At 39.0% G+C, this 144,179-nt stretch overlaps 2 protein-coding genes across 4 annotated transcripts in view; both read right to left on the bottom strand.

Annotated features, from left to right (window-relative positions):
* Positions 1-743: 743 nt before the first annotated feature.
* On the bottom strand, positions 744-80,743 carry LOC139689392 (SH2 domain-containing protein 4B-like). The gene is made up of 9 exons (XM_071586488.1): positions 80,466-80,743; positions 21,134-21,342; positions 13,623-13,785; positions 10,891-11,113; positions 10,495-10,651; positions 5,000-5,150; positions 3,279-3,427; positions 1,507-1,704; positions 744-1,191 (listed from the first exon to the last, which is right to left on the bottom strand). The coding sequence occupies exons 2-9, from the start codon at positions 21,327-21,329 to the stop codon at positions 1,046-1,048; spliced, it is 1,383 nt and encodes a 460-aa protein (XP_071442589.1). The 5' UTR covers positions 21,330-21,342; positions 80,466-80,743; the 3' UTR covers positions 744-1,045.
* Positions 80,744-103,392: 22,649 nt separating this feature from the next.
* Shal (Potassium voltage-gated channel protein Shal) overlaps positions 103,393-144,179 on the bottom strand; it is a 456,388-nt gene continuing 415,601 nt past the window's right edge. The window contains exons 5-6 of one of the 3 annotated variants that reach the window (XM_071586567.1): positions 127,396-127,476; positions 103,393-108,329 (exon numbers count right to left, since the gene is read on the bottom strand). In XM_071586567.1, the coding sequence (XP_071442668.1) occupies positions 107,802-108,329; positions 127,396-127,476 (609 nt within the window). In that variant the 3' untranslated portion in view covers positions 103,393-107,801. Of the gene's footprint in view, positions 108,330-127,395; positions 127,477-137,847; positions 137,950-144,179 lie in introns of those variants that run through there. The other 2 variants (XM_071586568.1, XM_071586569.1) reach the window with 2 other exon arrangements.

Here is a 144,179-nt window from a genome sequence, read left to right on the forward strand (position 1 = left end):
GAAACAATGTTGTAAAGTCAGGATGTAAAAATTTATTTGTATTTATTTCTTATAATATATTTCCTTCTGATTGTGATTGCATGGTGTTTTGTGTGTGGTGCGGGCAAAACCATTTTTTTTATCTGCTTGATAGCTAGTTGATATTATTTTTCTGCTGTGGACAAATCTGCAAATTTTGTACTATATATGGATTATTCTTTCAGAAAGAAACATACATGTGTGGTATCTCTAAAACAAATTTACTCTAGAAGTGCGTCTTCATTTTTCTAGGAGTTCTTGCTTCAGGAACTCTCATAATTGTGATGATTTCTGTTCAATCCTAATAACTTTTACAAATAGTGCAGAAGTTTCCTGAAATTTTTCAATGGTGGAGGAAGTGGTTTGAATCTTTGATTTGTGAGGGGATGTGAATATGGGTTGAAGATAATGGTCTATTATTGCAGAAATTCATTCAATGGAAGAGTTGATACTGGAGACAAATCCAAGGTTATTCAAGTATTTTGGGTAGCAAATAGAGGTGAGAGGTCATAAACCCTAAGACTCAGTACTCTGTGGTCTGGATAAAAAAAATGTTTGAGGTTCACATGGTCATTGCAGAGGCAAAGCGATTCCCATTCTATAGAATGATTGGGAAAGGGTGGAGAATAGGTGGGTAATTGAAATTAAAATGCCATAGTTTTTATAATTTCATTTTATTATGAAAATTCATTTGTGATAACAAAATTTTATTTGTGAAAAATAAATATTTCCAAGTTTTAAAAGTTAAAAAGTATTATTAGTTCTAGTTAAAAATTTTAGCACTTCCTCATTTTTTTCACAATCAATTACCATCTCTGCTATATCGTCAAAATATGCCAAACCAGAAGTTTGAAAAATTGTTGTAAATATTAAATGACTACATAGTTATTCAAGTTGACTAGTTGAGCTAACATAAGTTGCTGTTCTTTTCTTCAGGACACTTTGTGGTGAACAGATGTTTTTTTCATGAACGGAATTTTCTATCAAATAAGCATCAATTTTTGCACATGAAGTAACTATAAATTCTTCATTGCTTTAGGTTAGACTCATTAGTTGAAATTCCAAGTACACCAGAATAAAGAGAAGGGATACCTAATCGTCTGCATTCATGCCTTAAGATCTCTCCTCCTGCAGAAGTTATGGCATTTAGTCGATGGTAATTCACCAGGTCACCTAAAAAACAATTCTTTATTTGAGTTTTAATGAAAATTAATGAATTAATTATTGCATGATGCAGACCAATAATGTGAAATTGAGCAATATTATCACTATATTTGGCTCACATTCCTAAAGTGATTGGGGCCAGGCTCAGCATAGTTTTAAGGAAAGGATAATATTGAATTTTGGAAAATTGAAGGAAGAAAGCTTAATGATAATGTACTTAGTCATGTAGGTACATCCATGAATGCAAATGGAGAAGGGTAGTTTTTAATAATGGCTGGCATGTAAAGTTGGTTTCCTTTATGATAGAGGAATGCTTTATCTTACCTAAGGATTTATGGTGAAGATGATTTCCTCCAAGAAACTTGTAATACTCATTTGATGCATCTACCAAATAATGTTTGCATTTTCCATTTTCTCGATATGTGATTGCATAACCCCATATCTTCTCTGATACTCGAACTAAAAATGCCCCAGAGGGTTTGTCATTCATCAGCATTTCAGCTTCGGCTCTTGTTATCAAGCCTATAGTTGGAAGAACACTATCATTATCTCTTTAAATTTGTACGATTGAATTTTCAGTCATAGCAACCTGAGCTGGCTACCAACATATATATATATATATATATATATATATATATATATATATATATATATATATATATATATATATATATATATATATATATCATATGTATCTTGTATCTCAACATGCATACATGCATACGAAGTCTGTTTGGAAAGCATCTAGCTTTGATTGAATTTTCAGTCATAGCAACCTGAGCTGGCTACCAACATATATATATATATATATATATATATATATATATATATATATATATATATATATATATATATATATATATATATATATATATATATATATATATATATATATATATATATCATATGTATCTTGTATCTCAACATGCATACATGCATACGAAGTCTGTTTGGAAAGCATCTAGCTTTCAATATTTTGAGAAAAATAGCCTACCTGGAACAATGAGACCTAAGTACCCCTTTAAGTGCTTACCTTGAAACCTCACTCACTTTTCTCAGTATCTCTCACACTTTTCAAAACAATCAGCAAAACCCTTTTTTGGAATGGTCATTAGCCATCTCGTTCCATTCCCTTTTATCTTGTCAACCAACAGCTGGGAAGACTGGGTTTTTTTTTTCATGGCCATTGTTGTTGACTCATGACTCATCTCAAGTTATGACCTTTTTTTTGAAAACCTGAGTCATTGTTTGCGGCTTGGCGCAAGTCCACTACAACTGCAGCACAAAATTCTTGATGCTGACCAGATTAATGAGAATGTGAAAAGGCAGCTGGCGAGCATTTTGAAAAAGGACTTTGCCTATTGTTTCAAAAAGTGAACGAGATGCTTGGATGAGTGAGTGAGATCCCAAGGAGATAAGTCCTAATTGTTTTAGATAAGTTTAACGTTATGAAAATATCTATTTTACAGTGCAAAATGATCTCTGTCAATAACATAACTATCCACCAATATATTTCATGCCAATTTTCATATCTAAATAATGCATACAAATATAAATATCCTAATGCACACAACCCTGAATGTATAAACACACAAACAGTCCTGAATCATGATGCAGAACTCTCAGTATCCCTGAATTCTTAACTATCATTTTTTTCTCTGGGGTTTTTTTTTCGATATTACTGAAACTTGCAATGTTATCAATAAAGTATTACATAATGAATAATTCTTAATTAAACATTGCATTAAAGTATGGTAGAAATATGTTCTATTTATTCCTTGCTTGTAGAAAAAGATTGAAACCAAAATATAGGAAACTGGTATTAGACACAATAATAGAGTTAAATAGTTATTCTTTACTCTATTAGATAGTTTATTATTTTGGTATTCATTCAAAAATACCTAGGTACTGCAGGGAAAGATGCCTGGACATGTGTATCATTTCAACTTACATGGTTTGCTTTCTTGTCTCTCTAGCCTTCATCATTCAACAAGTTATGTAGCTCTTCATTCATCATAGCTAAACATTCTTTCAAATAGCAGTTTAATGAAACATCATTCAACACTAAAAATGATTTTATACTAATGAGTACATACCATGGAACCAGTTTTCCACCTTGTTTTGGTAATTTAGTCCTGCTCTTCTTGGAATTTCCTTTTTGTGAAACCATTCAATTATGGCTACTTTACATGAGGGCTTTCCCATGCCCAGCTCAGTCGGGCATAAACTTTCAGTTTCACAATTACTATAAACAAAACAAAACATTTCTTTTAGTGAGGTGTACCGTCTGGTGAACGGTAAATTTTCAGAAAAATTTTGAATTGTGTATAGCCAGCAGTTTACATGGGAAGGCCCAGACTGACCTAGAGATGGCCGTAGTTGTTCAAAACTTTCACTGTATTAGAAATTATGTAATCTATGAAGCATATGTTTCAAGTTTGAAGACACCATGTTGTTTATTATTTGTTTGGCAGCCATAAATATGGAATGTTTTCAGTGAATTTGTGAAAATGGAGAATATTGGTCATCGTTATGTGATACAATACTTTTATTTGAAATACCTCAGCCCAACCAATATAAAGCTGAACTGGGTTCAACTCTGAGTGAGTCAGCTCCTTCATTTACAACAGTAAAATATTGGGTAGCAGAGTTTAAGCAAGGCCATACGAGCTGTCAAGACGAGCATCACATTGGTTCATCAAATGAGGTGACGACTCCAGAAACGGTCAAGAAAATCCACAGAGTGATACTGGATGATCGACAACTGAAAGTGCACAAGCTAGCAGATATAGTAGGCATTTCAAAAAGTGTGGTATATTGCATATTATTTGAAAATTTGCTCATGAGAAAGCTGTGTGCAAGATAAGTGCCGCATTTGCTCACACTCGAGCAAAACTAGTGTCGTGAAGATGTTTCAATTGATTGTTTAGCAAAGTTTCACAGCAGCACAGCAGAATTTTGGCACCGTTTCATAACCATGGATGAACCATGGGTCCATTACTTCACACCTGAGACAAAAGAGCATTCATAACAATTTATTCAAAAGGGAGAACCGCCTCCAAAGAAGGCGAAGACCGTTTCATCTGAAGGCAAGGTCATGGCATGGGTTTTTTGGGATGCGCATGGGATAATTTTCATTGAATATCTTGAAAAAGGAAAAAATATCATGGTGAGTATTATGCAAACTGATTCCAAGGTTTGACCGAAGAAATTAAGCAAAAGCAGCCACATTTGGCCAAGAAGAAAGAGTTGTTTCAAGACAATGCACCAGCTCACAAATCCGTAATGGCAATGCACAAAATTCCTGAATTAAAGTTTGAATTGTTACCTCATGCATCCTATTTGCTACATTTAGGTTCCTTGGGTAATTTTCTGTTGGCAAACTTGAAAAATGGCTCGGTGGTCAAAGATTTTCCAAATGTGCAGAAGTGATGTCGGCAGTTAATAGTTATTTTGAGGAGCAATATAGTTCTTATTATTAAAAGAGTATCGAACTTATTGAGCATTGCTGGGAAAAGTGTATAGGGCTGACAGGAGATCATGTTAAAAATAAATACATTTTTTCCAAATTTTTTGTGTTTTCTTTGTTAGGTGGGGTACTTCTGGGATTACCCTCATATCTCGTAGCAGTGTTTGTTGAATGTGAGGAAAAATTGTCAAGGTAAAATAACTTATGTATAGGTAATAGAAACCTTAGAAATCTGGCTCCTTACATTTTTGTTGGTTTATTTTACCTACCTACTCATGAGTTAAATGCAAATTTACCTGAATATTTTTTTAAAATATTGAATTGAAAAAATTTGTGATATCTATTCACCTGGAATATGGCATAATAGGTATTGCCTCAGATCCTGTTTGGAGGGACTCTTTCTTGGAATCTAATTCTAGTAGTGAGGTTCTTCTATGCTCCTCTCTGGCTCGCCGCGCAATTTCACGTATCTGTAGTTCTGCTTCTTTGGCCCGCCTCTCTGAAATGGGGGTTTAGAGGAAGCATCAGAAGTGAAACCATAACACTATATAGAGCCTGCCCATAGTAAGTATATAAAAGAAAATAGTATTTTAGAAAATGACTACCAAGTGGCGAACACATAGATTTTTTAAACATACAAACATAAAGAAAGGACCCTCACATATTTAGTTTTGACACTTCCACGCCAGAGCAGTAATCATCAGAATGCCATTCTCGTGGGAATAGTGGAGAGGATAAATGTTGGTGGGGGTAGGGGACGAGAGGTAAGGGACATATATGAAATGAATAAAGAGGTGGGAAGGGATATGTAGGCGGCTATTGGATATATTCTTTGTATATAATTCAGACCGGGAGGTTTAAATGACTGGAGCACCCAGATATGCGCCATCTCGCAGGTCCTCATCTTTATGTTACTTGCAGACTTGGGAAGGGTTACAATCACCGGAACAGAGAAGCAGTCATCGGAACATTGGTCATGGGAAACAAGTGTGAGTAAGGATTAGATGTTTAAGGAAGATGGGAGATTTTGGTGTTAATGCATTCAACCACCTAGAAGGCGGGGCAGGTGTGGTTCGGTAGGGTATTTGAGCTGCAGGTGCCTAGAGACATGCCCGGGAAACAAACCCAAGACCCATATATACACATATATATATATATATATATATATATATATATATATATATATATATGCTTTCGTAGACGTAACACGGAAGTGCCGAATAGTACAATACACAGTAACACACAATATAGAAACACAAAAAAAGAAGAACACTCACACGTTATTTCTTGATATTCCGACGGAAACACTCCGTCTAACGGTCATTTTTCATCCAACTAAACCTGTGGCGGTTCATTTGTTGATGTAGCGTTCATCGCTCTTGTGCACGTTGCGCCCATGGCATATATCTTTCCGTGTTGACCTTGGTCTGTTATCCACAACACTCAGAATAAATCTGCTGTTCATTAAAACGCTTTATATGTGCTTTATTAGTATTTCCTAGTACCGCCTGCGCTAAAATAATTTCCAGCATTCCCACAAATTGGTGACCCCGACGTGATCACTAAGGTGATTCTAGTGTTGCGCGCGAAAAGTTTCTATATTTGTTGTGTGGAAACGGAAATTTGCAGTGCTCGCCGTTTATCTAAATTTTGAAGTGCTAGCTAATCACGCAATCCTCACGGGAATATGGCCGAAAAGACACACGCCGTCAACCACGTAGCCATGCGGGTGCCGCCATTTTGTCCGGAGAAGCCACAGCTCTGGTTCGCCCAACTCGAGGGAAATTTTCGCCTCGCGGGTATAACCGAGGATACTGACAAGTTTTGGGTGGTTTTGGCGAATCTCGACACCCATTACGCACAAGAGGTCGAGGACAAAATCGTCAACCCTCCCTTAACGGACAAGTACAAGCGGTTGCGAGAGGAATTGGTTCGGTGGGTTTCGCCGTCCGAGGAGCAAAGCATCAAGCTACTCCTCGGGAATGAGGACATCTACATCTACTTAATCCCTGCAAGCCGCCGCAAGGGCGTGTGGCGGGGGGTGTTAGGACACCACCCGTAATTTAGAAAAGAAAAAAAAACCGCATGCAAATACCACAAAATCATATGTCCACAAAAAAGAACATGGCATACATTCATGCATGAACACTTGTACCCCACACACATGCAAACACTCAATCTACATCTTACATACACATGCACCTGAAAGTATACCTAACAGCTTTGCAGTGTTTAACTTTGCTCCGACTTGTAAATTCAATGTTTTCAATATTTCTAAAGTTACTTCGGTTTCTTACTATTATGATTTCTGATTGTTCGGGGAAAGAATGAGTATTTGTACCTATCTGTCCTGGAATCTATCTCCCTTAGTATATCTTTGTGGTCTGATCTACCTAAGCAGTGTGGGGCCATTATAATTCCTTCAGTGTCATAGTTAAACGTGTTTGTTCTGAACCTTTCTAGAAGTCTAAGCCTCGCTTGTTCTCTCCGCACTTCAAGTGGTTCCCAGCCTAAATCCCCTAGAGACCTGTCACACTTGTGTTCTTATAACAATTTGTAACGAATCTAGGGGATTTTCTCTGGACTTAATCTAATTCTTTTTGCCAAATTTTCACCCACGGATCCCAAATACTTGCTGCATATTCCAAAAGAGGTCTAACTAGAGCAAAATAACACCTCTCTTTAACTTTTTCATTACATTTCCCCACCACCCGTTTTATGAAGCCAAGTTTCTTTAAAGCTTTTTGGTTGAGCCGCCTGCCGCGTCCCGTCCACGCCATTTTAGTCTCCAGGCGTCGACGAGTTTGGCAGATCTCGCCACCCTGGCAGACAAAGTAGCGGAGGTGACTCATTCGCTGTACGCTGCCGCAGTGGCCCCCGATCCAGTTATTAGTGCACTGATGGAGAAGATAGAAAACCTCTCACAACAAGTGTCAGCGCTCGCCATCGAGCGCGGCCCGCACTCGCATCCCCGTTCCCGCAGCCGCGGCCGAACTCCACCCCGTCATCAGTCCTCCATTAATTCCCAGCGAGACCAAGGCGTCTGCTGGTACCACCGCCGTTGGGGGAGTAACGCCACTAAGTGTACCCATCCCTGTTTATACGACGCGGGAAACGAAGCGGGCAGTGCTTGAGGGCGGCAGGTAACTGCTTAGACCTATCCAACCGTTTTTTTGTCGTTGACGCCGCGTCCGGCGTCAAATTCCTTGTAGATACGGGTGCCGATATCTGTCTCTACCCAGTCACGCGGCTCCGTGAGCGTCGAGGGAAGTCAGATCTCCAGCTTTTTGCTGCCAACGACACTCCCATCGCCACATACGGATCAGTCACTCTCTCCCTTTCCTTTGGCCTCAGGCGAGAATTTTTGTGGAAATTTGTCGTTGCCGATGGGCCGCAGCCAATAATAGGGGCAAATTTTCTCCGCCATTTCGGTCTCCTTGTGGATATGCTCGTAAACGTTTGGTGGACAATGTGACGACGCTATCAGTTAAGGGCACCGTCGCCCCCCCCCCAGCAAACGCTAAGTGAAAGTTATCATTAGTGCCTCCCCTTATTCCCGCCTTATTGCCGAATTCCCGGAGATAACAATTCCATCGGGAGCTCCCCGGCAAGTCAAGCACTCCGCGGTTCATTTTAAAGAGACCACCCTTGTCCCTCCGGTTTCACCTAGGCCCCGCCGTCTTGCACCAGACAAGCTTGCCATCACCGAGAAGGTTAACGCCGGGCGTGTTTTTCCCCTACCAGCCACCATACGCCAGCTGCCGCAGGGCCTTCGCCGACTCCAGCCACAGCCAGTCTCTCGACACGGAGCCCGCAACATTTTCAGATCTGGAAACTGTTTCCCATGTATTTTTGAGAAATGATAGGCTTCATCCTTCGTTGGATCTTCCTTACGATGGGCCATTTCCAGTGATCCAGCGTGGTCCCAAGACATTCAAGCTGAGAATCCAGGGTAGAGAGGTATCTGTGGCAATTGACCGTGTCAAACCAGCGTATGTTGTTCATGATGACGTATCTCGTGCCCAGTTTGTTGAAACTCTATGGTTAGTGCCATATTGCCCTGCTGCTACCATACCTAGGGTGACCAATCCTACCGTTCCTCAGCAGCCTACCATTTTACCACAACCTAGACGATCACAGAGAAGAGTATATTTTCCCAAGCATTTAGCTGACTGTGGCTTAGGGGCGTTTCAATTTTTTTTTCCATCTCCCGTATGTTATCTGATTTTACTTTGTACTTGCTGCTGTGCTATTGTATAACAGTATTACTTTTTTCTGTGTGGTATTATGTACCTGGCATTTGTTAAATAATTTTTGTTTTTTTTGTGTGTGTTTTAAAACACTTTGTGAAGTGCCAATTACAATTTTTCTCTCTTTGCAAGAGTATGCTCTGCATCTGCCAAGGGGGTGATGTGGCGGTTCCTTTGTTTGTGCGATTCAGGGGTGTGCCGCGAAGTGTCACCCTAGGCACGACCTACGAGGAGGCAGTTTGACCCACGCGGTACCAGTCACGTCTCAACCCCAGCCGAGTGTTCATCCCTCTTGTGCACATTGCGCCCATGGCATATATCTTTCCGTGTTGACCTTGGTCTGTTATCCACGGCACTCAGAATAAATCTGCTGTTCATTCAAATGCTTTATATGTGCTTTATTAGTATTTCCTAGCACCGCCTGTGCTAAAATAATTTCCAGCACTCCCACAACACCCTTGCAAGGGACAACCGACAGCAGCAGGACAGAAGACGCAGAAGAAGAAGACCGAATTAGTTAGAGAAGGAACTTGGAATGTTAGGAAGATGCTGAGAACAAAAAAATTAGAGAATATTAATCGAGAGATGGAAAGGGGATATATACATATTTTAGGTTTCTGCGAGGTGAGCTGGAAAGATAGCTGGGATTACTGGAGTGATAAGTATAGAATAATATACAGCGGCGGGGACGAGAGCCAACGAGGGGTTGTCATAGTATTAAATGAAGAGGTAGGAAGAAGCATAGTCAACATAGAGCAGGTAACGGATAGAATACTACTAGTAGAGATAAAAGCAGAACCGATGAACTTGGTCATTGTTCAGGTATACATGCCACCGAGCAACCATATGGTGGAAGAGGTCGATAGGATATACAATCAATTAGAGGACACAATCGCGTGTGTTCCTGCAGGGAAACATTTGATACTGATGGGGGATTGGAATTCAATGGTAGGTGAAGGAAGAGATGGTGATGAGGTGGTGGATTACGGTTTAGGCACGAGGAATGACCGCGGGGAGAAAGCAGTAGAGTTCTGCAGGAGACAGGGGTTAGTCATCACCAACACTCTGTTTAGACACCACAAAAGACGCAGGTATACATGGAAAATGCCAGGTGACTAAGAAAGGTATCACCTAGATTATGTCCTGGTTAGACACAGGTTTAGGAACAGTGTGAAAAATTCGCACAGCTTCCCGGGAGCGGATGTGGACTCTGACCACAATTTAGTTGTTATGAAATGTAGCGTCCGTTTCAAAAAGATAAGGCAGGGGCGGCGGGTTAGAAAATGGAATGTAGAAGCATTAAATAAAATATATATATATATGCAGAGCATTGGACTACTCGCCGGAGGGCCCGGGTTCGATTGCTGGGCAATTCTCTGAGTACCTGCAGCTCCACCCAAACTATGTGATTTTTCGGGTACCAGATCTTCCTGGGAAACTATAACCAGCACAGGGAAAGGAATGGCAGCCCCTCCACCCTGATGTGTGAATTTCACACGCCGTCGGGCTTAGTACTGGGTGAACTCTACCATCACCTACCAAACCGACCTATGGGTTAATTACTGTGTTTATGATATATATATATATATGTACCTTGTTCTTTCCAGAGTTTTTCTTGCTTCTTTTCTGCTTCTTCAGCTTGTTTTGCTGCTTCTTTCCTTTGATCTTTGAGACGCTGAAAAATCTGTGAGGTTCTTTTCTCCAGAAGCCTCTGTTCCCATTGAGCTATTCTTTGGGCAACCTGTTTTGGCTGGAAAATATAAATGATGCTACCTATTTTATCACGTAAGAGTAAAGTTGTTTATTATTTTATCTTATTTTGTTTCAGTTTAGAGCATATTAAAGCTCTGATTACAGAATCAGACTACCTTAGACAGCAGTTAAATGGTTGTTTTTTTCTGGCTAGTGCTATCTGAGACCTGCCAATGATATCACATGCAATGAGCTCTTTGAGTTTAGCAATTAACAGTTATAGAAAATAGCCCATACCTTACTAATGGAGATTCCTTGAAAACCATCAGTAGTCCCATCTGTGGGAATGAGATTCAATGGAATGGCATTTCTTGCAGTTTCTTTAAATTCATCAACAGCACAATACAAATCAAGAGGGTATTCATTTTTATGGCATTGATCTTCATTATCTTTCTCAAGGGCTTCAATTTGCTTTTGGTTGAAATCTAACAGCTCCTTCAAGTCAACTGTAACATTCTTCCTGCAAGATAGGGACTTTTGTCAATAACAAATTAGGTTGAGTAAAAATTACAGCCAATTGTTTGATCAACTTGTCAGCAGTCAGGAGGTGGGGGTACATGCCAGCTTTTACTTGGCCATATCATAAATGAAAGGATATATTAAAAGGTTCCAAATGTAGTTCCTTTAATACCTATCTCAGATAAATGTGCTACACCGAAATAATATATTTTTAATTTTTCTTGTGCTTTCCAAAGCATTAAGCAAAATCTCAGTCTATCACCTTCTGGATGACCACTATGCAGACCCATGAGGCAGCCACATTAATGGTTTGCTAAATTAATATTTAGCAATGACATAATTAGCAATTCAATCAATTAGAGTTCACCCTTTAATTGGTAATTTAACTTCACTGATGGACCTTTCCCTTATTATAAGTTTTGTCTAAATAGATATCTATGACAACATTCAATTACACTAAAATTAACTTTTGAGAGGAATGGACACTATAAGGGAAGGTATTGAGTATGCTGGTTATCAATTGATATATGTATATGACTTCAAGATATTTATAATTACCTGTTCCCTTTGCAAGAGTTATGATTGCACAAAAAGTTTTAAAAAGCAGGCAGTTAATTGCATTTCCTATATCATTTGTTTAAGATGACTTCTGGCTTATAAGAAAGCACGATAGATAGTCTTGGGCTGGAAGTCAGGTTTACAGTGTTTTTGATAAAGGAGAACTGTAATTGAAAAACGCAGAGAGTGTATCACAATAAATACACCCTATGCTGAAGTTAGGAGGTTCAACTTATCCAGCCCAGTGAACACCAAAGAGTACAGTGATGGTGAAGACAGGAGTACAGTTACAGAGTCAATGAGGTATATTGTAGGGTAGGGGGCACAGACCAAGTATTCATACAATAGGTTGTTTCGCTTTGGAGAGATGCCTCTTCTTTCATGCCAGGCATGAAAGCAACTATCTCACAAATTATGGCATATTTTAGGAATTTCAGCCCATGCCATACCATTTAAATTCTATTTGAATTCCCTTAGGTAAGATATTTTAAAGTGATGGGAGGGTTTGATTTTTGTTAGTTTTGCATTGGGGCGACTGGTGAAAGACATTAAGTCCAATACCAGAGAACACACCATCATTCACTTCAACTCTCTCTCTCTAACAAGGTAACATTGCATGTACAAAGTTTGTTCAAAAAAAGATTAGACTGTTTGAATAAATATTTGATTTTATAAGTTACCCTTTAATTATGCTTATTACCTTCAAATTACAACCCCGGACTGCCAATATGATGCTCCCAATGTTTTTTCCAGCTTTCAAATGCTGCCTGTAACACTTTTTTTGGGATAGGCTTTTAGTCTGTGGTACAATTTTATTTTATGTCTTCAATAGTTTCAAATCAGTATCCTTTCTAGGTGGATTTTAACTATGGGAGTAGGAAAAAGTCCTCTGAAGTAAGAACCAGAGAGTAGGGTTGCTGGAGGATTACTAGTGTGCTCTTTTTGGCCAAAAACTCAGTAGCAATAAAAAATGTGTGTGCGGGTGTGTTGTTGTGATGGAAGCACCAAGACTTGTTTTTCCTCATTTTTGGGCTCTTTTGCAGCATGGCTCATCTTAACTTTCTCATACCCTCTATATAGTGCTGCTTATAGACTAATTGTACTTTGGAGGCATATTCATAATGAATTGAAGGAAATGATTACATCACCTTAATGTTCATTTGTTACATCTGAGCTTTTTTAGGTTGAGGGGGAGATCTGTGCTTTACTCATTAATTCATTGCCAAGTACCACTTGAATTATTGCGAAAGTTTCCGCTGCACTTATTCCGAAGTTAAAACAATGTTCAATGCACACATCAAACCCCTTGATTCTCACCAACACAGTAATTTATACAACTAGCAAGTACAGGCTCAGACAAGAATTGCTCTTATTCAGAGACAAATCAAGATAGAGCAATGGGCAAGGCAGTATTTTACTTGTCGCAGGCACTGCAGTAAGGCAAAATCTCACTGGTTGTGAACTGTCAAGCAGTCACGAATAGAAAGACCAGTCTCATCTCTTTTCGAACAGACCTTGTATTACAAAACTTGAATTTGTTGGAATGTGTGGTTTTAAAAATATTTGCAAAATATTAATTACCGCATTTTCCAATGTGTGTTATCTATATAAAAATGTTCAGATGATCGAAAATATGATGATGCACCTCGTGTTATGAAAATTGAAAAAATCAAAACATAGACGTATTTTTATTCACACACATCTGATATAGACGTATTTTTACACATACTAAATACAATTTTTATGCACATATACATATGTAAAGACAGATGCACGGCATCTATATATGTTCAAGATAACTATGAAGCCCTGGGCGCACGGTATCTATACAAATTCATGATCACTACAAAGTTCTGGGTGTGCACTATACATAAGGTGGGCGTTATCGATGTGAAAATATAGTATTAGCTTGAATATGAGAAAAATGAGAAAAATGTCAAATGAAAGCAAACCTTATGTCCTCAGCTTCTTTTTCAGCCTCCTGTCTTGCCTTTTCTCTTGCTTCTTCTTCAAGAATTTCTTCAATTGTTTTATCATTTGGATGCTCTCCCATCACCCATACCCATGGCTCCCCATCTATTCCCATGAGGAATTCTACCCTTGGTTTTGCCTTTCCTGTGAGAGAAAGAGAGGGAGGAGAGTGATAAAGGATAGCCAATAAAGATAAACAAGGTCATCCTACACTGATGTAGAAGGATGCTAAAAAGGAACTAGCATTCATCCAACACAATGAAGGATATTAAGTTTCTTAAATTTGCTTGTGCCAGTTAATAAACTATGAATAATAGTGACAAGTGTGATGAAGCAGGACAAGACATGGGGAGAGCTCTGTGCATTGCTGCGGATAAAAATAAATAAATCGTGTATTCTTCCACTGTATATCCCAGAAAAGCTTAGCTGACTTAACATATTTTCTGCAAATTATCACATTTTCCATTACCACTAAGATTGGCCCCAAAAATTCTTTGGCACATGTTGTAGAGTTGCTATATCCACGATCATTTGGAGAAAGTTTTCACCTAATGACTCCAGTGTGGTATTATTCCCCAATCCAAAAAACTAGGTATTGAATACTAAGTTAATACTTTTAACATATATTATGGCTTAGTGTGTGGATCAATTGTCTCTAGTTCCAGTCTGGGTGCCTCTGGATGCCACTAGTTAGCATTTTAGAGAAGTCGTTTTGTAGATAATAGAACTTTGCGGGAGACTGCTTGTGGCAAAGGTAGAAACTCCCATTCTTGGTAATTTCACCCTCCATAGCGCCTTAGAATTAGGTGTCTGATTTGCAGCCACATAGGAAGAAAACTCACATGGGAATGCCATCCCTGAAGCTTTTGAATGAACTAGGAAGTGGTTGCTGTAGTCTGATGAAGGGCCTGAGTTGGCAATGCTATCCCATTTTTTGGCTTTAATTTTAATTCCATCAAAGGTATCATCACAACTATTCCCAAAAAAGGTTTCTCTGACCAAAAGATAATTGCTCTCTCAATAAATAATCCCTCTTACTTTGCAGAGTGATAGACTCCACCATGAATATGAAAATATGTCTTAGCTTAGGCTTGTAATCACTTGTCATCATATTGTGATTCCCTGTTTTGTTTGTGTTTCTCTAGCAAACAAACCTAGAATGTTTATTTTATTGCCTCATAATTTTGCAATCCTAGGAATGGTGGGTGGCCATTGGGAATATGCTATCCAAGTATGAACTCTCAACCCTTGTATCTAAACTATTAAGTATCATTCATTGATTAGAGGCTCATTTCTCAAACCTAGGGTTCATTTGAACCCTGTACTTAGTTCATGCATAGACTTTTTTATAAGTGTAATCTACCAGCTTATGGCAGGATTTCACGGGCAGTGAGACAATACACTCTGGTACTCTTAAGCCCTAACCAACATAACACAAAATGTCCTCAGACCCTATACTACATATTACAGTAATCATTTTTTTGTTGGACATATTTTCTCTCCCCCTTATTCCATCCAAAATACTTATTACTTTCCTTCCTTAACCTTGTTTTCCCAGCCTTATTCTCTCTATTACTTACTTGAGCATCTCATTAACTCTCAGTATCTTTTTCATATTTTTTCCTCTCAAACATTCCCTTTTCAAATATCTCTCAACAGCCTTCTTTATTGCTCCACCAACTAGGGTCATCATTAACTTTCCTTTCTGCCTATTTTATTTTTTCCACTTTTTTCAACAGCCACTCCTCAAAGAGTAATGAAGGATCTCAGGCTTTCCCGGCGAATAGTATTCAGGAATTTTTCTCGGGTTTCCAACCGGGTCAGGTTTCGGAGTACCGACGTTTCGATGGCTGACTCTGCCATCGTCTTCAGGGTTGAAGTGCAGAGCATGGAAATTGCCGGGTATTTATACATGTTGCGTGGGTCAGGTGTGGCCTGATTGGTCGGATGAGTTTATTCGGCCCGCTCCGGTCAATCGGCCTTGTTCCCGTGTGTTTCTCATCTTTTTTAGTATCGGCTTCCAAATATTACTTATCTGGAAGCCGGTGTCTCGGTTTAAGTTGTTTTTCTCCAGTCGGATCTCTATTCCTTCTTTTACCACGCGGTCCCAATAACCGTTGGCATGACATAGCCTCTTTGTGGCTTCAAAGTCGATTCTATGGTCATGGGTGATACTGTGTTCGGCGACTGCCGACTTTTCCGGGTAGTGGAGTCGTATGCATCTCTGGTGTTCTTTTAGGCGTTTTTCAATTGTGCGGCCCGTCTCCCCGATGTAAACTTTGCCGCACTCGCAGGGAATTCGGTAGACTCCCGATGACTTCATTCCGCGTTTGTCTTTGGCCGTGACAAGGAAAGATTTTAGCTTCCCTTGTGGTTTGTGAATCGTTTCCACCTTGTGTTTTTTCAGTATTCTTGATATCTTGTGTGATACTGAAGATGTGAACGGGATGCATGCTCTGGCGATTGGCTTTTCTTCCTCCTCTCTCCTACCCTTAGGTCCCGCGAAGGCCCTTTTAAGGGCCAAATCGATTTCCCGAGGCTTGTAATTATTTTGCCGGAAGGTCTTCCTCAGATGTTGTAGTTCCGCTTCAAGGTTTTCTTTGTCGGAGACTGCACTTGCCCGGTGTATGAGTGTGGATAGAACCCCCCTTTTTTGTGCCGGATGGTGATGACTGCTACCGTTGAGATACAGGTCGGTGTGGGTTGGCTTCCTGTATACTTTGTGACCCAGGCTGCCGTCCTCCCTTCTCTCAATGAGAATATCGAGGAATGGTAGCTGTCTGTTTTCTTCCATTTCCATGGTGAACTGGATACTAGGATGTATGCCGTTCATGTGGCCGAGGAACTCGTGGAGGGTCTCCGGTCCATGTGGCCAAACGACGAAGGTGTCGTCCACGTATCGAAAAAAGTGTTTCGGTCGTAATGGAGCGGTTCTTAGTGCTCTCTCCTCAAAGTCCTCCATGTAAAAGTTGGCGATGGCTGGGGAGAGAGGAGAACCCATGGGGACCCCCTCCACCTGCTCGTAGAATTTCCCATTGTAGAGGAAGTACGTCGAGGTGAGGACATGGCGGAAGAGTTCGACAGTCTGCTGATCAAATTGTGCTTGAAGGAGTAGCAAGGTGTCCTTGACCGGTACTTTGGTAAATAGTGACACAACGTCGAAGCTCACTAAGATGTCTCGGTCTTCTAGGTGAATATTCTTCAGCGTCTGCACGAATTCAGCGGAGTTCTTGATGTGGTGTTCGCAAGATCCAACCAAGGGTGCCAAGACGCCTGTCAGGTACCTTGCCAAGCCATACGTGGGAGCCCCTATGGCGCTCACAATTGGCCTTAGGGGAGCACCTTCCTTGTGAACTTTTGGCAGTCCGTATAATCTCGGAGGAACGGGCGCTTGTGGAATTAGGTTTCTGCTCGCCTCCGGCGTCTGCAACGTCTTCTTGATGAGGGCGGATGTCTTCCTTACTATAGCATCCGTGGGGTCACGGTTGATGGTTCGGTATGCTGGATCTTCCAGGAGCTTTTGAATTTTTTGGTGGTACTCCTCCGTGTTCAGCAAGACGGTTGCATTGCCTTTGTCTGCCGGCAGGATTGTGACGTCAGGATTCTTACGCAGGGAAATCAGAGCGCGTCTTTCTCCCTTCGTGATGTTGGGTTTTGGTACCACGGCCCTTTTAAGGACCATTGATACTTCTCCCCTAACTTCTTCCGCTTCCTCCAGGGGGAGTTTGCGGATGGCTTGCTCAATACTCCCTACTATATCAAGGTAGGGAATGGATCTCGGAGTCGGAGCAAAGTTTAATCCTTTGGCAAGGACCAGGGAAGTTGATTCATCAATTTCCGTGCCGGTAAGGTTTATGACGAGTCGTTGACGATCGAGAGGAGGAACGGCTTCCTTTCCCATATCCAGTCGTTCGTACTTCTTTTTTTGCCTCTCTGTATTCCTGCGGAGCAGCATTTCCCCTTGAGCTGCAGTGGTTCTGTCGATGAAATCCCAGTCAGTCGGAGAAAGACAGGCTGCCAATCGTAGGTGGATATCCAAGAGGCATTTTGCGTTGTCATCAAGGGCACTCCTATGGTGGTGTATCCGTTCTCGCAGTAAAGCGAGACTGGTTCGTCTCATGATGCGTCTGGCTGCCGGTGAATTCACCGGGGGTCGAAGGCTGACGAATCTAGGTATAACTTCTTTGTCCCTGCACCTCAGAAGGAATGCGAGGGAGCCAAGAAGTTTGGCTCTGTCCTTCCGTAGCTGCTCACATCGGCGAACGCAGCGATGAATTTCCTCCCCGTAGAGGTGAGTAATGAAGGATCTCAGGCTTTCCCGGCGAATAGTATTCAGGAATTTTTCTCGGGTTTCCAACCGGGTCAGGTTTCGGAGTACCGACGTTTCGATGGCTGACTCTGCCATCGTCTTCAGGGTTGAAGTGCAGAGCATGGAAATTGCCGGGTATTTATACATGTTGCGTGGGTCAGGTGTGGCCTGATTGGTCGGATGAGTTTATTCGGCCCGCTCCGGTCAATCGGCCTTGTTCCCGTGTGTTTCTCATCTTTTTTAGTATCGGCTTCCAAATATTACTTATCTGGAAGCCGGTGTCTCGGTTTAAGTTGTTTTTCTCCAGTCGGATCTCTATTCCTTCTTTTACCACGCGGTCCCAATAACCGTTGGCATGACATAGCCTCTTTGTGGCTTCAAAGTCGATTCTATGGTCATGGGTGATACTGTGTTCGGCGACTGCCGACTTTTCCGGGTAGTGGAGTCGTATGCATCTCTGGTGTTCTTTTAGGCGTTTTTCAATTGTGCGGCCCGTCTCCCCGATGTAAACTTTGCCGCACTCGCAGGGAATTCGGTAGACTCCCGATGACTTCATTCCGCGTTTGTCTTTGGCCGTGACAAGGAAAGATTTTAGCTTCCCTTGTGGTTTGTGAATCGTTTCCACCTTGTGTTTTTTCAGTATTCTTGATATCTTGTGTGATACTGAAGATGTGAACGGGATGCATGCTCTGGCGATTGGCTTTTCTTCCTCCTCTCTCCTACCCTTAGGTCCCGCGAAGGCCCTTTTAAGGGCCAAATCGATTTCCCGAGGCTTGTAATTATTTTGCCGGAAGGTCTTCCTCAGATGTTGTAGTTCCGCTTCAAGGTTTTCTTTGTCGGAGACTGCACTTGCCCGGTGTATGAGTGTGGATAGAACCCCCCTTTTTTGTGCCGGATGGTGATGACTGCTACCGTTGAGATACAGGTCGGTGTGGGTTGGCTTCCTGTATACTTTGTGACCCAGGCTGCCGTCCTCCCTTCTCTCAATGAGAATATCGAGGAATGGTAGCTGTCTGTTTTCTTCCATTTCCATGGTGAACTGGATACTAGGATGTATGCCGTTCATGTGGCCGAGGAACTCGTGGAGGGTCTCCGGTCCATGTGGCCAAACGACGAAGGTGTCGTCCACGTATCGAAAAAAGTGTTTCGGTCGTAATGGAGCGGTTCTTAGTGCTCTCTCCTCAAAGTCCTCCATGTAAAAGTTGGCGATGGCTGGGGAGAGAGGAGAACCCATGGGGACCCCCTCCACCTGCTCGTAGAATTTCCCATTGTAGAGGAAGTACGTCGAGGTGAGGACATGGCGGAAGAGTTCGACAGTCTGCTGATCAAATTGTGCTTGAAGGAGTAGCAAGGTGTCCTTGACCGGTACTTTGGTAAATAGTGACACAACGTCGAAGCTCACTAAGATGTCTCGGTCTTCTAGGTGAATATTCTTCAGCGTCTGCACGAATTCAGCGGAGTTCTTGATGTGGTGTTCGCAAGATCCAACCAAGGGTGCCAAGACGCCTGTCAGGTACCTTGCCAAGCCATACGTGGGAGCCCCTATGGCGCTCAGGCCCTATGCGTGGGTCAGGTGTGGCCAATCAGGCCACACCTGACCCACGCAACATGTATAAATACCCGGCAATTTCCATGCTCTGCACTTCAACCCTGAAGACGATGGCAGAGTCAGCCATCGAAACGTCGGTACTCCGAAACCTGACCCGGTTGGAAACCCGAGAAAAATTCCTGAAGAACTCCTCAAAGAGCTTCCAATTTCTTTTTATCTTCCTGCCTCAATGCTGCAGTTGGAAGAGATCATACTGTCACAGAATGGAGTAAGTTCAAGGATGATATATATAAGCTTCATTTGGACTCATTGGTAACATCTGTGAAGAAAGAGTTTGACCAGGAGATTTCAATGGGAAAATTTTAATCTCCCATTCAAAAGAGATTAAAGCGGCTGTATGAAAGGACTATTAATTGAATTGGACATGTTGAAAAGAGAGTAATAAACATAGACAAATCAGATTGCAGAGTGGAGTCTATATCTTGGAAAAATCATTTTGTGTTTAGGAAATATAGAATAACGTGACATTATATGAATGAGGAGAAAGGAAAGAATTAATAGCAAGGAATGTATAAAATTGTTGACAAGACTTTATTTTCTTTGTGGATTTCAAGAAGGTATTCATGGAAGTAGACTGGACAAAGATATTACTGCAGAAATTAAGAACATACTGGCTGGTAAGGCAAATTATTTAGGAACTACATAATTCTTTAATGAGGGGATTCCTCGGTTATGCTAATATGCTGCCTCCCATTTGACTGAGGGTTTGAGTTTTCTCTTATTTATTACAATGGTTAAATGATTTCTGGATACCTACTTTGGTATCATCAAGATAAAACTGGCATTCAGGAAAACTGCTGAAAACAGAACAATGCAGAGTCATAACAGCTTTGATTACACCTGTAGACTCCATCTCCCTCCTTAAGCCCTGAATGCCTATACTTACCTACCTATTTGATGACTTAATTAATTACTTCAGCAGCTGCATCTCTCTCATAAAAAGTAATTAATACTTCTACCACCTATGTTTAAGGTCATCTCCAGTGGTCATTTCAATGGAATGAGAGCCATACACCATGACCAAGATCCAAAAGAACCAATGAAACAATTGTAAATGAAATAAAGAGGCAAAGCATAAAAAAATTGTATGTATTGTTGTTTTTTCAATATTATAAATATGCTATAACATTTGAAAGCAGAAAATTCATTATGTTACAATCCCCATATGTCATCCACAATTAGCAGAAATGAAGAAAGCTTTAACAAGCTAGTCCATGAAGAAACACTAATACTTTGATGTATCACATTTCTTCCATCAACTAGTCAAATTTGAGTATTGCTTTAATGTTCTACATGTGTCATATATATTAACTTTGTGTGAGAAAATGATTGTAAAATCACCGGTAGAGACCAAGGAACACTGTATGTAGGTTCAAAATTTGCTGGAATGTCAAGTCAATGAAGCATTAAAACACCTTTCAGCAATAATCATTAGTAAAAACAGTCAACTTTTTATGGCTTCCAATATACAGCAATTAAGCTTTCATTTGTATCAAAGATATTAAAGGCATAATCTGCCTTGCGTCATAAAAGAGTTTGGTTGCATGGTGATATGCCTTCTTTGTTGTGCATACCATTGGGGCCCCTATGTAGGGTACTGCTTTTCCTCTCTTCCCCTGCTGTAGTACTCAGCTGCTCACTGTCCCACTCTTTCCAGCGTCTAACTTGTTCCTCTCGCATTCGACAGAAAAGCGTCTGCTTTTGATCATCATCCAACTTGTCCAATAATTCTGGGTCAATCCAGAGGTCTTGCAGAATCTGTTGCAGCATTATTCACAGGTATCTGTCACAAAAAGTGAAAAAGTTAGATGCTTGGCATATTAGAATAAAATTAACCATCATTGAAATAGATCAAATCAAACTATATGCACAAAGCAGCAAGGGTTTATATTATGTATTGCATCTTTATTTTTCATGAATTCCTAATCTATTAACAATTATTTCACTCATAATGCAGCTATCCTGACCCCGCAAAATTATGCACTCACTAGAACCATTTTTATTCCACATTCATTTTTGCAATCTATATTACAAGATTTCATTCTATTGTTAACAGCATGGTTCAGGTTCATACTTTTTAAATGTGATTGTGGCCTGAAAGTAGGATGTTCACGGAGAAAATTTCACCAAGCCATTCATTTCACTCTTGCGATATGAACTACTAAAAAAAGTTGAATATCAGTAAAACAGTCATAGTCAGGGAGCCCTAAAGATTTGCACTCTTTTAGAAATTATTTCTTAAGATAATTTACATTAAAAATCGGGCATTATATTATTTGAGCATTATATCTAAAGTCAAATTATATATTTAAAAATTAAGTATTATATTAAAAAAACCATTAACACAATAACCAACCCAAAGGTCGGTTTTATAGGTGATGGTAGAGTTCACCCAATTCTAAGCCCTATACAGCGTGTAAAAATCACATATCAGGGTAAGGAGGCTAGTTCCTTTCCTTGTGCCTGTTATGATTTGCCAGGAAGATCTGATGAAAAATCACATAGCTTGGGTGGAGCTGCAGGTACCCTGAGAGGCTTGCCCCGGAATCGAACGCGGGCCTTACGGTCAGTAGTCCAGCACTCTACTCCCTGTACACATATACATATATATTTATACATACATATATATACATATACATTATATATATATATAATATATATATTATATATATATATATATAATATATATATTATATATATATATATATATATATATATATATATATATATATATATATATATATATATATATATATATATATATATGGAGAAAAAGGGTTGTCTACAGCCTCAAAAGACACTATTGGAACCATTAACACTAAAAGGACTATGAAACCATGGATCACAGATGAGGTGATTACAAAGATGGATGAGCGGAGAAAAGGAAAGAATGTTAATACTGAGTTAGGCAAAATGAAGCACAAAGAATTAAACAATAAATTTAGGTGGGCAACAAATAAAGCAAAAGAAGCATGGTGGAAGACGCAGTGCGAGGATATGGAAAGTCTGCAGAGGAAGGGTGAAATAGGTGTCCTGAACAGCAAAGTTAAATCTTTATCGAGAAGTAAGAAAGGAAGAGCTATGCTAACAGTAAGAGATAAGGTGGGTAAGGTAATAGTTGACACAGGAAAGATCCAAGGGAGATGGAAGGAGTATATAGAAGAACTGTATAGTAAACAACTTCGACCAACAAATTTAGACATAGAAAAGGAACATGACGCAGAGAAAGATAGCTTAGGTCCAGGCATACTTGACAAGGAGATAGGAAGGGCATTAAGGGAGATGAAACTAATTAAGGCTCTGGGGGTGGATAACATTCCCACAGAACTATTAAAATGTTTAGGAAAATGTGGGAGGAAGAGGCTATATGGGTTCATTCATAGTATTTATGAGGAAGGAATCTTGTCGGAAGACTTTGTGAGATCAGTTTTAGTTCCAATTCCAAAAAAAGTAAAGGCTACATCATGTGAGAACTACAGGATGATAAGTTTGATGTCCCACGCAGCTAAAGTTGTTCTCAGGATCATAAACAAAAGGATAGAGAGTAGGGCAAATGTTTACTTAGGGGATGATCAGTTTGGGTTTAGGAAGGGGAGAGGTACCCGTGATGCCATTGCAGTAATGAGATTATTAATCGAGAGGAATATAGAACACAACCAGGAGTATTCGCCTGTTTCGTAGATTTCGAAAAAGCGTTTGACAGAGTGAACTGGGAAAAACTAATGAGTATTCTGCAGAAACATTCTGCATTCTACAAATACTCATTTGCATAGAAACAGGTATAAGGAAAAGGGATAGGAACACACATAAAGGACAAACACAGAAGAAAGGGGAAGGCGGAATCAGACAGATCATGAGTGTAAAAGTATTTCCTAGCCCGGGACTTGATCTTTCCACTTGCCGGGTGGAGGCTCTTAACCACTTGAGCTATGCAGGAAACGTAATTTACACTGAGATCTGCGATGCTTTATGCAACCAAGTGCCCCAATTCTTTGGCCAAGAGATGGCGTTAGGGAGCTGTTTCACCCACCAAAGGAGAAATAGGCAAGACACACAAGAGGAAATAATAGTAGTATAGCAATCATTTACCATCATAAAGCATAAGAGCAGTGCGTTTCGTGGCAGGCATAGCCAGAAGAAGAGATATATATATATATATATATATATATATACATATATATCTGTTTATATATATTTTCATCATATATTTATATATATCCTTATATCTGTTTTTATGTTAATGAATATATATATATATATATATATATATATATATACATATACATATATATATATATATATATATATATATATATATATATATATATATATATATATATATATATATATATATATATATATATATATATATACATATACATATATATATGTATATATATATATATATATATATATATATATATATATATATATATATATATACATATACACATATATATATATATATGTATATATATATATATATATATATATATATATATATATATATATATATATAAACCATAGACACAATAACCAACCCGAAGTTCGGTTTCGGTACATAAGCCCAAAGTCCATGGTCACAGGTGCTGTTCAACGTATATGTGGAGGAAATGATCAAAGAGGCATGGGAAGAACTGGAGGTAGGGATAAAAGTGGGCGGGGAATTCGTAAAATCAGTTAGGTTCGCTGTTGACCAAGCTTTATTTTGTCAGTCAGCCAAGGGGTTTGTAAGCATTGCTGAGTGATTTGGAAATTCAGTGCGACAGGTATGGGATGAGAATCAATACTAATAAAACAAAGGTAATGTGATTTTCTCGAAAGAAAAAAGCTGAACTAAAAATTAAAATAGGAGGGCAAAAACTAGAGCAGTTAGAACAGTTTACATATCTCGGAAGTATTCTGGACCAAAACGGTCACAGTAGTATGGATGTAAGGAGAAGAATTGCGCTAGGCAAAGAGGCTTTCACGAGGAGGAGGGAGTTGATGACAGGGACGTTGAGTAAGGATGTTAAGAAAAGACTGGTAAAAACTTTGATATGGAGCGTAGTACGGCGCGGAAACGTGGTCATTGTAGCAGGAGGATAGACGTAGATTGGAGGCTTTCGAAATGTGGGTGTGGAGAAGAATGGAGAAGGTGACTTGGACAGAGGAGAAAACAAATGAGGAAGTACTTGGTATGGTGGGCGAGGACAGGGGTTTGTTGGGAAAAATCCTATGGAGACAGGAAAAGTGGATGAAGGGGGTGTTGACCGGCAGTGGGATGTTGAAGGCCGTGATAGAGGGGAGAATGTTGGGCAGAAGAGTAAAGGGAAGGAACAGGATAGGGATGTTGGACGGGATGAAGGGAGGAAGAAAGTACTCGGAGATTAAGATGGACTTGATATAGAGCAGGTGGCTAGATTGTGTTTTGTTAGGAGTAAAAATATATATAAGGTTCATTGTTTTTTATTCATTTCTAGGGACAAGGGACTTGAATGAAACCTCTACCAGTAGTCGCATAAGATAACATATTATTTTTACAGATATTGTAGCAATACGATCTCTAAACAAAATATCCACCTAGAACCATCGTTTATAGATTAAGAAGCGCGTAGGTATTGTACGAAAGTGTAAATGATACTATGCTCATTTTGCCGTGTGATTTCCAGTGGTAGGCTGAAATTGAACGCGTGCCGTCAGCTGCCATTTTTTACTCATAATTTTCATGGTTATTGGGGTGATATTTCGGACGAGGAGGAGAAGAAATACATTCTCAAAGCGAGCTGGGCTGATTTTCAGAGTATTCATGAGGGCAATGTTTATTAGGATAGAGCCGCACGACTTTGGCGCAAAATCCTGCTGCGGAAGCAAAAGTTGTCGAGGGAATGATTTCTCCATTGTCGCAATTGGTGGCGCGCGCTGATTGATTTAACGGTCGATTCTCCAAGACTCGAGCAACCAGTGACGCTCGTGCAAGGGTTTCCAAATCACGGAAGTGAAGGCGTACGGTGGGGTTTGATCGAGCCTGGCAAAGAAGGCTTTTTTAATAATTACGTTATCCTCTTTCACTGACAGAGTTTGTTTGGTCCACTTCGTCCTTGCTGAACAGTTTCTTTTCTTAACATTGACCCATATTGAGACATAAAAAAGCATATCTGCCACCGGCGATGAATAAAACTAAGATGGTGCGTTCCCCGTTTGAGATAAGATAAATTTTATTTCCTCTAGCGTCATATATTTTAAGAGCTACTTTCGGAAATTGAAGGATACAATTAACTCTAAATTAAAATTGGTATCATAATATATCAAGTATTATTATATGGGATTATTAGTGTTTGTTGCATGCAAGTTACGACTGTTCGGAATTTAATACAATCGATTCATACCCAGAAAATCAGATTCCTTGTTTAAGAGAGGAACAATTTTTTTAGAACTATTCCGATCCTTTCATGAGCGTCTTGCAAGGAGTAATTTAAGCGTATTGATTTATTGCATGGCATTGCGTTTTAATTGATTACTGATAGACTGATATTGATATATTGATAATGGCGATAATTATAATGGTTCGCTTTTACTATCTGGGAAGAGGATGAATCAGCGCCAGGTTTTATCACCTCTTACTCACGGTGCTCGCACATATCAAACGTTCAAAGAATTTTCAAAGCGCAGAAAAAGTTTGCTCCAGGGGAACCTCACCTTTAGACCGTGTAGCATCGTACATTTGTACGTGAAATGAATGGTTGTATGTAGTCGTCTTAACGGAATGCTTCGTACACAGCGGAAACATTTTTACCCAACAAGCCTTTCCGACACATGAATTTAAAATTATGAGTTGCAAAAAGAAGCCTCATTTAATGGGCCCACGAAAATTAATGACCTAAGCACTTTATCTTTGCGACATGAAGAGCCCAAGGACCAACCCGGGTCAATTTCAATTGTGCATGATTTGGAATATCATTGGACACTTTACAACTCTTATGGGCATTCCACGCAGCCAGGATAGAACTGTCCCTTTAGCACTTGTGGTCAATGCCAAAAGCCAGCTTCAGCACTGTTCCCACCTCCCCTCCCACTGTCTCCTGTAATTTTTGAGCCTTTAAAGACTAAACTGAGTTATTTATAGACGCAACATTTTAACTCAGAGCTCCTGTAGGATGATTCCTAAATCCAAGGCCATGCCATATCATCTTTGGAATTATTATCGTCTTTGGAATTCAATGAGGCTAGAATGAAAGCTGCAGTGTCCAAAGCAAGAGAGGTAAGTCCGGAGAAGATAAAAAAGGACTTGATTAAAACTTATTCTGAGAATTAAATATACCGCTTTGGAAAATGCAAGGGAAACAGCCCGTTTTCACGTCGTACGTGAAATGCTGGGTTTTATTTCTAGACTGCGATCCGCTGGTTTTGTGAACTAAGAACACCGTGAAGGTAGAATGTATTTTACACTATACATATGAATTTATTTTTATTTTACATTTACACACATGTATTTCTTTATAATTTCTGTCGCCTCATAGAAATACTTTGGAAATCGATTATGCTTTTTAGTTGGGCGAACAAACTGCCAAAGTCAGCTGCTCTTCCGAAATGGTAATTGCTATTTTAATATGGTCCAGTCTTTGGGAGGGAATCCACTTCCAGTGTGGCCACAGCTATACTCGTAATAACTTTTCTGCTTACACTTCAGATTCGTTTAACATTTTCTGTGAAGTCATTTATCATAGTCGCAGTGACTCTTGGAAAAGCACGAGACGAAAGCTGTCAACGCATAAAATCAAGCACTCATTTTATAAGATAAATGTTAAAGAAGAGGGATATAACATGGATATGTAAGAACACTTCGCCTAGTTAGGGAGCATTTCGGAGGAAGGTGGGCAGAATAATAGGAACATTCAAAAAAGAATCACCTTAGAAGAAGAAGCGTCTACAAAAGAGACGAGGTTTAATGAAAGGCACAAAATGCACGGAAAAGACCGGTGAATATTAATATGGAGCGTAGTTAATATTAATGGAGCGTATATCGCTCGGAAACTTGGTCATTGAGGCAAGAGAATTAGCATGATTTGGAGACGTGGGTGTGAAGAAGAATGGAGAAAATAAAATGGACTTAAAGGAAAAAAATCCAGACATTCTGTGTGGGAAGAGAAACGGCTGGTGGAAGAAAACCAAAGGAGGCAGGACATGTGGATGCAAGGGATACTTAGTGGTAATGGAATGGTGAATTAAGGAGGGGCAAATGCTGGGAAAGCGAGGAAGAGGAAGGGAAATAATAGATGTTTCCGATGGAATTAATGGAGGTTGAAAGTAAATAGATGTAAAGAATGAGCTGTTGCTACATGAGTTATCTTGTTAAAAGGTATTCGGAGAATTTTAGTCAAGGTGTAAGAGTATAGCAGTGTGTAGTGCCAAAGTCCATCGCAGACCTACCAAAACCCGGAAGATTGCTGCTAATTTATTCATTCTATGGAACACTTTTTTCCTAATTTAGCTCCAATCAATCATATTAAGCGAGAACAGGGACTTATGTTAGTAACTCTATCTAATTTTAAGTGTAATCGTGCATAAAAGCTCACTGTCAGATTTCTGGCTCCCAGCTGAAAAGCCTCTGATTCATAATTTCTTAAGAACCGTTTGCAACGATTTCGAAAACATTTCACCAAAACCCCTCACTCTTTTAAATAATATATTTATTGACGATTCAATTAATATTTTATTCCGCATTGTTTTATCCAGTTATTGTGGAGCAATATCTCTGTTTTTCGCTTGTGGATTAGGGTGGAGTTTATCTTGCTGTTCGAATCCACCAATATAATTTGGGGTCATAATAATTCCCTCGCAGTCGCTAGAAAACTCAGTATCCTATACCTTTCCGATAGGGTAATTATTGCCTGCTCTCTTCGTGAATCAAGAAGCATTCAACCGCCAACATACCCGCCACATTGACTCAAAAATTGTTGCAATTGTTAACCTACCATGCTGATTTTTTCTGAACTTTTTTTCAATCCCTGCGTGTTTGATAGCTTTCTCCCATGGATCCCTAATACTTGGTAGTAGTAGTTTCGAGGGGAGGCGACCGACAGCTGAGGTCATTGGCGCCATTAGGGATGGACAGAAAAGGATGAAGGGTGGAGAGAAACCCGGCGTCGGCATTAGTCAACTTTTAACTAAAGGCGCCAAGGGGTCCGCTGCTTAACGTCCCATCTGACGGACGACGTACTCACTCCAAGTGCTTTCCACAAAGCACCTCAAGTAGGGATTCGGATGCCACTGAAATGTATCTACCACCACCGCCAGGATTCGAACCCGGACCCTCTGGGTGGGAAGCCAGTACGTTAGCCACCAAACCATCTTGATCCCCCCCAAATACTTGTCGAGTATGCGAAAAATGACATAACTACAGCGGAGTAACACCTCTTACCTTTTATTTTCTTTTCTTACAATCCGTCTAATGAAACCGAGCTTTCATAAGGCTAACCAGCACATTCTTCTGATAGGTGTACCAGATGAATTTTTAACCAGTTTTCCTACGCAATATATCGCCAGATTAGAGTCGACGGTGACTGCAAACATACTGTTGCTATGCCAAGTGAAGAGTAAAATAAAAATTAATATGAAATAACCCTTCAGAAAAACCTCGCTATCTGCTGTGGGCCAATTTCCGTTACTATGGCGGTGTCTGCATTTGTACTTTCAAAGATTTGTTCTGTATATCATTAAACATTCTATGGGCCCTCCCACTTTCCGTCGGTTACTCTGTATTCCCATCCTTCAGTCTTCTCGGTCATTGTCATCTGCCTCTTCCAAGCCTTGATCCCGCGTCATTTAGGCTATCTACTTATCATATTCCCGTGCAATCTAAGTTTCTTTCTTCCTGATGGTGACCATTCTATCAGAGTACTTAGCCATCTTTTTTCGTCCATTCGTCGAAAATTGGAGGGCTCCTTCCTGGATTATTTGTACCAATGATTCTCTCATGCCCATTACTTTTCAAAATTCTTATTTTTTTTCCTTTCCAACTATGATCTGCTGGCTCGTCTCCTTATCCCCTTCATCTCCACAGCTTGTATTTTAATAGTCACCCAAAGTTCATTTCACTCATCCATAAATCAGAACGCCCTCAACCGATGTTTGCAAGATTCTCGCCTCTATTTTCATAGGGGCAGCTCTGTTCCATAGAATCCCATTTAACATTTTAATTACTCTGCGAGCCGTAAACTACTCTGTATTCTACATCATATTCACACAATTTGGATTCATGTATAATGGAGCCTAAACAAACTGTTTTACTGCCTAGATGGTTCCTTGGGGATGATTAATATCTTTTCTACCTCCTTCTGTTACCAGGTATTCTTTCTTCATGTTTTCTCGGAGTCCTCGTCCTCCAGAGGCTTCCAATAACTTTCTCAGTAAATTTGGGGCATGATTGGGATGGGGATTATGTCACAGTCTTTATTAAGTCATTTAGATGTTCGGTACGAAGCTCAGAGCTTCTTTCCTGAGTATTCGGGCATAAATATTTGATCATTTATGTCAGTTGAGATCAAAAACTAAACTGCTCCATTGTTTTCCTACTTGTTGGTCAGTACACCTACAGCTTACAGCGTACAGCTACATTGTTTGGAAGGTAACCGTGCCCGACAAATCCACGATGAAATCATGACTGTTTATGGCCCGACTGATAGCCCAGACTGATAAGGCTCAGTTATGATGCGGGAAAGGAATCCTCAAATTGGCCACATGTCCCTCACAAACGATCCAGGAAGTGGGTGACAATCACTCACGGGCGATGCTGCCATAGTGAAGACAGTGGAGGACTTAATCCCATTGGCCCGACGATCAAGCATCCAAATTATCATGAATGAGAGTGATCTTTTTTCGGCAGTTTGTGGGAAATTAATCACGAAGAACTCCACTGTCAATGGTGTCAGTGCTCTGGGGTCCACGACTAGTGACTCCTTTTCAGAAAAAAACACGGCGTGACCTGCAATCGCGACCACGGCGCGACTGGCAATCAATACGATGTGGATTTGAGATTTTCCCACATCCCCTCTACTCTTCTGATATCGCCCCAAGCAGCATTTTCTTGTTCCTGGAACTAAAAAAACCCTTGCAGGGTCGGAGATTTGACAACACAAATGACGTCATTCAAGAGGTGGAAAAATGGCTTTCGACGCAAGGCACCGAATTCTGCAATGATGACCTTCGAAAGGTCAAGAAACGCTGGTAGACATGTATAGCTCTGGATGGTGACTATGTAGGAAAGTAAGTTTCTAAAATAAAAGAGTTTTTAAAAGGGTAGAAAACTAAGTTTCTATCTCGATTATTTGTTAGTACGTGGGCTATTCGAAAAGTAAGGTCTCCTATTTTTTTCATGAAAAATCAAATTTATTATCAACTTTTTGTACATCACAGGAAATGCTGAGCATTTACCTATTTTTTTACATAGTCGCCTTGAAGATCACTTACTTTTTGCATCCTTGTAACCAGCTTTTTAATACCGGCGTCGTACCTTTCTCTCGCCGGTTCACGAAACCAACTGACGACGGCTTCTTGCACTTCCTCGTCTGACTTGAATTTCTGTCCTCCAAGGTGTTTCTTGAGAGCGGGAAACAAGTGGTAGTCGCTGGGGGCAACGTCCGGGCGGTAAGGAGGGTGGTCGATGATATCCCAGCAGCCGCATTCATTGAGTGGGGTGGTCGTTTGATGTGGTACATGTGGACGCGCATTGTCAAGATGCAAACACACTCCTTTGGTGAGACACCTTGTTGTAACCGAGAACCTCCGACACAATATTCTGCACGGAGAAGTAGCCACTCTCTTCATTAAGGCCTTCCTTTATCTCATGAAGGGCAACGTTCCGGTTATTCCGGTAATAATTTTAAGTTTACGATGCCCCCTCGTGCAAATAGATAATGATCCAACCCACGCTTTACATATATATCCCTCATTACTCTCACAACCTGCACTGTTATTAAACGTCCTTTCTTCACAAATATAGAGTCAAACATTAATTTCTGGTTTATCAATGGATTAACCCAATAACATTTTTGATTTTTAGTGCTCAAAGTCGGTATTCACAGGACCTGACCCTCACGAAAATCATTAGCCGATCTTCTTTCATTATCTTTTCCTGTATTTTATCCTGAAAGACCTACAACCTCTACGTTTATTCGCCTTCTAACTCGTCCGTTGAAGTCACTCATTATTACCAACTCATACCTATATACCAATACACATTAAAAATTTCTTTTTTTCTTATCTGAAGCATCTTCATTAGGGCCAAAAACTTCAATTACTTCCAATTTTTTTCCATGCACGAGTGTTGATTTTCTTATTATCCTATCATGTACTTTCTTCCGATTAGTGATTGCCTGTTTCCATTTATTTTGTACAATTTACCCCCGGTTTTATTCTCTCAGTTTTTTTTCTATTCCATTCCATTAAAGAATAGAACGACCAATTAATTCCTTTCCTCGCCCGTAATATGTGTTCTACATTTCGTATGCTTCTGCAATTTAATGGGATAATAATTATTATATCTAACACGTCATTTTAATGGAATTGCGCGTAGTGCGACTATCATCTGTTTACAATAGGTCTCTGATCTGATGTATCATCCTATCTGACTTGTATCTGATCATCTCTAATCAGTCTTAAAAAAGTTTCTTTTGCATGAATTTGAGGAGTAGAAGTAAGCGTCGAACTGCGAAATACACTAACCTCTCGTCATATGTTCGTGTATCCTACGCGCTTACCATCTCCGATGCCTTGTTCGTATGATGAGCGATTGGGAAGATCTCTTACACGATGAAAGGGCAGACCGCAGGTCTATATAATGCCCTCGATTTGACCAAAATAGCCGAAGCCATCATTTACCGCTTTAATACGGCTCTAAACTCTTACGATCATGGTAGAACGGGACGATGCCGCAAATGCATACATTTACTTGGATGCCTAAATACGCCCTGAATACCTCCGAATTCAGGTTCCCGAAAGAAAGCAGAATTTACTCAGGTGCGCGGTATGTTTCCTCCCTACATATGCTAAAATTCGTCGTTTGAAGCAACCCACGTCCCGTCCAGCCGCCTTAACCGACTGTGTCCCTTGAGGTACCCCGCCCCCCCCCCCCCGTACGCCACGAAGATCCAGCCAGCTAACCATTCACGTATCTTATAGCTCGTCTCGATGAGCCTCTAAAACTATCGATGGGCGGTTTCTTAGGTGGCATTTATAAAATACAAGCATTGAACACGAGCGAAAATATACCGTCTACTGACAAATTTTTCATGCTCATATTTTCTTAAAAATAATTGGACGGAAGTAGGACTGTCTCATTTCAAATTGCCAGAGCCGACTATTTTTCGATGGGCTTACTCCAAGGGCTCGGGTTAGAGCGCCAAAACTTTTGAAAGATAACCCGCAGAGGCAACTTAAATGCTTTCGCAAACGTAAAAGCCGAAATAAGAGTCAACACATAAGATTAGCTCGGAAATGGCAACGATGCCCTGCAGGATTGAACGCCGGCATCTTTCTCATCCGTGCCTGGCGAGCTTCCGCGCGGGCGTGTGGCAGGCCTCCAAAACCTTTAATCACGCAATTATCAGAAATTATGGCGTTAGCACAAGACAGGAAGGTGACACGGTAGATAATAAAGTATCCCCACAGAAAACCCCTTGGGCGACGTGCATCATATTGTGAGAGAATAAGAGTTTATTGTGAGCACTCCAGTTGTGAAAAAGTCACGTTTTATCCTGGTGGTCTTATCGGCCGACATAGAGCCGATCGTATTAAATCATTCGGTGGCACAAGTGTATTTGAGTCTCTTTCAAATATTAACTTTTATTTTCCTCTAATTTACAACAATATAACTTTATTCTGCCTTGCTCTATCCATATTTGTAGGTATTTCCATCCTATTTTCTCTGAAAGTTTCATCTCTATATTTTCAAGATAAATCAAATATTTATGTTGTAAGTTGATCGAAGAAAAAGGAAATTCACTCGATTAGTACAAAAATTGAACTAATAGAAATCGTCACGCGAATATTAGAGATCACGACAGGAGCCACTCGAAATGGAAAATTACTCAAGAGACATATGTATAACGGCGAGTCAACTGATGTTAGAAATCCTCTCTCCCACGAACGCTTTCGGATTAAATGAGCACACTTTTTCATCCTTGTAGATAAACTGCTAGACTAATGTTGTTTCAAATTTTATAGCCAAGTTATTACTTTCCAAAGCTTCCATCATTCAAATTCGCACGACCATCCAGGCAATTGAGCGTGGATGTTGAATCATTTAAAAGCGTATGATTGACACGTTTGTAATAATGGCAATGGACGAGTGTTAATTCTGCAATCTGTCACACCCCAAGTTGACATCATCCACCATCGACATCGCGAGTGATTATGTGACGATTTGTGTTCGCACATGCCAGTTATTCATGGACCATTCAGTTTTCTTTTCGTAGTTTTGTCCAATCTTAAATTCACAATTTATGGAATTATTCCTAGATGATTGCAGCACATTAAATTCAAGGTTTGCCAACCAAAAGGAAATACAGTGAAACCCAAGACAGAATCTGCCGGTCTAAGCTAGCAGCATAGGAATCATAACATATATACTGAAGCGTTTCCTTCTCACATAAACTCCTCTGAACGGAATGTATGTAATGTAGACGGAAAGCATTCAGCGCAGTTTGTATTGTATCTAGATGCTTGAATCAGCTGTTTTTAAACTCCATAAATGCGGAAATAAGTACCGGATACACTTTTTCTCCTGGCCTGTTCCGGGCTTGGAGTGAACGTTAATCCCAAATGTGATAGTAAACCAATCTTTTTGATTAACATTTTAGAACTCACTTTTTTAGTGGTAAATTACTAATTAAAAATAAAATATGTTATGCCTATCATGTTTTTGATTTTCGCACTTCCATTACTTCAACCTGCCCAAAGACGGAGAACCTGCACATCCCGGAAAAATCACGTTGTCACCTACGATGTCGACATAGCGGATTTTACCGTATTATTTTTCCTATACCTTTTCGTCGCTATATTATTTTATCTCTGAGCTTCTCAAATGGCAAGGTGGCACTAAATTTTCATCATCAGTGTTATAGTCGGATCCGGGAACACCCAAGCACTTTCATGCGACCAGCATGTCTCCTTTGACTGCAGATGCGCACAGTATCAGCAGACCTTACCTCTGACACCAGACGACTATATTGGATCCCCTTTTCACACCATTAGTTTCCTATTGTTTCCGCGACGCAGCCTATCCGAGAGGTCATCGGTGCACCAAATGGACATTTTGGCTATCTCGTCTTTGTTTTCTGGAGATACGACTTGCAAGATTTAGAAGAAACGCTTTGTATGCCAAATTTATTTTCTCTAAGGGAGGTACCGAACCGAGTTCACTTATCACTGTGGCGTGATTATTATGCCCCTACACTACACTGGAAGAGATGACCACCAGGAGAGAGAGAGATGCCAGCTTTAACAGATTCAACTACTCATTCCTCCGTCCCACAATATATACTCGTAAACGAAATCAAACGTTGCTTTGGAATTTTTTTAATGTTCTGAATTACAAAGGGCATGGGAAGAAAAGTTAAGAATGAAGGTCGGCGGGGTATTCATTACACCAATCATGTTTACTGATGACCAAGCTTTAGTTTACCAGTCAGCCAAGGTGTAACAAGTATTACTGAGCGATAGATATGGGATGAGAATAAATGTAAATAAAACAAAGGTAATGCACTTTTCCAGAAAGAGAAAGGCTAACTTAAACGTTGAAATAGGCGGGCAAAAACTAGAGGAGGTGAAACAGTTTACGTAAGCGTAAGTAAGTGCTTTGGACCAAAATGCTCAAAGTAGTAGTGGAAAAGACAATACTTAGTTCTTCCACAAACGTTTTATTATACACGACCTAGGTTTAGACTTACAAAGCCATCATCCGGCATTCGTGCAGAAGAAAACTTGTGAGGAAGAACAAAGAATTTTCCTTTCCAGTATGAATCGCATCGACAGAGTGACGCCTCCAACCGTTCCATTCTCAAAGGACATATTAAGGACACATGAAAAATAATTGCGTAAGGCAAAGCTTTCACATGGAGGAGAGAATTGATGACAAGGGCGTTGAGTAAGGATGTTATGTAAAGGCTCATTAAAACTTTGATAAGGAGCGGAGTTATACACAGCGAGGAAACATGGTCATTGAAGCAGGATTATAGGCATGGATTGGATTCCTTTCAAAATGTGGGTGTGGAAAAGGATGGGGAAGGCGAAATGGACGGAAAGGAAAACAAATTATGAAGTATTAGGTATGGTGGGCGAGGAGAGGTGATTGTTGGGAGAAATCATAAGGAGGCAGGAAAAATGGATTCAAAGAATAATGATTGGCAGTGGGCTGTTGAAGAGTAGAGGAGGGAATGCTAGGCAAACGAGGAAGGGGCAGGGATGCAGGAAGTATGCCGAGATGAAGAGGGGCTTATTTTAGAGTAAGTTGTTGAGTTGCGTTTTGTTAGGAGAGACAAGATAATTTTTTGGTAGTTGTGTCCATTCAAAACCTACATACACCGGTAGCTTACCTATGATAATTATAATGATTACCTAAGATGATTCCAATGGGCAACATTTAAAATTTACTCGAACGCACGTATTACTGCATGATGTTGGTAGGTGTCTATGAATGTATGTGTACCTGTGCAAATACCTATATATATATATATATATATATATATATATATATATATATATATTTAATTCTATTGTAAGTGAATATTTTCAAAGAAAAGAGTGGCTTTCGGACGCCCACCCACCATACACGGTACGACCTTTCCGGGCATTTTCTAGATGTAAATATAAATATGTACATATATACTTATTTATAACTGTTTCATCCCTATCCACAACTTATTTACGTTCGGCTTCCAGTCACTGTGGTTTCGAATTCGTCTTTTACTTAGCTATCAATTATTAGTGGGTATTCATGGGTATTCGTAGTATCTATGAGGAACGAATCTGGCCGGAAGACTTTGTGAGATCAGTTTTAGTTCCTATTCCGAAAAAAGTAAAGGCTACATCATGTGAGGACTACAGGACGATAAGTTTGATATCCCACACAGCTAAAGTTGTTCTCAGGATCATAAACAAAAGGATAGAGAGTAGGGCAAACGACTACTTAGGGGATGATCAGTTTGGGTTTAGGAAGGGGAGAGGTACTCGTGATGCCATTGCAGTAATGAGATTATTAATCGAGAGGAATATAGAACACAACCAGGAGGTATTTGCCTGTTTCGTAGATTTCGAAAAAGCGTTTGATAGAGTTAATTGGGAAAAATTAATGAGTATATTGCAGAAAATAGGAATAGATTGGAGGGAAAGGAGGCTAATCCGCAACCTGTACATGTCTCAGACTGCGCAGGTGCGAGTGGGGAACGAGGAGTCCGGCTGGGCAGTGCTAGGAAGAGGTGTAAGACAGGGTTGCCCATTATCACCGTTGCTTTTCAACCTGTATGCAGAGGAAATGATTTAAGAGGCATGGGAGGAACTGGAGGTAGGAATGAAAGTGGGCGGGGAATTCGTTGAATCAGTTAGGTTTGCTGATGACCAAGCTTTAGTTTGTCAGTCAGCCAAGGGGTTGCAAGCAATGCTGGGTGAATCGGAAATTCAGTGCGACAGGTATGGGATGAGAATCAATATTAATAAAACAAAGGTTATGCGATTTTCAAGAAAGAAAAAGGCTAAGCTAAACATTAAAATAGGAGGGCAAAAACTAGAGCAGGTAGAACAGTTTACGTATCTCGGTAGTGTTTTGGACCAACACGGTCAAAGTAGTGGGGACGTAAGGAGCAGAATTGCGCTAGGCAAAGAGGCTTTCACAAGGAGGAGGGAGTTGATGACAGAGACGTTAAGTGAGGATGTTGAGAAAAGACTCGTAAAAACTTTGATATGGAGCGTAGCTATGTAAGGCGCGGAAACTTGGTCATTGAAGCAGGAGGATAGACGTCGATTGTCTTTGACGTAGCTAGCTTTTGAAATGTGAGTGTGGAGAAGAATGGAGAAGGTGAAGTGGAAAGAGAAGAAAACAAATGAGGAAGTACTTGGTATGGTGGGCGAGGACAGGGGTTTGTTGAGAGAAATCCTATGGAGGAAAAGTGGATGAAGGGGGTATTGACTGGCAGTGGGATGTTGAAGACTGTGATAGAGGGGAGAATGTTGGGCAGATGAGGAAAGGGAAGGAACAGGATAGGGATGTTGGACGGGATGAAGGGAGGAAGAAAGTACTCAGTGATGAAGAGGGGTCTGATGCAGAGTAGGATACTGGATTTTTTATTTTTTTAGGAATTACATTCTGTGTCTCGCCAAAAACCTACCTTAACCGGTAGATTACCTAATAATAATAATTCATGGGTATCATTCGATCGGTGGGCGGCGCGCTGAGCTAATGAGTCCAGATAATCCAGACCCTTATTCAAATCCGGGTGAGTTTTGATTTCCTCATCTTCACTCACACTGATTGAATTTTCGTAATGCTTCATTTGGGAAACTGACAGGCGGCAGAGATAAAAGACCCCTAAGCTACCCCGATCTGCGAATTTTACGTGAAGTGTGGGGATGGCTCATTGCCTATCAAACCATCCTTCGGCTTTCTCACTGTTATTCGAAGCTAAGATGGTAAAATATGAAATCAATTTCGATTGGTATTTCTCTCACCATATTTGACTCTATTCTTCTTCAAAATCTGAGCTGCAGGGGGAAAGTGAAAAAAGGCGTTTATACGGGCACACTTGAGAAATGCCTCGATGATCTCTATCCGTGTAAATTAACCCCGAGGCAAGAGTAAAAATCGATCGAATGGTTTTAGAAACAATCAGCATGAAAAATTTTCATCCAAACAAGTTAATTATTCGTGAATTACTGACTGCTTATAATATAATAACTACCGATAACCTTTCCATTTACAGATCGGGTGACATAATTTTCGAGATACGAGACAAAATTTTCGTATTTTATGACGCTCGACATCGGTAATCTGGATCGAAGAAAAATGAGAACGCGAAATTAAAGAAAGAATGTGTCGAGTGACGACAATGAGAGGCACAGAGAATTCCCGAGCGCATTACGTCACGGTGCTTCGACATAATTTTGCATTGCGTAGGAAAGCCATACGAGAGCCGTTAGGGAGTGGGCAAGTTTTTCGTGTGCTCCGACGTTGCCACGTTCCAGCTATCGTCAGTGACCATAAAAAACGCCTGAGAGGGCGGATGAGGAGGGGAAATGTGAGGAGTTATAGAGCGAGAGGGGAAGGAGTCCGGGGGAGTGAGGGCTCCCAGAAGGAGAAAACGTCAGTGGGTCGAGGGGAAGCGAATGGGTGGGAGCGGCGCGGGGAATTCGCCATTCGAAGGCGGGGGTCGAGGTCCCTCCGGGTCGAGCAAGTTGGGTGCTCGGAGTGGGCACTCGGTCTACTCGACTGAGCATATGACCCGTGTGCCACGTTGTCAATTAAAATTGCTGAATCTTAAACGGAAGCTGTTATTATCGAAGGCCAAGGTACAGTTATTTTAAGCGGTTACCTTAAAAGCCAACTGACAGTTTTGGACTGTTGACCGGTCGACATTTTCCTTTTATTAACCCCGTTTTACAGCCAAAAAACGAACCATCAGGCATTTTGATAACTCATCTTTCCACAGCGGAAGGTATAGAAGCGATTTTAATTGAAAGTTTTGAGCTAATACCAAACTATTCACCTTCTGTGCGATACCATGGCTCCCGGGGTATAGTCAGTTTTGAAGTTGCGTGCCAGTAAGAGCGCGTTGCAAGGAAATAATCAAATCTTTCCGTTGCCTTTCCGCCAGAACGAATTTCCGTAAGGAGAGGCTTGCTTTCCACTTCCGAGGTTGGCCGTAAATATAAACGAAATTAATAAACCTAGTTCATCCCATCACCTTAACCCATTCTCCCTGAATGTCAAAGTTAAATGAAACGAATGAGGGATAGTTTTCCGTGAGATATAGGGTGTGCAGTGGGACTCAAACGGGAATTATCGAAAGCCTGCATCGCCTAGGGTAATCGATGGAAGTGGATTATTTAATTTCATTTAACCATGGCATAATTTTAGATGAATAACCAACATTTAAATTTAATAAATATAACTTTATTTTATTTATTTTTGGCAAAAACTTGCTTTCCTAACATGAAAAAGCTGGCACTGATCTTAGTCATTTTTTAGATCATATTAAACATATTATATAATGGAAAATATTGAATATTTATTTTGGTGCAGTAATACCCTAAACTTAAGCTTTTCTATTTAATCGGCAACTGCGACCCTATCGTGCGTTTTTTTTATCACAAAAGGTTTATGATTAACGTCCCTGAGGAGATTGAATCTGCAAAAGCTACTTAAAGCGACTAACAGCAAACGAAGCCGTTTTGCAGTGGTTTCCCAAAAGTAACTCCACCATTTTTTCCTTGTAAAATGAGTGATCAGACTATGGTTTATAATCCATTGGCAGAATTCGACTGCGTTCCAAGAAAACCGCTTGAGCTTCTTGTGCCTCGAGAAATCTGACCCCGAAAAAAGATTCACCTCAGAGGTCCGAAAAAGTGGCAGGGCGAACTCTGTTGGGAATGCAAAACAAATTTGTAAGAGAATTTACCAAATATTGCAACATATAAATTCCCGCGAAAAAGGGACCCTTAAACCTTGGTGAGTTTCAAGTTTAGGTTTAACATTTTTATGGCATCTCTTTTAAAAAATATAGAATTCACTTTTTTTACAGATTCGAGCCTGGAATACTAGTAACAGCATAGTGAGTAACGTTGTAGGCGATGGAAATTAAGTGCTTTTGAAGGATGCAGATAATAAAATGGATAGGTAGAGTAACTGATGGAGAAGTATTTCGAAGAGTGGGTGAAGAGAGAGAGAGATAGATGATGTTTTACTCAAACGAGTGCTTTTGCCGTTATTGGTTAAGTATTTTGCAATTCATACAAGTAATAATATGTGATACGTATACTTTCACTTAGATTTATATGACATATATTTGCTTATATTGAAATTGTTGGATGACATCGAGTTTGGAAAGTCATAAGGAAACAGAGGACCAGGCAAAGGGTAGAAACAAAAGGATGGAGACAAAATGGGAGTATGGAACCAGTCATGCGACAAAAAACCGACTGAAACGAATGATATTTAAACATGGCGTTTAAATAATGAGAATATTCGTAGAGTTAAGAGGCATATAGCTAGTCTTCCACTGTTATCCCTTTCTCAAGCAGAGTGAGATGGTGCGAGTGCAGCAAGGAATGACGCGCTGGTGTCGAACTGATCCATAGCCAAATGCGCGGCAAATGTTTACAGAGCCCTGAATACCATTTAGTGAACAACAATTCACGAACATATTGGCAGGTAATTGTGCTGATATCATTGATTTATTTCATTGATTTGCTTCCCTTGCGATGACTTTTCAGGTATTTGCAAAGGTCCAAGAACACCTCACTATGCCGAGATAGTAAAATAAACTCTATCATACAAGCATTAATTTGGGGGCATTTTTCACAGTCGCTGAACAAGAGGCCCAAGTAGAACGATAAACACTCCTTATGTCAAAAACGGAGATGTCAGTTCATGGAAGTTACTTGAAAATACTATATTTACTTTATAATTTTGAGTGAAGAGAAATATTTTCTGGAATCACTTTTCTATTCCGATGCTAACTCACAATAAGAAAAATCGGTGAAATATTTAGGTGTACAGGTTTCAATTAATTAGTAGGATTTAAAGCTCTTCATTGAGGGATTAATGCAACATGGTGCGTTTATTACAGATTGAACTGTCGCATATCAACTAATTATTTTAACAAAATTACCAGTCACCTTGACGTTGACCTGAAAGGACAGTATTCCGTGACTGGATTCGCAAATAAATAAAATGATTCAACCCTTCTTCATTGCCTTATGCAAGCAAGAAATACTTAGCGGAGAATTGCATTGAAGATCACGGTGAAGAGCTTCATTGTTCCCACTAGCCGCGAGACAGCACTTTGACAGTTAATATAGTTAATTTCCCTCGCAGCATCCAATGAAAGTTTCCCAAAAATCACGAAATGCAGAAAACGGAAGCGGGAAAAAATGTGTATTCCCTCCATCCAGCATCACGGCAGATGTCAGCCACGACGCTTCCCCTTTTAACGCTGTTATTCTTGAATTCAAACGTCGCTCAACCGTCGACCATCACCCTCCCCCGCCATCCTCATTGTGATGCGAACCTTGTATATAAGATAACTTAAGAGTCGCAGCACCACGCCTCCGGGCCGAAGGTCATCATCATCCCGGCGGGGAGGAAGGCGCGGCAGAGAGGAGCATCCCGGGAGGCGGGTTTTTGCGTCGTTAGCCTCCGCCCCAAGCCACCCGGAGCACGCTAGGAGGCGAGCCGTGAGATAATCTCGCCTTCCATCCCGAAGGGAGGAGGGATGGGCGGGGGAGGAGTTGAGATCAGAGAAAGCGTTGGCATATGAGCAGTCTCGGAGCAGCATTCACAAGTATGGGGAATTTAAGTACGTAAAACCAGGGCAGGGTGTCGCTGGGTCTTGCCGATTCATCATTGTTCCCTTACTTATCCGTCAATCATCGTAGGCGGTGGTATTTGCCGCGCCAGTAGTAATGTATTGCACGCCATGATCTTGTTGGGAAAAAAACTCTTCCTCCTGACTTCTGATGTTGGTCTATTGTGAAAAAAATGTTGCCTCTTTCTATCAACTCTCGTCATTCATTTTCTTTGCCGTTTTGTTAACTTCAGTCGCTTTTATTGGATTTTGTTATATGAATTTTCGTGTTAAATGCTTTGGTCTCAGCTAGTTCAAATGAGTACCAGGGAGATTCAGCCTTCAATGCCTCCAGTACTTCGCACCCGTAAATACACCATCCGCACCTGTAAATACACCAGCCTTTGAACTGAACTATAACAATCCTCTGAACTTCGGAGAATATGCTCGAATTCAACTAAGTATCCATAGTTTATTTGTGATCAGGAGGTGATTGTTGCCTTCAAGTCATGTCATGATTATGTTTCGAAGTAATTATCAAACTAACTAATCCGTTTTCTTCCAAAAAGAAATGTAGAGGTTACCATTGGTCAAATAATAGTTAATTTTATTGTTACCTTCACTATACCGTTAGACATGCGTACCTTGTGTGCGTTTACTATAATTATAGGGGTCTGCTCCATACGCTTTGAATTACGTCAAATTTCGCGAGTGATAATCTCTGATGAAGGGAATTGCATGTGTTAATTTTATTGAAATTAACATGCGATGCTTTATTTTTTTATGCCCGTTTTTACTTCACGTCACAGGGATCTAACGGTAATTACGGATTCTATCCAATCAAGTAAAAATTTATGCTCCACAAATACATAGAACGGCATTTTCCTCTGTTCACCTTATGAAATATTTCAAGTTTTAATTTATATTCAAACTTATCTTGATTTGGTTCCTTGGTGTTAGGCTATATGCATACTCGTAAACCATTTATAATTGATAATAATTAAACTTAATGGTCTAAAACCTTATTAACAACCTGAAATTTAGTCATATATGTCTATCCCATCGAACCCCAAAACGAATGTTGGAAACATGGCACGTAGTTGACAGTCAGCCTTGGCACTGCATATTCTATATCTCGATATAATTCTCGATCTCCCGTGAAAATATTCCCCCCGCCTAGAAAAATAAGAGCCGAGGTTCTCTCCGGCTAATGGGATACCAGCCGAAAACTCTGCAATGGTATAAGATTCTACCTACGCTCCATTTATGAATATTAAATAATTATCGGCGTCTCATGTGCTTCAGGGTGCGGGGCCGGGCGCGTGGCCACGTCGAAGGGCTTCACGACGCGCGCGCGAGCCGTGCCTCCGACAGAGCCGCGACACCGAGAATAGGCGCGGGATAGTCTCCGCTACCCCGGGGCCTTTAGCATCTACCCATGCATGACCCCGGATCCAAGGGGAGCCGATTATTTTCTTAATTATTTCCCCTAATAATCAGAAATTGACTTTCGGTTATTCAACGTGCAGGGAACAGGAATTTTGAAGAAACTTTCTGATGCATACGTTTCGGGTGAAGAGGCGTCAATTTTTTCTCAAGTTTCATATCTCATGACCCGCGGTTTGAGAATCAGAGCAGCATTTCCGGTAAGAACTTTACAGAGCTGAAAAGCATTTACATGCCGAATGAAAAACTCATCGTTGAAGCTATGCAGAAACTGCACAGAGTGTGGCTTAATGCAAAACAACTGGAAACCTTTTCCTTTCCCGTTGATCTACTCCAGGGAGTTCTCTACAATATATTTGTAACCGTTATTGATTTATTCAAATTAATTAAAAAACAATGATAATTATGAATTACAAGCTTATCTCAATGCTGATGAATCGTTTTTTTATTTATATGAAGCACTCCATGCAACGTTAGAATTTATTTGGATATCATTGGGAAATTTTCCTCAAGAGCAGAGCCGCGCGTGAAATTATGCATGCAAATAAGTTGACACCAAGATTTTGCTACGTTGTTTTGGATCCTTTAGTACAGCTCTTTGGAGAGGGTAGGATTTTCATTATTTCTCTTTTTTTATCAAAATATTTTATACAGTTGGAAACAGTTTTAAGCCTTCATCGGAGTTCTCCAAAAATGATTGAACATTATATGCTATTAAAGCTTGAATAACCAAATTTTCGGATTTACTGCCGAATATGCATATGGCGAATTTTTCCTGATTAAAGTTTACTTTAGATTAAATTATCGGTACCTACATGCAATTACTTGACCAAAGCGCAGATATTGTCTTCTTCATTTATAACATTTTTTCCTTGAGAGCAATGGTGCCGAAGACGTATATCGTCGACTGGACATATCCGAAGTTTATTTGCCGGGCAAATAAAACACGGGATAAAATAAAATCTGTCTTGCCCCATCCTTACGAAATTTCAACTGTGCAAACAGATAACATCTCCATGAGAGATAAAAGTGTTGCATAGCTGCTTCGATTGCAAAGCGTCTCCCAGCACACTTGTTGTAGAAGTGTAGATGCGATTATGCGTTAATTCCACTAAAATTGATTATAAAACTAAATACTGGAATTTATTGATTCCATAATTAAATAATGAATGGTATATTTTCTATATATTCAGTTAATTTTTATTCTAATTCAACGAAAACACATCTTCAACTCGTTTATTAATAGCTAATATAATACTGATGCACACATAATGTTCCATTATTGATTAATTTCCTGCGTACTCATAATTATTACACAGGATGAAATGAGAGAAAATAGTTCCCTTGGGCAATAATACTATTATTCTCTCGCATCACACAAACTTAACTGTTTGGACTTGGATAAAAAGGCAATTTACAAGTTCAGTCAAAAAATTAAATCCTTAGTATTATTTAATACATTCTTGAGGTCTGAGGATTTAGAAATCGAAGCATTACCAATTTCTACACTCATACAATGCCTGTTTAAATAATTTCGCATTGTGAGCAGGGTGAGTACAAATGTTTCGTAGGGTAATCGTCCGGGTGATTAATATTATATGCTACGAGTATATCCTCTGCTTCTGTGTTTAAGTGCTAAACTTGCATTTAAACGTTAAGTTAGTACCCAGGAAACGTTATCGGCCTGTCGTTAAATTTTCCTTCTGTGGCTGTATAAAATGAAAGAAAGTATGACGATATCCTTCGCGGCGCATACTATGGAACATTAACGGCATATTTACCTGTCGGTGGAACTCGTTAGAGCATAACTACAGCATTATACCATTTTTCAAATCCAATGTGCATCTTTTTAAATTCTATCTCCAATGTACTCTCCTGAAATACCTCATTGGTCCAATTTTACCCACACTGGGTGGTATGATCTATTGGAATTTCGATTTAATTTCGGAATAATGTGGTACAGTAATCACCGTACCTTTAGTGTTGAAGGAAAAAGCTATTATAAGGACTATGCTAATCGAACGAAAATTGCTCTAGGCCATACTGATTTCTGTGCATACACAAGTAGCTGGTGCGGAAACAAACGGTGAAAACGCAATTTCTTTTTCATAAACACTAGATACATGATTTACTCTTATTTTGACAACGGGATTAGTCGCAGCTCGTTCACTAAGAGCATGGAGTAAAAACGATAGTATTAAGCGTTGGCAATAGTCTTATAATCCCTACATTCAGCTGTCCAACTCTCCTAATTTGAATTTATGTCCAGTGTCTTATCTTATTTTATTCTCGTAAATAATCATTCACCATGATTGTTTCGTTCTCCCTTGCCACATACTATTCCTCGTTTGGGTGTTTCGGGCTAATAAGTGATTCCCAATAATCTGCACATATTCCGGGAAATTCCCCATTGCCTTCTTCAGATTTCTTGGGCGATTTCGATTTGACATGGCCAATGCCCGAAATTTTCCGAGACCCTCCAGCTTGCATTAATTCATTTCGGCAATGTACAACAATACTCTGAGGCGTCACATCGAGGACCGGTGGAGGGAAATAAAGAGGTCAGTTGGTGAGAGCGAACCTATTTTCAAGGGCCGCGGTAAATGACAACCACGGCCATCAAGATTTTTACGCCCCTGAGTCGAAAACCTCCACTTCCCCATGAAGAGAGCGAGAGAGAGTCGATAGCGGATCACGCAATGGGTTTAGTCCATGACGGTCATTGACTTTCCGCGGGATGAGTCCCAAGGCGTGAACTAACTGAATCGAGGAGGGCGGATGCGGGATAGTTTATTAAAAGCCTTGGCCGCTCCTCGAGAGGACGGAGAGCCTCACCTCCGCTCCGAATTTCAGGCGAGGAGGGAAAAGCGGAAAAATCTCCTGTTTTCCTCCCGCGATCATTCCGTTTCCATGATCAGAGGCAGGGAGAACTCACCCAAGCGCACCTCGCCCCGTCCTCCTCACAATTTGAGCAGAGGCCCCCGAATATGCTGCCTGTCATTTCCATCTGGTCTGGTGATGATCTGTTGCAAAATCCTTTTCTTCTTCTTCATTCGTTATGCGTATCAATATATACTGGGACTTGCGACATCTTTCCCTGTATGAGACTACACAGAGCATCCTCATTATGGGGCCGTGACGTACAACAATTTTTTCGTTTCTTAGCGTTTAAATAGTTTCACCTACAGTCAAAAGAGAACGCCACTAAGGAAATGATTCCCCTTCGTCGAGTCTCTAGGAAGAGCGGGAGGGGAGGAAAGGACTTGCCCACTGGGACGGGAACTATTAGAGCAGAGGTTGGGGTGAGCGATGAGGGAACCAAGGAACCTCTTATTTCTTCGGCAGGGCAATCCCTTCCGAGGAAATAGGAGACCCTCCAACGAGGCGGAAGTCCCGCTAAAATCTGCAGGCAAAGACTTTCTGCCGATGGAAAGCATCTTCAAAAGTCCCATTTGCGTAGGTATTTCTCGTAAATAAAAAAAATATCTCTGGAGGGATTCACTCTCGTCTGTCTTACGAGGATTTACAGCTTTTGTGCGTAAAAGCGCGTTCTTTTATGAAAAATCTGGTAATATTAAATGACAAAAGTAATATATTTCTATCTATATTGCTATATATTGGGAAGTAAATGCCTGTTTTCTCTCAAAAACAATTATTATATTAAGGGAGTGGTACAATATGCATTGCTGCAAGAAATGCATAAAACTCATTTAATCCGGAAAAAGGCTGAACCCTAAAGAAGCTACTACATACCGTATATGCATAATGTATGATAAAGCGGCTAACATTCAGTCTAAATATTTTTCCGGAGTCAACCCCTAATTGGAGGAGGCTAATGTCACGATTTTAAAAGTCTTAATGCTCTCTATAATCCTCGGAATATTTTCCCTCCAATGATCAGGTTTGCATGAAAGTAGGAATTCCATTTCTCCATAATAGTTTATCGAAACCAATCAAGAATATCAGTCAAAAAATGTTTAATCTTAGTCCCTAAAAGGATCAAATGATAAATCTACAGGAAATACCGCTTTTTTATGCTACAATGATAAAATATTGCAGAATAATTCGATACGGAAATCGAGTGTAGAAATAACAGATTCCACCTTTTTACCAATATTTCAGCCCATGTTGCAACTTCGCCAATATGAATAGGAAACTCGGAAGATATCGTGAAAGTCAGTGTTTTTATGCTCATCCATCTCGAAATTTACCCTAAACAGGAAATTGTTTTATTGAAACGTTAGTGTGGATCGAAATGCTGCAGTGGCTAAAATACTGGCTTACCCTGGGCCCTGGTTCGAATCCTGGAGATGGCAGATATTTTGCAGTGGAATTGCGATCCCTACTTGAAGCCCTTTGTGGATAGCACTTTGGAGTAGCACGCCGTCCGTCAAATGGGAAGCTTAACTTGGGCGCCTTTCGTTAATAGTAGGCTAATGCCGACGCTGGATTCCTCTCCACGTTTCATTCTTTCCCTTCCATCCCTAATGGCGTAAATGACTTCAGCTGTCGGTCGCCCACCCTAAAACTAGTACCACTTCTAATTAAAACGTAGTGATTTGACCAGAAGTAAATAATCTATCGAAATTTTAAAGAAAATCCGTATCTGCGATTCCAGCAGTCTTTTCCTGGAGCGTCAATTGCGCGAAATCAAATATCACGTGGAGAAGGGAATCACAGGCTAAACCCTCTGGAACCCCATTAATCACACCTGACCTGCGAAACGGTTGGATCCTACCTGTAGAGGGATCGAGTTTCATAGATTTCAAGCTTGCCTCCTACTATCTGACCTGGCTGCGCCAATTCTATGAAATAGATTTGTTTAGAAATTAGTGCATGGGGGTAATTCCCTGGGATTCAGAAAGATGACTGAGTATATTAAAATACGAGCTCCAGCAATAGGAACTGAATAAATACTTGTCATTCTCTCGCATTTTCCAGAAGGGAATGCGTAGTTAGATCATAATTTAGAGCTAATAAAATATAGCGTCAAATTCAAGAGAAGAAAACAGGGAGAAGGACGAAAAAATAAAACCGAGAATTATTAAACGAGACGAAAAAAAGTGAGTATCCGGAGGTAGCGGAAAAAAGTGATGAGTGAGGACAGGGAGACGGATAAAGGAGTAGAAAAATGCTAGTATCTCAAAAAAGGGATATCGAAAGCCACAAAAGAAATAGAAGAGCGACCAGGAAAATATGCAATACAGATAAGATAAATAGTAACGGAGAAAAGAGAACCAAATGGAGAAATATCACGAATGGACGAATCACAAAATATATGGTACAGTTAGATAAATAATATCTGAGGCGGGAATCTAACCGGGTGAAAGAACCGTGGTGGAAGACAGCGAGAGGACATGGAGAGTTTGGACAGGTAGGGTGAAATGGGAGTGGTGCACAGGTGAAAGCACTATTAGGAAGCAAGAACGGAAATTTCTTGCACGATTTCAAGGATAAAAAACCATAAGCACAGTAATCAACCCGAAGGTCGGTTTGGTAGGTGACGGTAGAGTTCACCCAGTACTAAGCCCGACGGCGTGTGAAATCCACACATCAGGGTAGGGGGGCCAGTTCCTTTCCCTGAGCCGGTTATGGTTTCCCAGGAAGACCTGGTACCCGATAAATCACATAGCTTGGGTGGAGCTGCAGGTGCCCAGAGACTTGTCAGAAAATCTAACCAGGGACCTTCCGGTCAATAGTCAAACGCTCTACCCCCTGAATTACCGCGACCCACTCAAGAATACGAAAGAAAAATTACTAACTGAACCAGGAAATTTTAAGAGATATGGAAAGAAAATTGAACAGTGTCTTAAAATATCTCTTTTTTCAAAAATGGGAGGAACTACTTAACATATGGCCTGCAAGCTCTAACATAGAAAGAAAATATAACATAGCTGAGGATAGCTTAGGTTAAGGTATACCTTATTGCGAATTAGACAGGATATTCAAATAAAATAAGGCCCCGGAGACAAATAGCATCCAACCGGAACTGCGCGGAAGAAAAAGTCGAACAAGGCAGTAGAAAGGGATGATACCCATATGGGACCAATAAAAATTTTAAGGAAAATCAAAAGGAAGGGATTTTAGAAACCATTTTGCTGTATTAATAAGGACTGAAATTCGGTAAGAGGATTGCCTTAGCATTAATTTTTATGAATATCCCAAAAATTGAAAGGGGCAGTGTGTGCCAGTAGCTATCTAGGTAAACATCGGGTGGGTTTAGAAAAGGAAGAGGAACGCGTGATGTCATTGCATAGCTGAGAATAGCATCACATTGAATCAGGATGGCTTCGTGAATTTTAAGAAGTTCGCCCGAGTTGATTGGATAAAGTCAATTAAAATAAACGAGTAAACTCTAGGGATAGGCGACTAATTGGAAGCTTGCTCGTGAATTAGACGACACAAGGACGGGTCGTTGAGAAAGAATCGGGATGGGCAATGACAGAGAGGAGAGTAAAATAGGATTTCCCGTCATCTCCAGTATTTTCGACGCACATGTTGAGGATATGTCAATCGCGGAAGGGCTCGAGCTGAAAGAGCGGGAAGAAAGCGGTTGTTGAGATATTGAAATCAGTTAGGGTTGCATACGATCAAACAATACTTGGTCGGGCAACCTATGACTTGCACTCATTATTGAGTGCATTGCAGGAACAAGGTGAGGGGTACGGATAGAATATAAGCTCAAGGAAGCGGCAGTTATGAAATTCTCGATAAATAGGAAAGCTGCATGAACAAGTAAGAGGGAATAAACTAGATCGGTTAATGTATCCTCGAGGTATTTTACAGGAAAACACTTTTTGCGTTAACAAACAAAGCATTAATGAAAAAGAAAAAAATTACAACAGGTGTACCAATTAAAAATACAAATAAATGCCAAGTAAAAATTTGAATTTGGAACTTGAATCTTTAAGAATGTGAAACCTGTTATTTGATGCAAGAGGATGAGAGTAGATTTTGGAGGCTTATCGCAAATGGACGAAGGATGGAGTTTTGAAGAGGGTGGGAGAAGAGTTGCTAGAGGAGCACGAAAAAGGCAGAGCGAGTGGATGAAGGAAATATTGAAAAGTGGTGTTGTAAAGAAGTTGTTTTCGATGTGCAGTGTTCTAAAAGTAAGGGGATGTTGAATGCCGTATTGGAAGGGAGAATATTGTGAAAACTAGGAATAGGAAGGAAAAGAATTCGCTCTTTGGGCAGCATGGAAATAGGCAGAGGTAATGAAGGAATGCCGGAGTTAACAAAGCAAAGCAATCATCAAAAAATTCTAGTTAAATGTATATAATAGTCTTAAAGGTTTGTCCAAAGCTTACCTTATTTTAGGGGATACCTTACATTAATTATTATTACGTGTTTGGTAGTACTCAAATATTTGGTAGACTATCGTTCACCAGTCATACCAGTCATTTCTAAGCATCTTCTAACAGGACACAACCTGAATCTCCACACGAAAATAAACGCTCCTTCAAACCGCATGTGTGCATTCTGGTCTCTGGACCTGGATCTCTTCAATCCTTCCAAAATACCTCTCCTTTTCATTCCACTATTTCGCTTGCGTAACGTTCGCCCCTGAGTCTCCGTTTTCAACATTACACCGCCAATCAAAAGGTCCTGCATCATCATTTCCGCATTCTTTGGATTTCTCCCAACAATCTTCTCTCATTCCCCGCCATACTTGTTTGTTGTATTTTCCATCTATTTTACTTCACCACCCTACGAATAACAACTAAGTAATTAAGCAAAATACAAATATTTAAACCATTATAACTAATGTCAGATCTTCACCCAGGTTAGTACCCGCATTTGCACAAAAAGAAAGAAATAAATTCTACAACGGCTATCTACCTCAAGTTGTCTCATCCCCTAATGGATCTGAGTTGCATCTGTCTTTCTCTTATTGCTCTGGGAAAAAACCACAACTTCCAGCAACCCAATCAGCAGTCAAATTCTTTGATCCTGAATGTATGGTATTGCTATTCATTTAAAACGGATTTTCCAAAATATGCTGGACATTTAGAACATTGATGTTTCAAATTTACTTAAGACTCAGCCTAAAAACTGGCCTTCGAATTTGGAGGTTTCCACCTTCAATCCTCCAACATTTATATCACAATTATCGGTTTTTCGTACCCCCCATTAAAAGTTCTTGCTGCCATACACTGCAAACAGTCCATTTCTTCAATTAGAACTGCCCCATGATGCCCCATATTCCAGCCGCATACTTGAAGTGAGGGCTAATCAGCGCTGAGAAATGTCGCTCCTTCATTTCATCGTAATGACCTGAAAATCTCTTAATAAAACCAATGTTGTGTAATATCATGCTAATCACTGCTTCTTCTCACGCACACAATGGGTTGGGCGTCTCCATGGTACCCTACAAGTCACAGCCAGGGTGTGTGGAAGGGGGAGATTGAACTCAAGGTAACCTACAACAATTATTAAGTTTTGCTTGATTGGTACTTACCAATTAATATGCGAGACATTTCAAAATGGAAATGGTGTTAGCTACAACCACATGCGCTATGGTATCTAACAATAAGTGGGAAATACCTCTCTGCGCATGTCTCATGAGCGGAGGGTAACAAGAAAAACAATTTAAATATAGGTTAGATAAAATAATGACAACATATTTTACTACTTAGAGTGAAAACACTTTTTCCCCTTCGCGCGATCATTTTCAGTTATTCTGATCCCTAATAGCTTGTGGAAAGCATGAAGTCTTAAATTTTTCGGCTCTATACCAGGACATGCAATTGTCACAAATTAAGAGAGATTGTCTGCTGAACGGATATAATCAAGTACTTATGTCTCCCGCGCACTATTTACGACAGCAAACCAAGGGGAAATACTAAGACGAAAATAAGTATGCATTTGGGGAAATAGATAGGAACATAGAAGTTACATCATTCCCCCTCAACTCACACTCCATGGCCGGAGTTTTACCGCACCCCCCCCCCTCAGGCAATGCGACCTTGGGCCGGGAGGTGGGGTTCCGTCCAAAGAAACTTGTAGATCTAATTCATTTCCTAATTGCCCGTCCTGCATGAGTGGCTGGCTTCCTGTTAGTTGGTGACTGCGTTGCGTGCTAGCCACCCCTTGTTATTGAGATTCCTTAGCTTTGCTCTTAGCGTAGCCAATGGGTTGCTTACCAACAGTATAATATTCTTAATGTGTACGAGAAATGTTCCAAGAATGATGCCCAGTCGTCCCTTCCCGGTGCCCTTTATGGTGATCGCGGGGTGTCATGTGGTTGTGGTAGTATTGCATTAATGTAGTATGGCTGCTGACCTAACAACCCCTGCCACACATCCTTGCGACGGATTGTGGGGTATTGTGTAGTTTTAGATGTGTACGCAAGATCTATGCGCCTTTGTTTTTATTCACAGCAGCAATACGGCACTAAATTAGCAGAAAAATAGTCCCCCCAATCTCCTCGTGGCATTCTGAAAACGACCTCTTCGCTCCAACGTTATCGCTAACGGTATTTTGGGCGTGGAGCAAAGAGCTAGGCTACATGATGCACAACGTAAATGACTCGTAAGCCCTAAAGCCGATTGCAATTCAATTTAGGAGTGTCAAAAGATATGCAAAAGGTCCATCATACCTTACTGGAAAATAAATTTATTTCCTCATAAAAAAATAGAAAGAAGAAATGTTGACATCTCCCAGAAATGAAAAGTAGTGAAGCTTCACTAGTTTTCGAACGAGAGGAAAATATGTAAAATTTATTCATTGTTGTGTGCCTTCCAGTTTAGATCAGTCCGCTGGCGTTCTTATTTTTAAAATATTCCACATGCATTTCCACATTCATAGAATTCTCAGAGTCCGTTCAAGAAGAGTGAAGAGAGGTGACAGAAATCTCGCGCTCCGGAGGGGACAACCCACAACGTGAGCACACCTGTCTTGTTTTGCAGCAGTGAACACTCGCGGAGATTCCTCTCAGCGCGAGAGTTTTTTCGTTTCGCGCATCCTTGTTAGGCGAACGAATCTTTCGGAGGCTGACTCATGCGGTCGAGGCAAGGCGGACACCAGGAGGAGAAAGCGCTAGCAGACTTCCAGCTCATGGCCACTCAGAGCAGCTGTTGCGCTTGCGCTCGTCACTCTGATGCCGTCGCATGCGGAGAGGGTGGCAGTCCACTCGCTCCGCGGGCTCTCGGGATTGCTGCGACAGCAAACCGTCTCCACCCGACTTCAATGGAGGCCATTCAAAGGCATCCGATCGCAATGCGGCCATGTTCGTAGAATGGACGTAAATGGTGGGGGAGTGTTTACTCGGAGGCAAAACAATGAGTGCATGTATTTACATTTATAATTATGTTAGCTGGGTACGAAGACCAGACGCGTCCTCAACCGGGTAAAACCTAATTACCGCGCACACATGGTGGTCAGTGCACACAATACTGAAACTAATATTTATTGCTGATATCTCCGTTCGAAGTTGACATTCGGACGTTATGAACGTGAATTTGAATTTTCGGAGCAATTAGCCGCACGAGTTTCAAGGCAGTACTTTGCGGTTTAGTTTGTAATTGTTTGGTCAAACATTATGAAATCCGCAACTCATGTCCTGCCTCGAAGCTCTCTCGTGATCGATGACAAGGTGCGGTCGTCAAAATTCCTAGAACGGACGAAAACTCATGTCTCCCTGACATTTTCACACTGAGCACTCCGAGGTTTCCTCGCATGTCAATGACTAATCATGATGAGCGGGAGATGAAACCTTTCGAGAATTCGGCTGGTAGTTCCCCCTATCGGCCATTTAATTCTCCAAAGCTCTCGTGATGAAGTGGAATTGTTCGTATCTCGGGCTCTCACACTACAATTTTGAGGCTCAGGCGATACATTACTAAAAATTTCACATTTTATTTAAAATTAAAAGCATTTTGAATAAAAATGGATACACTGTTTTGGATATTATTGTTAGGGTCTCTCGTAAACGTTTAGCTACTCATTTCTAATGCTCTTATATAAACAGTGCCTTCGCTAAAGCCATCCAACATTTACTTACAGTTAGTCACATATTGTGCGTCGTTCAACCCCTACAAAACTTTGCATGGTAGCTCAAACTCCACATCAGATAAACGAGATCATAACAAAAAGAAGAGAGCGAGAAATGAAACCCAAATTGAAAGAAATGCAGGCAATTCATGAGCCTAAACTTCTCGGCGCAGGCCATTGAGATACTCGTGTTCAGAAAGGCCATTCAGGTTCCTCATCATAATAGCTTTACACATATATTCCACCGAAAACAATATTTTCAATGCATTTTTAGCGGACTGATGCCAGTCTATGTGATGTAATGTTCGGAATTTACGATTATAATTTACTAGAGATAGAAAAACTGCTCTCCACTACAGCCATATATTATTTTAGGGTGCTGTAGGCATTGCAATTCAAAATTTCCCAGTTTTTAATTGTCGAATCCTTTATTTTGGGAAACCTGTGAATTATCTAGCACCTACAGCTACATACATACAAACAGTCGTAGGTTATTAAATTACAGGAAAAAGCATAGAAATCGAGAGATAAATATCAAAGGGTTTTGACAGTGGAAATTAAACACTAAGAATAACGATAAAAGACGAATTTTTGACTTTCCGCAGCTAGTGATTACGTCAAAGGCGTTTTAAAGCTAAGTAAATTTATAATAAAAGCGTTCTAATAAATCAAGTAATTTAAACTTGATATAATTGACGGCTTCCGGCGTAACTTAATGGAATCGATGACGTTGAACGTCGATACCCGGGTCGTATCGTAATAAATTTTCCATAGAATCACAAAGTTTTTATTTTTTCATTTCCAATTACTTAAAGCGATAAGCCTGAAGGGACGGATAACGTAACGTAAATGTATGCATGTATGTATATATATAAATATATATATATATATATATATATATATATATATATATATATATATATATATATATATATATATATAATGTATAACACTTAGCACTAGTGGACACAGACAAAAACACAGAAACACACAAAAAAGAGAATCACTATTTTTCGAATTTGCGGTGGTCGTGACCACCTTTATCAAGGAAGAGAGGGACAGAACTGAAGGGAATACGAGGGCTGGAGCGATGGATGGAAGGGGAAGGTGGGGAGAGAATTCCGAAGGGACGGGTTTGGAGGGGCAGCGTTAGAAGGGTGGGGAAAGTGTAGAAGGTGATGGGGGAGGAAGGGGGATGAAAATATAATTGGAGCAGAGTAATTAATGCCTAATATTGATTCCTGGCCAATTCCAGGACTCCAAGAGCCAGATGAAGGATTGCTCTAATGTTTTCAGTTTCAGTGGAGGATCAGAGGGTGGGAGGGATGCTATGATGGATACACTATAGCATTTATCAAAGGGAGTGTTGTGTTCGGAGGCGTGTTTGGGGATAGGGAGCATATCAATTAGGGAAGAGTTTTTGCATGAGGCTCGGTGGTTGTTGATTCTGATATTGAGGGGTGTGGTGCACTGCCCAATATAATAGGCAGGGCAAAGTTGGCACTTCAGCAGGTACACTACATTGCTAGATGTGCAAGTAGAGGAGGGAATTGGTGGGAGAGAGTTAAAAAGGGTGTGGGAGAGGGATGGGATTTTGGTTTTGAAAATAGGGCATGTTTTGCATCTGGGTTTATTGCATGGCGTGGGAGTGGTTTTAGGACGGGTTGGGGATTTAAGGAGTGGATTGGTTGATTTGAGGAGATCGGATAGGTTGGCGGGGCGTTTGAAAGTAACTGAGGGACTTTTGGGAAAAAGGTTGGCGGTGGCATTATGATTTTTTAGGATAGGGTAGAGGTCTTTTAGGATTGATCGTTAGAATCTTAGAATCTCTAAGACTTCCGGCCAGATTCCTTCCTAATAGATAATACGAACCAGCCCATGTAGCCTCTTCCTCCCACATTTTCCCATTTTAATAGCTCCGCGGGAATGTTATCCACCCCAACGGCCATGTATAGTTTCATCTCCCTTAATGCCCTTTCTATCTCATTGTCGAGTATGCCTGGACCTAAGCTATCTTCCTCTACGTCATGTTCCTTTTCTATGTCTAACTTTGATGGCCTAAGTTCTATACTATACAGTTCTTCTACATATTCCTTCCATCTGTCTTGGATCTTTCCTGTGTCAACTATTACCTTACCCGCCTTATCTCTAATTGCTATCGTTGATCTCCCTTTCTTACTTCCCGATAAAGATTTAACTTTGCTGTACAGCGCACCGATTACACCCTTCCTCTGCAGACTTTACGTATCCTCGCAATGCGTCTTCCAACATGCTTCTTTTGCTTTATTTGTTGCCCGCCTCAATTTATTGTTTAATTCTTTGTATTTCATTTTGCTTAACTCTGTGTTTACATTCTTCCATTTTTTCCGCTCATCCATCTTTGTAATCATCTCATCCGTGATCCATGATTTCCTAGTCCGTTTAGCGTTAACGGTTCCAATAGTGTCTTTTGCGGCTGTAGACAAGCAGGTGTGGAGGGAATGCTGGGAGGGCATTCCCTCCACACTCCCCTCCACGCCCATTGCTCTTTCCCCTCTCCTCTGCAATAGCATATTTTCAGTCTCTCTTGAAGAAGGCCTCTGAGAGGGCCGATAGCTCGAACAATTTACCGTGTGAGTGTTCTTTTAAATGTGTCTATTCTTTTCTATTTGTGTTATATTGTGTCAGCCCATTATTGTGCCGCTCGTGTGAGTTTTTCCGTACAATCGCGGTATATATATATATATATATATATATATATATATATATATATATATATATATATATATATATATAGGTGTTATTATCGGACTAGTGATAAATAAATAAAACCCAATTTATTTGTACAAAAAACATTTATATAATATTTTCCAAAATTAATAGCATAAAGTTTATCATAAATCCACTTCAGTGGAAATTTTGCCTGCCGTTTGAATGTAACTCGAATCTTTAACGTAACTATTTGGCAATCATATAATCTGATAAATGGGCATTTAAACATCTAATCTGATAAATGGGCATTAAAAGCTCGGCAATAATAATATGTGGTACATTAGTGTTAGAGTTGACATGCACGGGCTCGTCGGCATGCTCATTTTCGAGGTGTAACATTTTGCACGTGTCCACTCAGACGCGAAATATCGAGCATTGGTTCTAACGGACTCAAAGACAGCGAGAGAGTTTTAATTCGGGCATTCTTTTTTCTGACGTCTACCTTTGAAATCCATGCACTTAATGTAATTTCACAGAAAATCCGAGAGAGGACTTGCATTTTACGGCATTTCGGTCCTCAGATCATTCCAAAAAACTGCGAGTGGTATGGGGATGTGTACTAGCTCTTCACCTATGACTAAAAGAATGTCACGAGCCATGTAGAGTAGTACCAGGGAATATCTACGTTCTCCTCTAAAATCTATAGAGAAGAGACGTATAGATTAGCCCGTTTACTTGTCTTTGCTTCCGCTCTGGACTTCAAGTTACCCTTCCACCGACTGGCTAAAAAATCATCGACGACTTCATATCTAAAAGCTAAAGTGTCCTTAACTTTTGGTAGCCTTTCCAAGTGGGCAATACGGGGCATATCCAATGCATAATCTCCTACCCAGAACAGCACAAAGAAACAGTCGGAGAGACACATTTGCCGAGCACGCGGATTTCTCATTTCTAATGCGCGCATCAATTGTGGAAATCAAACAGATGGAGAGTTCAGTTGCTTCAGGTGAGATGTATGAATAACATGCAACCCGTGGCGTCGGGATATGACGTGATCTCTTGGTCAGAATCTTGCTGCCCCAAAACCGACGGATAATTATTCTTAATTCACTGCAGGATAAGATCCTTGACTGGTTATGCGGATCGTCGGTTCGTTTGAAATCATTTTCAAAATACATTTTAGGGCGAAAATTGGAAGAATATTTTCGTCTTGAAAATGATACTTGTTTGTATAATTTACGCGCCCTTTCTTTCATCACTCAGAGGTCTTAGCTGAATTACGGCGATGACTACTTCCATCATCAATACATCAGTGTATTTCTTCGGATATTTTTCTCTGGAGAGGCAGTAAGTAAACAAAGAAGCATATAAAATACTGGAAATATAAATTTTATTTATATTTCTATTAGCTTTATCAATAGAATAGAGTGCACCCTTAATGACAAGGACTATATGATACCTATGGCCGGTAAACCACCATATGTCTCATCTAACGGAGCAAAGAATCTGATAGGGCGGTAACATAATCCATACGGCACACCTGGAGAGGACAGATCAGCCCAGGGAAGTACCTACGATTCCAGGAATCGAACTATCGATTGCTACAATCGAATATTGCTGCAAAGAAATGTTCATCAGGTGTCAAAGAAATATCCACACACTATTTTGGATTCGAACGCAATACTTTCGGGGTCGCATGAACAAGCGAGCCGTTCACCGCAATAATAGGTGCGGCGCACAGTGTTTTGGCATACTCTCACTGAATCCAAATGTGTTTGCGCAGTTTTGAGATTTACCGGAAGCAACACGGTTTTCTGGCGGATTTCGGCCTTTCGTCCTCTCTCGAGTTTAGTTCTGAGCGCAGCGTCCACGAATATCTTCACGAACTACTACTGCGCTTAGTTCAGGCTAAACGTGGGTGCCAACTTGCCCATTTTCCTAATTGCAGAGGCATGGTTAAACATTAATAAAATCCAAATTTACTTTCGAATATATTGATTGATTTCAGATAGCTATCGGCTGGAATAAGTTTGATTCATTCGTTAATTATGAAAATTGGATGCTGAATTTGACGATATCGAAAGAATATTTATTTCAGTTTTCGATCACTGTCAATCATGAGAATTTGTTCACAAAGCCACAACCGTTTATACTTTTGTTTCATTAACTGGTTATTTAAACGAAGAGAAAAATACGAATGGGACTTTTTGCTTCCCAGTCGACAGCGCCCCAAGTGACCCTTGACAATTTGTCGACTTGAAGATGTCTCGCAAGTTCGACGGGGGTTTCAACGAAACGAAAGGACAATGTGGGAATAAAAGTGATGTGGACTGACTGTTATTAATAATAGGGAAGAGTTAACGGATTTAATGTTTAATTTTGTTGGTTTCGGGGAAGAAAGTTGTGATAAGATTAGGACATTTTGGGCGGTTTGGTTTGGGGAGAGGAGTGTATTGGGTTGACGGTTTGAGAATTTTATTGCTCAGTATTTTTTCAGGGTTTAACATTTTCTGAGAGAATCATGTAGCTGGTCTATGTATTTCTGTTGGGAGGGGGTGTTGTTGTGCAGACGGAAGCCACAGACTGAGAGTGAGAAGAGGATGGAGCGCTTTGTATTTGATGGGTGGCAGCAGAGTTCCCCATCCCTCTAATGTGATGTTAAACTGTGAACCCCTTGGCGCCTTGTGGTAAAAGTAGGCTAATACCGACGCCGGGTTTCTCTCTACCCTTCTTCCTTCCCTATCCATCCCTAATGGTGCAAGTGACCTCAGCAATGTCGGTTGCCTCCCCTAAAAACTTATACTTTCTGTTATGGTAGAATGGTTGAGAGACACATGTAGAGGAGTGGTGTATTGACCAATGTGAAAGGCAGGACGGACTTTGAATTTTAGGACATATGTTTATAATGTTACTAGAAGTTTCTAGAAGCATGGAAGGGATCCTTTCCCATTCTGAACAACTCTCTCTCGCACAATAACCTGAATCTCCGCCCATCCCATCTTGCCTCACACTGCACCTCTAGCAATGTTATGCAAACTCTGTCCTGCCTTTTACATTTCTCAATGCATCACTTCTCTACATCGAATCCCTCTTCCCTGTTGGCCTTTCTCGCCGTTCCGAAACATAATTCTCAATGGATCTTTCGACGGTTGCTCCTTTGTTTAAATCTTGACCCTTTCTCCACCTTATAGTCACGCCTCTTCAACCACAGGCATTGGAGGATGCATGCATGTATTTGGCATCTATTATAGTATCTGAACTCCGTATTAAATATACCACGTTGGATCACTACCGCCCTCTCCCCACCGCGCCTCCAACCACGACCGATTCCCTCGACCCTCTTCCCTTAGTCGCTGGGTGGCTATTGGGGAGTGACGACCAACAGACTAGGTCATAAGGGATTGGTGGGTAATTTGGTGGAGGTAGGATATTCAAGAAATGGAAAATAAACCTGGCGCCGGCATTAGCCTACTCTTACCGCAAGGAGCCAAGGGCTTCACAGTTTGACGTCACATTAGAAGGATGTGGAACTCCTCTTGAAGTACCTTCTCTGGAATCCGAACCCGGGCCCTCATGGCGGGAAGCCGGTGGCATGGTGCATGGTGGGATGGTGCATGGCCGCGGCACCATCCACATCCTCCCCGCTATCTCACCCAACCCTCTCTCCCCTCCTGCCTACCCACAATTCCTTTTTCTCGACCCCCACACCCCTCCCTTCCTTCATTGCTAACCTTGCTTCCTTCTAAAACTAGTGGTTGCGCTTCCACCGTTAATTTGAAAAAGTTTCCGTGAGGGAAATAATATGCTTGCGAATTAATTATGCATAATATAATAGGTTGTTTCAGGTTTAACTTTATGGAATTGATTCATTTTCTAATGAACAAGCATATATTATTGTTTCTACAGCATTTTACTCATGAGCTGTAAATTTCGAATAAAAAATTATAGTTTCTCATTAGAAAATTATGTGTATGTCAATTTATTGGAAGATTACAAATATCTATTTCATGTATTCATAATTCTACGTTTTTAAGCCACTATACGAGATTGGAATAATCACAAGTTTCCAAGATCAACCTTGAAAACTATTGACCACGTCTGGGGTCCATTTCTCCGACCCAGCTGTTTGGGTTAGCGGAAATGATGAGGTCAAATGTCACGTCAGAGAAAGCATTCGGGCATGAATTGCGTTTGATTAATTCAAAGAAGCTTCTCACATTTAAAAATCGCACTACTCGTTTTTTTGCAAAGGAACATGAAAGCACGTCTCTCCAGTGGTTTCTGAGCTCGTGTACTCCGGATTCGGAGGTGTGTGACAATAGCCTCATTCATTGAGGCAAGGCACAGAGAAAGGCTTTCTTTGAAATGGAAAATGCCTTCCACGGCATGAAAAATGAGGAGCAAATTATTTTTGATTAGTAGTCCGACTCCGTCGTTACAGTTGCACTAGTCTGTTCTTAATGCTTCTTAAACATTTCTTCTCTTCGACGTCCTTGAGTTGTCCGTTGAACATTTTTCCTGAGTGTCTCAAAAATTATGACGGCGTTGATAAACTTTCCAAGACCAAGACTTACGGCTCATAAGCGAGAAGGAAAACGGAAGAAAATAATGCAAATATAGTTGTATTTCCCCTGTTTCATTAAATATTAAGTAATTCAAGCTACTCAAGATTACCTTTTCCTTCCATTTATGAGAGAAATAGAAATTGTCGAAATGACATTTTAGAGGGAGTCGAAATGTGGCTCTTGCCACAAGAAAGACAGCATTCTGAAAACGACAGCCGAGCTGTCGAAACGTCAAATAACATATTGTGAGTGTCCTTACTTTGTGTCTCTATATTCTAAAAATCTACAAATCTAAATATATATATATATATATATATATATATATATATATATTTATTTATTTATTTATTTATTTATTTATAGAAAAACACATTCAAACACGAAATCCCGCCAAACAGAGAACAAATACTAATTTATATATAAACAGACATAAGGAAAATGGATAGGAACACACATAAAGGACGAACACAGGAGAGGTGGGGAAGACGGAATCAAGCAGATCACGAATGTGAAAATATTTCCTAGACCGGGATATGAAATCCGAATCTTTCCACTTGCCGGGCGGAGGTTCTTAACCACTTGAGCTATTCAGGAAACATAATTTACAGTGGGATGTTGAAGACTGTGGTAGAGGGGAGAATGTTAGGCAAACGGGACAGGGAAGGAACAGGATAGGGATATTGGACGGGATGAAGGGAGGAAGAAAGTAAGGTTTTTGGATGGACATTATTACAAATTAAATAATTTGTGACCCCTAGCAAAACAAAACATCCTACTCTACATCAGGTCCCTCTTCATCTATGAGTACTTTCTTCCTCCCTTCATCCCGTCCAACATCCCTATCCTGTTCCTTCCCTTTACTCTTCTGCCCAACATTCTCCCCTCTATCACGGCCTTCAACATCCCACTGCCGGTCAACACCCCCTTCATCCACTTTTCCTGCCTCCATAGGATTTCTCCTAACAAACCCCTCTCTTCGCCCACAATACCAAGTACTTCCGCAATTGTTTTCCTCTCTGTCCATTTCACCTTCTCCATTCTTCTCCACACCCACATTTCAAAAGCCTCGATTCTACGTCTATCCTCCTGCTTCAATGACCACGTTTCCGCACCGTACATAGCTACGCCCCATATCAAAGCTTTTACGAGTATTTTCTTAACATCCTTACTCAACGTCCCTGTCATCAACTCCTTCCTCCTTGTGAAAGCCTCTTTGCCTAGCACAATTCTTCTCCTTACGTCCCCACTACTTTGACCGTGTTGGTCCAAAACACTACCGAGATACGTAAACTGTTCTACCTGCTCTAGTTTTTGCCCTCCTATTTTAATGTTTAGCTTAGCCTTTTTCTTTCTTGAAAATCGCATAACCTTTGTTTTATTAATATTGATTCTCATCCCATACCTGTCGCACTGAATTTCCGATTCACCCAGCATTGCTTGCAACTCCTTGGCTGACTCACAAACTAAAGCTTGTTCATCAGCAAACCTAACTGATTCAACGAATTCCCCGCCCACTTTCATTCCTACCTCGAGTTCTTCCCATGCCTCTTAAATCATTTCCTCTGCATACAGGTTGAAAAGCAACGGTGATAATGGGCAACCCTGTCTTACACCTCTTCCTAGCACTGCCCAGCCGGACTCCTCGTTCCCCACCCGCACATGAGCAGTCTGAGACATGTACAGGTTGCGGATTAGCCTCCTTTCCCTCCAATCTATTCCTATTTTCTGCAGAGTACTCATTAGTTTTTCCCAGTTCACTCTATCAAACGCTTTTTCGAAATCTACGAAACAGGCAAATACCCCCTGGTGGTGTTCTATATTCCTCTCGATTAATAATCTCATTACTGCAACGGCATTATGCGTGCCTCTCCCCTTCCTAAACCCAAACTGATCATCCCCTAAGTAGTTGTTTGCCCTACTCTCTATCCTTTTGTTTATGATCCTGAGAACAAATTTATCTGCGTGGGATATAAAACCTATTGTCCTGTGGTCCTCACATGATGTAGCCTTTACCTTTTTCGGAATAGGAACTAAAACTGATATCACAAAGTCTTCCGACCAGATTCCTTCCTCATAGATAATACGAACCAGCCCATATAGCCTCTTCCTCCCGAATTTTCCCATTTTAATAGTTCCGCGGGAATTTTATCCACCCCAACGGCCTTATTTAGTTTCATTTCCCTTAATGCCCTTTCTATCTCATCGTCTAGTATGCCTGGCCCTAAGCTATCTTCCTTTACGTTATGTTCCTTTTATATGTCTAACTTTGATGTCCTAAGTTCTTTACTATACAGTTCTTCTATATATTCTACATCAACTTATACTTAATACCCCGCAAGCCGCCGCAAGGGCGTGTGGCGGGGGGTGGTGGGACGCCACCCGTAATTTAGAAAAGAAAAAGAAAAAAAAACCGCATGCAATAACCAAAAAATCATATATCCAAAAAAAACATGGCATACATTCATGCAGGAACACTTACACCCCACACACATGCAAACACTCAATCTACATCTTACATATACATGCACCTGAAAGTATACCTAACAGCTTTGCAGTGTTTAACTTTGCTCCGACTTGTAAATTCAATGTTTTCAATATTTCTAAAGTTACTTCGGTTTCTTACTATTATGATTTCTGATTGTCCGGGGAAAGAATGAGTATTTGTACCTATCTGTCCTGGAATCTATCTCCCTTAGTTTATCTTTGTGGTCTGATCTACCTAAGTAGTGTGGGGCCATTATAATTCCTTCAGTGTCATAGTTAAACTCGTTTGTTCTGAACCTTTCTAAAAGTCTAAGCCTCGCTTGTTCTCTCCGCACTTCAAGTGGTTCCCAGCCTAATTCCCCTAAGAGATCTGTCACACTTGTGTTCTTATAACAATTTGTAACGAATCTAGCGGAATTTCTCTGGACTTTATCTAATTCTTTTTGCCAAATTTTCTCCCACGGATCCCAAATACTTGCGGCATATTCCAAATGAGGTCTAACTTGAGCAAAATAACACCTCTCTTTAACTTTTTCATTACATTTCCCCACCACCCGTTTAATGAAGCCAAGTTTCTTTAAAGCTGATCCGCATATTGTCCTGATATGTGCTCCCCATGAAAGGCGTGGTGTTAGAACAACCCCCAAATGCCAACCATGTGGAACCTTATCAAATGCCTTTTGAAAATCTAAGAAGATCGCATCCACTTGCCTACGTCTCTCACCAGATAAAATTAAATCATGTGTAAATAATCCTAATTGGGTTTCGCAGGAGCGGGTTTTCCTGAATCCGTGTTGATTGTCACTTAAAAAGTTAATATTGTCAAGGTGTCTCATTATTGAACTGACAATTATGTGCTCTAAGATTTTGCCACAGATAGAGGTGAGAGATATAGGTCTGTAATTACTGGGATCCTCCATGTCACCACTTTTAAAATAGGCGTTATTTGCGCGGTTTTCCAAATCTTAGGTACTTTGCACTCTGTGAGGGATTTGTTAAATATAAATTCAAGGTACGGGGCAATGTTTGGAGCTAAATGTTTTATCACCCTACCTGGTATAGTTTCGGGACCCGGGGATTTGTTGGGTTTAATCACATAAAGGAATTTTAGAATTCCTTGGCTGCGTAGGTTTTCGCGGCGGTAGTTTGAAGCATTCTGCATTGTCGGGCTTCACCTTGTCGCTGCTTGACTCCGACAACAGTTCCGCCGAAGTTGCATTCGGCGTCTTCAACCTGAAGACGCCGAATGCAACTTCGGCCAAACTGCCGCCAGAATCAAACAACGACGCGGCGAAACCCGACAATGCAGAATGCTTTAGAATTCCTTGTTGGTCAGCTGTTATTTTTTCCATGGGTGGAGTATGTATTGTTTCTTGGAGATATGCGGTGGCATCATCATTCGAGAAAACGCTTTGGAAGAATGACTTTAGGATGTTAGCTTTACCCTCACTGTCTGTATGAATTATATTGCTACAATCCCTTAAGCAAGCCATGGTTTCTTTATTGCCATTTACTTCCCTAACCTGTGACCAGAAAGCTTTTGGGTCAGTGTCCAAGTGCTCGCAAAGTACTTTGCGTTTAAAGTCCAGTAAGGCGCTACGTAACTGTGTTTTGGTTTCAATTTTAGAGGAAATACCTTGACCCCCACAGGTAACATCGCTAATCTTTGTCCCTCATACACGACTGAATTCCCCGATAATGACCTTAAGTCATCGCATTTTACCCAACTACCCACTAAATACCGGTTCTGATTTTCCCAAACCTTTTCGCCCCTAGACCCTTTTGCACCAGAATTCTTCCCTAAGAGCCACCACAGATCCCTAAATCCTCTGGCACCGGAATTCGTCTCTTTCCAACTTGAAGGTAAAAATACGTCTCGAGGTCTTTCCTCTGCAACATACTACTGCAACCATTGATCTACGTGAACGATACGTGGCTCCAAGTAATTCCTAAACAATTAATTAACCTTATGTGACATTTTTAGATCTCACCCTCGTTCTTTTCAAATAATTTACCTCAACGCCCAAAGTCTCTCTGCACACCTTGACGAATTGCGCCAACTTCTTCCTGACAACGACGTTCATGCAATTTCCATCGCTGAGACTTGGCTTAAGCCTCATATGTCTACCTCGTCCATCGACATTCCTGGCTACAACTTCTATCGACATGATCGTGCTGGCAAGGGTGGTGGAGGCGTAGGTGTCTACGTGAGAGAAGATCTCTCATTCAAAATTATATCAAAAAGTTCTTCCATTTACTGCAAAAGACCCGAGTTTGCATTCTTAGAGATAACCTTCAACCTACAAAAAATTCTTTTAGGCATAGTTTACCGCCCACCCAAGGTAGGTTATTTTTCCGACTTGGAAGAAGCATTATCTTCCGTCATTCCGAACTATGACCATGTTATTATTACTGGTGACTTCAATGCCGACTTTCTTTCCTCAACTCATGACTCTAAAACAATTACTAACTCTTTGTCATACCTCGGTCTTAGCATACTTCCCCTAGAACCTACCCATCATACATCTTCATCAGCCACTTAGCTTGATGCAATAATTACAGCCAACCCTGAAAAAATCACCACATATTGGCAACTTTCTCCCCAGGAATATCCATGCATGATGTATTATTTTTAACATACTCAGTTAGATGTCCTAAATTTAAGCAGAAATTCATTCTTACTCGCGATTTCAAGTCCATAGACGACAAATATCTAGTATCCGATGCGGCTACCATTCCATGGCGGTCTATAGAATTCATCGACGACATAGATAAAAAAGTAGAACTATTTAATACGTTCTTAAATGATCTAGGAGACAAACATTCACCGTTTAGAAAAATCCAACTGTCCAAACCACACTCCCCTTGGATAACAGATTAAATAAAATACTTGATGCGTAGGCGTGACGCAGTCTATAGCCTGTTTAAAAAACATAAACACGAAAATTTATTCAACATCTACAAAAAACTGCGTAACAAAACTAAACAAGTCATTAGAAATTCCAAAATCAGATATGCCTTCCAAATATCTAAAGAGCCCCCGTCACAAATTTGGAAAAGCTTGAAGTACCTTGGTGGCGGAAAAACTAAAAATCAACACTCCCTACCTGCTGACATTTCTCCAGACGACCTAAACCGTTTATTCACAACCCCACCGACGGAAATCGACTTTAATGCAAAAAATGAATACTTATACAGTTTGTATAATTCTGAACCAACTCCAGTTTCTGCTGGAAGCTCATTCAAAATTTCTCCCGTCACACAAATGGAAGTCCTCCAGGCCGTCAAAAAAATCAAGTCCTCCTCAGATGGAGCTGACAGAATTTCAGCTATTCTCATACAAAAGTTACTTCCCATTGTACTTCCTGTTTTAACTCACATCTTTAATTGGTCTATTCTAACTGGAACATATCCCTTACTCTGGAAACGTGCCCTCGTCCGTCCCATCCCCAAAAAATCCACACCCACTAACATTGCTGAATACAGACCAATCAGCATTTTGCCTCCTTTATCAAAAGCATTCGAGAGACTCATTCACGAACAAGTTTCAAAGTTTCTGAATGAAAATAACTTACTTGATCCTCTACAATTAGGCTTTCGGTCCTCTCATAGCACAGCTACCGCTCTCCTTAAAATAACAGATGACATCCGACTATCCATGGATGGCAAAGAGTTGACAATAATGACTCTCCTAGACTTTACCAAAGCCTTCGACTCTATTGACAAAGATATTCTCTTAGCAAAACTTCAAAACCTGAATTTTTCTTCCTCGTTTTTACTGTGGATTCGCTCATACCTAAGTAACCGATTCCAAAGAGTCATTACACCTAATTTATCCTCTAACTGGCTTCAAATACTCAGGGGTGTTCCACAAGGATCCATTCTTGGACCCATACTTTTTCCCTGTATATAAACGATATTAGTAAATGCATTTTAAATTGCAATCATCACCTTTATGCCGATGATTTACAAAGATATCACCATTCCCGCCTTCAAGACCTACCTACAATTATAAACAAAATTAATGCAGATCTAGCTGGTTTGTCACTATGGGGAATAAAAAATTTATTGAAAATAAACCTAATCAAAAGTCAGTCCATTATAATCGGATACCATAAAATAAATTCTAAAATAAGTATTGATAAACTACCACCACTAAAATTGCAAGGATCTATCATACCATACCTAAGGACAGTAAATAATTTAGGCTTAGCCTTAAATGAAGCATTATCTTGGACTGATCATGCAATTGCTATCTGCAGAAAAATTAACTCATCCCTGCATTCACTGAAAAGGTGAATTTAGGAGGGGGGAGCACATTGCTCCCCCCTCCTCAAAGATGCTTCTTGTGTCCTCTCTTCTCATACCCCACTTTGATTACTGTGATGTAGTATACCAAGACCTTTCAGGCGACCTGAAAACCAAACTCCAGAGCACCCATAATTCCTGTGTGCGGTTCATATGTGATCTTAGGAAGTACGATCATATTTCCGACTCATTTAATAGAATATCCTGGTTAAAGCTAGAAGGCCGTAGGCATTTAAATATTCTTTCACTTTTCTACGGAATACTTTAAAACCACACACCTAAATATCTTTACAAAAATTTCCTCTTCATCAGCTCAATCCACAACAGAAATACTAGGGGTAATAATAAACTTCTTGTCCCACACCATCGCACGGAAATCTATCACAAATCTTTTCATGCTCCAGTATGCCGTCTGTGGAACTCTCTCCCAGATGACATAAAAAACTCTTCATCAACAACAACATTTAGAAGAGCACTTCACAAGTTCATTTTCCTCAGGTACTTAACTTAACCAGTACACCCTCCGTCATTCCACTCAGCTGTTATACAGATCACTGTGTCTACTTTTTTTACCCTGCTTTTTTGTTTTTTCATCTGAAGCGGTAGGAGTTTGCATCATTATTTTTAGAAATATTCACGCTTCTCATTACTCCGCATGTGTTGCTAATGTATTTAATTTCTCCAATTCAATTTCAGTAACTTAATAATATGTATACTATGTAAAAATGATTGTTACAATGTACATGTATCTTTCCTCTAATTAATAGGGTTTTCGCAGGTTTTTCACACCCCCCTTCTCTTCGTGGGTGTTTTTCCTGCGTGGGTTTTTACTAGTTGAGCAATGCCATGCTCTCCCTACCTTTTCCCACAAACCTCATTCTTTGCTTAGACTTTCCTCATTTTATTGTACTCTATCTTCACTGTCATTTAATTTGAGTATGTGTAGGTGTATTCTTAATTTATATATGTATATGTATGTATGTATGGGTGTATATGTGCGTAATTATGTATGTATTTATGTATGTGTATGCATGCATGTATGTATGTTTATGTGTGCATGTGTATATGTATGTGTGTGTGGATATGTATGTTTATGTGTAGGTATGTGTATGCATATAGGTATGTACAGTATGTGTGTGTAAGTGTATGTATGTGTATGTGTGTGTGTGTATATATATATATATATATATATATATATATATATATATATATATATATATATATATACTTTTTTCTTTTCGATTTCAAATCTGTGCTAAATGAATTGATGTCTGTCTATATGTATTTATGTGTACATATGAATGTAACCATAAGTTTAATACCTAATATAATATGTATACGACGATGGGTTAAATGGAAGAAGGGACCATTTGGTCTCAATTTCGCCCAAAAAAAACCTCTATCTATCTATCTATCTATCGACCTCTTCTTCCTTATGGTTGCTCGGTGGCATGTATACCTGAATGATAACCAAGTTCGTCGGTTCTGCTTTTATCTGTACTAGTAGTATTCTATCCGTTACCTGCTCTATGTTGACTACGCTTCTTTTCACCTCTTCATTTAATACTATGGCAACCCCTCGTTGGCTCTCGTCCCCGCCGCTGTATATTATTCTAAAATTATCACTCCAGTAATTCCCGCTATCCTTCCATCTCACCTCGCATCGACCTAAAATATCTCTAATTCCCCTTTCCATCTCTCGCTTAACATTCAGCAATTTCCCTGTCCCCATCATTGTCCTAATATTCCACGTTCTTATTCTAACTAATTTGGTCTTCTTGTTCTGCGTCTTCTGTCCTACTGCTGCCGGTTTTCCCTTGCAAGGGTTTCGTGGGATGACGAGCGTGAAAGCCTTGCCTCCGCCGCTGCCGGGCACGACACACGGCCGATTGGGCCGAGCTCCGTGGTTGCCAGGACTCAAAATCTCTGTATTGTCCATCATTTAAATCTTGGGAATGATAATTGAGATGGTTTCCCGTTGCCTTCCTCAATAGTGTTTTTAACGTGACACCATCACTTACTGGCCGCCCCACTGGGGTCAGACGCCATTGCAGCCGCCTCACTGAGGAACAGACGCTGCGTGGACTACCTTTCGTCTGGCTCCTAACCTTCGACATGGGTGACCCTACCAGGAGCAGCACCACGTCAAGGTTGTAGTCCGGGGAGGGATGTATATATACATGTATATATACATGTATATATATATATATATACATATACATACATATATATATATATATATATACACACATGTACATATATATATAGGGATGCACCCAAAAGTGGTAGGACTGATTTTCTCTGGCGCAAACTGAGCGGTGGAGGGGGGTCTACCTGGCAGGGTAAGGTGGAGGGGGCTCTTAGCAACAGACCGACACCAACCTCAGTCGCCTGCGGGCTGTCGTTGAGTGAGGACACCGTTTTTAGTGAAGCAAGTTTTTTGTCTACGTCGAAAAACAAAATGAATCTGAATTTAGAGCAACGTTATTCCGTGAAGTTTTGTGCGAAACTCGGGAAGACGGCAACTGAGACCCTCGATATGATCAAGCAGGCTTATGGGGACACCGCCTTAAGCCGTTCCACAGTATTTGAGTGGCACAAGTTGTCTAAAGAGGGTAGGGAGCTCGTTGAAGACGACCATCGCTCCGGACGGCCGTCGACGGCAGAACCGACACGAATGTGGACAGAGTGAGGACACTGCTGAACGCAGACCGACGCTTAACCAGTGAAGAAATTGCAGACCAGTTGGGTCTGTCTGTATCCAACGTCCAACGCATTATTTCACAGGATTTGGCCATGCGCGAGGTGTGCGCCAAGATGGTGCCGAAAATTCTGCCATGGCGCGCTCGTCGTCAGACAGCTCCTGGCCAAATACGGCGTTGCCACGTTGCCGCACCCGCCCTATTCTCCCGATCTGGCACCACCGGACTTCTTCTTCTTCCCCCTGATGAAAAGACAGCTCAAGGGACGACGTTTTGACTCGATAAAGGCCGTTCGAGAGGCTTCGACGAGGGTCATCAACGGCATCCCCAAAGAAAAATTCCAGTGGGCGTACGAGGAATGGGAGCAACGTCATACTAAGTGTGTAGCAGCTCAAGAAGCATACTTTGAAGATTATTAAGTCGATGTAATTATATCTTCAATAAAAGTCTTGTAAAAAAATCAGTCCTACCACTTTTGGGTGCCACCCTGTACATACATATGTACATATATACATAAACATACATGTTAGATATATATATATATATACATATATAAAATAGCTAAAGCTATATTCTCGGTAAAAGTTAACGACATATATGCAAACAAATATATCTGTTTATCCAGGGACATAATTATTATTTATCTGTTCATGTAAATTGGTTTGCCCCGAAAGACAGTGAGAATATGAGTGAATGCGATGCAAGTAAAAAAACGAAATAATAATGGAAAATGCTATGATCAGATGCTTTAATTTAGAACAAATACTAAATGAACACAACTTCACTTTATCCAAACTCGTAAAATGTAATGCTTAACTGGAGAAATCGCTCTTATAATTATCCGGACTAATAACTCGCTATGCCTCGCCAAAGTACATGCATTCATGAGTATGAGCGAAGAGGATTACTATTTCCTTATAAGTTTGGTCAGTAAAAATATACGATCGTAAGAAAAGTTGCAAAATGAATTGTGCGCTTTCAAATGCGTGCCCCATTGGGGAATTGGATATGTACTCTTTGTAAATAGCAAGTTTTTGCCGGTGCCATATTGTAAACATTCGAAATGTTATCGACCCTCCTCCTCTTCAAGCTGTATCCCGCGGACACTAATATTTAGCCCATTATTTCCGGTGAACTACAAGAGCAAGCCTTGCAGACTGATTCATCGCGCGCATATTTTTGTGCATTATGTATATCTTTCTGTCTATATGTATTAATGTGCATGCATGCATCTTATGGCTAATATAATATGTTTACGATGATGGGTTAGCGGAAGAAGGGACCATTCGGTCTCAATTTGGTCCAAATAAAGACCTCTATCTGTCTATCTATATCTTTGCTACGGGTGGTGTCGGAGGTCCTCAAAATCATGACACCATTGGTGGTAAAGACGTTGGCGAAATAAATCATTATTGCGCCGTAAGTTGGGTTAAAGATTTTCTTTCAGAGCGGGAACATAGGGTAGTCCTTGATGGCGCTAGTTCCGACAGCGTTCGAGTCACGTCGGGGGTACCTCAGGGAAGTGTGATCGGGCCGTTGCTTTTCTTGATTTTTGTTAACGATTTGAACCGCGAAGTGAAAAGTAAAATTAGGATGTTCGCGGATGACACGGTGATCTATCGGGAGATATCTGGGGATGAGGATCGTTTTATTCTAGCGCAGGATTTAGATTGCATTACTAAATGGTGTTCTAACTTGGGATTGACTCTAAATTATAATAAATGTTCAGTGGTAAATTTCTTTAAAAGATCAACGGGATTTTCTTACAAATTAGCTGGAGGTGACCTAGCAGACACAAAAGACTTAACTTGGGGGACTCACATACGTAAAGTCTGCGGTCAAGCATATAAAAAATTGGGATTCATTAGACGCGTTGTCGGCAAAAGTGACTCGAAGGTCAAGGAACGTTGTTACCACGCTCTTGTAAGGCCTCATTTAGAATACGCATGCAGCGTGTGGGATCCGAGTGAAAAAGGCCTCATTCGGGAAATTGAGAAGTTTCGACGCCGAGCAGCCCGTTCTGTAAAAAATTCCTACGATAAAACGCAAAGCGTCACCGAAATGCTCATGGATTTGGGGTGGGAATCATTGGCTGAGAGACGATTCAATGCAAGATTGAAATTATTAAATAAATTTAGATCCGCATGTTTCACCACCGAGGTCTCGCAAATTATTCGTACTCCTACATACATTGGTCGCTTGGATCATGCATATAAAATTCGGGAAATAGATGCCAGGACTAGCCGACTCAAGGACTCCTTCTTCCCACGGACAATACGGGATAGCAACTGCAGGGTTAATGATAGCAAAAATTCCACTTGCCACCCTCAGCGTCTAAAAAATAATTAGTTCTATTTAAATGCATGCTCTTCCACTAACCTTATGTGTTTTGTTATAATAACCCATTCTTTCCGAATGACCTCATTCGTGTTCTGTTCATCTGTTTTTAAGTTTCCCTTTCAATCCCTCGTCCCTCTCCGCGGGGGGAAATTCCTGCTACCTGCAACGTTGGGTCGCATTCCCTGCCTTTTACAGACTCTTTGGGGGTAGAGAGTTTCGTGGTACATTTTCATGTGGTAGTGATGTTTCACATTCTTGCTTGTTGTGTCCTGGCTAGCGTGTTGTAGGATGGCTTTCGTGCTGCATCATGGGGTGCAGTTTTTTAGTTGTTTTGCGGTATATGTGTTTGCATGAGTATTGGATGAAGGGATTTTTGCATGAGTGTGTGCGCTGCTGTGGGTGTAATTTTCCGTGTTGTTTTTTTTTGCATGTGGTATTTTTCCTTTTTACGGTTGGTGACCTAACACCCCCCGCCACACGCCCTTGCGGCGGCTTGCGGGGTATTATGTAGATGTAGATGTAGATTTGTTTGTCACTTTCAGAAGTGCCCAAAGTTGATGAAGCTTCCGCAGCCTGCATGTTCAGTTAGAAGATACGTTGTTAGTAGTTAAAATACAACAGCAAGAGGTAAACAGCAGAAAAACTCAACAAATCTGGTTGTTGCCTCTCGTCTAGAAGAACCGTTGACACTTCAAAAGTCTGGTATTTCAGATATAACAGGCGCGACGAGAAGGGAAACTTTCGATTATTTAGTGGGTCGAGAACAGTACCCTGCACGGCCCAACATAATCGGAGAAGTTAAGAGGCGTCATAATGAGACTGAGTTGGAAATTGTTCCAAATAAATCCTATTGGGAACCTTAATTCTTTAACCAGGAGCCTTGTGATGAGAATACGAACGTCTGAGGATTATACTGTGTTTGGACATCGCGCAAGATGGCCCAATCTCACGGGGTCCGACACAATTCCGCGGCAACCAGGCGGGACCACTCCATGACACAATCCCACCGCCCCCTCTCCCAGGCAGCCAATTTTCGCGTGTGCTGAAGTATCACGCACGAAAACTGGGGGAACTTGATGCTGCGTCGTTGGATGCGAGAGAGCGCCCGATTCGAAGGCCCGAATATTCGGAGTTGGTGGCGAATCTTGGACGTTCGAGTCAAATGAGCTCGAGAATACTAAGTCAGTGGAAGAAACGGAACATTTGCATCTCGTATGCACAAGCGATGGCCGAAGGTAAACATGATACTATCTGGAGTCCCATATCCAGATCCTCTGCACGTCAAGACCAACCGCCCGTTGAACCGCCCGCGATTAATGGACGTACCCAAACGCGCTCTCGGGCCATTCCCGTCTGGGCACGCAAAAGCGAGCCGGCGGGGCCGAGCGTGCCAGTCGACATTCCATAGCAGAACCGTGCCGCGTCTCCCACCCTCCATTTATAGTCAAATTCCTAAGCGCGGGAATCCGACACGAAGGCAGCGGACGCCCCCTCCCTCCCGCACAAACACACTCCGTAGAAGGAACTTTTGAAACGAAGGACGCCCTCTTCTGGCAGTGTGCAAACACTTGTGGCGGCGGTTAACCTTCAATCCAACGGCGAGGCGACCGCGCCTGCCCAGTGGGCAAGCCGCCCAAGAAGAGTTGCTCTTTCCGTCTTGCCGAGGCTAAGGACAGTTTTCGGTTTGGAAGGCATCTGAGAATTGGTCTCTTGACGAATGACGACTTCCCCCTGTGGAACCGAGGCTCGTGAGTGAGCGATATTGGTCGGGGCGCAAATAAAAGCGGAAAAGAAGAAGCCGAAGGGTGCAACCCGTTGTCCTGAGACGAGATGGGCGATACTGATCGTATACGCTAAAATCGCTTAGCAACAGTATGGATGAATACTTTGCCTTCACTTCACCCACGACCAGAGGGTCACCGAGACGTCCAAACAGTAAAAAAAACGATGGAGTACGCTCCTAATACATCCGCAATCAGTTTTATTACGGAAAATATGACTGTGAAATATTTAACTAAATTTGTCTTCGCTCCTGAAGAGCCACCCTGCAACGTGAAAGAAACGTCGAGCAGCAAATACCCGAGTTATGTCGCTCGACATTCCTGAGATTGTATGAAATTCCAAAGTAATTACATGCTCTCTATCTTCTTGTACATCGCAGGTTAAAATGAAACTTAAAATGAAAAGGTAGAATCCGGTACATTCCGAATCTTTCTATTAGATTTAACCAACATGTTCCTAATGGTGAAATTTTTCTCTAAAGTTACTTCTGGAGTTATTGTGGTTTTCTTCCAGGGCTTCTTTCTTTAAGGGCTTATTAATCAGGTACCGCCTCAAGGAAATCGGAGCTTCAATTGCCTAAAAGCTGAAAAGATTTTCCTTTTTGGCTACGGTGGGAGAGGGTAGTGAGAGAAAATAATGGCTGATTTTGAGTAAAATTCTAATGAAAATCTCGAGGGAATGTCAAATGCTAAATACCATTCCAAAAATGTAAGAGGCGTCGGACGGAATAAAATACGAAGAAATGAGCAGCATTGCAATGATGCCTTCCCAACGGCTTTCTGTTTGGATAGCCTACTCTAAACGAATATTGCAAGGAATGAACTACACCTTAATGACAGTAGATATAGTTGCCACCATGCCAATAAATTCCTAGCTTTTTCTAGTTCCCAGGTGCATGAAAGTTTTATATTACCTACATCCTCTTGGAAAAGACAATACATTTTAGCGTTGGTTTTAGAAACATTTAGAGAAGAGGAAAATTTTCATTCTTAAAAAAACATGTACAGTCACCAGCTAAAATTACACAATGGACATTTAACTCCTGTGATAGTATAGTATATACTACTTTAAGATGGGATTTATTTGTGAACTCAAAACGGATTCTAACCTATCTCATTTTTGCTGAACTTATGCTGAAAATTATCGATCGAATCATGATGAAAATGATCGATCCACGGATATACCCGATATGGGTCTCTATATTTTTCCAGCAGAAAATTTTTAACCAATCTGTTTCTTCTAATGCCCAAAAAAATTTTAAAAATTTTCTTGATTACTGATCTCTTCACTCGGTAGAACTTTCCCTAAGGCCTGAAAAAATGCTCCCCTAAAAGCTCCCCTAAAAAAACACTTATTTCATAGTTGTGTCCATCCAAAAACCTACCTTAACCGGTAGATTACCTTATGTGTTTATATATACATATATATAAACCATACACACAGGAATCAACCCGGTCGGTTTAGTAGTATGGGAGGTAGGAAGGAGGTTTAGTAGTAGAAGGTCGGTATATATATATATATTATATATATATATATATATATATATATATATATATATATATATATATATATATATATATATATATATTAAGAGGTGTTAAGGTTAAGGCACCTGAAGATGCCACGATGGAAATATTCCACAGAGTAACGGCTAAAACAGTCTCTTATGTTAAGGTTTTGCCTGGAAATTTGCCTTCATCATATGGATCATGAGTTCAGTTCTACCTGCCAAGAAAATACGCTAGCCCTTTAGAAGTAATTCAATTAACTGACATTCAAAATCACTCAGCTATTGCAAAAATTATTAAATTTGAACAGGTATTCTCACTGAGAAAAAAATTTACTGTTAAAGACAGTTAAGAAAAGATCTATTTGTAATTTGATCTTGGCCTTTGTTCTTCTCAAGAAAGCATCCATTAAACCGCTTTAATTGTAGCTTTAATTGGACGCAGTTAAATGAATCACAGGAGTCTGACTTACACACTATCTAAGGCAAACCGGTCGTGATAACGATCGGCATTCCACGAAATCACCACTTTCATCTCAAGGGACTAGAATTGGAGCCGTGTGCATTTGCGGGGCTCAAGGGGGGGGGGAGGAGTAAAGTGAGACGCCGCATTTCAGCTCTAGTACCTCCCTCCCTTAATCCTTAATTTGGTCCAATCATTTTAATTCCGATTTCCAATTTTGCTCACGGCCATTTAAAAAACGCGCGCTTTTGACAATTTCCCGTCAGCTCTATTTTTCCACCCGAAGTTTCACCAAAGGTAACATTCCGCAGTCTTTCAAAGTAATCATCCGAGAGATAGTTTATCAGGGGTGCGGGCGAGGTGGTAATCTTCCTCATTAAGGATGAGGTAATAATTTTCCATTCCGGGAATGAATCGGTGACGAGTGGGGATTGGTAGAGAGCGGGGGACCGGTAAAGAATATCCTTCCGTCCGAATATGTGAACATTCAATTCAGATAAGGTCACTAAAGTCTCACAAAATTTAACGTCCTGCTCGGAAGTCCCGACTTTTGAATTATTAGTGCCATTCCCTGAGACCCCACGTAGAGGTTTGAATGACGACCATAAAATGGCAGGTGATGGGATTTGAAACCGGGACCTCGACATGGGGATTGCTCATTATCTCAATGTTCCAGCCGATCGTGACAAGATCCTTTCAGAGGATAAACCGATTCACGCGGTCTACCTTCTCGCCGTCTGCCCAACTGGATTTTCATCGATAACGTCGAATCGCGGCAAACTGGATTTCTTTTTAAATACAGCGAAAAGAAGACCCTTGTCCTCTCCAAAGTTTCACTGTGTTGTTTCCACGGCTGAAATGAAATATCACTTGCGCCTCTCGCAAGAATATGCAACCCCAAAGACCACACCATAACATGTAACCATAAACATCACACCAACAACATAGTGTTATTTCTATCGTTCCAGGAGCATCTAACTTACGGGATAAATCAGTCATCACCGCCGAACGAGCATATTATGGAGCCTCTCACAAAAAACTCACCTAAAACCCTGGGGCAGCATTCCTCGCAAATCACTTCCGGCGCACGCAGATCTCTATATTTTCCGCATAGCTCTTACCTCATTAGGTGGGGGGAGAGCAAAGGTTGGATAAGATGCTGTGCCAAAATGAGGTGTGTATCACGGTAAATATTATTTTGAAATAATATTCACGCCTTGAGTGCGTATTTGTACCACACGCCCAACTCCTACAGCTCGAAACCCCCGGCGCGGTGAGGGAGAAACACGGGGCAGTGGTGAGAGAGGAAATGGGTTCACGCGCAATGATAGTTGATAAGTTTGAGTATGATGCGCAAGGTGTAGACAATTGTAGATTTTTGTGAGAGGACGAGTATTCACTATCATTTGGGTCCCAATGGCGGGGAACTTCATGGGTGGTAAAAGGTTTTCCAAAAGAAACTCTTCACTTAGCGCCTGTCGCCCGGAGTAGGCTAAGGCCGTCTCTTTCTCTTTCCTCCTCCCCTGCACTATTGCAAAATCTCCCGATGAACCAAATAGCCGAAGTGGCGCAAAAGGCAGCCCACTCACTCTTCTTAATGGCTGCCACCGCGAGTACTTAATTATTTGCGCAGGGGGAGGAATGACGATGTCAGGGAGATGCAGGGGTGGAGGCGTTGAAATCTCGGCTTAGCAGCAGCGAGGGGAGATTCGAGCTAGTCGTGCTGTTGGCCTGCATAAGTCGAACATAATACCAAGTCACAATGAAGAAGGAAGGAGTTAGGGAATTCTTGGAGTGCTAGGCACCGCATGACTCGCTCTCCCCTTCTTTCGCCCGGTTCAAGACCTACGGGCCGCGGGAAATCAGGCCTCTGAGCATCAACCAGTGCAGCACCGGAGACGAGTCGGGAAAACATTACACACCTCTTCCTTTTGTGCCATACCCATTTTTGTAGGGTGAAATGTGTTTCATCGAGAATGAGCCATAGACTCCTTGGAAGGAGTCATTACACGCAGTAGTCACAATTATGTCTCTTAGATATTGACAGACGTGAACGAATAGCATTTCCATATTCCTGCTTCAGAAATATTTTTTGAGCAATTGAGCCCATAATCTTCAAGAGTCAGAATCCCAAACGCTGTGTTATGTTTGCAGCGCAATGGAATTGACGTGAACGCCAACACAAGCTGTTAGGCATTTTTCTCTCCTACTTTTCGCCCTTTGCTGAGTGTTCGAATCACATAGATCATTCATGGAGAAAATAACTTTTTCTTGAGTCTCTTTGCTCTTTAAGTAGCTGAAATCGTTTTATATCGTTCCATTGAACTATAAAATACGTATTTCCACTTTTCAAGAGCATGTCGCCTCTATTGGAAAGAATTTGCATAGGCACAGACCAGAGCATTGTGGGTGGCTGCTGTATACATAAAAAATAAACAATTTTTCCGAAGTAAGAATCTTGGTTTGCTGTTTCTCCATGATGAAATACGAGATAATTTTGGACCGAATTCAAAGAAAAACACTAAACTCAATGCAAATAAAGAAGGAATAGAAAAAAGGTTATCGCTTCTGTTATAGCTAGTAAAACTGACATTGACGAACTGAAACGTACGTCTATAGTGAATGACCATAACTAAATTGATTCAAAATTTATTTCCAAAAATTACCGGAATCGGTGGCTCGCGTGTAACTTAATGCCTTTCAAATCTTAGCTGCGGTTCCAGTATTTATTTGGGACTTATTTGGGGCAATGCTCGGAAAATGTATTCACAAAACCATTAAAGTCAGAGGGAAAGATGTTTTACCAAAACATAATTTATTAAGTGGACAATAATTCGAGTTTTGTAATTGAAAGACACAGTTCATATAAATCGTAAACGTAAAGCTATTGTAAAGTAACCGCTTGATATTGAGGTATTGCCAACTATCGTAGAATCTGAACGAGATTAGTACATTGCTGCATAATTTCTCGCGCTAATAACTATGGCATATAAATTGCTGCATCCTAAGTCTGGTCGTAGAGCACATTTCAAACTTTTTTGGCCAATGAAAAGAACTATAACGCATTCTAAATGAAAGCTAACCATAGACCAACCTTAGTCAACAGCGATTCGTTCTTCTTCTCGAGGAAGTTCCTGCAGTGGATACGTCCTGACAGCTCCGGAATTGCAGCTTTCAAATACTCCTGAAGCTCTAAAAAAACACAGTGAATAATCCTTAAGTTGACTCAATAGCTGCCAGGGTGGATATTGAAGCTGCTAAGTGCACTTGGTCATAGTTTTTGCCGCGGCGCGTGATTCACCAATTCTAGGGGTATTGATGAGGGCGGAACTCGGCGCTGCAAGAAACACGACAGAGGCCGTTCTCCGAAAGCGGTCGCACAATCGACTGACTCTTGCCTCCCTTCCCGGCGGGTTTTCTGCCAGCGGAGCCAGTCTGGCGTGGGTGGGTGGTTTCTCCGGCGTGAACGCGGGCCGCCAATGGCGATTCGACGTAAAATAGGCGGGAAGAAGAGGAGCGTTCGAACACCGAATTGGGAATGTCAAAACGATTCGGGGCAGTTTATATGTTACTGTTGTTGGTTGGCGGAGTGAAAGATGTCTTATTCGTAGATTCCAGTTTATGTAACTGTATGGACCGTTCAGCGATCGTTCAATAACGAACACTATTATTTTTTTGCATGCTTTTTATGACTGTGGAATTAAAAACTTGTAATGAATTTTAACCCTCCCCCCTGTGCTCAATCGACTTGACGCTTGTCATTATTATGCACTCATAATGACAATACTATAGCCCATTAAATGTGTGCTGATCTCTCCTCCCCTGCCTGGATATTTATGTTGCCAGTTACCAAAATCATAGACATCAATGAGAATATCTTTGTGGCTGGAGATCACGTTTGTTTATCCAAAATTGATTCCCATTCCATGAATTTTCCTCTTGTTCCCCATTAAGAATGGTGTTAAAAATTAAAAAAATTCCAATTTGATGCTTCAGTGTTTGGTACAGCCATTAAAATTAGCTTTACTTCCTCAAAAAGATAAAATCGTGTTTTTATTTTCACTTTATGGGATCAATCCAAGCAGGATGAATATAAATCACTAAAGAGGATTCTGAAGGTTTCGAGTGCTGGTTTTGGAAGGAACAGTTCAAAATTGATCTGCAAACTTCACAGGAGACCTGCAGGTTTCCTTCAACTCTTATACAACACTCAGGGAATCTCTGCAGAAAAATATTCCAGTAGTTCGTGAATAGCCGAGGAAATCGGGTTTACCTAGAACCACATTATGCTTCCTGGCATCATTGAAATTTCATAAATGCGTCAAGCTATCAGTGGTTCTACAATCTTAACTTTAAGCGATGAGTGGAGTGTATCTGTGTGCAGTGGTGGTTCAGTAAGTGGGGGGTCACAGGGTTCTTCACCCCCCAAAAACCTACTTACTGCATTGGCTTTCTTATTTAGATTTGTCACACAGGCATAAAGAAATTGAGCATGACATCAAATCACTAATCAAGAGATTTGCAAATGCCAACAAAAAATTTTGTTCCATAAATGAAATATCATTAAAATTCTAGGGTTTTAAAATATATTGGGCTATCTAATATTTTATAAATTGACGAGAGGACCGCAACTCCCTATTTCCCCAAAATTGAAATGTAGAATTACAAGTACTGCTGCTTCGGAAGTAATTTGATAGCTGGATGAGAATGTAAGCAAATTGTGGACTCATGGAGGCTTTCGCAGTGTTGAGCAATTCTGATGTTTTCCATTTTCTCAAAAAAACAACACCTAACCCCTTTAAAATATTCCCCTCCCTCATGATCCATATTGTACTAATATAACATTTGAATTCCCAAGTCGGTAACATTTCCCAATAAATTCTAATATCTTGATGTCAGCCAGAAAACCCATCTGAATGTCATTATTATCAGATACAGCATGAAAATCATAGCTTCACACCATGACATCTGGAATGTTGACTACACTACTTCACCAAAATTAGGCAGAAATTAAAAAATGGCAAGATAATTCAAATAAGACTCATTAACAAATATGACAACAATAAATTAAATAAATACACAATGAAAGTGAAGGTAACTTCTTCGGAATTTGGAAGCTCTTGCAAAAAGATGTGAGATCACTTTAGTTGGCAGGTGCATCAGTCCCAAAATTCAAGGAGACTTTATTTAAGGACCACCCAGCATTTTTCGCATCATTATCATTAGGAAATCTACAGAATTAGGTAGCTTTTGGATGAATACAGACTAAGCACACCCACATTTATTTGTATCGTCTGACCAAATGTAACCCAGCATCATGTCATCAAGAATTATGCTTGATGAGCTTGTAGCATGAGTAGGAACTTGTGTTAAAAATTTTATGCCATAAGATTAAGCTCTGCTATTATTCTAATTTTGCCAATGGCAGAATTTCAATAATCAAAAGCATAAATAGGAACACCACCATTTTTTAAGCAATGTTACTGAAGGATGAAACATATTTAATTCATCGGTTGCAGAACATAAATTTCTTTGTCCTTCAACCGATATTCACAGATGCTGAGAATATCAGGTTCCACTTCCACTTATGCTACCTCAATCCATACATTTTTAATGCTGAGGCCTGGAATGTACTATGGAAGCCCTTTTGTTAAAGATTCAACCAAAACTAAGAGGAATCTTCAACTTCATAGAATGATGTTAAAAATGGAGGACCCTAATTGGTATCAAGGAGTAATTGGTTCAAGTTAAGAGGGTGGCCATATGATGAAATGAAATACAACAATTTATTATTTATGCTTTCTAGGGACCCCAGAAAATAGTGTAAAATGAAGAAAATGTAAATAGTGTGGAAAGGAGAATTTTCACTTTTACATGCTTAGTTACTGAATTCATTTTCTGAAGTATCATCATCTTCACAAATTAGATCATGAGGAATTTATTCATTTCAATCAGCATAAAATTTTGACTTCCTAAGGCATACTGAGCTTGGGCTTTGGACTTGGAAGTAAGTGAACCAATCCACAATTCTAAACTTCTTCTATATATTAATATTATAGATTCATTAACCTACTTCCAAAGCCAAGCATAGGGAATCAGTGTCAGGCATTCAGTACAGCAATCAGGTGGTCTTTATATTCCTACCACATTCATGCATAGAAATGAATTTCTGCATAGTCATTCTTTGTTAGTGAGCCTTTAATGAGTGAGAATTATACCTAAATCCTGTTGTTGAAATTCAATAGTAAAATTTTCCAGCAAAAATTGTAATTGTCCTTCTCTCAAGTGTACATTCGGTGGATGGCCTCGGCACTGATCAACAAACTGTAGAATTTTCTTGTTCTGAGACCTCATTTTAGCATCCAGAGCCTGAAGCTATTCCTAAGTATTCCTGAGACCATCCATACTTTGGAATTTGCTGTGTTCATAGTGAGCAATATTGTTACATGTTTGAAGTACCTAGGGCTCTTTGATTTGTCAACCACTACTGGCTGAAGTTTCTCATTTGCATCTACATTTGTGATTCATAAGACAGTAAGTCTGTTTGCTAAGTGTCCCTCCATGATATTGTTTCCCTCTGAAGCACATTGCTTTTGCTGGCAGCACATTTAAAAAAAAGCTATGCATTACCTTAATTGAAAACATACTTGAGACTACAGCCTTCAAGAAGTCTACTCAATTCTGAGACCTGTCACCAAGTTGCATTCTCAACATCAGCAATTCTACTTTCATCATCATTCTTCTTATTTTTAAAATGAGCTCCGTACGTTTCTTGGGCTTTCTCCACGTATGTTGACCTGAATTGACAGCATATGCAATGAAAGCCTAATATCAATGCAGAGCACATTTAATCCACTATACAGAAACCTCCAAAAAATATTTTTTAACATATTCAACCAATTATTGGGTTCTGAGAAATATTCAATTCCAAATCTTGTGGCAATGTGCAATACTTTTTCTCTTATGATACCACTCACGGAGATATTTGGCAAAAAGACAACCTATGTCCATCCAGAGCCTACCTTAAATGTTACTCTACCAATATAAAGTGGAATAGGGTAGGATGTGATGGAAGAGACAAACTGGTCAGAGGAAGGAAGAGGCTTTCTATATACCTTGAGTGAGCCACAAGGTCCTTTCATTTATCTGCAACTGCCAGAATTCCATCATGCAGCATAATTAGTTTTTCTATACTCTCCCTCCAGTTCTTTGATTCCTGCCCTCTCCATTTTCCTTTAACACCTTAGCAGTCGGAGACATGCACAGGTTGCGGATTAGTCTCCTATCCCTCCAATCATTTCCTTATTTCTACCACATATTCATTAGTTTCCCCAATACAATCTATTAAGTGCCTTTTTGAAGTATGCAAAGCAGGCAAATACATCCTACTTTAATTCTATATTCTTCTCTATTAGTGATATTGTTACACATGCCACTCCCCTTCCTGAACCAAAAGTGATCATCCTCTGAGTAATTATTTGCCCTGGTCTCCATCTTTTTATTGATTATCCTGAGAATCACTTTAGCTGCATGCAAAATCAAAATGATTGCTCTGTAGTCCTCACATGATGTAGCCTTTACCTTTTTTGGGATAGGAACTGATATCATAAAGCCTTCCAAGGGTTGGTGATGAATAACCCCTGACTCCAGCTGAACTAAATGACTTTCTCTCCAGGCATTCCTTGCGCCTAAACTAATTTCCTATCTCAAGACCATCTCTTCCTTTGCCTACCATCACATTTCAATCCCTCATCATTATCAAATGTTTCCTTGCAGGAAAATACGGTATCAAATCCTCCAAATGATCATGTAATCAATTGACTTCTTTCTCCCCATGATTGCTTGGTGGCAGGTATGCTTAGCAATGACCAAGTTTGTCAGTTCTGCTTTTACTTCTACCAGTAGTATTCAATCTGTTGCTTGCTCCTTGTTAACAATGAATGCTTTTTCCTATCATTTTACTCTATATTATTTCAACTCCTCGCTGGCTCTCATCCCCTCGCTGTATATAATACTCCATTACTATCACTCTAGTACTCCCTGATATCCTTCAATCTCACCTTGCATAGGCCTAAAACATTTATATATTTACTTTTTCAATTTTTTGCTGTATATTGTACAATTTTCCTGTACTCAAAATTGTCCTAACATTCCAAGTTCTTATTCTCACTAATTTGGTCTTCTTCTGTGCTGCTCCAGTCGGCTTTTCTTTACAAGGTTTTGCTGTGTTGATGATTGTGGAATGCTTACCTCTCCCGCTGCCGGCAATGGCACATGGCTGATTGGGCCAAGTCTCATAATTATGAGGACTGATATTCTCTATACTGTCTATCACAAAGTCTTGGAAAAAATAAGTGAGATGGTTTCCTGTTGTCTTCCTCAATAGTCTTTTTAACGTGATCACCATCACTCAATGGCCACCCCAACGGGATCAGACCTCTTTTCAGCCACCTCTCTGAGGAACAGACTCTGCGTGGACTACCTTTTGTTTGGCTCCTAACCTCTGTCCTATCTGGCATGGATGACCCTTCCCGGAGCAATTATGATTGCTCCTGCCAGCACAGTTCTGGGGGTCATCGGAATGCACAAGCCCTTCTACCACATCAAGGTTGTAGTAGTGTTGTACGTGAGGGGGTGATATCGAATATATTATTATTATTGCACCAGTTTTTTGTAGGTTTTAGATTTCAAGGACTCTTACTTTTATTTGACTGGATATGGTAGGTTTTGGATGAATTGAGCTTAAACAATGGTACAGCAATGATTCCTTTGCCTCCACTAACATAATGCAACCTTATGTCTGGCATTACAAGATATCTTCAATTGTGCTTCTTCATACCTCCATCCATTATGCCGATCTAATCCCTACCCCTTCCTTGCTTGCCTAATGCTCTACCTCTTTTTCATTTGTCAGCATCCCATTGCCAATGAACATGCATCTAGCATCTATCATGCAACATCTATCATTTCTGCATCCTTTGGATTTCTCCCCACGTACTCTCTCCAGTCCTGCCATGAGGAGAACTAAATTTCTGTTTTCCTTTTCTTATGTTTCACATTTTCCTTGCGTCTACACTCCCATATTGAAAAAGCTGCCAATCTATGCTCATCGCCTTGCTTGTCTTTCCCAGATCTGAAGTTTAAACAAAAGAATTTGAGATAAAATTTCAGGTTCTAAGCAAGGAATCATGCAAGTTTTCCCCACTCTAAGAATTTGAAACTATAAAAATCCCTTTTTCTACTCTACTTGTGGAGATGAATGAAAAAAAATGGAGGAAAGTGAACAAGGGACGCTTCAAATACTCTGAAGTAGCTGGAGTCCTTTAATATCCAAAGAATTAGCATGATGATAAACAAATTCCAAAGAAACTGCGGGAGATGCCGCAACAGTAACTTTTAACGGAGTCATCCGCTAATGTACATTTCAATGCAACAATTTCAGAGTGTAAAAATCATTCGCCTTGACTGGGATTCAAACCCAGATCCCTCAATATCCGGTCGAGTGCTTTAGCCACTTAAGCTACTGAGGTGTCCTCTTAAACTCTGAAATTTTGGGGCTTTTAAAGGAACAAGATGTTGTGACGAAATACCGTACATACAATGCCACAGGCATTCGTATTCGTGCGCGACGCGCCACAGTCCACGAGGTTAAAGCTCCAAAATTTCTGTAGCTTAAGTGGCTAAAGCACTCGACCGGATATTGAGGGATCTGGGTTCGAATCCCAGTCAGGGCGAATGATTTTTACACTCTGAACTTGTTGCATTGAAATGCACAGTAGCGGATGACTCCGTTAAAAGTTACTGTTGCGGCATCTCCCGCAGTTTCTTTGGAATTTGTCAAAGTATAAACACCATAAGTGTTTAAAAGTTGGCTTTAACCTCGTGGGCTGTGGCGCATCGCGCACGAATACGAATGCCTGTGGCATTGTATGTACGGTATTTCGTCACAACATCTTGTTCCTTTAAAAGCCCCAAAATGTCAGAGTTTAATAGGACGCCTCGGCAGCTTCTACATCTACATCTACATCAATACCCTGCAAGCCACCAAAAAGGTGTATGGCAGGGGGTGCAGCACCAGGAGGAAAGGGTAAGGGTTGAGGGGGTTAAGGTTTTTCAAATGGATGGGGAAAGGTAAGGGGAACCTGCAAAAAAAATATTTAAAAATATATATATATATATATATATAAATATAATCGTATAACCCTGCGCAGTCACTACCTTGTAGGTTAATACTTATTATGTCGGGCCGGCTCCTGGGGGATTTCGATTACAAGAATTCTGGTCTCTTATTGTTCTTGGAAAAAATAACCATTTAAATCTGTCTGTCCTGCAGTCAATCTCTCTAATCTTACATTAGTGATCCCTCCGCCCGTAATACGTTGGGGTTCGTATTATGTTCTTGATGTCACCGGAAAAGGACCCATCTTTAAATGTTTTTAATAAGTTTAATCTATATTGTAAACGCCGCTGTGTAAGGGTATCCCAGCCTAAATTTTCTAGCAAAGTAGTTACGCTACTGCGTTGGTCATAACAAGTTTTGACAAATCTAGCCCCCCTCCGCTGAACTCGATCCAATTCCGAAATTAAATTTATGTCTTGAGGATCCCATATACTGGCAGCATACTCTAGGTGGGGCCTGACTCGGGCAAGAAAACATCGTTCCATTACTTTTTCGTCACATTTACCCAGCACTCTTTTTACAAATCCCAATTTTTTATTAGCGCGACCGCATATTTCCCGTATGTGCTTTCCCCAGGACAGATCGTGAGTAATTGTTACACCCAAGTATTTAAAGGAATCTACCCTCGCGATTTCTGTTTGCGTCACTTTGTAACTAAATGGGGGGGTGTTACTCTTTTCCCAAAAATGTATTACTACGCATTTTTTCAAATTTAATTCCAATTGCCATGTATCGCACCAAGTCTGGATTGAATTTAGGTCGTTAGCTAACTTAACTCTGTCATCGCGACTTCGAATGTCCCCATAAATCACCGCATCGTCAGCAAAAAGACGGAGCCTGCTCTTAACCTCGGCGCTGAGGTCATTTATGTAAATAAGAAACAAGAGGGGGCCTATGAGTCTTCCCTGTGGTACACCCGACGTGACCTTAACAGTATCGGATGATACACCTTCCAGGACGACTGTTTGAACACGATTTTTTAAAAATTGTCTTATCCAGCCTATAACACTCCCGTGTATTCCTTAAGTTTCCAACTTAGCGAGTAACTTGCAATGAGGGACTTTATCAAAAGCTTTTTTAAAATCTAGAAATATTACATCAACTGGAATATTACTTTCACCGGAATGCATTATATCATGAACAAAGAGTGCGAGTTGAGTTTCGCAGGATCTACCTTTACGGAACCCGTGTTGGTTATTAATCAATAAATCTTGGCTATCGAGGTACCTCATTATGGAACTAACAATGATGTGCTCAAAAATCTTACAGGAGATGGAGGTGAGCGATATTGGCCTATAATTACTGGGGTCCTCCCGGTCTCCATTTTTAAATATGGGTGTCACAGAAGCTATCTTCCAGCCGCTTGGCACGCTTTCTTCTGCTAATGATTTCTTAAATATTATATTTAGATAAGGAGCGATTTCAGACGACAGTTCTTTATACACGCGAGCCGGTATCTCATCAGGTCCCGGAGATTTGTTGGGGTCGATATTTATAAGGAGTAACTCTATTCCGCGGGTGGAAAAGTCGATTGCATGCATTGGCTGTAGAAATGTTTTCGGAAGGTTCTCTGGTATATTCTGGGAGCATTTGTTGAAAACACTGTGGAAGAATGAGTTTAATATGTTTGCTTTATCTAAACTACTTGTTACTTTATCCCCTTTTTCGTTGTTCAATGAGTTTACGGTGGACTTTTTTCCCGGCACATCCCTGACGTCGGACCAAAACATCTTTGGGTTATCGTTTAACTGTTCACCTAATTTTTTCCTTTTGAATACCGCTAGCGCCTTCCGGAAGGCCTTCTTGGCAGTGGACCTAAATGCTTTGTAATTCTGTAATGTTTCGTTGATTTTATCAGGGGAGGAATCATTAACCGCGTTTTTCATTCTGGCATGGAACGCCCTTTGCCGTCTTAGTGATTTCCGAACTTCAGAGTTGTACCAACGGGGTTCCTTATTCTCTCTTATATATTTACTAGGTATGAATCTCTGTATTGCTGAACGTGTTATCGCAAGAAAACTATTCCAGGTATCCTCGACACTCCTAGTTTTGCTTAATTCGTCAAATCTAAGAAAGGAACAGTTTAACTCACGTTTTAGGCCATCATGGTCAGCTTTATTGAATAAATAAATTTTTCTCTTAGGTTTGTTAACTTTTTCTACGCTTAAGTGGCTAAAGCACTCGACCGGATATTGAGGGATCTGGGTTCGAATCCCAGTCAAGGCGAATGATTTTTACACTCTGAAATTGTTGCATTGAAATGATGATAAACATTAACTTTAATCAAAACCTTCGTGGGTGAAACAAGCATAAGACCATCTTTTGGTTTATTTCTATGCATTCAAATGTCAGAGTGCCAACGAGGTCGACATTGCCAGTTCTGAGGTCAATATTAAATGCAATTAAAGGAGTAGGGTTCTAAAAATATTTCTGGGAGACATCAGTTAGATACTTCAATCAGTTAAAAGAGGATAAGTTTAGTGTAGGGGTAGGAAAATTACAAGTAATTTTCATATCACTTATTTGAACTCAATATCTTTTATCAATCTTTAGTTTACCAAACATTTTAAAAGTGGTCTGGTCAATGCTGACGTAAAACACAAATTAATTATATACGTCCATTTTTCCATATGTTGCACAATATTATTTTTGCAAGAAAGGTCACCACGGCTATCGTTTGGAATTAATGCACTTTAGAAAAACCGGAATAATATTTTTTCTCACAAAACTAGCCAAGACTAGTTTTGTGAGAAAACTAGCCTTCGGTCGGGATACAACCGGATGCAGAAAATATCTGGTATTAAATAAGTGACGTCACGTTTTCATACACATCACCATTCTCTGCACCCCTTTCACCAAATACTTTCAAATGCCGGCTGATATGTAAATTGAGGGTATGGTATCAACGCTATGGCAAGTAGTTTTCCTCCATCGAAAACTTCGACACTTCGACACTGAGGTGCCAGATCTGACGTGCGGAGAACTAAACGGCTAGCGCCTAATGAGAGTAGCTTCTATCGCAGAATAAGAGGCCTTGGCAGTGAGAGCATTTGACGTTGAGTGCAAGAAGCCAGGCTGACGCTATTTAATATGGCACAAGCGAATTTTTGAAGACATTAAGTTTGAATCTCTAAGTTGACAGCGAAATATATTTTAAAAGGGTGCATTAAGATGGATATTATTAAGGGCCCTCAGTTTCTTTCGTGGAAGTCCTCGCAAGAGGGACCCCTTCATGCGACGGGGTCATCAGGAACCGCGGGCCCCCTGGGTTGGAACGCCAGCCTCTCACGGCCGCCTCTCTGCTCTCGCTCGGGGAGACGTCGATCTGTGGCGCACGATCCGGGAGAACTCCCGCGCTGGGGCGGCGCAGAAGCGGTGGAGATTCCAACGGCCGGCGAAAGGGGAAAGGGGGGCTTGTTGGGCGTGGTGTGGAGGGCGGAATGGAGAGGGCGTGGCTGAGATCAGCGGCGTCCGGTCCGAGTTCCCACTCGGGAGAATGGTTTGGGGGGCCTCGCTGCGAGGGGTGCCCACCCCGGATTGGCAAAACCATCTCCCCTGCAGCACATTTCGGAACCCCCCCACCCACACTCCCCTTTCGCTTCCTTCGACTCAACCCCACCCCTTTCTCTCATTAAGCGTCTAACCCCGTAAACGAAAACTCTGATTCTGTTCACCACCTGTCTTGCTCCCTACGACCAAATCTAACACACTGTTGTTACCAATATCAAACCTTTCAATTGCATTGTGCAGTCCACCGGAGGTGTGAATTTCCATTGCCATGGAATTCAAGGATATAGGGATCTATTTCTGGATTTAACGAACGGCAAAAGCTGAGGGTATGAAGTGAGTTGGAATTTGTAGGGGTCGAGGTTGTATTTGAATGAGCCCAAGGGTTGAGAAATGAGAGTAACCGCAGACGAGGAATGGAATGCCGGCCGAGTATATCCCAGTGCAGTGCACAGTCCGTCGGATGGAACAGAGTTGACTCATCGCACTCCCATCGCATTGGCACGTGCTACTGCACCTTTGGCCTCTCCGCCTCCCTCCCCCGCTCGGCCTCTTCAACTTGCCCGAGAAGCGGCGTCCGTAGCGTAATGATCTTGGTTCCATGACCTTGCGTAAAAGTTCAAATAAAACTTAAAGGAATTTTCCCTTTTGTACACATATACTCTGGATAGTGGAATTATCCACGGTCATCAATTAGAATAGGGACAGTCAGAGAGCTTATCTATGGAGTAAGAAACAAAAAATAGAAGAACAGATGATATCTATTTATAATTTGGCGAGAGGAGGGAATAAAATAATTGTGATGTCATCACCATTACAGCTACTTAGCCCCTAACAATGTTTACCTTGTCTCTTTTTGCTACGCATTCCTCTTATTTGCCCTAGATTATGCCCTACTTCAATTTTTGTTGCCTAACATAGTGCCGTTGAGAAAACCTCCCGCTTACCGAACCGCCCCACCTCTATTCTTTTTTAACTCTCTGTAGATTTCATCAAACGAATTCCTCTCTCACTATATTTTAAATTGTGTCACCATTTTTTCTGTGTTAAACCGTCTCCATTTTTCTACTAACCCAAGCCTCAAAAACTTCAAACCTGCGCTCATCCTCTTCTTCATGAGGCAAGATTTCGGATCCGGGCATCGAGCGTTGTGTTCCATGTCTTTGTCTATTTTTATTTATGGGTCTCTGATCAGCGTACCCTTCATCAATTCTTTTTTCTTGCAAATGCTTCCTGTGCCAAACACAATTAATTCCCTAGAGCCATACTTCTACGTCCATTCTTCCTGTAAATACTGCCCGGAACATTTAAACCTACTCTGGCTTACTCAACTCCTTTTAGAGGCGAGAATCTCTATCCACACACACTGACAGGGAATGCAAAATCAAGGCACGCATTTTTAGGAATGCAGTGCCCTCTCATTAGTTTGCAGCACAATGGAGACGGGGGGGGGATTCTAGTGACCGAGGAGTTGATTGAATGCAGGTGGAGGGGCAAGGGGCTAGAGGGTTAGTGGTTGTGGAGTACGTGAAGGAGAACGGATATGTGAGTGTTGGAGTAGGGGTCGTCTCCTTCGAAGTCCCACCCTGCACTCAAATCCTCTAAGTCACAAGCCACTCGTTCCGCTCACCGCTGTCTCCTAGCTTTCCTTACACCACATCTAATCATTACGTCGACCTTCCCTCCCCGAGATCCCCCTGATATTTTGCAATTAATCGATTTAATGTGAATGATATGCTAAAGAGAGCCGGAGTAGTTACAATAGGAATTTTGAATCTAATTAGAAGAGCTATAAGCTGAACCAGCGGGCTTGGTCATCATTTAGGTCCATGTGCCACTAAGTGATCATAAGGAAGAAGTTGATATAGTACACGATCAGTTATCAGACGTAATGGTGGCTGTTCCTGGAGGGAAACATTTGTCTTTGATGAGGGAATGAAACGCGACGGCGGGTAAAGAAAGAGATGACAACAAGGTATGTGGCAACAGTTAAGGAAAAAGAAATGATCGCGGATAGAAAGTCATAGAGATCTGGAGGAGACAAGGGTTTATCATAGGCAATGCATGGTATATCTTGGTCTAGGCAACGCATAAGGAATAGCTATGCATGGAATAATGCCCGGGAATTCAGAAAGATGGCAGTTAAACTCTATTATGGTTTGGCACAGATTCAGAAACAGCTTGAACAAAGTTTGCATAGTTTCCCAGAAGCGGATACGGACTCTGATCATAACTTGGTAGTAATGAAGTGTAGCGTGATTCAAGAAGATAAAAAAAGGAAGACCGTTTAGGAAAATGAATGTAGAAGCATGAAAGGGGATGACAGGGAAGGAGTATTAACAGATTGCAGAGAAAAGGAAGGCGCAGATTAAAGAAGATACATGTATGTTAAGTTAGCTGGATGGATGGAAGAAGGAAAGAACACAGAATTGGGGAGAAGAAAATAAAAAGAGCTAACCAATACGCTTATGTGGGAAAATGATAGGGAAAAGGATTTACATTATGTTAAACCGAACACTGCGAGGAAATGAAGAGTTTACAGAATCAGATAGAAATGGGCACGCTTCATAAGAAATAGAAGGAAATGTCAAGTATTAGGAAAAGAAATTCCATTGACATCATTAAAGATTCGATTCGTTAAGTATTAATCGCTGTGGAATAGGTTCTTTCACGATGTACACAATATATTGACGAATTCAAGTAGTTGTTCCTCAATATATTTAATCAGATTCAAGTGAAGCAAAATGATCCACATAATATTTACACATTCACACAATTAATCTATATGTTATATATGTGACAGCACACTTACATATATAATCTGCGACAAAGAAAATCATAGCAATGCTCTCTGAATTCCAATGCTTGGCATTCAATATCCAGAAACCCCTTGCTATATTATATTGAAAACTCCATGCACGAGTGTTGCCCTAGGTTTTATATTAAATAAAGTAGTTATCTACGTAAATTAATAGCAATACATTAGTGACCGCATATGTTTCCATAAGTATCTGTATTAATGGCCTCCATGAGATAATAAACCAGAAACCTCTTTTTCATTGTCAACAAGAACTATTTCACTGCTTTCTTGGATGTCTTCGCTGATGGATTGGTGAAAGTATGTATTTACTTACAAGCGAGTCGTCTATGGCTTTGTTATGATTTGTTAAAATTATGAGTGTTGAAAATGATGCCATACAGAATATACCATAATGAAAAAGTAACTTGTATGTGATTCCCGATATATAATAAAATTATTTTGGCTCTTAGTTAAATTTGCGAATTTTATCATCTCCTCAACATCTGGAGAGGTGAAATTGAACTTCTTACGGCCTATTAAAAATTACTATATTTTAATAATATTTCCTTACGCCGTTAAGGGCTTTTTTACATCTCTGTTAAAGGAAAAAGAAGAGGAAAGCTTGCCGGGGTGATTTACGAGGAAAGTTATCCCTCGCCAGCGTTCAGACACAAAAATTTAAGACATTCACACGCTCACATTCACACTGGAGCTCCCCGCATTGGTTTACAAGGAAATTAATCCTATGGCCAGGGGCCGGATTCGGAAACCTACAAATGCGCACTTAGTCACACACACACACACACACACACAGGGAAGCTATTCCTAACGCCAGGGACCGGCTCTGGGGTACCTTAACCACTTACCTGTTTTCTAAAAAGAGGCCGGATAAGTTTACGAGGAAATTAATTCAGACGCCAGGGACTGACTTCGGGGGAATAATTCATACCCTCACACGCAACACACCCACTGTCATTAACTTGCGTATTACAGAAATGTAATGCCAGGCCAAAACATTTGATAGCCTAGGGACGTTGTCAAACACACGTATCCGCTGTTCACACCATTGTTTCCTTTAGTTTGTTCAAGTCTTAAATCGTAATCTTAAATCGTTTATAACATGCTTACAGACTGACGGTGATTACTCTCATCGTGACGGAATCTACTGAGCGAGTTACTTAGTGACATTAAACAGACCTGTCGCGACACGTTGGCCGTCTGTTTTCAAGTCATCCCCGTGAGATGACTCCTGTATGGTTACTCTGAATCCAATCACGTCAGCCATCCGCGACTTCCGTGCGATTACGTACCAGTGGAAGAGTTACTACCAGTGTATTTTTTCCGATGTCGCCATGGCATTAGGGAAAATGATAATTCCGAGTGACGGTGAACACATTTTATTACAATGCCGACTGGGGCGGGAGCTGTATGGCGGTTATACATGCTTAAGAACCGACTAAGTCGAGGTTAAGGAAATGCCGCCGGCTCGATGGTGACCCTGCCTCATAAACCGTTTGGCAAGTGCAATCGACCACCCTCCCACTCTATTCTCGCCTGGATAGTCGAGAATAGAGTGGGAGGGTGGTCGATTTCCACTCTTTGGTCTGAAGTATGACAAGGCGGCGTATAATCATCGGCGTTAGTTACTGAGGGTTTTCCCGCCGATTCCTCACAACACCGATACTTAACATAGGTGGTTACTGCTGTGGCCAACGCACCTTGACTTTGCTATATTTGAGTGTTTTTATTGTGAGGATGGAGGTATTTTTGAAAATGTGAGACAACAAGGAAAGCCATTAACTTTCAGTAACATCGAATTCATTGAAAAATTTGCATTTCCAACCATGGCCACAACTGTTTCAGCTCAAATGGAGATGATATACCACATAGCCTCCATTTCAGTACCGAGTCTTACTTCTGTGTTGCTAATTATTAAACGTTACAGTTACGGTTACTGATTAAAGCGTAAGTCTATGGATATTATAATTTAAGAAAATCGTGCTACCTACACTCTCGCAGAGAGAGTATAAAGGAAAAATAGGAAAATTTGTAACTGACGGGAAATGCAAATAATTTTTTCATGCACCGTGTGTGGCAGTATGTTATTACATTTTCTTGCGTATTTTGAATGTGCCTTTGACTGTATAATGTTAGTGCGAAAGAGCTAAAAAATTCAAGCCATTTAAAGAAAATTAGCTCGTTCCTACCTTGTAATTAAACAAGCGATAGAATATAAAAAGTGCGATAAAATAAGGTAGAAAGATGCCGTGGAAAAACTATATATGCAATAAAGCCGCTTTGCCTGTGGTGCAAAGCAGGATGTGATTTATGCATGAAAATTACATAACTTTGAGCACTGAATGTTAAAAGAAGGAAAATGAATAATTTTCTAAAAGTATATTCTATACTCAAAAAAGCAATCATAGATACGTAGTAATGACTGATTTAATAGTATTAGCCATCAATCCTGCCTGACTAAATTCAGATCTCTCCCACCGCTCTATCCTTGCTTTCTGTGATGAATTTCTTCTCTTATCTGATTGGATAAAAGAATTTCTGACGTCTGGCCGAAGAATTTCTGACGTCATTCTAATCGGTGCAGGATTTATTAGTGGACCCTGTGGATATAGCAATCCAGGGCTCCTAGAAACCTTAAGAGTACATAAAGTATGTCGTAAGGTAGCCGAGTAGCAATAGAGTATTTCCTCTGGCTAACAAATATCCGACCACGTAATTACCGTATTCAATCAATGAGTGATTGGTTAGTATTAATGAATGCTCTTCATTTGACTTGATTTGGTTCGAAGTGAACATCCGCGAACGTTGGAACGATTTCCGACGCTCCACTAGGCGCGGGAGTGTGGAATCCTGATGAGTCCGCGCTGCCTCTGACTGAGAACTAGGGGCTGCCTCTGCCTGCCTAGCTACAGGACTGGGGCTGCAGAATCATGGATTAAATTGAGTCTAGTTTTAGAGGAGAGTGACGGGTAACTCGGAGGCGAGAAGAAGAGCTCAACCGGAATTTTCCAACTCACTACTTATGGGACGGTAGGAGGACACCGTCACGTCGAACCGCTGACGACGTTGGGACTCCAAACAGGAGACGTTAGCCGGTTTATCCGTACCGAGACACGCTTTGGGGTATTTGAGGTTTGGCACTTAGACATTTTTCACCTCAAGTATTTTGATTTAGGGATGAGGATCAATGCGTTTAATGACTTAAGTCAAGCGAAAATTAATCAATTCAGTATTTATTAATTTTTATTCTTAATAATTATAAATTACATGCAGCCATAAGAATTCCTGCATCATCGGGTGCAAATACCCATTTTCAAACTCTCTTTCCTTTTCCACATTTCAGTCCCTCTCTTTCCGTCTCCTCTTCCTCTCACTGTCTCGCACCCTCTCTCTCTTTTGCTCGGAGTACGCTTCAACGTGTGGCCCCCAACACTGGGGCCCGGGAATAAGACGTGGTTGTCGGCGTGGATCCATCGGAATTTCCGAGAAGCGTGCATTCGTGGAACACAATCAGTCAGAATCAGAGGATGATCGAATCTCACCTCGCGAGAATTAATCCTCCTCCTCCCCATTTTACAACTCCAAACCGAAAGATTTTTGTGGAGGCCTACCACATAGCATCACCATCTCTCACCCGACGACTGAAACGTTCAGTCGATCGGTCAATTCCTTCGCGGGGTGGCGTAGGCCTGCGTCGGTGGGAGCAGGAACTGAGAAAAATATGGGTACTCACTCGAAGCCATAATTTTCCGATAGTTTGAATATCTCTATCTGTGCCGTCTACCGGAGGAAGCTGTTTTGTGAAATGCAGGAGAGGTGCATTCTCACTTCAAGTTCCAAGCACGACAGCAGCACTCTGAATTAATTTCGCCAGATCATTACTTTTGACATGATTTGTACATGAACTGATAATTATTTATTTCTTTTTGGAGGTCCTACGCTGCATCTCGGGTGCTGAGCCCCCTTTGGCCCTTCACTACGCTACGCAGATTGCCGCTTACATGGTAAGAGGCCACCGAGAGCATATTACACCTTCGAGAGCAAGGTTTCTGCTCTATTTTGCGCTCATTCACGGTCGTTATTCTAGGATTTTGCATATGATGGAGGTGTAGGCCGAAGAATTTGAGGCGCTCGTGGCGTGCAAATACAGGGTCGCACCCAAAAGTGGTAGGACTGATTTTTTTACAAGACTTTTATTGAAGATATACTTACATCAACTTAATAATCTTCAAAGTATGCTCCTTGAGCTGCTACACACTTAGTATAACGTTGCTCCCATTCCCCGTACGCCCGCTGGAAATTTTCTTTGGGGATGCCGTTGATGACCCTCGTCGAAGCCTCTCGAACGGCCTTTATCGAGTCAAAACGTCGTCCCTTGAGCTGTCTTCTCATCAGGGGGAAGAAGAAGAAGTCCGGTGGTGCCAGATCGGGAGAATAGGGCGGGTGCGGCAACGTGGCAACGCCGTATTTGGCCAGGAGCTGTCTGACGACGAGCGCGCCATGGCAGAATTTTCGGCACCATCTTGGCGCACACCTTGCGCATGGCCAAATCCTGTGAAATAATGCGTTGGACGTTGGATGCAGACAGACCCAACTGGTCTGCAATTTCTTCACTGGTTAAGCGTCGGTCTGCGTTCAGCAGTGTCCTCACTCTGTTCACATTCGTGTCGGTTCTTGCCGTCGACGGCCGTCCGGAGCGATGGTCGTCTTCAACGAGCTCCCTACCCTCTTTAGACAACTTGTGCCACTCAAATACTGTGGAACGGCTTAAGGCGGTGTCCCCATAAGCCTGCTTGATCATATCGAGGGTCTCAGTTGCCGTCTTCCCGAGTTTCGCACAAAACTTCACGGAATAACGTTGCTCTAAATTCAGATTCATTTTGTTTTTCGACGTAGACAAAAAACTTGCTTCACTAAAAACGGTGTCCTCACTCAACGACAGCCCGCAGGCGACTGAGGTTGGTGTCGGTCTGTTGCTAAGAGCCCCCTCCACCTTACCCTGCCAGGCAGACCCCCCTCCACCGCTCAGTTCGCGCCAGAGAAAATCAGTCCTACCACATTTGGGTGCGACCCTGTATGAGGAAAGGGGAAAAAATAAGCGCAATCAAAAGAGACTTCTTTGCGCTCCCAAAGTTGCTACTCTGCCTCGCGGGTGGGGTCGGGCGCGGAAACGAAATGAAACGCGTGGCACCAGACGAATGGATGTCTATTTTCTGGATGTGTTGCACAACAACTATTCTTCCTGAACATTTTATTTATGTTTGTAAGGAAACTGTAATTACCTAGGATAAGTATGACATTACCATTGATATGCTCAAGGATAGTGCATAAGTGAGATGTTAAAGATATCGGCGTGTAGTGATCGAGGTCCTGTTTACTTCCAATAACGTAAATGATGGTGACTTTGGATATTTTTCAGGTTATTGTCAGTCTGCTTTCAGAAGAGTGTGTGTTAACTGCCCTCTGGGAATTGCGTAATTTCCGTTGTCATGTCTTTCAGTACTTGTTCTTCATCTGGCCCTGGAGAGTTGCTGACTTAGATAGCCACAGGTTACTTCATTGACTCCTTATGATACGCGTTATTGGTATATCGATGCCATGGGAATGTTCCGTTGTTTTGGAGTCATTGTCACTGCACTCACATTTAAAAATCTTCTCAGGGAGTGGAATTTTTTAGCATTGTCAAAAACCACTCCAACTACGGCTCAATGGTCTGATCATGACTGTAGCTCCAGATTAAGTCATATTTCCAAAAGTTTTCATTAAGCATTAATCCCCATCAGTTTTCCTAAATTCCCACAGAGATGAGTGCAATATTCTATTGTTTTAGTGCGCTAGAAGTTTGTTTTTCTCTCGATTTTATTAAATATTATTATTAGTAATCTATCAGTCGCGGTAGGCATTGGATGACTTCCAAGCAGTACAGAGACAAAGACCTTGTACTCGTATTAAAGCACTACCTGACATCCAAAATGACAAGCATCTTTTACCATCATTACCACCCAAGAAAGGTGGCCGGTTCTTGTTTCTTCCTTTTACCTTAATCTGACCATCTGCCCAATCTTAGAGCTATTAGCACCGATTTTTAGTGCACTAAGTAAATATTGAAGAATCCTCATAAATGAACCCATAAAACTGCATATTCTTTTACTCTCTTCTTTGGCTGAGTGACTAACGAATGCTGAAGTATCAGCGAACACCGAAATTAATTGTTGATAGGCTGCCAGATAATAGTCCTTGCATACTGCCGCTTCCCCATATTAGGTATGGAATTTAATACTACATCTACACAATGCCCCGAAAGTCGTTGCAAGGACATGTGGCAGGGAGTGGTTGGGAACCAGCCATTCTATATGTGTTCTCTTAAATTCTACATGCACACGGCACCCCATGATCCACCCAAAAGCCGCGTGAGAGGAGGCGACCGAACACCATTCATGCAACATGACTACACGTATTGAGAGTATTACATGGATAGCAGCTTTTCCTATGCCTACACAGAGAAGGCAAGAACAAAAATTAAAAGAGAATGCATGCAATTCAGACACTTAGTCGATATATATTTCTTTATTAGATAGATATATTAGTACCCTGCAAGCCACCGCTAGGTTGCGAGGCAGGGGGCGAACACACACTAGATCAACTTTGACCCGAATATGACCCTATCCGGGTCCAAAAATGTTAACATAATCCCTTATCGCTCATGGAAGAATGATATCTAATATTTATCTGTTCTACACTAAATCTTTCTAATTTTATAAACATGTCTCCTACCGTAGTACGATGGGGGAATAATACAGTTTCAAAATCACTGAAGAGACAAATGGCTACGAGTAACAATGGTTCATTGGATTCTTACAACATTAGGACTATTTTTCAAAATAATCGCCCCAATATTTATGCACTTGTTACATCTTTCTTATGCCTGCTTATTTCCTTTGGCGAAGAATTCTTTCGGTTGGCCCAGAAGCAACTTTTGCACCACTTCCTAGACTTCCTCATTGTTGGTCAAGCTTTTTCCTCGTAAGGCGTCTTTAAATGGCCCAAGTATGTAAAAGTAAGACGGCAAAAGGTCTAAACTGTATGCAGGATGAGGTAAGATCTCCCAAACCAATTCTTGAAGCTGATCACTGGTCAGCTGGGCTGAATGAGGGCGTGAGTTGTCCTGAAAAATTACTCATTTTGCCAAGAGTTCAGCTTTTGCTTCAGATAGCTGATTTAAGTATCCAGTGAGTTCCATTATGCCAAAATTGTAGAACTGGCTATTCATGGTCCACTGATCTTTAAGAAAATCGCAGCAGACCCAGTGAGTCCCAAAGATGGTCAGCATCAGTTTACCCGGAGAGGGTTGGACATTGAATTTTTTGTGAACGGGAGAGCTTGTGTGTTTCCACTCCATACTCTGTCTTTTGTTCTCAAGATCAAAGTGATGGATCCAAACCTCGCCGCTAGTCACTATTCCTTCAAAAAAAGGGTCTTCTTCAATCCCACCTCATTGCTTTAAGTCTTATCAAATGGAAAGTCTCAATTCTTGATGAGCATCAGTAAGCTGCCTGGGAACCCATCTCACACAGATTTTTCAGTACTTTAAATGATATTGTCAACAGTTTCAACTCTTACTTGAACTTCCTCAGCTATCATTTCAACAGTATTCCCCCTGTTACCATGAATAAGCCATTATCCTCCATTCCAACGACTGACCAGAAATTTCGACGGGACGTCCGCTTCGAGGTTCACCATCCACACCTGTTTGGCCACTTTTAAACCGATCACTTGTAAACGTTCCCACGGATCATACAATATATGCCATATTGCATCAACATTCTGGAAAGTATTTCATTAGATTTTACACCTTCTGTGGCAAAAAATACAATGACAGAGCGCTGCTCTTCTCAGATGCAAATTTCCAGGGGACTTTCCATGGTGAACTGAAGATTTTGAGGTTTAATTGACAAAAAGGAATCAAATAGCTAATCAGAGCTCATTCTAGGGTTGCTTATTGACACCCCTGTACAAATGGTAAATATTCTTTGAATAGTTTCTAAATGAGAGCTTTTGTCTCTTTACTCATTAAATGACCCCAGTAGCTTTTGCCAAGTTTTGTTTAGTAGTGTAAAAAACTTCGATGGAACCTGGATTCTATAATAAGTCATGATATTAGGGTTTGTGTATGCATGCAAATAGAGGGAGTACTGTTTAGTGTTTGCTTTCAATTTCAAGGAAAAAATATTGACCAGCACTTAGTTACTTCTGATTAAAAAGGCATCTCTCATCGAGAACAGTGGCCCTTGGCTCCTGTACTAGACCATGAGCATAGAATTTATATAGGCAGTCGATTAGAGAGTGTACCATTTATTGTAAGTTGTCAATTTAAAAGAGAAAAATGTTCTAGTTTAAGAGATATTGCCAATTACAATGAAAATCGGCTAGAAAAGACAAATGTTGTTGTGGGCCTACCTCGATTAGCTCTCTTTGTCGCCTTCGGTGGAAGCTTCACAAGATGTTTCCTCTATGGCTTTTACCTTCAATTCAAACACAAGTCTCTTACAAATTCATTCAAGTTGAGGGTGCATGGGTATTGCTTTGCACTATAAGTCACAAGCTGATTCACAGGGAATGATACTTTTAGAATTTTTTATCTCATCAAGCATAGACAATGGTTTCTTTATTACAAATTTCGAAAATAACACTAATGAACCAATAATAAGTAATGGAGCTTTAACTTTTTCTTGGCAGAACTTCATAAAAATTCCCAAATAATCTAGAGCGTTATATAACTTTTTCTTGACAGAACTTCCTAAAAGTTCCCATATAATCTAAAGCGTTAACTTTCACTTCATATGAAGTGCTGCTGCAAAACTTAGTCGCATTGTGTAATAGGGATGTCACCCAGTATCCAACTTTGTATTCATTCCATTTTCTTTGCATTTAAGTGTTAACATTTGAACATTTTGATCTTTTCCTGTCTGATCTAAGAATTTTTTGTGTAAATATCCAAACTACATCTGCATTTACATAATTGATGACAATAGCATCAACTTTGCATCAGTAAGATACTCTTTGGCTGATAAATGTTTTACACTAAGAATCAGAAAGCATTGAGCTAAAGGTGTCACTGTTGTGAATATATAATATTTTTTCCATGGTCGAACTCAGTGTAGAACTACACTTATCTAACATATTGAGGAATTCATTCGTAAAATTTTAGGATATAACCGTACGACTTAGACCTTGGTCTACTACTGCCTTACCTTGGTTCATGAGTGACATAGCACCTGCAGGACTTTCAAAAATGTATCATACAGGTATACTTTACTTAATGACAATTTATTTTGTGAAATTCAATAAATGATTTGATTGATGAATATTGGATGGCTCTGGACATGATGGAAATGGCCAATCATTTAGGAATGTTTAGGTTAAGGTAAAAAGGAAATAATTTTCACTTGAATTTGAAATTTATTTCATTTTTAATTTTATTCAATTTCATTACAAAGTTATTTAATAATTTTGCTTCCTATGCACCCCATGTTCAGGCCTAATTAAAAAAAAAATGGCAATGAAATATATTTTGCAATTGTACTAAAATGTAGGCTATTCAATTCAAATCATTAGTTTTGTAACTATTCAACTCATTAAAATATAAATAAATCCTGAATTATAACTGAACTCCATGAATTGGTATTTAATAGAATTTTAGCAATGAATAAATATGGCAGATTTGAGTTTTGGGCTGATGATGTTTAATAGCAAATTTTTATGTAGAATGATTCTCTGAATAAGCTGTGTGCTTTTTAGCTCTTTCATTTATCCAGCACCTTCCTGTAATTCCTACTTTTTCAAAGTGCTTACTGTAAAAAATCTCTCCCCAGCAAAATACAATTGATTTTTTCAATTTTATCTTCCACCTGATATATTTAATTTCGATTGCAAAGGAGAATGGGCTCTCTGGTAATTTTTGTGCATTTCATCATTCTGGAGAATTTCATAAATACTTCAGTCAAAAAATACTAAACCATACTGGATATAAAACTTCCACTTAATAATATCTCTTACAAAAATGGTCTAAAATAGCTCTTAGGCCAAGACCTATTGAAGTATTTACAACCAGTTCCTGTAAATGTACTCTGTCATTAAGAAGTATACCTGTATTACATTGTGCCATATCAATGATTGTGTACCATATCACAAATAAAAATCACTCCATTAGTGATGGGTAATGGTTTAATACTTTGAAGAAAATATTTACATTTACCAAGAAGCAAAATTTTATATGAATATGAACCATTCCATTTGAGTACTCTTGAAAGAGTCATTTCAAATTTTAATGTTAACTTTTCGATTTTGCACATTATGCTTTACTTCCTTTCACTTGGTGAGCCAGGTATGAGTACGGAGAAGGATGTGAGACTTGTTAAGAGGAAGAATGGCCATGATTCAATTGACCTTCCTCACTAATTTCATGCATAGCCATTTGGCCAGTGCCAAGGATTTGCACCAAGGAAGGGGAAGAGGAAGGAACAGCTTGGAGAATACATTGGATGAAAAGCATGAATGGAGTCTTCTACAGTAGCTGCCCATTTAATTTATTTTGGGTCCAAGGGCAACCTCACCCAGTTCTCCCATTGTTGTGTTTTGACTACATGCCTACAAGGAAATGATCAGAGCATAAGATTCACATTTGTTAATACAGTTGGAGCTTTTCCAATGCATGAAAAAAAGTAAATTTGAACAGTCTCCAATATGTTGAAAATCATTACAAAAAATCTCAATAAGCAGAGTGTGAAAGTAAATTTCAATTAGTTTTTCCATGGAAATAGTGAGGGCATAATAATGAATAAATTTTTGTAAATGAATCTTCAAAAGTAGCCAGTTCACACCATGTCTTCATAAACACAACCTTGTTTTTCTCTCTTGAATTGCCAATGTTCTAGAAAAGATTAGACGAATGATACCTTGATAATAGTAAGAAGAAGCCATCTTGTTTAGGTGATCATCTCACATGCAGGCGCACTCAAAAGGACTGCACAACCTATATATTGGTCAATTGCTGGTCAATGATAAATGCCCTCTTAAGTTGTTTGTAAACTTGTGGTTCACCAATACCCCATAACTTCAAGTCTAATGGTGAATTGTTAAGTAATGGGGGGTTCTATTAGGCTGTTACTGGGGCTAGCATCTCTTAGGGACACTATCAGCAGTAGATGCCAGATTCACATGACACTCACACTTCATCATTGCAGTTAATAACCATGAGAGGGGTTGGAATGCATTCCATGGGTTAGTGCACAACTGTAGACTTTTAAACCTGCTGAGGGGCAACCCACATACTGTCCATGGGGCAGAAAAGGAGCTTCAAAACTTACAATGGTATTTGACAGAGCATACTCAAGTCAGATCATGCCTGTAATAGCATAGATTAAGTGATGGAGGCCCCAACACTTGATTAAGCTAAAGAGAAATACCAGAAGATCAGAAAATAATGAATGTATTAACAATTAATTTAACACAGATTAGAATAATATTTGCTTAAGCTCCCACTTACGATAAACATGAAAGAATCTGACAACATTGAAATGTCATAATATTCTCTTTTCCACCAAACCTGTCATAATTTGCTAATTTTTAAGATTACACATTGAAAGTTTGCTGTACAAGAGAAAGGTTTTTTAAACATTTTTCAGATCTACAAATACAAATTTGATTGATGTCCCACAAAAATGAATTGCAAGAAGTAGTACACCCTATGGAGGCCACTTTGCTAATTTAGTACACTGTACTCTTAAGAAACAAGTGTAAAAAATCATATAAAAATGGTTGCAACCACTATGAGAGTTATTATGACTGTGCAATTGTTGGCATTGCAAAGAAATCAAGTTGCTCTAGAGTCTACCTCTCTCAGATCACTCAATTAAGTAATGTGGGCTACCAAGATAATAACAATCAAAACATATTTCTGACTTCAGTTACAAAAGAGACATGACTGATCTGGAGCAAGAGAAAGTGCAATAATATGTTTGAACACATTTTTCAAAGATGCAGCCATCCTAATCTCTTCTCAGTTGGTCTCACACCAGAAGTCTGACTCAATATAAGTAGTGGATGTTTCACCAATCTTTGAAGAGCACACACAAATTTATTTACCATTAAAATTTCTCTATGTTTTCATGGTGGAAAGTTTAATTTACAGTATAACCAGTCTTTGACTGACGAATTATGTTTCTTTTGATAGAATAAAATATTTTTGTCAGCTTAACATGAGTGAGAGTGTAAGAAAGGCATTTTCATCTGCAGTTACAAATGCCAACCCTAAGTATCACTTTTTGATGAAATACTCCATTTCAAAACTTACCCATCACTTGATCTTATCTCTAGATCCTTTCTTCAATGATAACATATTTCATTCCACTCTCACACTATTACTACAGCCTGTCAAAATCCTGTGCCCTTAAGATTCTAATATATTTACTTAGATTTTAAAATTTCAATTTAAAGTCAATTATTATAAAACTGTTTTAGGTGAGTGGGATCAACCATGGTTTCATAATTATTCATTCATATCTAAATCTCCAAGGGGGAAAGAGAAATCTGTATACCACAGAAGTAGGGTCAGTAACTGATTCTACAGATTTGCTTGGGCTACAGACATGATTTCATTGGGCAAATAAATCTTGGATTTATAAAAATAACAGGGGTTGAGTTCTGAAAGGAAGTGCTGGTAACTTCAGTCCAAGTAGAAGTTTTCCCAAAACTTAAAAACAATTTTCATTAGATTTTCTAACACTTCATGGGTCTTCCATGGAATATACAAATAATTATCATCATGGTTTACAAGGTGATGGGCACCAAAGGAAAATGGATCGACAAATATATTTACCCTTAGAGATTAAGGATAAATTTTAAAAATATATCACAAAAAACTTTGTTGTAACATACGCTAAGTTTTAGAAGTGGATCAAAATTCCCATTGAATTTCAGAGCCAAAAGTGACATCCACTGCCAAAAACCACCATAGGAAAAACATTTTATGCAGAGTTCCCATGCTCTGGATTGTTGGCAATGATAAATGGCTGGACTGCTCCTCTCCTATCACAAAGGTGGCCTCAAAGGCACTTTCACCCATTAGCTGACACATTTATCTGAGGAAAACAAGTGGCTTCAGAGTCAAAATATTTTTTCCAGTGAAGGATGGCAAAATCTATGTTCCATGAAAAGGAAATAGCGCTTGTTCTAATGTTTTATTTCTCACTGCATAGAGCCTGTCAGGAAAAGGATATATAAGCCCTACATCCAAACACTACCAAATTGATAATGGGAGCCTCTCTCAGTGAATTTGAATGAACATAGTTTGAAATTCTTAAAATTCCTTGAATGTAAAGACAAAGAGGAATTCAGAACATACTTAGAATGCATTGAAATTTTCACGGAAGACTGGAGGCTCAAGTAAAATAAAATAGAACAAAAACAACAATAGAGCCATATTGTTCAGGTGGCTGTCATGAATGCTCCATTTCGATTGTAACATTATTTTAAAATTTTCACTCTACAGAGCTTACTTTTAGAAGATTTCATCAACAGATGGTTTTGAAACCATTCCTGAATGAGATTAAAATATAGTAAACTCATCGGACTCCAGCTCTCACCCTCACTCAAGTGTCCCAAACAATCTGGTCAATGCATTAGGGCACAATATGGGTGATGATATAGAGACTGGCCAAACCTTCATGGGAAAGACAAGGGAAAGATCCCATGGGTAAAGGAGCTGAGGGCAGAGCCAAAAACTCAGGGTTGCAAGAACCCCAAAATTCACCCTCACATCATTATTATTCCATTCCTTAAGGATGGAGACAGTCTGGGCTGGTGGATGGCATGGCAGCCTGCTCTCCTGTACATTCCTTATCCCTGGCCTATTTTATCGAATCCCTTCACAATGTGGATATTCTAACAACCCCTTGCTGGGATTCCACCTGGTGCTGATGGTGCTGCTGCTGAGGAGCCACATGGTCTGGATGTGAGCCTGGGGATGTTGCAGGTGAAGCAGCAGGAGATGCCACTGGGGACACTGGCTCAATCTCTGAACCTGGGTAGGAAGAAGGCAAATTCACCACGACAGATGCTGTTATAGTGGATGATGTGGTGGAGTTGGGCTTGCCAATGGAAACAAGGGAGGCAGAGCCACAGGCACCCCCGGATGCTCCCCCAACACCTTCCCGGCTTCTCACACCTTCAGACATGGCCCCTGTTGATGCACCTCCGTAACCACTTCCCACATTCCCAGAAGTCGAATGCCCAAAACCTTGATTGAGGCTAGCTCTCGATAGGCGGTCTGGGGTGGGCTCACCAGGTGGTGATCGATTAGGCTGCAGGCGGATTTGAATGTCATTTAATTCTTCTTCATGAGTTGACTCTGGTGTTGCACCACGTTGGTGCTTCTGAGAGCCAGGTTCAGCACCCTGAGGGCAAAAAGATGGGTGAGCCATTGGTATTTTAACTAATTTGTACTGCCGCCATCCTCCTAAATGCTTGTGTCTGTGTAAATCTGTCAAAATTCACACTTCCATAGATAATGAAGAGTACAGAAAAATGACATTGAAAGGGACGTTTTTCAAGATTGATAAATAGTCTAAAAAGGTGCTATCTAAGATAGGTTGGCACAATGTGTCGCCTGAAATAAAATGAATTGTCCCTTCACCTATGCGCTGATCTTTAAGCCATGAAATATGTGGTAAAATTTCATTAAACGGTAGCAGAACCCTTTTATGAAAATATTATCTTTGGAGAGGTAGGTACTAATTATTAATAAAGGCATCATTATAACTTGTCATAGGAAATTTCCAAAATATCATTGGCTGATTCCAAAATTCTCTGATGGCAAATTGATGATTTCAATTAATAATCTGTAACAAATACATTCAAGTTACTAAATGCTACAAAAAAAATAATATTTTGCTATGTTGCAATTAATGAGAAGCTACATAATTTGTACTTATTTTCAAAAAAACTATTCAGGGAATAATTCAATACCTATTTAAAATAAATAATATTTAAAATATATAAATATTTAAAATAATCAAGGAATACAAATATTAAAGCCATCTCATCTCATTATTCAAAACCATCATCAATGTTCTAGTATGATTTCAATATTATAAACAATGTATATAACTAAATTAAATGGAAGTATTTGTAAACAAGGACATAAACTGAGAGTTTGACTGATAATTAGGTCTTTAAATATGTATACATTCTAATCCAGTTAATTCAGCAATATAAATGATTTCATGAGTAAACCTTTCTATTTCCAAATCATTTTTCATATTTAAAAGAGAACTTTGGCATTTCTTCTTTCCATCATTAAGTTGATAAGCCTGCTTGAAAAATTGGTATATGCATTAATGTTTCATGTTTTGCATCTTCATTGCATAAAAAAATGATCAAAAAATTACATATTATATACTTTAGAAACTAGAACATAATAACTAATTTCTAATTGAGAAAAGACATACACACCTATGGCACTCCAGTTATGGGAATTTAATGCCTGTTATAGGAACACACATACTTTATAAACCTATTTCAATAAAAACATGTAGTTATATCCAAATTGTAAAAAAAGGATTATAAACTGGGAGCTTGGCCACCTCAAAGACGGCTTCCTTAAACTTTTCATAAAAGATACCTATGATTCCATGCCTAAAATGCCAGAAAATATTTAGAATACAATGCATTTTAAGATTTTTTAGCAAGTAGGCCCAAAAAGGTATTAAAAGAGATACAATGAATTGATTTTTGACTGGTTTTATTTTAATTCTGTATTGAGTTCATTAATGTTATAGTCAGTTTAACTGATAAGTGTAATGAAATTTATTTTGATTATACTCATAAAGAGGAAGCTGGAGGCAAATATCTTACAGAAATCTTTCATTTTAGCCACATTGACAAGTTAAAGATATTTAATGAAACTTCACTTGAGATCTGGGCTACTAATAAACAAAAGTGCCAGAAGAATGATGGCATTCAACTTTCTGACTAAAAATCACTCAAAATCCAGCTTGTCCAAAATAAAAAGTCAGATGAAGATGACTGCCAAACAAATTATTAGCTGGTTGGGCTCATATCTGCCATTGACTCTCCATCTAAAACGAGGAGCTTTTTACTGTGCTAATCTATTTTACTAATATAATAAATACATAAGGTATGCTACAATATATAATAAACTGTGAAATTTTGAGTATACTGTGGAATTTATTCTAATTTCTTCATTCTCAAAGTACCTCTCATCACGTATTTTCAATTGGAACCCCTCAGTATGACTAACAGCCCCTCCTTTAAAAAATGCCTTTCCATTCAGGGAATAATATGTGGTTTAAAATTGAGTTTCCTCAATTATTAGCTCTAGCCCATCACAGGAGTGAAATATTTTGGGAAAGAATTCAGTATTTTTAAGTGACCCCACTGATTTCTAAATTCATTTTTTCCCAACCCTAATATCATGATTATGCCAATGTATACATATGCATATTTAAGTGTGCAGCAAAATTATTTAGAATGAATTTAAAAATACTCAATTTTATTACATTATATGGCATTGATTTAAAGACAATTTTTCAATTTTTTTTTTAAGGTAATCTACCAGTAAAGGTAGGTTTTTGGATGGACACAACTACCAAACAAATATTTTTTTACTCCTAACAAAACACAAAATCCATCATCCTACTCTATATCAGGTCCCTCTTCATCTCTGAGTACTTTCTCCCTCCCTTCATCCCGTCCAACATCCCTATCCTGTTCCTTCCCTTTCCTCTTTTGCCCAACATTCTACCCTCTATCACAGTCTTCAACATCCCACTGCCAGTCAACACCCCCTTCATCCACTTTTCCTGCCTCCATAGGATTGCTCCCAACAAACCCCTCTCTTCGCCCACCGTACCAAGTACTTCCTCATTTGTTTTCTTCTCTGTACATTTCACCTTCTCCATTCTTCTCCACACCCACATTTCAAAAGCCTCCAATCTACGTCTATCCTCCTGCTTCAATGACCACGTTTCTGCACCGTACATAGCTACGCTCCATATCAAAGTTTTTACGAGTCTTTTCTTAACATCCTTACTCAAAGTCCCTGTCATCAACTCCCTCCTCCTTGTGAAAGCCTCTTTGCCTAGCGCAATTCTTCTCCTTACATCCCTACTACTTTGACCCTGTTGGTCCAAACCACTTCCGAGATACGTAAACTGTTCTACCTGCTCTAGTTTTTGCCCTCCTATTTTAACCGCATAACCTTTGTTTTATTAATATTGATTTTCATCCCATACCTGTCGCACTGAATTTCCAATTCACTCAGCAATGCTTGCAACCCCTTGGCTGACTGACAAACTAAAGCTTGGTCATAAGCAAACCTAACTGATTTTACGGATTCCCTGCCCACTTTCATTCCCACCTCCAGTTCTTCCCATGCCTCTTTGATCATTTCCTCGGCATACAGGTTGAACAGCAACGGTGATAATGGGACACCCTGCCTTACACCTCTTCCTAACACTGCCCATCCAGACTCCCCGTTACCCACCCGCACCTGAGCAGTTTGAGACATGTACAGGTTGCGGATTAGCCTCCTTTCCCTCCAATCTATTCCTATTTTATGCAATATACTCATTAGTTTTTCCCAGTTCACTTTATCAAAAGCTTTTTCGAAATCTACGAAACAGGCAAATACCTCCTGGTTGTGTTCTATATTCCTCTCGATTAATAATCTCATTACTGCAATGGCATCACGCATACCTCTTCCCTTCCTAAACCCAAACTGATCATCCCCCAAGTAATCATTTGCCTTACTCTCTAACCTTTTGTTTATGATCCTGAGAACAACTTTAGCTGCGTGTGATATCAAACTAATTGTCCTATAGTCCTCACATGACGTGGCCTTTACCTTTCTCGGAATAGGAACTAAAACTGATCTCAAAAAGTCTTCCGGCCAGGTTCCTTCCTCATAAATACTACGGATCAGCCCATATAGCCTCTTCCTCCCACATTTTCCTAAGCATTTTAATAGTTCCGCGGGAATGTTATCCACCCCCACGGCCTTATTTAGTTTCATCTCCCTAAATGCCCTTCCTATCTCATTGTCTAGTATGCCTGGACCTAAGCTATCTTCCTCTACGTCATATTATTTTTCAATGTCTAACTTTGTTGGTCGAAGTTCTTTACCATACAGTTCTTCTATATATTCCTTCCATCTCTCTTGGGTCTTTCCTGCATCAACTATTACCTTGCCCGCCTTATCTCTAACTGCTATCGTTGATCTCCCTTTGTTACTTCCCGATAAAGATTTAACTTTGCTGTACAGCGCACCGATTTCCCCCTCCCTCTGCAGACTTTCCATATCCTCGCACTGCATCTTCCACCATGCTTCTTTTGCTTTATTTGTTGCCCGCCTCAATTTATTGTTCAATTCTTTGTACTTCATTTTGCCTAATTCTGTATTTATATTCTTCCATTTTCGCCGCTCATCCATCTTTGTAATCATCTCATCCGTGATCCATGATTTCCTAGTCCTTTTAGCGTTAACGGTTCCAATATTGTCTTTTGCGGCTTTAGACAACCCTTTCTTGATCATTTCCCATTTTTCTTCGATAGTACTAAGCCCTTTACCATCCTCCATGATTTTCTCTGCCGTCTGTTTGTAATCCTTCCTTTTCAACCCATTTAATGCTTCTACATTCCATTTTCTAACTCGCCGGCCCTGCCTTATCTTTTTGGAACGTACGCTACATTTCATAACAACTAAATTGTGGTCTGAGTCCGCATCTGCTCCCAGGAAGCTGTGCGAATTTTTCACACTGTTCCTAAACCTTTGTCTAACCAGGATATAATCTAGCTGATATCTTCCTGAGTCACCTGGCATTTTCCATGTATACCTGCGTCTTTTGTGGTGTCTAAACCAAGTGTTGGTGATGGCTAACCCCTGTCTCCTGCAGAACTCAACTGCTTTCTCCCCGCGGGCATTCCTCGTGCCTAAACCGTAGTCCCCCACCTCGTCACCATCTCTTCCTTCGCCTACCGTCGCATTCCAATTCCCCATCACTATCAAATGTTTCCCTGCAGGAACACACGCGATCATGTCCTCTAACTGATCGTATATCCTATCGACCTCTTCTTCCTTATGGTTGCTCGGTGGCATGTATACCTGAATAATAACTAAGTTCATCGGTTCTGCTTTTATCTCCACTAGTAGTATTCTATCCGTTACCTGCTCTATGTTGACTACGCTTCTTCCTACCTCTTTATTTAATACTATGGACACCCCTCGTTGACTCTCATCCCCGCCGCTGTTTATTATTCTATAATTATTACTCCATTAATCCCCGCTATCCTTCCATCTCACATCGCATAGACCTAAAATATCTGTGTTTCCCCTTTCCATCTCTCGCTTAACATTCTTCAATTTCCCTGTCCTCATCATTGTCCTAATATTCCACGTTCCTTTCTAACTAATTTGGTCTTCTTCTCCTGCGTCTTCTGTCCTGCTGCTGCTGGTTTTCCCTTGCAAGGGTTTCGTTGGATGACGACCGCGGAAGCCTTGCCTCCCCCGCTATCGGGCACGACACACGGCCGATTGGGCCGAGCCCCGTAGTTGCCAGGACTCAAAATCTCTGTATTGTCCATCATTTAAATCTTGGGAATGATAATTGAGGTGGCTTCCCGTTGCCTTCCTCAATAGTGTATTTAACGTGACACCATCACTTACTGACCGCCCCACTGGGGTCAGACGCCATTGCAGCCGCCTCACTGAGGAACAGACACTGAGTGGACTACCTTTCGTCTGGCTCCTAACCTTCAACCTATCTGGCATGGGTGACCCTACCAGGAGCAATTTTTATTACTCCCGCCAGCACAGCTCTAGGGGTCATCGGAACGCACAAGCCCTTCCACCACGTCAAGGTTGTAGTCCGGGGAGGGTTTTCAATTTTTAATGACGGAATATTTTCAATGGCAATCATAGTTTTTGGAGCTAGACAAGCACCTATTCCTTCATTAATGAGCTACTTCTTCAACAAAAATTACTCAGATAAACCATCAATGGTCTCTTAAATCAGGTTTAACTGAAAACAAGTTAATTTATTGCATTGTATTATATGATGAAAATAGCTATCAAAGTTTTTTAATCAATTTTATTAAGCTATGGACACTCATAAAGATATCATATTTTTGCCTCATTTTAAAAAAAGTTATGGTTGAACTTGATTTTAAAATGCGGCATTCAAGGATGGGTTTTTAACCATTGCAAATTTACCAACTGCTAACTCCTTCGCAATGCATTGAAAAATTAATGGAATAAGAAACCATGTGATCACTTTATTGCTTTCTTCAGCACCAATCTCTCAGTAATTAAGCATGTTTTAAGAGTACATTGAAGAAAATTTTCAGGCACCAAAATTTTACCTTTCAAATTCCCACATTGGTAAGTCATTAGCAGGTTTCCAGGCTTCTTACATGCGAACAACTGGAGCAAAATATTGTTATCTTTCAATTGTAGAGTAGATTATGTAGCCTGATTACTCAATGCACTTGCACTCTTTTCTCTACGAGCAAATCAAATATTAATGGCCTTAGCTCATTGCTGAGTTACATCATTAATCTCCCAAAATATAGAAAAATTGAGTACTACAAGAAATGCAATTAATAAATTCATTATATAAATGAACAATTTTCTATAAATCTATGTGTTAAATTTTCGTTTTCATCAAAACCATTTACTGGATAGGATAAAAAGAATAATAGAACGATTTTGAAGACCATACAATAGAGTAAAGATAGATATTAGGAAGGGACATTAGGGTTAACCTTATTTACCAATCATAATTTAAAATATGCCAGGTTATAAATAAAAGTTTTGAAAACATTTTTTGCCAAAATTTAGAATATATTTCATTTAAAATAATCCCTCTAGGCCAAATAAGGATATGTTGCTTGATAATAATAATTATTAATAAAATATATTGATACATTAAGTAGTACTATGTCTGAAATTAAATGATAAAGTGGCAGCAAAAAACTTCATGAACAATATTTAATTATTGTCAGCATACATAAAAATAACTGAATGGGGAAACTGTTTTCCTTAATTAAGTACATGGGGTTGAATTTTTCTTTCCCTCCTAATGCATACACATGTATTTGAATAGAAAAAAATTAATATATAATTATTGCATACATGTATATACATGTAATTAATATCATAATTTAATAATAATTTAATAAAATATTTAATAATAATATAATAATAATATAATAATAATATTATAATAATTTTATAATAATTTTATAATAATTTTATAATAATTTTATAATAATTTTATAATAATTTTATAATAATTTTATAATAATTGTATAATAATTTTATAATAATTTTATAATAATTTTATAATAATTTTATAATAATTGTATAATAATTTTATAATAATTTTATAATAATTGTATAATAATTTTATAATAATTTTATAATAATTTTATAATAATTGTATAATAATTTTATAATAATTTTATAATAATTGTATAATAATTTTATAATAATTTTATAATAATTTTATAATAATTTTGTAATAATTTTATAATAATTTAATAATAATTTTATAATAATATTATAATAATTTTATAATAATATTATAATAATTTAATAATAATTTTAAAATAATTTAACAATAATTTAATAATAATTTTATTATAATTTTTTAATTTTTAATATATATTACATATCAGTATGTAACTAATTATTATTATAGGTAATCTACCAGTTAAGGTAGGGATTTGGATTCACACAAGTTACGAAATGGTACAGTGACAATATCCTTGTCTCTCTTAACAAACGCAACCAATATCCTATTCTACAATAAGCCCCACTTCAACTGTTGATACTTCCTTCCTCCCACCATTCCATCCAATATCCCCATCCTATTCTTGTCCCGTCCTTGTTTATTTAACATTCTCCCCTCTATTATACTTCTCAACATCCCTCTCCCAATCAATATGCATTGCATCCACTTTTCCTGTCTGCTTAGGATTTCTTCGAACAATCTCCTTTCCTCTCCTGCCAGGCCTAGCAATTCCATATTTGTTTTCCTTTCTGTTCACTTCACTATCTTCATCCTTTTCCACATTCACATTTCAAAAGTTTCCAATCTTTGCCTATCACCCTGTTTCTATGCCCTACACTATTATGCTCCATATCTGAGTTTTTAACATCCTTACAATCCCTGTCAAGTCTCTCACATAAATTTTATCCTTTTTTGTGAAAACTTCTTTACCTAATGCAATTCTTCTCCTTCTTTCCCATCTACTTCATTCATCCAAAATGCTTCCGAGATACACCAACTGCTTCACCTGCTCTAGTTTTTGCCCTCCTATTTTAATGTTAAGCTTAGTCTTTCTCTTTCTGGAAACACATAACCTTTGTTTTATTTACATTTATTCTCATCCTACATATATCCTGACTTTCCCATTCATTCAGCAATGCTTCAACTCCTTGACTGACGGGAAAACTAAAGCTTGATCATCAGCAAGCCTAATAGATTTTATAAATTGACCATGACTTTCATGCCTACGTCCAGTTCTTCCCATGCCTTTTTAACCAATTCCTCAAAATATACCTTCAACAGCATCTAATAGTGAACAACTCTGTCTTACTCCTTCTCAAAACACTGACCCTTCAGACTCTCCATCCCTTACTTGCACCTGCGCAGTCTGAGACATGCACAGGTTGTGCATCAGTCTCATATCCCTTCAATATATTCCTATTTTCTGCAAAATATTCATCAGTTTCCTTAATTCATTCTATAAAATGCCTTTACAAAATCTATGAAACAGGCAAATACATCTTTACTGTATTTTATATTCCTCTGTATTAGCAACTTCAGTACTGCAATGGCATCATGCATGGCTCTCCCCTTCCTAAACCCATATTGATCACCTTTAATAATTAAGATGACTTATCTTTGACTGTTTATAGGTATTTTCCCTTTTTACTTGTTGAAATTGCTTTCACACTCCTGTACAGAGAAAAAATTTCATCCTTCCCTTGTAAACTTTCCATCTCCTTGCACTGCATCTTCTGGCAGGCCCTTTCACTCAGTTTATTTATAAACTTCATTTAATATCTAGCTCTTTATACTTCCTTTTGCTATATCTTTGTTAGCATTTACCAATTTTCTTTTATTGCCCATATTTATAATCATCACACATATTGTGTAAGGATTTCTTGTCCTGTTTCTAGCTACTTTTCCTATAGATTCTTTTGTGACTTTTCATGTATTTCTTGGAAGTGTTCCCTTTTCTTCTAAATGGCTAAGATCTTTAACCACACTCATGATTTGCTCCAAAACCTGCTGACTCTTCCTTTCTGTTAATGCTAACTCATAATATCTCCAGAATAGTCTTCTCTACTGTGCTTTTTTAATCAGTTGCTACACTTAATTTTTACTAAATTATGATATAAATCTGCTATCACTCCCTGGAAACTGTACAAATTAATGAAGCTGCTCCTAAATCTAACCCTAAATATAATATAACCTAACTGATATCTTGCTAAATCCTTGGGTACTTTCCATGCACACCTGTGCCTCTCCGGTGTCAAACCCAAGTATTTGTTATAATTAACCTGTCTCCTGCAAACCTTCATTGCTGTTATCCCACAGATCCCTACCTAAATACTTTTACATACTATTGCATTTCAGTCTCCAATGAATATCACATACTTGCCTTCAGGAATATCTGAGAATATATACTCTAATTGGTAGTATACCTGATCAATTCATCCTCCCTATAAATACTTGGTGGCATATGGACATATATGATAACCAATTTTGTTTACTCAGCTTTTACTTCTACTGATAGTATTCCAATTCTCTAAGCTTATTACATTTATTTGTACCTTTCTGTTCAATAATATAGCCGGCCCTTGCTGGATTTCTTTTCCTCCACTGTATATCATTCTATAACTCTCATTTTACTAATCCTCACTATTCTAACATTTCATTTTGCACAGCCACAAAAAATCTACAATTCTTCTCCCCATCTCTCGCTTTATATTTTCTGATTTAACAGTCCTCCACATCATTCTTACATCCCATTCTAACTGATTTTAGCCTCTTTTTTGAGTTTTGTGCAGCTGTTGGGTTGAGTTGTTTCAGCTTCTTTTGGAATTTCATGAGTTTCATGGCCACAGATGCCTTGCCTCTCCCAGCTGGGCAAAACACACTGCCTATCATACTAAGTCCTGACATTCCCAGGACTCATATCATACTATCAACAGTAGAGCTCTAGGGGTAATAAGATTGCCCCTGCCATTCTGCCAAGTCAAGGTTGTGTCTATGGGAGTAAATGTTCACTCACAAAGCCTGCAGAAGGTATCAGTAGGGGCCTAAAATTCCAACAATCTAAAATGTGTCCTTTTATGTATTATCTATTTTATCATGCATTCTATTGTGCCATCCAAATTTTATATATATATATATATATATATATATATATATATATATATATATATATATATATATATATATATATATATATATATATATATATATATATATATAAACAAAAAACACAGTAATCAACCCGAAGGTTAGTTTAGTAGGTGATGGTCGAGTTCACCTAGTACTAAGCCCGACAGCTTGTGAAATTCACACATCAGGGTAGGGGGGCCAGTTCCTTTCCCTGTGCCGGTCATGGTTTCCCAGGAAGATCTGGTACCCAAAAAATCACATAGCTTGGGTATATATATATATGTATAAAGGGTATATATATATACCCAAGCTATGTGATTTTTTGGGTACCAGATCTTCCTGGGAAACCATGACCGGCACAGGGAAAGGAACTGGCCCCCCTACCCTGATGAGTGAATTTCACTTATATATCATATATATATCTTATACGATCAATTAGAGGACATAATTGTGTGTGTCACTGCAGGGAAACATTTGATAGTGATGGGGGATTGGAATGCAATGGTAGGCGAAGGAAGAGATGGTGATGAGGTGGGGGACTACGGTTTAGGCACGAGGAATGACTGCGGGGAGAAAGCAGTTGAGTTCTGCAGGAGACAGGGGTTAATCATCACCAACACTAGGTTTAGACACCACAAAAGATGCAGGTATACATGGAAAATGCCCGGTGGCTCAGAGAGGTATCAGATCGGATGCAGACTCTGACCACAATTTAGTTGTTATGAAATGTAGTGTCCGTGTCAAAAAGATAAGGCAGGGATGGCGGGTTAGAAAATGGAACGTAGAAGCATTAAATGAATTAAAAAGGAAGCAGTATCAACAGGCTGTAGAGGAAATTGGGGCGGATGATAAAGGGCTAAGTACTATCAAAGAAAAATGGGAGAGTACCAAGAAAGGGTTATCTAAAGCCACAAAAGACACTTCTGGAACCGTTAACACGAAAAGGACTAGGAAACCATTGATTACGGACAAGATGATTACAAAGATGGATGAGAGGAGAAAATGGAAATATGTAAATACAGAGAAAGGCAAAATGAAGAACAAAGAGTTAAACAAGAAATTGAGGCGGGCAACAAATAGGGCAAGGGAATCATGGTGGAAGACGCAGAGTGAGGACATGGAAAGTTTGCAGAGGAAGGGTGAAATTGGTGCACTGTTCAGCAAAGATAAATCTTTATCGGGAAGAAAGAAAGGGAGATCTATGCTAGCAGTTTGAGATAAGGGGGGTAAGGTAATAGTTGACACAGGAAAGATCCAAGACAGATGGAAGGAATATGTAGAAGAACTGTATAGTATAGAACTTAGGCCATCAAAGTTAGACATAGAAAAGGAACATGACGTAGAGGAAGATAGCTTAGGTCCAGGCATACTCGACAATGAGATAGAAAGAGCATTAAGGAAGTTGAATAAGGCCGTGGGGGTGGATAACATTCCTGCGGAACTACTGAAATGTTATGGAAAATGTGGGAGTGAGGCTATATGGGCTGATTCATAGTATCTATGACCAAGGAATCTGGCCGGAAGAGTTTGTGAGATCATTTTTAGTTCCTATTCTGAAAAAGGTAAAGGCTACATCATGTGAGGACAACAGGACAATAACTTTGATATCCCACGCAGCTAAATTTGTTCTCAGGATCATGAACAAAAGGATAGAGAGTAAGGCAAATGATTACTTAGGGGATGAACAGTTTGGGTTTAGGAAGGGAAGAGGTATGCGTGATGCCATTGCAGTGATGAGATTATTAATCGAGAGGGATGTAGAATACACCCAGGAGGTATTTGCCTGTTTCGTAGATTTCAAAAAAGCATTTGATAAAGTGAATTGGGGAAAACTAATGAGTATATTGCAGAAAATGGGAATAGATTGGAGGGATAGGAGGCTAATCCGCAACCTGCACATGTCTCAGACTGCTCAGGTGCAAGTGGGGAACGAGGAGTCTGGATGAGCAGTGTTAAGAAGAGGTGAAAGGTAGGGTTGCCCCAGTATCACCGTTGCTGTTCAACCTGTATGTAGAGGAAATGATTAAAGAGGTATGAGAAGAACTGGAGGTAGGAATGTAAGTGGGCGGAGAATTCGTAAAATCAGTTAGGTTCGCTGATGACCAAGCCTTAGTTTGTCAGTCAGGCTGCAAGCATTGCTGAGTGAATTGGAAATTTAGTGCAACAGGTATGGGATGAGAATCAATATTAATAAAGCAAATGTTATGCGGTTTTCTAGAAAGAAAAAGGCTAAGTTAAACATTAAAATAGGAGGGAAAAAACTAGAGCAGGTAGAACAGTTTACGTATCTCGGCAGTGTTCTGGACCAACACAGTCAAAGTAGTACGGAGGTAAGGAGTAGAATTGCGCCAGGCAAAGAGGCTTTCACAAGAAGGAGGGAGTTGATGAGAGGGACATTGAGTAAGGATATTAAGAAAAGACTTGTCAAAACTTTGATATGGAGCATAGCTATGTACGGCACGGAAATGTGGTCATTGAAGCAGGAGGATTGATGTAGACTGGATACTTTTGAAATGTGGGTATGGAGAAGAATCGAGAAGGTAAAATAGACAGAGTGGAAAACAAATGAGGAAGTACTTGGTATGGTGGGCAAAGGGAGGGGTTTGTTTGGAGAAATCCTATGGAGGCAGGAAAAGTAGATGAAGGGGGTATTGACCGGCAGTCGGATGTTGAAGACTGTAATTGAGGAGAGAATGTTAGGCAAATGAGGAAAGGGAAGGAACAGGATAGGGATGTTGGACGGGATGAAGGGAGGAAGAAAGTACTCGGAGATGAAGAGGGACTTGATATAGAGTAGGATGCTGGATTTTGTTTTTTGTTAGGAGTCACAAAATGTTTTATTTTGTAGCTGTGTCCATCCAAAAACCTACCTTAACTGGTAGATATACATATATATATATATATATATATATATATACACATATACATATACATATATATATATATATATATATATATATATATATATATATATATATATAACTATGCTCTATATTTCTTAACACCCTTACTCAACCTCCCTGTCATCTACTCCTTCCTCATATTGAAAGACTTTTCCTAGAGCAATTCTTCTCCTTACATCCCTACTACTTTGGCCGTATTGGTCAAAAACACTTCTGAGATATGTAAACCGTTCTACCGGCTCTAAATTTTGCCCTCTCATTTTAATGTTTAGCTTACCCTTTTTCTCTCTGGAAAATTGTATATCCTCTGTTCCATCAAAATTCTTTCTCATCTCATATCTATTGCACTGAGTTTCCAGGTCACTCAGCAAATGCTCAAAATCCCATGGCTGACTGAAAAACTAGAGCTTAGTCATCAGGAAACCTAACTGCTTTTACGAATTCCCCTCCAACTTTCATTCCTACCTCCAGGTCTTCCCATGCCTATTTTATCATTTCCTCCACATATAGGATGAACAGCAAAGATGATAATGGGCAACCCTGGCTTACACCTATTCCTAACACAGCCTATCTGGACTCTCAGCGTTCCCCACTCCCACCTGAGCAGTCTGAGATATATAAAGGTTGTTGATTAGCCTCCTGTCCCTCCAATATATTCCCATTTTCAGCAATCTACTCATTAGTTTTTCCAAATTTACTGTTTCAAATGCCTTTTGGAAGTCTACAAAAGAGGCCAATACAGCCTGATTGTATTGTGTATTCCTCTCAATTGGTGATCTTATTACTCCAATGGCATCACAAGAGCCACTCGCCTTCCTAAATCCATCCTTATCATCACTTAAATAATCATTTGCCCTACTCTATATATTTTAGTTGATGATCCTAAGAGCAACTTAAGCTGCGAGGGAAGTCAAACTTATTGTCCTATAGTCCTCACATGACGTGGGCTTTACCTCTTTCGGAATAGGAACTAAAACTGATCTCTCAAAGTCTTCCGGCCAGATTCCGTCCTCATAGATACTACGAATCTGCCCATGTCGCCTCTTCCTCCCACATTTGCCTAAACATTTCAGTAGCTCCCCAGGAATTTTATCCACCCCCACGGCCTTATTTAGTTTCATCTCCCTTAATGCCCTTTCTAACTCATGGTCGAGTATGCCTGGACCTAAGCTATCATTCTCTACGTCATGTTCCTTTTCTATGTCTTAATTTGTATTACCTTTACCTTTCTTGGAATAGGAACTAACACTGATCCCTCAAAGTCTTCCAGCCAGATACCTTCCTCATAGATATTACGAATCAGTCCATATAGAGTCTTTCTTCCACATTTTCCTAAACATTTAGTAGTTCCGTAGGAATGTTGCCTATCCCCATGGCCTTTTTCTTCCTCAAACTTTCCATATCCTTGCACTGAGTTTTCCACCATGCTTCTTTTGCTTTATTTATTGCCCATCTCAACTTATCAATTAACTCGTACCTCATTTCGTCTAAATCTGTGTTTACATTCTTCCATTTTCCTCTCTCGTCCATCTCTGTAATCATCTCATCCATAATCCGTGGTTATCTTGCATTATATATATACATATATATATATATATATATATATATATATATATATATATATATATATATATATATATATATATATATATATATATATATATATATATATATATATATATATATATATATATATATATATATAATGCAAGCAATGCAATATATATATATATATATATATACATATATATATATATATATATATATATATATATATATATATATATATATATATATGTATATATATACATATATATATGTGGGAGGAACAGGCTATATGGGCTGATTCGTAGTATTTACGAGGAAGGAATCTGGCCGGAAGACTTTGTGAGATCAGTTTTAGTTCCTATTCCGAAAAAGGTAAAGGCTATATCATGTGAGGACTACAGAACAATAAGTTTGATATCCCACGCAGCTAAAGTTGTTCTCAAGATCATTAACAAAAGGATAGAGAGTAGGGCAAATGATTCCTTGGGGGATGATCAGTTTGGGTTTAGAAAGGAGAGAGGTACGCATGATGCCATTGCAGTAATGAGATTATTAATCGAGAGGAATATAGAACACAACCAGGAGGTATTTGCCTGTTTCGTAGATTTCGAAAAAGCTTTTGATAAAGTGAACTGGGAAAAACTAATGAGTATATTGCATAAAATAGGAATAGATTGGATGGAAAGGAGGCTAATCCGCAACCTGTACATGTCTCAAACTGCTCAGGTGCGGGTGGGTAACGGGGAGTCTGGATGGGCAGTGTTAGGAAGAGGTGTAAGGCAGGGTGTCCCATTATCACCGTTGCTGTTCAACCTGTATGCAGAGGAAATGATCAAAGAGGCATGAGAAGAACTGAAGGTGGGAATGAAAGTGGGCAGGGAATCCGTAAAATCAGTTAGGTTTGCTTATGACCAAGCTTTAGTTTGTCAGTCAGCCAAGGGGTTGCAAGCATTGCTGAGTGAATTGGAAATTCAGTGCGACAGGTATGGGATGAAAATCAATATTAATAAAACAAAGGTTATGCGATTTTCTAGAAAGAAAAAGGCTAAGCTGAACATTGAAATAGGGGGGCAAAAACTAGAGCAGGTAGAACAATTTACGTATCTCGGTAGTGTTTTGGACCAACACGGTCAAAGTAGAAGGGACGTAAGGAGAAGAATTGCGCTAGGCAAAGAGGCTTTCACAAGGAGGGAGTTGATGACAGGGACGCTGAGTAAGGATATTGAGAAAAGACTTGTCAAAACTTTGATATGGAGCGTAGCTATGTACGGTGCGGAAACATGGTCATTGAAGCAGGAGGATAGACGTAGATTGGAGGCTTTTGAAATGTGGGTGTGGAGAAGAATGGAGAAGGTGAAATGGACAGAGAAGAAAACAAATGAGGAAGTACTTGGTATGGTGGGCGAAGAAAGGGGTTTGTTGGGAGAAATCCTATGGAAGCAGGAAAAGTCGATGAAGGTGGTGTTGACCGGCAGTGGGATGTTGAAGACTGTGATAGAGGGTAGAATGTTGGGCAAAAGAGGAAAGGGAAGGAACAGGATGGGATGTTGGACAGGATGAAGGGAGGAAGAAAGTACTCAGAGATGAAGAGGGACCTGATATAGAGTAGGATGATGTATTTTGTGTTTTGTTGGGAGTAATTAAATATTTTTTTGGTAGTTGTGCCCATCCAAAAACCTACCTTAACCGGTAGATTACCTTAAAAAAATGTATATAAATATACACACACAATTTTATTTATAGTCATTGATTAATGGAGGTTTGGATGGACGCTGCCACTACATTGAAATATTTCTTATCTGCATCCAATAAGGCACAACGTGGCATATCACATAAGTGAAATATTCGTTGCTTTCACCGTTATTTAATAATCATTCATTCCATCTAATATGCCTCCCCTTTTTCTCCCCCTTCTCTTCCTCATTTGTCTAATTGGTCTCTCAAACTGATTAATCTTCATCATTTTATCAACAGCTAAAATGCCTTGGCTTCACAATTATGAATCCCAAGGATTTCTCCAAACAGATGTATTCCACCAGATCGTGCTTTTTCCATCTTCATTTGGTTAAGTTCCATCCATTTCACTATTTCTAAAGCTTTATAAAGCACCATCATCCACATCTTATTTTAAGAATTCCACACCCATATTTCCACCTGCCTCAATTTTAGTACCTATCTTGACTCTCAGTCTATCACCGGAACAGTTTGAGACATTTACCTAGAATATATAAGTCCCCTCCCTATCTTTCCAGTTTACTCCTATTTTTTGCAATTGATTATTGAATTCTACCTAAATGACTCTGTCCAATGCATCCTCAAAGCACATGAAACAAGCAAATAAATAATTGTTTTACTATTTATTTCCTTTGAATAACTTACCTAATTACTGCTACAGCATTACATGTACCTCTTTAATTCCTGATAGCAAATTGATCTTCCTTATTAGTAATTGAAATCATTAAAACTCCATTAGTGTGAAATAAAATATATTGCTCAACATTTCTCTGATATAGCTGTCTTTCCAATTCTTGGAACGGGAGATAACACCATTGTGATGACATTTTCCTGGTCATTCCTTGTTCTCTAACCTACTATCTTCTAGGGCTACCTCTTTCTTCATCCTAATCTCTCCTATTTCTTACCACCATTTCCCAATCCCTATCACTCCCCTTTTCACTGCAGATGCTACTGATTCTGCTTTGCAAGGATTACACTGTCAGTAACTATCCACAGCCCATTAGGTAAAGTCCAAGAGTTGCTAGAACTCATGTTTAAGTCCATCATTGTTTTGTGGGATAAATAAATGATATGGCTTCCCATTGGCTTCATTCAAAGTGTTTTTAACATGGCAAAGTTACTCAATGGTTGTCTCACAGAGTTGGATACCTAGGCACATTCATGGACATAAGTTTCATCCAGTCTACCACTCCTTTTCTAATACTATTTTAACTTACAGATCCTAAAGTTATCCTTTGGCGAAATCTAATTACTCATGTTTATGATAATATTCATCAAGTTGAAATAATGATTGCTTTCCCAGGCAGCTTTTTTGTGGATTATAAGAGAATATATAAATGATTTTTTACTTGCAAATACAGTGAGAATTTAAATTATAACTTAAACCATTTCACTGTGCTTTATCTTGGGAATTTTTCATTTCATAAAAGCTTTGTCTTTATGAAACTGTTGATAGATATTTTACTTGATTCCCTCCACATTCATTTATTTTCCTCTGCTGGTAATTGACTATGGATTATCATCAACTAATATTGTACTTTCTAATTGCCTTGGGTTTTTGAAATTTGATCATTGGCCTTGGAATTTCCATGAAATTGGTAACCTAAGTAATTTTCATGGACTGTACTTAAAATAATTCTCATACACACCCATGAAACAGAAATTTGACTCAAAGATCATACATTTGGATTAGGTTCCTGATACTCAGGGATGCAGTGGGCCAAAGCTTTTCTGTGAGAAAAATTCTACATATGACAGGCACAGGGCATGGCCTTGGATTTCACAAAAACCCTTCAGGGACCATAAAGAAGAATTATTTGTTGGTGCTCACTGCAGTCTTCAAGTCTAAAAAATGCCAGGATGAAAACTGATTGAAGAAATTTTCTTCCATTTAACTTAATCTCATCCTATATTTTAATAGCAATGAACCATATATTTTTTGAAACTGTACTTTACATATGAATATATCTTTAAGTGAAGATTAAGTTCAGTAATCATTAAAATTTCAATGTGATAATAAGTGTGCTAGAGTTATATTCCTATACAGATGTACTCAGAGTATGTTTTTTTTAATAAATATAATTTCAGTCAGTAAATATCAATACACATTTCATTTATCCCAATAAAAAAATATTCTTATAAAAGTACCAAACTAAAATGCAATCCTACATAAATATGCAATCAAATTTGCTGGTGAATTACTAGACTTCCAAAATAGACCTTGGTGTTCATGCATAGAATATTTTTAATAGACTAGGTTTTTATGCGTACACCCTAAGAGAATGATTCCAGATCGATATACATATCATTATATTTTATTTTAAATATTGCAATATGCCTAAACATATCAGTGAACTCAAAGGTTTCTTATTATTTTTTAGAAGCTCCATTTTTCCATCTGATGGAAATAAGATTTCAAAGCTATCCAGTATTTGGTAGCTCAACTCATGGCAAAATTTTAATGACTTTGGAATACAATGGTAGAAATAAGGGTACAGCTACTTGGCAGGTAAGGTTAGGATAGACAGAGAAAGAAGAGATCCTCATTAGTGGTAGAAGTTTTTTTTTAGGTGCCACACTTGAATCAACAGCAAATGTTGCTTTGAGCATGCAACATATAAGCATTAATAAAACCCAAAACACATGATATATCCCTATTTAAGGCGAATAATATAATTACATGTGCTAATAAGGCCTAATGGAATCAAGGGACTGTACATGGATAAGGAATGGCGGCAGCAGCAGTGGAAACATCATAAATATGAGTATTACACAACAAATACACAAGCACAACGAGAGAAAGAGATAGAAAAGTGAAAGTGGTGATTTTGATTTACCTTGGTCCGTACTTCGATCTTGTCACTATAGACAAGGACTACACGGTCCTTGCCAGGGCTTGTTGCCAAGAATGGGATGCTCTTCACACGGCGGCATGCAGAGGAGTGGTGGTGAGTGGCAGGCGGTGTGGTGGGCCATGGGCCATGCAGAGTGGCGCATGCGGGCACATAGAGATGAAGGCACACGACCCAAGATGAGTGGTGGCAGTAGAGGAAGTGGATGATGGTGGTGAGCATGATGGTGATGTGGTGATGGTGTGGTGGTGGAGAGGTGCACACGGGCCAAGAGCACAGACAGTCGATGCCATTCGGTTGGTTGGTGGGCGAAAGAGGAGGGCATGAGAAGAAGAGAGAGGGGGAAGGGAGGCATGAGAAGGAGGCCACTACCTTGCACCATCTGTCGTGGTGGGAAAATGCCTGCCACCTCGAGCATCACTGCCCGTGGCCCTTTCCCCCTATCTCTCTTCCAACAGCATGAATGGAGCCAGCCATCAACTAACTGCCCATGCATTCTTCCAGCATCAGTACCTCTCCTCCTTCTCATGACCACCAGTCCGGAATGTGAGATATCATGTTTGAGAATAATTTGGTTCAGGAAAAGGAGTTCTCAAGGGTAAAATCAGGGATCATGGCTTATTGAATCTTTTAGAATTCTGTGAGGTGTGGGTACGTGTAATACTAATTAGGAAAAAAAATTTAGTAAGTTATAATGAATTGTACGGATGATGACTTAAGTACTGATATCTATTTGCTCTAGTATACATGATCACCAGATATTCTGTTACATGGGATGTTCACAAATAAATTCATAATTTAAAACACTGTTTTTTTGTATATGTACACAGCTCATCCATTTGTTCAAACTAGTTTTGATGAATTTATGCATATTATTAATAGTTCTATTAAAAGTCAATGTAAGATGAATGGCTTGACCAGAATATATATCACTCTTTGAGATAAAATATAGGTAATTGATGAGAGCTCATATGAAACTTGCTTTAATGGCCAAGTATTAAAAATCATACTTAATCCAAAAGATAAAGTTTAAATATATGTGCTAGAAGGTTAATTAGTTGAGTAATTTTACTACATTGGTATAAAAGAAATATAAAATAATGCGTGAACCACTTTTGCTATGCTGTGTGCCCTTCATCATTTTCAAATGGAAAGTAATATTTTAACGTAATATTTTGACAGGTGATTCATTTCATTATTAGCCTTTAATTTGATGATAAAGCATTTATGTGGGATTACAAAAAAGTTATCAGAATTTTAAATATCTAGAAAGTTAGATAAGACCAATGAGCCATTTGAATGCCTTCTATAAAATATTTGAATTTTTTTAAGACTAAAAAATTTTTAGCATGAATTTATCCAGCACATGATTGAAGGGGGACATATGAAAGTATTCAGGCTAAGAGAAGTTATCTTTGTACACAATCAATATTAACCCTGCCTACCCCTTAAAATAAAACTAAAACTCAATACTATCATTAAATTGTTTTCCTAAGTGAACCATGGAGTATTTTACCATTAAATTTACTAAAAAAAATTGCACACAGGTGCAATTTACAAAATGCTGATGTATTATAGTGTACTGCAATATTCAACTGAAATGAAATAGCCAAAAGCATATAAATGAAAAGAGAATCAGTAAATAAAACTTGCTTCTTCAAAACATATAACCTGATTTTAAGAGGCAGTAACTATTTTGTTAATTGCTCATCAAGGAGCATATATGGAGGGAACAAATTTGATTTCCATAAGGTCATAAGCCTTAAGTCTTGTCATATTGCTTGGTTGACATTAGTCAAATAAAGAAATATATAGCTTAGTTCCTGGGTGTTGAACTTTATGGATAATTAGATTGTTGAAATAAAAATCCTTTAAGTATATATCATTTTCGAGATCACTATACATCAAGGTCGATGGCCTGAACAAATTTCTTTAAATAATGTTGAACATGTTAAAGATCTAAATCAGCCGATAAAAGAAATTCAATAGCAAAAAATAAATAAGCCCTTTTTTTGAAAGACAAATTCATACTAAATATGACATATACAACCGGCTGAGGACTTTTAAACAGCATATAATTGGGTAGATATATTGCAGAAGAAGGAAAAGGCATTTGAGTAAATGGAGAATATGAAGGCTATTATAATTAGATGTTATTATGTTATTAAATTGATAGATATTTGTCCTTTTTGCAACATTTATTTTTTATTTAAACTTGACTATGATTTTCCATTTCATACTTATTATTTTACAGGAAAATGTACTTATTTTACCATATAAAGGCATGATTCAAATGACTTTTATGTGCATGGAGCACATTTATTTACTAGATCCAAAATTCTTGGAGTATATATTCCTTACAAACCTGTTCTTGTAATTTTTTTAATGCGTACCAAGATTTTCTTATGCCTGCTCATCAGAACATGAATGAGAACTTACGGTAGGAACATAAGTTGCCTTCGAACCAGGCTAGTCTTCATATCTAACATTATCCCTGAGTTTTTAACACTGTCACTGTAATTGTCAATGAATTGTAACTATATTCAGGAATAAAAGTATGTTGTGTAAGATTACTGTTCCCCACAATTCTTAGGTGAATTGTTCAGGAATGTACAAATTGTTTTTCAATTGTTAAGGTTAAGTTTAGCGATATATACTCATTAATATATTTATAAAATCGCAACCTTTCCATTTGAACTCTTCCACGATTAACCCAGCACTTACCCGATTTTTCCAGCCCCAGAAAACAAACCCAAACGGCTCATATCCTACCATCTAATTGAAATCTTTATCAATCTCCTTCTGAAAAAGATTTCCCATAAAAAATTCATAGATTCTCTAAAGCCCCCAGATAACCTTTCCCCCTCTGAGAGACAAGCTCTCAGATGTTTGGCATCAAACACGCTGTCTGATGACTGGTGAGGACAACTACGATGATGTTGTAGTTGTCCTCATCAAAACTGCTTTCCAATTTAACGACAACATATATTTGCAAATAAATATATGGCTATAATATGGCTCCTGCATATGCCAATCTTTTTATGGATAAAGTTGAACATACCTTTCTGCAACAACAAACCCTAAAACCACTCTTCTGAACCTGCTATATTGATGACATTTTCCTCCTTTGGTCCTATGAAAGCAAAACTTTATCATCCTTTATTTCCTCTCTCAACTCCTCCTTCTTGGCATCTTTCATTTCTCCTACATCTGACTCGAATATTACTTTCCTAGATATCGACATTCACCTCCAGAACAGTACATTTTACCCCTCAGTCCACATTAAAACGACCAATAACCAACAATATCTTCATTTCAATAGCTGTTACCCATTGCATACAAAACGCTCCATCCCCTTCTCACTTTGTCTGTGGCTTCCATCTCTGGAACAACATCCCCTACCAACTGAAATATATGGACCAGCTACATGACTCTCTCAGAAAATGTGGGTACCCTGAAAAATTACTGAACAGTAAAATTCTCAAACCGTCAACCCATACACTCCTCTCCCCAAACCAAACTGCCCAAAATGCCCTAATCTTATCACAACTTTCTTCCTTGAAACCCACAAGATTAAACATCTAATCCATGAAATATTCTCAATTATTAATAACAGTATGTCCACATCACTATTATTCCCGCTTTGTCCTTCCAATGCCCCTCTCTCGCATACAGACAAGTCAATCCCAAAAACCTTCTGAGATCCACCAGCCCTTTGGCGTCTCCCTGACAAATTTCCTCATATTTCCTCTACTTGCAACCGCCCCATACGTAAGATATGTCTACTTATCAAAGCTGCTCCCCTCTTCCCACATCCCCTCATTGCCCCCTCACCTTGTTCCCAAGCTAATTGCCTCTAAAAAGCATTATTTATCTACTAGTCTTGCAAATAATGCACTTTTTTTTAAATACGGGAATGTATTACCCCTTATTCATTTGAATGATCAATCACTGCTGCTACAGCAATTCTGCCTCACTTGCTGAATGGTTCACCAAATATTAGCAAAATATCACTGGCAAAAAATTGGCAACAAACAAATTTATGTGGCAGAAGTGTGTTGATGGGATTGTTAACTTGCTAATATTCCAATTGCAGAAATAGTTTTATCCCCTGGTCAGCTCTTTCAAAGCCACCCAAAGTTGAGGGATAAATAAAATAGTTGAATAGAGGGTTGAATAAAATTCCATCTCATAATTGATTTTTAATTACAGACTCAAAATTGTTCCATCATCATAATGAAGAAAATATTTTAAGATAGTAAGTCAAAGCCATTGCCATAGATGGGAAAAGGCCTGGATCCAAAGAGGTATATTACTGGAACATGTGATTGTCACAGGAAGGAGTAATAGTCCAAGGCTTCATTGGGTTAAAAATTTTTGCAGTGCCATGTACCAGAGTTATTTTGGCTGCCTTATCAGTGTTCTAAAAACCTGTTCCAGTCTTTGACACCTACTCATGACCACAAAAATCTTCCAGTCAAAGTCAAATGAGCCCTATCAGCAATATGTGATCACCAATTCCCTTGAGACTTAAAAGACCTGTAAGAAAAGGGTCTGAGCCAAAGTATGTGGCTAATTATATTTTTAAACACTTAAATAATGGAAGGGTAATATTTAATGCCATACGCTTTTTATTATGTGTGGTTTATCAGTGGCATGAGTTCGGTAACAGCATAGACAAGAGGAGGACAGAATAGAGAGGCCCACATGATATATTGAGTAGCTAATATAATATGAAGTGTAATGTCACAAATATTTTATTGACCAGTTATAATAGAAATGTTAGTCAAAATAATCCTACATATAAAATTTGTGTTTAAAAATTATAATATACTAACAATTTCTCGATTAACTCAAGAAAATAATGGTGACTGTACAATTGCATTTTCTACAATATAAAAATATGATCATGATATTTTGCATTTATATATGTTGTCAAATAAAAAAGTATTTACAACAGGATATTAGTGACCTTAATAGGCCAGTGACTGGATGTAGTATATTGCAATAAAAAATATGTCAATGAAGTCAATATTACATGAGTGACAATGACGTGTAATTGAAGAGATGGGCATACAATATAAATATTTACACTAATACTTAAGTACAGCTATTACAGTGCAATTTCAAATATTTGCTATGAATGGCTGCCAAATGCTCCATTAAGAGAATCAGTGGGCTAATTAATATCAAAACTGAACATGGTGATGGTCTTACCTGAGGTCTAATAGATGTGAACTGTTTTAGACAATAATTTCCCGGAAAGAAGTGCCCTTATTCTTATAGCCCAAACAATACAGTGTTTACTCTGCAGAAAGGAAACAAATGGCCATACAACAAAATGCAGCTTATGACACATGGTTATAAAGAGAATATAATAACTATTTATTGGAAATTTTCATTTTTTATTTGAATAATTTACAGGTTATTTAATAATGGAGGTAATGTACACAAAACTTAGTGGTCAATTAATTTTAATTTTTTTTTCTTTTTATATATTTAAGTCTGTCTTTTGAGTACATATTTTCGATATTGTAAATCAGATGAAGCAAAGCAAAGAGCAGGACAAATGTATGTGCAACACATATTATTTTTAAGCACATATAATAAAAGCTCTCCTCAATTACCTATAAGAGCTTTTGTATGCAAAATATGCAACTATTGACAGTGCAACTGCTTTCAATGAGAGTGATACATCATGTAATTAAGTACTGCATGAGACAATGTAGTGTAGCAAGCCATGAAGCTGTGTGAAATTGTGGTCACATTTTGCCTAGTAGAAGAATTTGGCAAGCTACAGAAAATCACAACCTTGGGCCTTGATTTTTGCAAGATTCAACAATGCTACTTGCATGATTTCTCTGAGAGAGAATAAAATTTCAGAAAATCCTTGAAATTATATGTATATTTGTGTCTGTGTGTGTATATATATATATATATATATATATATATATATATATATATATATATATATATATATATATATATATATATATATATATATTCAATAGGTGATGATAGAGTTCACCCAGTACTAAACCCAATGGCATGTGAAATTCACATATCAGGGTAGGGGGCCAGTTCCTTTCTCTGTGCTGGTTATGGTTTCCCAGAAAGATCTGGTACCCAAAAAATCTCACAGGTTGGTTGGAGCTGAGGATACCCAGATAGGCTTGCCAGGGGATCAAACCCGGGCCCTCCAGTCAGTAGTTCCAGCGCTCTACCCCTGGACGACCGCGACCCTATATATATACTATAGTATATATATATATATATATATATATATATATATATATATATATATATATATATATATATATATATATATATATATATATATATATATATATTCAAGCTGTTTTAGTTTAAAATGAAATTAGATGATAAAGAAGAGGTTAAATATTCAAGAAATGGTATTAGTGCAATTGCATTGCTGAGTCATGTCTATCACCCAAGGGAACATATAACACCAATGGCTCTGTGAACATAGTAAATGAGTATTTGAAAGTGAATAAGCAGGAAGGTTCTATTCAGTGGATTGCCTGCCAATTATGATGGTTAGAGAAGGAAAGAAAGGAAATGTTTGATACAAAAATATTCTATTGTTTCTCTACCTCTGTCTACTGCTATCAGCTAGTCTTCAATAGAGAGGTGACCCTCCTGAAAGAGATCTTTTGTTAGTAGCAGTAATAATGACAAAAAAGTAACAGGTTGACATTTGTAGAAAACAAAATTAGAGAGCACAGTAAAAATTATTTAAAAATTATCAGTCATCAATGTGACTTAAGTTATTTGTAAAATAAAATAACTTAGGTACAATTTTAAGCAGGAAAATCACTCTAAAACTAATACAAATCTTAACTTGTCTTGCTGCATTAAGGAAACATGCTTTTTATAATAAATAGAAGAATATACTGCAGTTTAAACTTGACACTAGCTTGAATTTTTATAAAAATATTCAACAAATTGATTTTTACAATGTTGCTTATTCACATTTTCTAAATACATAATTATAAAATGCAGCTAATGACACAGACAAACAGCCTTGTTGGTAAACAGTTAATTAAAATATCAATCAAAAATTTAAAGAGCAAACAATAAAACAGTTTTAATACTTAAAGTCTGTCTCACATCTACAGAGGCCAAAAACACTGATTGTAGAAAGCACATAAAATTAAGCTAAAATGGTAATATAAAAAGGTATACTGAAAGGTTAATTGGGTTTTGTAGATAGCCAGTCAGTAATATTTATTTTAAAAAATAAAACTTCAGTCTTAACATAGATGAGTGATACAATTTTGCACAAAACTTTTGATGCCAGGAAAAATGTTCTTTTCAATATTCGCCCTATTCTACTCATGACCATAGAAAGGAGCTGTAAATATACTGCAGGAACTCCTACAGCAGGTAAAATAAATATAGAAAAATTCAGAACTTGATTATCACAATTAGTCCATCATCAATGTCATATAATCTAAATGGAAAAGGTGATTGTTCTAGATATACTTTTGACACATTTTTATTCTTTATCCCTGATACTGGTCCAAATTTTGTTCCAGTCATAAAATTTAGATTTTTGACTTCCTACACATTGAATGTAAAATATAAACTTCCCTCCGAATACATTTACACTCAAGTCTATTCTGAAATGTAATTACATATATTGCATAGAATCCTTTTCATAAAAGTGTATGCATTTGAAATTTAAAGAATGCAAACAAGTTTCCAAATGAATGTGAATTATTATAGTTATATTATTACCCAGTGCCCTATACATATTCATAGGATATGCATATGTCTTGCGTGCGTCCTTTGTATGCTGACCTTGCTATGTTTGGTACATTACTTTTTTAAATACCATCCAATAATCAATTTAATTTTGTTAATTTATTAATAGTAATTATTTTTGAATACCGACACTTAAAATTCTGTAGCATAATTTAATGTAATAATTATCTCTATAAATTTTTACGAGATTGAAAGATGTAGTGATTTTGAACTTTTATTTTGATACAATATTTTCCAACAATATGTAGGAGTTAAAATTTGCTATTAATAATTATCATTGTTTTAATGAATCAGAATGTATCCCTAATCTCTTGTTTCCTAATGGCTCCTTTTATTATAAAGTTATATTTCATCTTTTTATTTAAATATTGTTTGGTCTTAATATGAATAAATTATTTTCTTAAATTATTATTGATAATCACATTAAGATTTTGATACTGCATGCATATTATTATTTCTTATTATTTTACACAGTTGTCATGTACATTGGGATATTGAGCCTTAGCCAAGAGAATAAAAATTATTATTATTACTTATTTTCATAGATGATTTAATGATAATATTTTCCCTTTTGTGCTACACATCAAAATATTAATTTATCATAGATATGACCTAATTTCAAAAGATAAATTATTTTAAAAGTAATTTGACTTTACAATTAATCAAATAAACGGAACTCTTAAACTGGAGCTCATAAATATTGAATAATTTAATCATAGCCAAAATAAGTGTAGTAAAACTATGAAATTATTCCAATAGATATAATTATTAGCACTTAGAAATAAATACTCAAGCCCGGATTTTGTCTTGTTTAGGGATTCAAAGAGTCAATTGGCAAATTAACCATTACAGAAGAAAACATAGCTTTTGTCACTTTTGCTATGTCTGCGATAAACATAATTTGGCATTAATTTTATTTAAGAAAATAGCATTTCAATTTGGTAAGCAGAGAGAGCAAAGGTTTTTAATGGTAATAATAATACAAGTTACTGTTGCATTGTACATTTTTTCACCCCCATTTCATAGAACTAATTTGATGAAAGTTTTCCTAATAATTAGCGATTTTAAAGGAAACCATTGATAAATAAATCAACAATGCTTTTGTTTAAATAAACGTTGTTATGTATCTTATTATAGTGAACATTGACAAAGAGACTATATGTGTAATAATAGACATATGTTTTCATATATATATATATGAGACCTTTAGAGTCATTAAACTATTGCATGTTCTTCAAAATAATGTTGTTCTCTCAAATATAAGTATGCATTACAAAAATAAAATCAAAAGCTTAAAAATATACTTTCAATAAAATGCTTATTCTTGTGATTATCTAAGAATTGCCATGATATAATATAAAAGCTCCTGATAAAACTTGAATGATTTTCTAAATAAAATGTAATGGGCATGGGGAAATTAGGGACTGGCTTTAGGCTACATTAACCACTTATCTGTTTATCAGTAAGAGACCAAATAGGTTTGCTAAGAAATTAATGCAGATGCCAGGGGCCTAATTTAGAGGAATACGTTCCTTACAAACCTATTTGGTCTCTTTCTATTACGTCTTACATGTACGAAGTTAAGATAGCCTACAGCCGGTCCCTCGCATGAAAAAAACTTCCCTGTGTACCACTTTGGGCTAATCAGTGTGAATTTGTAAGTTCCCAAGCAAAAGGATTGTTCTTGTTTACCAATTCACAAAACTCCCAGTGAAAATCTTATATTTTTTTATGCATTTTGAATTCCTAGTGAGGGATTAACTTTACCCTTTAATCTTCAGAACAATCTTAAAATTCTCCTCGTTTTTTCTTCCTTTTTCAGTGATCTAAATACCCCTGTGCAGCATAAGGAAATATTATTTAATATAGTAGGTCTTAGAAAGGCTGTAAAAGAAGCTCAATTTCTCCTTTACATCAATTCATAAATATTTTCTTATACCTTGCAAATGAAGTATAATAATGTGCACTTAAATAAATGCATATAATTTTATTTATTTATTTTACATCAGCTCAAAAACAGCAATGCAGTATCTAAATTGTACTTTGAATAATAATACAAAAATTAGAAAATTACATACACCCAAGCTGTAGGCGGAAAAAAACCACCTAGGCGGGAATCGAACGCGTGGCCTCTGGATATGCAGTTGAGGATTTTACTGCACCACTGCCAGGGCTGGCAGTAATACTAATGTTAATTTCACTTTCATGTTTGTCCTAGAATTTATTTATCAGCCCAGTTTCCACATAAAATGTGTTATCCAGAGGCAAGAGCTACTCTATTGGTTATTAAGAATCCCATATTATGTTTGTAAAAGGTTATGTTTTATTATAAATTATGCCTCAATTATCTAAAGGATCACGTATTACAAAACTGATTTTGATATAATCATATATATTATTTATGACTCAATAATGTTGTCACAGAGACAAGTATTGATTGAAAATATCATTAATGTCATATTTGTCTAATATCTTATAACTATGGTGCCAATTATTGTTTGCTTATTAATGCTCTTTTGGCATCAATAGTACAAAATAATATCAGTAGCTATGACGTAAAAGTTACTGATGAAAATTCTTAATGCTATCTAAGTATTGGGTCACCAACTTGCCCGTAACTGCATCACCAAAATAGTCATAGAATATTTTACTCAGTTGCCATCTTTCTTCTTTATTATCATACAAAACCTTTTTAACTCCTAGAAAATTGTACGACAATCCAGGTATTTGATGTCACTTATTTTGATCCACCTGCAACAGATTGCATAATGATGAACTAAAACATTTTAAAAGAAAGTCTATTGAATCAATTAAGCCTTTTCCAGGTGTGTGATGAAGTTTTTGTTGGCTGTGATAGAATGCATTTCATATCACTGTGTATTTGTCAGTAAATGGACGTAGTATATCTTCAATTTAAGTGATCTACAGATTTGAACTTATTAATAGGCTAAAGATTTTGTCAATTATTCCCAAAGCAGAAGATAACTTGCTAAATAATACTGCATTGGATTATTATTTATTCAGAAAAAAAAGAAAATCTTAACTAAAAATCATCAAAATATTGAATCCATGACATTATTATTTCCTTATATTTTTTGGAATGAAATTTGAATTTCATTATTATTTGGCAAATGGAACCAAATAGCAATCCAGCCAGCACATGGTGGTAGGTTATTCTAGATATTGGATGGAAAGGAGGATATCTTATGCCATATTTATTCCATTATGCAGAGAAATGCAATGGAACCAAAAGAAAGGTTTTTGGGATGGAAATATCTCAGCCGTCACCATCTAAAATATATTTATATGATAAAAAATAATAAGATAATAAATATATTCCTCTTCTAAGGCACTACAGCCAGGGTGGGTTTTTGCCTCCCTTTATACCTAATATATTGGAAATCAATACGTTTTATCATAAAAAGTGGCAATATTCTAAACGTTTTATCCCAATTAGTTCTTTCAAATTCTTATGATATATCTTGCCAACATTGGCAACCATTGGCAGCTTGGCAAGTATGTGAAATAGGTGGGTTTTGCTGGTGTACTACATGTTCTCTTTTACCTCTGGCCATAGTGTACTTGGCAAGATAAGCAACCAACAAAATTTAGGAGTTTTTGGCTTCTTTGGTGCTGAATTTTTTCTTTGAAGAACTTTTTAATTTTTTGGTGCCGGATTTTTCATTGAAAAAATTCAGCACCAAAAAAATACAAAGTTCTTTCATATATAAGTAGCAGTATATTTTCTCCTTCTGCTTTTCCTCAAATTGCAATAGGGGTTCGGTGCATGATTTGTACATTTGAAGTACTTCAAAAAATTTTACTTACTTATCTAATAAAGGAGGAAGCTGCCATCCAGTTTTAATGCAGAGTTGAATTAAGAGCTGAGTATTTTGAAGTTAAAGTAATATGTTATTTATTACCAGTCTACCTTCAATAACAGGGCTACAATTGAAATTTCTGTTCAATTTTAATGCAATGAATTCAGAGATTTTCATGTGCAAATTTTTCTTTCAGTTTTACATGCATGAAAGTATGAGCTAAATTAAAGTTTTTATTTCCATGTCACTATTAGGCCTGATCTCAAATTTCAATCTCTCTCAGACCTCCCACTGGTAAACCAAATTTAATTTATGGCAGCCATCTCATGTACAATGGTTTCATCAATGATAACTATTTATGCAAGTTATGTTATAGAATTTTCAATGTGTGACATATATATATATATATATATATATATATATATATATATATATATATATATATATATATATATGTATATATATATATATATATGTGTATATATATATATATGTATATATATATATATATATATATATATATATATATATATATATATATATATATATACATATATATATGTGGGAGGAACAGGCTATATGGGCTGATTCGTAGTATTTATGAGGAAGTAATCTGGCCAGGAGGCTTTGTGAGATCAGTTTCAGTTCCTATTCCGAAAAAGGTAAAGGCTACATCATGTGAGGGTTTGTGTATATATATATATATATATATATATATATATATATATATATATATATATATATATACACACATACAAACACCAAATCCCGCCAAACGGCAAATAAATTCTCATTTACATAGAAATAGATATAAGTAAAAGGGATAGGAACACACACAAAGAATGAGCACAGGAGAGGTGTGGAAGGTGGAATCAGGCAGATCACCAGTGTAAAAATATTTCCAAGACCGGGACTTGAATTCCAGATCTTTCCACTTGCCGGGTGGGAGGGTCTTAATCACTTACAACGTACTAACGCCATCTCTTGGCCAAAAACTCGGGGCACTTGGTTGCATAAAGCATTGCAGATCTCAGTGTAAATTAAGTTTCCTGGATAGCTCAAGAGGTTAAGAGACTCCGCCCAGCAAGAGGAAAGATCTCGATTTCAAATCCCAGTCTAGGAAATATTTTTACACTCGTGATCGGCCTGATTCTGCCTCCCTCACTTCTCCTGTGTTCATCCTTTGTAATTGTGTTCCCATCCCTGTTCCTTATTTCTATTTCTATGTAAATGAGTATGCACGTATGTGTAATAATATATGTGTATATATATATATATATATATATCATTAGGTAATCTAACATTTAAGGTAGTTTTTTGGATGGACACAGCTACTGAATAAAACTTTTGTGACTCCTAACAAAACACAAAACTCCAGCATCATACTCTGTATCAGGTCCCTCTTCATTTCTAAGTTTTTTCTTCCTGCCTTCACCCCGTCCAACATCCCTATCCTGTTCCTTCCCTTTCCTCATTTGCCTAGCATTCTCCCCTCTATTACAGTCTTCAACATCCCACTGCCGGTCAATACCCCCTTCATCTACTTTTCCTGCCTCCAAGGATTTCTCCAAACAAACCCCTGTCCTCGCCCACCATACCAAGTACCTCCTCATTTGTTTTCTTCTCTGTTAATTTCACCTTCTCCATTCTTCTCCACACCCACAATTCAAAACCCTCCAGTCTACGTCTATCCTCCTGCTTCAATGACCACGTTTCCACTCCGTACAAAGCTACGCTCCATATCAAAGTTTTGACAAGTCTTTTCTCAACATCCTTACTCAGCGTCCCTGTCATCAACTCCCTCCTCCTTGTGAAAGCCTCTTTGCCTAGCGCAATTCTTCTCCTTACGTCCCTACTACTTTGACTGTATTGGTCCAAAACACTTCTGAGATACGTAAACTGTTCTACCTGCTCTAGTTTTTGCCCCCCTATTTCAATGTTCAGCTTAGCCTTTTTCTTCCTGAATATTGCATAATGTTTATTTTATTAATATTGATTCTTATCCCATCCCTGTCGCACTGAATTTCCAATTCACTCAGCAATGCTTTCAACCCCTTGACTGACTGACAAACTAAACCTTAGTCATCAGCAAACCTAACTGATTTTACGTATTCCCTGCCCACTTTCATTCCTACTTCCAGTTCTTCCCATGCCTCTTTAATCATTTCCTCTACATACAGGTTGAAAAGCAACAGTGATAATGGGCAACCCTGTCTTACACTTCTTCCTAACACTGCCCTTCCGGACTTACCGTTCCTCACTTGCACCTGAGCAGTCTGAGACATGTACAGGTTGCGGATTAGCCTCCTATCTCTCCAATCTATTTCCATTTTCTGCAATATACTCATTTGTTTTCCCCAATTCACTCTACCAAATGCTTTTTCGGAATCTATGAAACAGGCAATTACCTCCTCTGTGTATTCCACATTCCTGTCAATTAATAATCTCATTACTGCAATGGTATCGCGAGTACCTCTCCCCTTCCTAAACCCAAACTGATCATCCCCTAAGTAATCATTTTCCCTACTCTCTATTCTTTTGTTTATGATCCTGAGAACTTCAGCTGCATGGGATATCAAACTAATTGTCCTATAGTCCTCACATGACGTGGCCTTTACCTTTTTCGGAATAGGAACTAAAACTGATCTCTCAAAGTCTTCCGGCCAGATTCCGTCCTCATAGATACTACGAATCTGCCCATATAGCCTGTTCCTCCCACATTTGCCTAAACATTTCAGTAGTTCCCCAGGAATTTTATCCACCCCCACGGCCTTATTTAGTTTCATCTCCCTTAATGCCCTTTCTAACTCATTGTCGAGTATGCCTGGACCTAAGCTATCATTCTCTACGTGATGTTCCTTTTTTATGTCTTAATTTGTTGGTTTAAGTTCTTTACCATACAGTTCTTCTATATATTCCTTCCATGTCTCTTGTATCTTCCCTGCATCAACTGTATATATATATATATATATATATATATATATATATATATATATATATATATATATATATGATAGAGTGATGGTAGAGTTCACCCAGTACTAAGCCCGACAGCTTGTGTAATTCACACATCTGGGTAGGGGGGCCAGTTCCTTTTCCTACGCCGGTTATGGTTTCCCAGGAAAACCTGGTACTCGAAAAATCACATAGCTTGGGTGGAGCTGCAGGTGCCCAAAGTGCCTTGCCTGGGAATCAAGCCCAGGATCCTCGGGTCAGTATTGACCTTATTCCTTTCCATGAGGCAATGTAAATTATTATTTTGCTGTCATAATTAAGTTATGAAAAGATAATCCCCTTTCTATACCTGGTGTTTGTTTATATCCTCAAATATTATTTGCTATAACTAATTTATTGTTCTAATCAGATGAAACTTGTGATTTTTTGTCTTTAAAAAAATTAAATTAGAGCAGCAGATGTTAATGTCCAAGTAGATTTGATTAAGTATTTGACGATTTCACATGATCAGTCAAGGAAAAGTTAAACCCAGAGTGAACTGCCTAGTATAATGATTCTTTAACTTTAGTTTGTCCTCAGAAACACTTTTTGGCTTTGAGATTGAGCTTAAGCTATTTAAATGATCAACTGAGTGATTGGTGAAGTTAAATTAATCACTATAATAAGGATTCTTTTACGTCTTTCACCATCAAAAAACGATCTGGTCTCCTAAATTGCTTTTTGATAATTTCCTGATATGCTTGGGATATGACATTTCTTGAGCCTGCTGCAACTTAACAATAAAACTTGAGCTTTTGCTCAAACTGTGACTTATGGCTCAAGATAAATTGCAAAAAGCAACAAGCTGGTCAGAATTATCTTGTGCAAGTAAGCCTAGCATTTTGTTAATAATAGAATGTGTAAAGTTGAACTTGAAATTTTTCTTTGTTTACCATGTACTTTTTGGTGTACTTCTGTATGAACATCTAATTTCTATATTGCCTTGTGATGTGAGTTGTATTTACAGAGGTATATTTGCCTCATTTTCCTATAGTTGAAACCTGTGATACAAGTCCACAAACTCAAATTTTAATTGAATCGAACTTATGTCATTTCATTATATATATAAATTTGTGTGTATACATATATGTGTATGTGTGAAATAGAAATTTATATTGGTCCAATTTCTTCAGGAAATGTTATGATTTTGATCATCAGGCTATATCACTAACATTGGAAATATGCATTTTGTCAATTCTGATGCTGGGTGCTTGTATAGAATGCCCTACTCAAATGCCGTCAAAAATGGTATTGGAATTCGAATCTGGAATTCAAGGCAGAATTTCTTATATGAATGCTTAAAAATATTAGAATTAAATATTTAAAATGCAATAAATAGCAAAATAAAGAAGTTATTCTTATAATTTTTCACCTAGTCTATTCTATCTGTTATTACTGAAGATGATAAAATGTTGAGGAAATTTTTACTGTCAACTAAATTTTCTTTGAAATAACTTCTTGTAACTGATATAATTTCTAAGATATGTTCAACATGTAATAATTTGTTTTTCATTAAATGGAATTTTTATGCAAATTAATCCATTCCGTCCATTAGGTTGTTTGTTGGAATGTAATCCTTTGTATTTTGTATGCATTAATATTTCTTTTCAAAACATGCATGAACCTAATCTGATTCATGTTAGAAATTTTCCTCAGCTATTATATCCCCAGATGATTTAGATATCAGCTGGCTGCACTGACCTTAAATTGGCAATGCAATAATGTAAGAAATTTCTGAGCCACTCCAGTGTTCATTTCATTAGTGAGACTGCCAGGTGTCTATTAGGTAGGGTAATGGAGCACTTTAGGGCTTTTTTGGACTATTTTAGGCCAGTGAATAGGTCAAATACTGAGACTATAGCATATTCATTGACAAATAATTTACCTTTAAAATAACTGAGTGTCATAGCTAGAAATGCATATAGTGGGTCAAATAACATGGATCGTGCTCCATTACACTGAAGGCTTTAGGGAGTGTTCCATAATATTAAGAAAAAAGTTCCTTATTCAAGCAAGTTTAATGCACTATCAGGATTACTATAGTGCGATTTCATAGGAGACAGCATAGAATCTAGATTGTGCAGTGGGGAAGTTAGAACATTGTTATCATTTCGAACTATGTCACGCCAAGATGTAAAACATATATAATGTAAATTAAAATTAAGA

The sequence above is a fragment of the Hetaerina americana genome, unplaced genomic scaffold, assembly GCF_022747635.1.
Source record: "Hetaerina americana unplaced genomic scaffold, ioHetAmer1.1.p SCAF_23, whole genome shotgun sequence".
NCBI lineage: Eukaryota > Metazoa > Arthropoda > Insecta > Odonata > Calopterygidae > Hetaerina > Hetaerina americana.

Excerpts from the sequence above, each read along its gene's own strand:
- LOC139689392 (XM_071586488.1), bottom strand. The coding sequence starts at position 21,329 with ATGCTGCAACAGATTCTGCAAGACCTCTGGATTGACCCAGAATTATTG. Across the intron at positions 13,786-21,133 it reads CCTACATAGGGGCCCCAATG|GAAAGGCAAAACCAAGGGTA; the intron begins GTATGCACAACA and ends TTTCTCTCACAG. Across the intron at positions 11,114-13,622 it reads AAAGAAGCTGAGGACATAAG|GAAGAATGTTACAGTTGACT; the intron begins GTTTGCTTTCAT and ends CCTATCTTGCAG.